General features: G+C 43.4%; 2 protein-coding genes across 6 annotated transcripts; both read left to right on the forward strand.

The window, feature by feature from the left end:
• Positions 1-6,660: 6,660 nt before the first annotated feature.
• Positions 6,661-66,369, forward strand: FBLN5 (fibulin 5). 2 transcript variants are annotated; one of them, XM_035107353.2, is made up of 12 exons: positions 6,661-6,998; positions 10,818-10,872; positions 15,771-15,821; positions 20,289-20,340; positions 23,432-23,680; positions 51,024-51,146; positions 53,953-54,069; positions 55,413-55,532; positions 59,528-59,647; positions 61,501-61,627; positions 64,203-64,395; positions 64,541-66,369. In XM_035107353.2, exons 1-12 carry the CDS (start codon positions 6,904-6,906, stop codon positions 64,700-64,702), a joined length of 1,464 nt encoding a protein of 487 aa, XP_034963244.1. In that variant the 5' UTR covers positions 6,661-6,903; the 3' UTR covers positions 64,703-66,369. The 2 variants fall into 2 exon arrangements, with proteins under 2 accessions (XP_034963244.1, XP_034963254.1); XM_035107363.2 differs by lacking the exon at positions 15,771-15,821.
• A 5,896-nt stretch (positions 66,370-72,265) lies between these two features.
• TC2N (tandem C2 domains, nuclear) lies at positions 72,266-117,112 on the forward strand. 4 transcript variants are annotated; one of them, XM_060272249.1, is made up of 13 exons: positions 83,762-84,473; positions 85,478-85,530; positions 94,125-94,246; positions 96,294-96,521; positions 98,458-98,631; positions 99,563-99,654; positions 102,216-102,291; positions 104,329-104,429; positions 106,372-106,488; positions 108,849-109,040; positions 110,737-110,851; positions 111,865-112,064; positions 115,763-117,112. In XM_060272249.1, exons 1-13 carry the CDS (start codon positions 84,438-84,440, stop codon positions 115,871-115,873), a joined length of 1,617 nt encoding a protein of 538 aa, XP_060128232.1. In that variant the 5' UTR covers positions 83,762-84,437; the 3' UTR covers positions 115,874-117,112. The 4 variants fall into 4 exon arrangements, with proteins under 4 accessions (XP_060128235.1, XP_034963305.1, XP_060128232.1 ...); XM_060272252.1 differs by lacking the exons at positions 83,762-84,473; positions 85,478-85,530 and adding an exon at positions 72,266-72,288; XM_035107414.2 differs by lacking the exons at positions 83,762-84,473; positions 85,478-85,530 and adding an exon at positions 83,209-83,708.
• The last annotated feature ends 916 nt before the right edge of the window (positions 117,113-118,028 follow it).

Here is a 118,028-nt window from a genome sequence, read left to right on the forward strand (position 1 = left end):
CACCTAGTGCCGGGCCTGCATGGGTGTCAGTTGGATACACATTTGAATCATTATGCAGACACACTTCCCACACCTGTCAACTGTGTGTGCATTAGACACATCCATAGTTTGCCACAAGGAATCACTAATAATAATAATAATAATAATAATTTATTTATTTATTTATACCCCGCCCATCTGGCTGGATTTCCCCAGCCACTCTGGGCGGCTTCCAACAGAATATTAAAATACAATGATCTATTAAACATTAAAAGCTTCCCTAAACAGGGCTGCTTTCAGATGTTATGAACAACAGGAGCTGGATCAGGTTGTCTATCTGAGCCAACTTTGATGTGGCCTCATTTCAGGATCAATGGGCCACCCACTGTAGTGAATATTGTAGTAACTGTTACCAATGAATGGTAGATTTTTGCATTCAGTATCTGAAGACTAAACCGAAAGGTAACACAGCCTTATGCAGTAAAAATGTCAATAAAAGCACCCCAAATGTTAATATCAGATTGATCATATTGAAGGTATGGTAAGATCATACCTAGGACTACATCAGCATGAGCTAAATTTTGCAATTTGTCGGTCTTCATATTGTATAAATGATAATTTAAAGGCAAAGCCACACACACTTAGTTCAAAATAGCCTTAGTGAATTAGGCTAAAAAGAACATGTGAGTTTTGTAGCTTCTTAAAGTCCTTAAAGATGTTTGTCTCATGCATGCCATGCAGATGTACTAGTGCAGCAAAAGTAATTGCACATTCTTATTTTGCCAAACTGTTTAGCTGTATAAACTCAGTTGCATTTGCTTGGTACTGTTGCTCAGTTGCATTTCCCTGGTACTGTTGCAAATTAATACTGTTCTAAGTGGAAGTTCGGGGAACACTTTTTATCTCCGCTTCATTGTGTTTATATAGTGCTCGATGGAGCTAGTCTTCCATCCACAAGTCATTGTTCAGTTTCATTACTCAATGGCTTATGCAGGTTCCAGTTCACAAAACTGTGTATGAAGGATGGAGAGATAGACCCCCAAATCTAGGGGTGTACCAAGTTATGTGCCAGGCAGCAGCATTCTAAAAATGCACATGAATACAAAATTGTTTCAAGGCTCTAAAACTGCAGGTAAGATTATTGAAGTTCAAAGTTTGCAGACTCCTATTTCTCTCCTACCTAAAATATTTAAAATGTGTCATGATCCCTTTTAATTCCTCTCAACTGAAGGAGTGCACAAAGGCTATAAACCTCTGTCAGGATAGTAAAGGGGCTGGTCTTATTCTATCCACTTTGTGAATTTTATTAAACAATATACATGTTTAGTGATAAAGGGATGGGAAGGAGGTCAGTTGGTACTTGACACTCGATAGCAGGAGGGAAGGATAAAGGGGTTGGGGGGAATAAAAGATGAGTTTGGTACATAACTGTTGACCAACAGATACATAATTATATTTGTCTTCTTCAAAGCAGGCATCCTCTTGTTGCATTATAATGTAGTTTGCAAATGAATTGTTTTTTTAAAAAAATACCTCTTTGAAAAATCATGAAAATGAAGAAGGTGGCTTCAACCAAGGGCCAAACAGTGGCTATGAAGTTAATATTTTCATCCACCCAAATGGTTAAAAACCAGGTGCTCTTTAGTGTAGTAAAACCTCTTCAGCAACACAGTTCTGGGCTGGAGGGCTCAAGAGGAGCAAAAGGTGGTTGTGAATTGCATATCGTCCCAACTTTTCACAGATAAAAATGTGGATTCCTTGTGTATTTTCAACACCCCTGTTCCCACACTGATGATTGTACCTGTCTATCTGCTGAATGTTGCATTCATCTACTCTCCAGTAGCTCCCCTGATTTAAAAGCAGAGGGGATCTGGTACAAAAAGCATTCCTGTCCTATGATATCTATACCAAAATAAACCTCACCAGTTGTAGCATGAGCAATTGTAGTCTGTGCACTTCTTGGTGCCTCGACAACACAATCCTTTTTTCCTTTCTACTCAGATGTAAGCCCCATTAAGTTCAGTGGGGCACAGGTAGTTATAAGATTTCAACCTTAGGCTCAATGGCTGTGCATTTATGCATATAGAGATTAGAGACACTATATATCTGTTCACTTCCCAGATTTAATATCTAGCAGCTTTCATGCACAAGCTTATACTTTCCAAAAGGCAAAAACACTGTTGTAGTCCAAGCACCTGCCAGAAGGAGGTGTACAAGCCAAGGAATCACCTAACCATCTTAGGGACTCCACTCCAGATTTGTGTAGGGTTTACTCCATAGCCTTTTCTTCTCCCACAAGGCAGCAGAGTTTTAAGATCAGTTTTCCTTCTCCTAGATGGACTAGCTTTGCAAGTTGATGAGCCACATCTGCCCCTCATTTCCCTCTACAGCACATGCAGAATCTACCTCCTTGACCATTGAACCCACTATTGGTCTTGTCCACTCAATCTGCTGAAGCATGCAGGGGAACTGCCCTAACTCACAGAGGGTTTGAGACCCGTTGGCTCCCTTCACCTGGTTTAGCTGGCCACTGAAAGCCGTTTTCCCGAGATGAGGCTGCTATCGCATGCTGACAGCTTCTAGGAGCCACAGGCGAGAGCTCCATGCAGGGTGGGGGCCAAAGGTGAGCAAACAATCCCAGAAGGTGCATAGTGTGTCACTCATCAGTGGTACTACCCCCCCCCCCTGACTTCCCATACACCCCAGATAGGTATCATGTTGTTTAGTCGTGTCTGACTCTTCGTGACCCCATGGACTAGAGCACGCCAAGCACTCCTGTCTTCCACTTCCTCCCACAGTTTGGTCAGACTCATGTTGGTAGCTTCAAGGTATCATAGAGCAAGCAAATAAGTGGTGAGAATCTGTATCTTACAAAAATACTGCAAAACAGAATTTTGATTGCATTTTAGTAGTCAAAGTTTAACCAGTGTGGGAACAGTGGATTAATTTGATATTGTATACGTGATATTAGCTATAAACCTTCAGCACATGATGGACTAGAAGCATTTAAAGCTTATTCAGTCAGACTACGAAAGCAAACGGGACTTGGCTTGCCATTTATACAGTCAGTACAGTCTCTTATCTGAAAATCCATTCAATTTGCACTTATCTCTGAACTTCATGTAGTTTCTGGAATAATGAATTTTAAAAGGATATGGGTACATTGCCAACATTACGATAAACAATAAAAAATACCAAATAGTGATTTAAAACAACACTATATCATATTGCAGACAGCAGTTAAAACAAACAATATAGAAATGTCATAAAACTATTGGCCCAAAGCCCGTTTTTTAAAAAAAGATATTTACATGTTTCTTGAATGGAGGTAAAGGTTTATTAATTGTTAAACTAGTCAGGCAAGTTAATGAGACAATGGCCACCTAAGGACCACCATTAGTCTAAAAAGAGAAGCGACGGTGCCCTCTGGGCAAATGAGTGGAACCTGCTGCTACTTAAAAAGGCAATAGGCAGTGCTAGAAGCAGGACTATGGATGGAGGCTCGTAACATTATACAGGAGGCAGCAACGAAAACCATCCCAAGGAAAAGGAAATGCAAGAAAGCAAAATGGCTGTCCAACGAGGCCTTACAAATAGCGGAGGAGAGGAGGCAAGCAAAATGCAAGGGAGAAAGGGAAAGATACAGGAAACTGAATGCAGATTTCCAAAAAACAGCAAGGAGAGACAAGAGGGTCTTCTTAAGTGAGCAATGCAAAGAAATAGAGGAAAACAATAGAATGGGGAAAACCAGAGATCTGTTCAAGAAAATTGGAGACATGAAAGGAACATTTCGTACAAAGATTACCATAATCAAGGACAAAAGTGGTAAGGACCTAACAGAAGCAGAAGACATCAAGAAGAGGTGGCAAGAATACACAGAGGAATTATACCAGAAAGATATGGAGGTCTCGTACACCCCAGGTAGTGTGGTTGCTGACCTTGAGCCAGACATCTTGGAGAGTGAAGTCAAATGGGCCTTAGAAAGCACTGCTAATAACAAGGCCAGTGGAAGTGATTATATTCCAGCTGAACTATTTAAAATTTTAAAAGATGATGCTGTTAAGGTGCTACACCCAATATGCCAGCAAGTTTGGAAAACTCAGCAATGGCCAGAGGATTGGAGAAGATCAGTCTACATCCCAATTCCAAAGAAGGGCAGTGCCAAAGAATGCTCCAACTACCGCACAATTGCGCTCATTTCACACGCTAGCAAGGTTATGCTTAAAATTCTACAAGGCAGGCTTAGGCAGTATGTGGACCGAGAACTCCCAGAACAACTGAGTGGTTCAAAATTGGGAAAGGAGTACGACAAGGTTGTATATTGTCTCCCTGCTTATTTAACTTATATGCAGAATTCATCATGCGAAAGGCTGGACTAGATGAATCCCTAGCCGGAATTAAGATTGCCGGAAGAAATATCAACAACCTCAGATATGCAGATGACACAACCTTGATGGCAGAAAGCGAGGAGGAATTAAAGAACCTTTTAATGAGGGTGAAAGAGGAGAGCGCAAAATATGGTCTGAAGCTCAACATCAAAAAAACCAAGATCATGGCCAGTGGTCCCATCACCTCCTGGCAAATAGAAGGGGAAGAAATGGAGGCAGTGAGAGATTTCACCTTCTTGGGCTCCTTGATCACTGCAGATGGTGACAGCAGTCACGAAATTAAAAGACGCCTGCTTCTTGGGAGAAAAGCAATGACAAACCTAGACAGCATCTTAAAAAGCAGAGACATCACCTTGCCGACAAAGGTCCGTATAGTTAAAGCTATGGTTTTCCCAGTAGTGATGTATGGAAGTGAGAGCTGGACCATAAAGAAGGCTGATCGCCGAAGAATTGATGCTTTTGAATTGTGGTGCTGGAGGAGACTCTTGAGAGTCCCATGGACTGCAAGAAGATCAAACCTATCCATTCTGAAGGAAATCAGCCCTGAGTGCTCCCTGGAAGGACAGATTGTGAAGCTGAGGCTCCAATACTTTGGCCACCTCATGAGAAGAGAAGAATCCTTGGGAAAGACCCTGATGTTGGGAAAGATGGAGGGCACTAGGAGAAGGGGACGTCAGAGGACAAGATGGTTGGACAGTGTTCTCGCAGCTACGAACATGAGTTTGACCAAACTGCGGGAGGCAGTGCAAGACAGGAGTGCCTGGCGTGCTATGGTCCATGGGGTCACGAAGAGTCGGACACGACTAAACGACTAAACAACAACAAGAAGAAGCAGGCAGCAGCTAAAGACAGAGCCATTTCTGCTTGATTCCAAGACTGTGACTCTGGGACAGGCAAGACCTTATAGGTCCGGATGTTAATGCTGTGAGCCACCCCAACCCAACCCAAATCTTAGGCTCAAGTTGTATATTTGTGACCATATATCATAAGACACCATGGTCTCCACTGTCTCCCATTCCAAGGAAATCAAACCCTGGGAAAGCGCCCGGAACCCCTCGGAGACTGGGGTGGCATGCAACAATACATAGAAAGCAGCCATATACTGTCTATCTAGTGCAGTATTGCCTGTATACCTTGTGAAACATGGACCACTTATAAACGCCATCTCCAACTCCTCAAAAGATTCCATCAACAGTGTCTCCAAAAATTTTACACATCACTTGCAAGGCAGGAAACTAATGCTAGTGTAGTGGAAGAAGCAAAGATCATCAGTGTCAAAGCAATGATTCTTCAACATCAACTTTGTTGGACTGGTCATGTTGTTTGGATGCCTGATTATTGTCTTCCAAAGCAACTACTCTATTCTGAACTTAAAAATGGAAATTGTAATGGTGGTGGTCAACAAAAGAGGTTTAAAGACTCTCAAGGCAAATCTTTAAAAATGTAGTATAAATACCAGCAACTGGGAAACACTGGCCTGCGAGCGCTCCAATTGGAGAACAGCCTTTACCAAAGGTTTCATGGACTTTGAAGATGCTCAAACTCAGGACAAAAGGGAGAAATGCACTAAGAGGAAGGCACACTTGGCAAACCCTCACCATATCAACTCCCACTCAGAAACCTGTGTCCCCACTATGGAAGGACGTGTGGATCCAGAATTGGCCTCCAAAGTCATTTACGGACTCACTTTTAAAACCATGTTTATGGAAGACAATCTTACTTGGCTACGAGTGAGAAGAAGAAGAAGAAGAAGAAGAAGAAGAAGAAGAAGAAGAAGAAGAAGAAGAAGAAGAAGAAGAAGAAGAAGAAGAAGAAGAAGAAGAAGAATCTATTTGCGTTTACTATATTTATTTTGCCATTACATTTTAATTCTACCTTTTCTCCAAAGAACTCAAGGAAGGAACTCATTCTTTGCCCATCAGATGGTTGAAGCTCTCTTTGGTATACATTTGGTTGGCAACAAATTGTTTAGGAAGGGATAAGATGAGACATAAGCAAGATTGTTCTTGAGGAAGGCTTTCTGTCTGCCCTATGCCAGTACTGCTGCTCCTCCCGTGGCACGCTCCTCAGTAACATTTGCAGCGGGAAAGGCTTCCCTTCAAACTGCGAGCAGTTTTTTTAAAAAATCCTGGCAGGCTCCTCAGGAGTGTTGTGAGGAGTCTAGCCAGTTGGTGAGCTCTCTAATCTAAAACAGCTGTCCCCAGACTGAGGCCTCACATTTGCATTGTTTAACATACTTAGAAAATGAAGTGTTCATTTTTAACATTCCTCCTCCAATTGGTTTAATGCTGAATTACAGAAGAGAACTAAGCAAAACCAGGTGCTTTTGCTGTATTCTCTCCAGTGTCTAAGGAGGAGCAGATCTCTCCTTCTCCCTTCACTCTTCTCCCCTCCCTCCTTCCTTCCCTCCCTCCCTCCTCCTCCTTCCTTCCTTCCCTCTTTCTCTCTCTCTCTCCTTCTGCTTCTCTATGATTTTGGGTCTTTCATTCTGTGGAATATAAATGATGGCAGGACTAACGTTCTGGCAAAAGGTTTAATGTGCAAAACTATTTTTCAGCTATTCAGCTGTGCACACATTATTTCCCCCGCTCAACTTTTTTCTTCAGTTTTGGACATGACAGGATTAAAAAGGTAGGTCCTATGTGCTCTCTCTCTCTCTCTCTCTCTCTCTCTCTCTCTCTCTCTCTCTCTCTCTCTCTCTCTCTCTCTCTCTCTCTCTCAGTGGTTACTGAATGCAAACCTTGCTTAATAGCTGATTTCTCTTCTCCTATCACATTTGCTAAAACTGTATGTAAACTACCGGTAGCAGGAGGGAGAGCGGGAAACAGACTATTCTGTAGCATGATGTATACGTAGCATCTACCAATATCCTTTGCACTCTTTTCTGCCCTTGATAGCTGCAGTAACTCATAGAAAGTGTGGATCTTAAAGGGGGTTTCCCCTCTGTGCAAACATGCATTAAAAAAATATTGATTTCATCATTCACTATTATTTAACTGCTATTGCATCTGGTGGCTGAGCCAGCCTCTCCAGCTGATAAATGTGACAGATCTCTTGAGAATAGCTGTCTTGAAGAAGTGATAGGGATTGTAAATAGAACTCTTACAAAAGTAAACCTGGAAACATGACACTGAAGAGATATACAGAAATTCAGGGATTTGTTGTTGATGATGAAGATTATATCACTCTCCCTGTAAATGGTGCTTTACAGAGGAAGCAAAAAAAAAAAAGTCAGGTCTCTACCCCAAGGAGCTTGCAATGTAAATTTTGAATGGGAAAAAATGACAGAGGGAGGAAGAGGAAGGCAAGAGGTGAATAATATGCACAAGGCCAGTTACATGCAGCTAGGAATTAAGCCAAATCCTTAATCTTGCTGTTGACTGGTGACTCTGAAACCTCTTTCTTCCTCCACCCTCAAAAGTGTCGATGATCAGACCTTTATGTGTAGCACTTTCAGTACAGAGGAACAGAGCTCCTTCAGGGCCATTTAAGCAAGAAAGGTCTACTCTGAATACCAGTTGCACCAGCAAAGGATGACTTTTGCTTTCATGCGCTGCTTGCAGGTTCCATGGGTGCACCTGGTTGGCCATGGTGGCAAACTGGACTAGATGGAACTTGTGTCTGACCCAGCAGTCATCTTCCTATGCTATATTTGCACGTGTGCATGTTCTAATGTGTGGATGTAACCAACGTGTGGTCACAAACAGGTGTGCCATATACTGGTATATTAATCAGGGATCCAGGATTGCCCACTCTCATTGGCAAACCCAGGTTTGCTGTGTAATATGAGCAACAGCTTGATTTCCTTCTACTTGTGCTATACAGAATGAATCTGCACTTGGGTGTGCATTTTTGAAGTTGGACTACCTCTCTGGAAAGCTTCCAGGAGCTCCATAGACAAAGTTCAGCATTGAATGACATATGACATAGCACTAGGCAGTGTCTCTGGAGAACAATTCTAGTTTTCTATGACTGAAAGGCCTGCCAAGCAAGCAAACATCTGCCTACACAGGATTACCAATGGAGGGATTTGCTTGTTTGTTTGTTTTTGGTGCTTTTTTTCTGAATCATGTTCTAAAGGGCTTGAGAAGTTGCTGTTAGAATTAAAAACAGCATTGTTTGCCTCCTCTGTAATATGCAGAGAGAACAAAATATGCTGTTAGCATCCACTTGTGCTTTGGGAGTTGAAAACTCTGGGAGCGGCAATGAGGAAAGTTTTCTTTGAAGCACTGGCCTTCCTAGAAAATGTTTTAAATCAAATCCCCTGCAAACAGTTAAATAGACATAGAAGCTATATATTAATAAAGGTGCAATCAACCAAAACGTTGTATTGCACAAGCTCAATTGTACTATCATGCTCTCTTATACATCAAATTTCAATGGGGCTTGTACTAAAAATTATGAGCGAGTGGCACTGTGGGTTAAACCACAGAGCCTAGGGCTTGCCGATCAGAAGGTCGGTGGTTCGAATCTCCACAATGGGGTGAGCTCCCGTTGCTCGGTCCCAGCTCCTGCCAACCTAGCAGTTCGAAAGCATGTCAAAGTGCAAGTAGATAAATAGGTACCACAACAGCGGGAAGGTAAACGGCGTTTCCGTATGCTGCTCTGGTTCGCCAGAAGCGGCTTTGTCATGCTGGCCACATGACCTGGAAGCTGTACGCCGGCTTCCTCAGCCAATAACGCGAGATGAGTGCTGCAACCCCAGAGTCGGTCACGATGGGACCTAATGGTCAGGGGTCCCTTTACCTTTTTATGTCTGCTAATGTAAACAAGTTGCTTTCCTGGAAAGTAGATCACACAAATACAGTATGAACTGAAGTTCAAGAAACTTATGTTGAGAGACTGAGAGATTATATGACAACAAATCTACAGAAATATAATGCTCACATTTTAAACATTTGATTTCCAAGGCATAGGGAAAGCTGTATTTTAACCTTAAGTATTGTGAAAATATTCACCACTCTTATACCACATTAAAAGTCATGGCTTCTTCCAAAGAATCCTGGGAACTGCAGCTTGTTAAGGGTGCTGAGAAGTGTTATGATTGCTAAGGTTTCAGTGGTTCATACACAATCTTTTATCTGGAAGAGCTAATGATCAATTGTAATGATGAGCTGTACCTTTGAAGAGTTGGCATCCAGCACCTAAACACAGGACAGATATTAACCCAGCGATTCTCAAACTGTGTGCCATCCGAAAGTGTGCTGTAAAAATAAAATTAGGCGTTCTTTTAAGTATAGACTTCACATGAAAGGCAGCATGAGGTCTCACTAACTCTACTGGGAGACCAAAACGATAAAACAACAAACAGAGGACAGCAACTCCCTGCTAGCTGCAGGATCACATGGCTGAAATTCTCTACAGATGGGGAACCTGTAGCCCCTGTGGATGGTTTTGTAGTACAGTATATTTCCCATCATCCTATGCTATCTGGGTCTAATGGGAGCTGGAGTCCAACAATGTCTTGGGGGGCCACAGTTTCCCCACAGTTTCTGCCTAGTCCCAACAACCAGGAAATGACCCTTAAATATACAGCAACTCTATTTTAAAGAACTGTTCAATAGGCCACAAGCTCCTCCTGAATGCTTTTATGTACCTTCTTTCATAAAGTAGGTCCATAAAGTTAGGTCCAGTCGCAGACGACTCTGGGGTTGCAGCACTCATCTCGCTTTACTGGCTGAGGGAGCAAGCGTACAGTTTCCGGGCCATGTGGCCAGCATGACTAAACCACTTCTGGCCAACCAGAGCAGCGCACGGAAACGCCGTTTACCTTCCCGCTGGAGCGGTACCTATTTATCTACTTGCACTTTGATGTCCTTCGAACTGCTACGTTGGCAGGAGCAGGGACCGAGCAACGGGAGCTCACCCTGTCACGGGGATTCGAACCGCCAGTCTTCTGATTGGCAAGCCCTAGGCTCCGTGGTTTAGACCACAGCGCCAAGGTGGCTGCATATTACTTGACTCTGTGAATGTTTCACTGCCCTGCCCTGCTATTCTTCTGTTGGGAGTGGGTAATATAGCCATGTCTCTTGAGGGTGGCCAATTTTGCTGTGTTGTGCAATCATACCTGGTGCAGAGAAAGACAGCATCACTTACCCTCAGAGGAAGTGCACATTACGGTCAGGACAGACCTTTGTAGGCAAAAGCCCAGAGTCTTGCTCAGCGGAGAGCAGCCTCAAATGCAACAGGACTGGCTTGCCACATATTAAAGTCAACAAAGTGAATATATAAGCCTTGAACACCCCACCACCACCCATGGGTACTGCAGTTATGAGTGTGCTTGTTCTCATAACCCCATTTTCAGATTATAATAATTATCCTTAGCTAAATGTTCCTCTGGTGTAGCTCTGGATGCAGCGGTGGCTAAGTGCAGTGGGGTCATATCAGAAAACAGGTGGGTTACACATATCACTGTCCTGCATAATGATGAGGTTTATGTTCCTATTGCAGGATAATTACCATTTTCATGGTGGCTGCCTGCCTCTTAAGTTGTGGGAAGACGCAGGTAAGATATGTAACAAATATTTCAATGTTTTATACAAGGAGATTTCATGACCATGGACTGCCAAAGAGGAAGACCAGGACACAGTGCAATATTGGATTTGTAACAAAATAAAAAAATTCCTTCAGTAGCACCTTAAAGACCAAGTAAGTTTTTATTTTGGTATTTTATTTATTTATTTTATTTTGGTATAAAAACTTAGTTGGTCTTTAAGGTGCTACTGAAGGAATTTTCTTATTTTGTTTCGACTCAGACCATCACGGCTACCTACCTGTAACTAGAAATATTGGATTTGTGTTATACTGTTGTCTTGGGTCAAGGCAGAACCAGAGCCTGACATCTGCATTAGACTTACAGTGGTTTCTCAGGTTAAGAACTTAATTCGTTCCAGACGTCCGTTCTTAACCTGAAACGGTTCTTAACCTGAGGCGTGCTTTCGCTAATGGGACTTCCTGCTGCCGCTGCGCCGCTGGTGCGTGATTTCCATTCTTATCCTGGGGCAAAGTTCTTAACCTGGAGCAACCACTTCCTGGTTAGCGGAGTTTGTAACCTGAAGTGTCTGTAACCCGAAGCATCTGTAACCCGAGGTACTACCAGTGGTACCTCTGGTTACGAACTTAATTCGTTCCGGAGGTCCGTTCTTAACCTGAAACCGTTCTTAACCTGAGATACCACTTTAGCTAATGAGGCCTCCTGCTGCCGCTGCGCCGCCACCACGCGATTTCTGTTCTCATCCTGAGGTAAAATTCTTAACCCGAGGTACTACTTCTGGGTTAGCGGAGTCTGTAACCTGAAGTGTCTGTAACCCGATGTAGCACTGTATAGGAAAACACGCTGTAGGCCAGAATTCTAAGGTGTGCAGTGAAACCCTGACAGTAGAGAGTTTAAAATAAAAAAATTAAAATTAAAAGGAGGTCCAGGCCCAGAGGCCTACCATTTGATGAGAATGAAAAATAACAATAATAGGTGGCCAGGTTTTTTTTTATTTATTTATTAGATGGTCTTGAATTTTTGTAGTTGTTAACAATATTTTAAAATGTTTTTATTTGCGATTGTTTGTCTCCAGTCTGGCCTGTTAGCAAAAGGAGTTCCACTTGTATGACAGAAGTCCCCTTCCCTCTCATCTGCCTATGCACCCCTAACCCCAAATAGTTTGGCAGCGTTGGAGGATTGGTTCCCAGAAAAGTTTGGGAAGGCACAGGGGGGATAATAGCGAGGGGACTTTCTGTTGCTACAACCCTTTATTTTCAACTGTATTGTTTTGCCGCTTTGTTGATTGCTGCCCTGGGCTCCTTGCAGAGGAACTGCAGGATGTTGATGGTGATAATAATAATAATAACAACAACAACAACAACAATATAGAACCCTGGTAGCATAGCTGTCTCTGGGATGCTAGGAGCACAGTCTCTCTCTTTTTGGCTCTAAGGAACCGCAATCTGAAACTGAGGAGATGGGGGTAGAGATGGAGATTCTGAGGAGAACTGTAAACATGACAGAGAGACTGAGGAGATTACAGAGAGGGAATAAAGGATCCATATTGGCAGAAACAGTGGCAACAGTTTATGCCTTTTGCCGTCACATAGTAGCTCCAAGGCCAAGGTGTGTGACAGAATCTGAGGCCTAGCCCTAAAGCCAGCAATTAAGTTTGTCAGATTCTGAATGCTCACCTGGCCGACTTGAAAGCTGGACTCTGCTTTTATTCCATTGCTTAGAGGCGTTTTAAAAATCATATACTTGCCTGAGCTGTTCCTCTTCATCCCTCACCTCTTTCCTCCTTCCTGTTAAATAAATTCTAGCTGTTGCCTTTCAATTTAAATAATTTGCTCACTAGTTGCTTCACCTACCTATGGTAGACATTTACACATAGCAAAAAAAAATAGGATAAAATAGGATACATGTTTTCATAAACATTCCACATGCTACTTTATATGTATAAGATGCAAATTTAGAAATAATTGCTGCAATTTAATTCGAAATGCATCTGATGTGCATATGTCTGCAGCTCAGTGGCTTGGAGGGCTCAGTAGACACCGATGATTGCAGCTCCTTCCGCCCGCCCCGCCCCCAGTACCTTCATCCATTCCGGCACTTTGTAAAGGTGTGGGTTGAATGAAACTGTCCTGGATGTGGGGCCTGGATTTCATTTTCTACTATAGACCTTATTGCTCATTTCAGTATGTTATGGAAGCAAGGCAAGGATCACTGGTTCATGGCATGGCAACCTAAGACATCCAACCGTAGACACGCCTCTTGTATTCCTGTTGCAAAGGAGCAGAGCAGGCATGGCATTAGCTCAGCAATCCACTGGATCCCTCCATGGCATTGGATTCCTAACCCATGGACTTCTCCCCTGGACTACACAGATGGCACTCAGGGCCCGGCTGCGGTCTGGCCCTACCATCTGGGTTCCTCTCCAGGATCATTGCTAGGCATCATATTGAACTCCTCCCATTGTTCACCCCAGTGAGCCCAGCCTCTCCATGATGTCACCTTGGGGCTGATGACATTATCCCCCTCCACCCCTTCTCAGCCTTCGGATTTGGGTTTATGTGGAAAGCAGTCAGTTCAGGGGCCTGAACATCAGCTTCCCAGGACCAAGCATCAGGGACATAGCCCTTCTAGTGGATCAGGTATTTCAGGCAAGCGTGGTGCTATCAAAAGTCTAAGATGTGTCATACTTCAGATTATTCTTCCCACTTGATGTTCACTGGGGGTGGTGGGCTGCTGTCAGATTGGTATGGGTGTGGTGGAGGGGGCAGGGATAATAAGGGTGGAGCTACATGGAGAGCCAGAATGTGACTAGGTTGATTTGTACTTCAATGACACAGGACCCAAATCTGAGGGCTTCTAACTTGTGGCTTCACGCTCAGATGGTCTTTTCCAGGTGGTTAGTGCACATCAGCAGCTTTCATGTAAGTGGCCTTGGCTCCTTCTAGTTTTTGTAGCAGCTATTGTATAGCTTGCAGTTCTTGGACAAAGTCAGTAGCTGAAGCAACCAATAAAGCATGGGTGGAATCCATAGCTGGTAAGGAATGGAGTCTATTGAGTGGAGGTCTAGAAGCAGTTGCATACAAATTTGGGAGTCCAGTGCAAGGGTTCAAAAGGAGCCATCTTGCTGAAGGTGTCGACCACCACTAAAATTGTAGTGTGGTGCTGAGGTTTGGGTAGTTCAGTGATGAAGTCCATAGAAACCATTTCCCACGGTCCAGTGGGTGTAGAGGGTAGTTGCAGGAAGCAGGCCGGCCCACTAGCAGGTGTCACACAATTTTTGTACATTCCTGTGCATATTTTTCTACATGGTGGTTTATTTTTGGCCACCAGAATTCATGAGCGACCGTGTTCAGGATTTTATGTTGTCTGAAGTGTCCTGTAGTGGGATTATCATGGCATTGCTTGAGCATTTGGGCTCTAAGTTCTCATGGTGGCACATAGATTGCTTTAGGATGAAAGAGTAGTCCACCCTGAACAGAGTAGCCGGTGGAGCTGTCAGCATTAGGGGAAGTTAATTCTTGCATTTCCCCCCTCAACAAATGGATTTTTGTTGCTCCTTTAAAAAGGTAAAGGACTTCTGACAGTTAAGTCCAGTCGCGAACGACTCTGGGGTTGTGGCGCTCATCTCATTTTACTGGCCAAGGGAGCTGACGTCGGTCCTCAGACAGTTTTTCCGGGTCATGTGGCCAGCATGACAAAACCGCTTCTGGTGAAACCAGAGCAGCACATGGAAATGCTGTTTACTTTCCTGCCGGAATGGTACCTACTTGCACTTTTTAGCATGCTTTCGAACTGCTAGGTTGGCAGGAGTTGTCCACTATCAATTGCTCTGGATGAAGGGTTCAGTTCAGGCTCCCACTCTGCTCTGGTGCTGTTGTATTCCGGCTTGAAGGAGAAGGCATCCTCTCATCAACTTTGGATGCTGAGTATGTTGGCGATCTTGAAATGGAACCAGGTGAAAAACTGGGACTCGTAGAACTGTCGTTGATTTAGTGGCCAGGCAATCCGTAAGTTGTGGATCTCTATGGTGTGTTGTCACACGTTGAAAGTGTCTTTGATGTGTTTGCACCAGATGGTGTTGTTCTGTTTGGGCAGGGTTTGGGGGAGTAGTATACATGTAGGGACAAGCTGCTCCTCCCATCTCTTCAGCCTGCAGCAGAACCACCCTGATAGCCACATCAGAGGCATCAGGTTCCACAGCAAAGGTATGGGCAGATCTGAGTGGTATATGATCAGTTCAGAAACAAAAGGTTCCTTTAGGTATTCAGAGGCTTTCTGTGTGTCTGCTGTCCACTGAAAGGACTTCTTTCCCTTAAGACAGTCTGTGAGTGCAGTGGTGGTTTTCAAACCTCCAGTAATCATTAGCAAAGCCAAGGAAGCTTTGCAAGTTTTTGCTTAGCTTTGGGGGACTGCCAGGTTGGCATGCCATGTGTTTGGTATGGGTCCATCTCTACCCCTTGGTGGGAGATACAGGTATCCAAGGAAGTTGATGCTGGAGAGGTCAAACTTGCACTTTTCCAGCTCGACATGGAGATTTTCCTGTTGTTAACCACTGGAGCTGGGGTGACTCCAAGCAGATAAGGATTTTGTCTGGTTAAACCACCACGAAACTGTCAAGAAAGTATCTGAATATGTTGCTCATGAGGTGTTAGAAGACAGCAGGGGCATTCCAGAAACCGAATGGCATGACAGTGTATTCATATTGTCCATATTGGGTTTGGAAAGCAGTCTTCCATTCATCCCCTTCTTGGACTCTTACTAGGTTGTAGCCTACTCTATGATCCAGCTTAGTGAAGATATTGACAGTGCATGGCCTTTGATCAGTGAACAGAGGTAGTGATTAGGGATGGTAATCCTGTTTAGTGCACAGCAGTTGTTACATGGATACTCCTGATTTCTTCTTCGAACAGGATCGGGGCTCCAGCAGGAGACAAGGAAGACAGGATGGATCCTCACTTGAGGTTGGTATCAGTGAATTCTCCCAGTGCTTCAATGGTACCATAATAGGGACAGTGAGACGGGAGCTAATACTCCTCTTTTTTGCAGAACAAGCCTCTGTCAGTTGAGTATTTGGTGGGAATCTTCCGCTCTGCTGCCCTCACACACATGAATGGATCATGCTATGAACTGATCCCAGTTTCCTTGGAACTTGACCAGTGAGCAGATGAGTCTTGACTGGTGGGGAGCTGGCTGAGCTGCTTGCACAAGCTGTCCTCTCAGGGTGGGAATCTCCAGGGCCAAGGATGGAGGGCTCAGTGGACATGGATTATTGCAGCTGCCTGCCCACTCCCAGCACCTTCATTTATTAGAGCACCTTGAGGAGGTGTGGGTTGGATCAAAATGTGGGATGTGGGACTTGGACTCAGATCTCATTTCCTACTATAGATTTCATTGCTCAGACCAGTATGTTCTGGAAGCAAGGACCACTGTTTTAAAGGAGCAGGGCATGCATGGCTTTAGCATAGCAAGCGGGATGCAGCTCTGGACTGAGCAAGCAAACGGGAACTCTGCCTGAGAAACTGTGCCTGAGTTGTCTGTCTGTACCAGTGCCAGCATCTCTGTGCCCTAGGTGGCAGAGGAAGCAACAGGGCACCTAAGAATCACACTGGGCATCAGCCACCTCCTCAGTGGGCAGGGGCATATCAGTAGAGGCTGATGCAGGCTGAAGCTCTGGTGGCACCAGGGGCAGTGCTGGTGGCAGAGTAGTTGAGGCTGGTACTTATGAGCTAGGTGACAACCTGCTGAGATTCCTCACCTGTAGACTCCTCCTCACAATGCACAGATGGCAGTCAGGGGCCAGGCCACAGTCTATCCTAACCTGGTTCCCTCCCCAGAGTCATTGTCAGGCACCATTTTGAACTCCTCCCACTGCTCATCCCAAGTGGCCCAGCCTCTCCAGGATGTAAACAAGGGGCTCATAAAATTTGTATCTGCTAACGTTCCCTTTCTTCTTTCCCTTAAGGGTGAAGACACACCCAACATTGTTTAGATCAGCGAGGCCACTCTGGAAACTCTCCTTCCATGGAGGTTTCTAAGCAGAGGTTGGATTGCCATCTGTCATGGATGCTTTAGCTGAGTTTCCTGCATTGCAGGGGGTTGGACTAGATGACCCTGGCTTTCCTTCCAACTCTACAATTCTATGAAACAACCTCAAGCTTAGTTTTTTTCTCCGTTCTCAGATTAAGCTCTAAAAACCCTTGCAAGTCTGAAGCAGAAGGTGATGCTGATATATGGCCCCCGTCAATAATCCCCCTCTCTATTTCTCAGAGCAATCTTGCAATAAAAAACAATTAGTTTTACTAGTGGGGAGCACTAATAGTACAAGCACACTAATAATAATAATAATTTATTATTTATACCCCGCCCATCTGGCCGGGTTCCCCCAGCCACTCTGGGGCTAATGAACTGATGAATGTATGAATGTTTGTGCAGTGTTTTGTTAACTAAAAAAGGCAAGCAGCCCACCTGAAGAGCCCATAGGGAAGAGGAAATCTGAGGGTTTATCTTCAGTTGTGAGGCCAGGTGGAAGCAAGGCTCACTTTAAGAATAAGAATAAAATACACCTAATTCTCGTCCTGACCCCACACACATTCTGAGAGTGTCTTCTATAAGGTTTATATCAATATATATAGATGACAGGTATCTCATATAACTTCTGTAAAGGTAAAGGGACCCCTGACTATTAGGTCCAGTCATGGATGACTCTGGGGCTGCGGCACTCATCTCGCTTTATTGGCCGAGGGAGCCAGCGTACAGTTTCTGGGTCATGTGGCCAGCATGACTCTGGCAAACCAGAGCAGCGCACGAAAATGCTGTTTGCCTTTCTGCAAGAGCAGTACCTATTTATCTATTTGCACTTTGACATGCTTTTGAACTGCTAGGTTGGCAGGAGCTGGGACCGAAAAACAGGAGCTCACCCTCTGGCGGGGATTCGAACCACCAACCTTCTGATCATCAAGCCCTAGGCTCAGTGGTTTAACCCACAGCAGGGGCGTACCCAGGATCAAAATTAGGGGGGGGCAAGGGGCGGGAGGGGAGGGGCCACAGTGGGAATGTGGGCGGGGCTACGTGGCCTGCGCCTCCCAGTTCTTCCGAGGAGGCGGCCCCAGGCTCCAGAGGCGTGCGGGAAGCGCAAGCTTGTGGCTGCCTCCTCCGCGCCTCCAAGCTGTTTCAAGGAGGCGGCCCCAGGATCCCGCGCCCAGCACGAAGCTCCAGAGGCGCAGGGAGCGTGAGCTTGTGCCTGCCTCCTCTGCGCCTCCCAGCGCTTTCAAGGAGGCGGCCCCAGGCTCCCGCGCCCGGCACGAAGCTCCAGAGGCGCACGGGGAGCGCGAGCTTGTGCCTGCCTCCACGCCTTGCAGCTCTTTCAAGGAGGCGGCCCCAGGCTCCCGCGCCCGGCACGAAGCTCCAGAGGTGCACAGGGAACGCAAGCTTGTGCCTGCCTCCTCCGTGCCTCGCAGCTCTTTCAAGGAGGCGGCCCCAGGCTCCCCCGCCCAGCACGAAGCTCCAGAGGCGCGTGGGGAGCGCGAGCTTGTGGCTGCCTCCTCCGCGCCTCCGCCCCTCCCTAGAAGCAGGGCTGGTGGGCGGAGGCGGAGCCCAGCCCAGCGGAGCGCGAGTTCAGCGTTCCCGCCCGCCGCGCCGCGCTCTCTGGTTCCCCGCCGCGCTTGGCCTTGCCAGAGGGCGCGCCGGGGAGCTGGAGGGAGGGTGCGGCGCGGCGCGGCGGGAATGGCGAACTCGCGCTACGCCGGGCTGTGCTCCGCCTCTGCCCACCAGCCCTGCTTCTAGAGTAGGGCAGCTGCCCTAACTTGCCCCGTGGTGGGTACGCCCTTGACCCACAGCACCTTGCCATAAAGCCAAGGGATAAGTTGAAAGTTCGATGTTATAATTGGGGGGGGGCGTCTTCAGGCATTTGGGATATTTAAAAATGAAGGGGAAAGATGCACAGCAAAGTTCAAAGGCCTGTTTCTAGACAACAGTCATGTTTAAATTGCAAGAAAAGCACCACCACCTAGGTTGGGTTAAGTGCATCATTTTTGCTTTGTTTTATCCTGCTCCATTACTAAAGATACAAACATTACTAAAGAATATTTACATGTCGTCTGAAATACAAGGGAAAGGTGGGCGACTTCTCCCATCCTTTCTAAATGGCTCCCCTGGCTATAGTCAACAAAAGAGAGATGTACAGTAAATATAAACGCTGCAATATTTTTTTTAATAGGTTGGGTATGTATCCTTGCAAGTCCCTTCCACAAAATGAATCCATTTATGCTTCCAGACAATGGAATTATTAAGTTTCACGTGGTTTAAACAGGCTTGCATCTTGAATGGCAGATTGCTATATTTATAGAGTTGAACCCTGCTAATGGCAAACGTTGGAACAATGTGGGAAAGTGATGGGAAAGAGGGTGGTTTCCTGAAGACCTCGTGTTCACCCAGCAAGATCCTCTAATGGTCTGCCAGAAGATGCATGATGGAATTTGGAGAAACTAAAGCCAATGATTTAGTTGAGCCACCTGGTCTTTTGAACTACAGTAGTTTTTACCAAACTCATTGTTAGCTTCTTCTTTTTTAAAGAAACCTTTAAAAATGTATTTAAATTTCTTGTTGCTTTTCTTTCCTTCCTTGTCTCTTTCTCTCTTTGAAAAGGATATCAGAATAATGAAAACTTCAAAATCAGCTTGTGCAAAGGGGTGGGGTGCGGGACACAGGTTTAAGTTATGACTGTGTACGTACCATACCTTTAAAGCACCCCCCCCCAAACTTCAACTGTTGTTTGTTATGGGTTCTGGGAATTGCAGTTCTGTGAGGCGTAAACTACAGCTCTGAGGATTATGGGTGGGTATGCTTTGAGTGTCCTTTAAGGATATGGTGTGATAATTTTGCAGTAGTTTTACATTTAGGGCTGTTCCACACTTCACTTGCCCTGTGCATGGGGCTGAGTGGGGCTTCCCCCCCTTTTTTTTCTTGTTCCGCAGCTTTCCTGGAGAAAACACACACTTTACCACTGAATTGGGACAAATGGCAACCCATGCAAAACCTGATTGCTATTTGGTTCAATTCACTGTTCAACTGTGGGTTTTCTTGGGGGAAAGCGGCAGGCCAAATGGCAGCGTGGATGAGCACACTTAATGACAAGAGTAAATCTAGCCCTGACCCAAAAGAATGGAACTGTTATATTATCTCTATTGTGCACATTCTCTAGTGGTAGAATGCTTTGTGTTTAGGACCACAGTCACCTATGAGTTTCATCATGGCACTTGTGGGTCCCACCGTTCTTTCATTCACCTATCTTAAAGTGGTACCTGAATTTGTGTGTCTGCTGCAAATTTCGCAACTCAGCACAGAAGTGTGGAAGGGAGAATGCTAATTCATTCTGATCTGTGTTCACCCAGGTTTCCATTGACTGAGTGTCCTTTCTTTTCTCTTTTTAGCAACAATGCTCAAATGGGTTTGAGATGGACCGTACCTTGGGCCAGTGCTTAGGTAGGATTTGATTGCATCAATTCCTTTGAACCAGGATTCGACTACTCATTATGTACAGTGCCTTTGTCTGATCGTAGCATATTGATTATGGTTCTGTCCTTCAGTATGTCTGCTTCAGGATGTTAACTGCATCTGCTACTTTCTGTTCCTCCAGAGGGTAGGACCCAAACCAATGGGTTAAATTACAAAGGGATTTCAACTAAATGTTATGAATAACTTATTGGTGGCATGAGCTGTTCTCCTTTGTTAGAGGTGTTTAAGCAAAGGCTGGATGGCCACCTATCAGGGATACTTTAACATCAGATTTCCTGCATTAGCAGGGGGTTAAACTAAATGACCTTCGGAGTCACTACCAACTTATGATTCTAAATGGCTATGGTTGGGGAAGATCTCATTAATACGTGGTGACAATAGCCAGGCTGCTGGATTTTGAACATATAATCTAGGTTCAAATCCATACTTGCCAGTTGAATCCATGTATTCATTTGGTGGTATTTAGTATGACCACCAAAGCTTTAGTTAGAAACATAGGAAACTGTTATATGCTGAGTCCATATTGTCCACACTGATTGGCAGCAGCTTTCCAAGTTTTCAGACAGGGAGCCTTCCCAACTCTAGCTAGAGATGACGGAGATTGGACTAGGGACCTTTTGCATGCAAAACCCTCTCCCAAATTCATTCGTTGTTATTTAGCTCTCTGGCAGAGGAGACAAAACAGGAATAGGGTCTCCAAAATGGTGACTGCAGTCTAATCTTATTAATCAGTTTGTATCTGTCTGAAGTCAATTCATTACGACACATGAAATAACTTTCAAATGTTGGTGAGAGCTAAGAGGAGATCTGAAACAAATCCTCAGAGTTTAATATCCTGTAACCATGTTTAAGCAAGCAAGAGTGTAAAAGAAGTTTGCAGTTCCAGATTAAGAGCCAAGTTTCACAGCTGCCAATTCAAACCATCAGTGTCAGGGGTGGTGGTGGGAAACCACAAGATTGAAATTTGTATCCCAATGTTCTGTTACAAACGTGTTAGTAAAAAAAGGCTACAGGAGTTTGTAATTAGCAATGAAACCATAGTAGAGAAGGCAATAAGAATGGGATCTTTTACATTTTCATTAGAAACGTAAGAGTAGGATAAGATAAAATAATGTGGGTTAGATGGGGCTTTCTGAGTAGTCTAGTTTATGCCGGACCTCTCTCTGTTGGCCTGTGTTGATCTTGTCAATGTGGGACTACATTTTATTGTACCATTAGATGGTTCTTAGCAGCTGTGCGGCGGAATGTTAAAAATGGGCATCTGGGAAATTGCATTACTGCTTCACCTTGTGCACAAACCATTATCAATCTGCATGACATGGCAAGACCAATGAGCCTTCCATTGTTTTAGTTAATGAAATAAATGTATGTATGTATGTTGAGTTGTCTCCAGAGTGCCCTTTAGTGAAGAGAAGGGCCCCTTCCAGGTCTGAGATCCAGTGGAGGCTCCCACTTGAGAACATATGGGGAGGCACCTTTTGGCCCATTGCCCTCTGCAGCCCCCTCTTCTGGGCAGCTTTCCCCACAATGTTCTATTCTCCACTGCTGTAGAACTGCTCTGTTGTTAGGCATGAGCCAGCAGTAAATCACACTGTGCAAGTTGGAGTTAACTCTATATTAGCAAAATCACAATCTGCAAAAGAGTGTTAGGTCTAATGAATGCATATGCATAGCAACTCATCTCTGGTAGGTCTTGCCCCCATGAAGCAGTTGCAGAGACTGAAGGTTCCCGCCTCCCCATAGCTTCCTAAGTCCTCTCCTCTCCATGGTTTTCCCCAAGCAATTTGAGACTGTGCTTGCATGAAGATAACTTCTTATCTGCCCTATTCATGCCTCTCCTGGTTCTGGGAGACCAGGGAGGAGAGGAACCTGTTGCAGCAGGAGGGGGAGCCACGCATGACTCTTCACTAGCCTGACTCATTTCTGCTCTTGGCCTCTGTCGTTCCACTCTACTGCTTCAGCTTCTGCCTCTGATTTTGGACTTCTCTTTGCCACAGACTCCGAGCTCACTAAACCATGTTACCTCCTCAGCTTCTGACACATCCTCTTCCCAGTCTTCTCCCTCTGACCACTAGCACTTCCTGGGCTCTGAGCCATCTTCCCTTGGTGGCCCCCCCACCTGGTTCCTCCCACCATTCCTCTGCAGCCAACCAGTCCATGGCATCTGTGGTGTTTTTAGTGTGGGCTCATGCACAAGAACATGAGAGGTTTTGGGGCAGGGGGGACACTGACATTCTTAAAGCTTGTGAGGACACATCCCCCCCTGGTGCAGCTTGAACTCCCACCTCCTGCTTGCCAGCTCCATGCCTCGTGCAGTTAGCCAATGGATGCTGTTGCTGTTGCTGTCAATATGGGGTAGTGGCTGCCCTTCTTGTGACCTGCCTTGCCCCTTGGCTTCTTTAACAAAAGGTTCTTTCCCTCACATGGTTGGTCTTGAACCTTTGAACCCAGGAGGACTGTGCAGAGCCCCATGTATTAGCAGTGAAGTGAAGGCTCCTTCTACCTTTTTTGTGGAGCATAATGGAGTTCTAGAGGAATGCCTGAGGACTGGCAGTGGTGGGGCTGTTGCCTCTGCAAGTGATGGGATGGGTGGTACTATGATATAATATTGCCTGTGGTGTGTATATGAAGGTGCTGGGTGCGTGTGATGTCACTCTCACAAAACCACTGGCTCCCTCTGTGTGGGCGGCATGTGGGCGTTGTCACCAACATAGTTCTGGAGTCACTCCTGGGCTGAGCACACAGTGGATGTGTCTGATGTTCTGCTAGTGTGTAGCAGCATCATATTTCTCTCCTGTAATAGGGGGAAAGTATTAAAAATGCCCCCCCCCAAGTTAGTGGTGGCTTAATTAAAATAAAATAAAATACTATTATTGAGTTTTCCTACACTTCTGTAACAAATAAGGCACTTATATTGAAATGTTTATAGTATGAAAATGCATATAAATGACAAATGATGAATTGATTAAATGTATAGACATTCATTGTTGACTGATTTGCTAAATAAACCTTCAACTGGCAGAGAGATACATTGCTTTTCCCTTCTGCATCCTTTCAGATGTTGATGAATGTCGGACTATTGCTGAGGCCTGTAGAGGAGATATGGTGTGCGTTAACCAGAATGGTGGTTATCTATGTATACCACGAACAAATCCCGTTTATCGAACGCCATATCTGAATCCTTATGCTAACGCATATCCTCCACCACCTCCAGCCCCAGCTCCTGCTCCCAATTATCCAACTGCTGCACGAACTCCAGTCATTTGCCGGTTTGGTTACCAAATGAGCGAAGGCAACCAGTGTGTGGGTAAGTAGCAAAATGTCTTATAGATCCCTGCATAATATTTATTTTATTTTATTTTATTTTAATGGATGGCTGTGTTATTATTATAATCTGAAATATTTTTCCTGCTATTTTTATTATTGCACCAGTTTTATCCCAATTTATTCACATGTTATCTATCTATCTACCTATCAGGGCAAAAAAAGGAAACAAATCATAACAAATTGAAGATATGATAATAAAAAAATATAGAGATCAAAAAAATAACTGTTACAAACTGACATAAATACACTGCTTATATAAAAATAATTTTATGAAATCTAGTGGCAATTATTAAAAAAACTATACCTCTACTTCAAAAGCAAAAAAATAAATAAATCCAAAGGGAATAAGGAGAGAGCTTTTAATTGTCATTTATTTGTCTGTCTGTTTATATACCTACCAAATGTATTTATGCTAGTTCATTACAGTTAATCTTTTTATCTGTTTTTCTATCATGTCATTTATTTATTTATTTATTTATCAATCACTGTTATTATTTATTAGATTTCTTACCCACCCTTTACCATAAATATTAGTATCAGTTAAAAGGATTTATAATCAAGAGACTAGGGTAGCTCCTAAAAACATGAGCTAAGAATATGCTGATGTAAAAGTCCATGTATTAAGTCAGAAGCTAGTCTGTTTTGTTTTTTAAAGTCCCAAATCCTCAGTGTGCATGCGGTTTAGAAGATATTCAAAGTGGTAGATAATGAGAAGACCATCCTTCTTCACTGTATAACCTTTGCTGCTCCACTGTGTGGAGGCCTCCTTTATTTTGCCAACGCTCATGCATTTTTAGGTCAAATTGATCACAGTGGAGCTATTTTTTATATTAAAAAAACCCTACCCCAAATATTAGGTGTGTAGGTTTCTAGTGCTTCTTCTTTGGCAACCACTCATAGCTGAGTAGAGCCTGAAAAGTTTAGGTGATATACAATATTTCTGTTATGATCCATGTTACGCACCATCTCTTGTTATAGCTAGGCAGCTGTGTGCTTGGCAGTAGCAGCTGTTCCCAAGGACTAGAACAACAACAAATACAGCTCTGATCATTCATCTTTACATCCACTTGCAATGCCGGCACAGGTCATGATAATATACCAGTATGGTGGTCTTTTCCCAACAGGATGCTTCCTTATTTTGAATCATCAACCCATAAGGTTTAAGTTAAAAGTAATTCCTGGTGAAGTTCAGTCTGTTTGGATAAGGACGTCACACTGGGGTCATCCCATTAGTATACATGGAAACAAAAGTTGTAAAACTAATAGGATTCCAGGGGAGCAGAGTGAGAGCAAAATCTTGGCTGCACTGTTTTTTGGAAACATGCCAGCTACTTTCAGCAATTCAGTCCATCATCATCCGCTATGTACAATGGTCCAAACATATTTGTCTGCTGCCTTTGCCAACCTGATGCCCTCCAGATGTTTTGGTTTACAGTTCCCATCAGCTCTGCTGGTTGGGGCTGATTACAGTTGTTCTTCAAAACATCTGGAGTGGGACAGCAGGTTGGTGAAGACTGATCTAGATTGTCAGATGAAACACACAGCAGACATTATGGCTTGTCTGTTCTATTTATGTTCCATCATTCATAGTAATTGATGGTGAGATTCCCCCCCCCTTCAGCTCATATGAGGTATTTAATTTAATACAATATCTTTGGAGGGCTTCAAAAACTCATTTTTATTAAAACATTTTATGGGCTAGTGTCTAGTACATTGCATGTTAACATTGATATACCATGTGGTACATTATATTCACTCTTTCATACAATGAATATCCACAAAAGCATTTAGTGCATTCAGTGTGGGAAAATGGCTAAGTGGAAAGATTGTCCATTAATTTAAGAGATTGAGAGAGTGAGTGAGGATACAGTAGCCCACTTCCTGCCCTGCTATTCCATATGGTTCATTCACTCACCATTCTCTCCAGCTTACATCCCAATGAAAGGTAGTCAAGAGGACCATTGGAGCAGAAGGGCAGGAGTTCACTACCCCAATAAATACTCCCTCATTGGCTCTGTGCTCTTAAAGTGACAAGCAAAGTCTCCAGGCTAGGACCTGGGAACCCTACTTTCTTCCTGCATTGTGAAGGTTCTTCATTTACTAAGAACTAGGGGTTGACAAGGGACATGGGTGGCGCTGTGGGTTAATCCACAGAGCCTAGGGCTTGCTGATCAGAAGGTTGGCAGTTCGAATCCCCGCAACGGGGTGAGCTTCCGTTGCTCGATCCCTGCTCCTGCCAACCTAGCAGTTCAAAAGCACGCATTGCAAGTAGATAAATACCAGTAGGTACTGCTCTGGCGGGAAGGTAAACAGTGTTTTCATGCTCTGCTCTGGTTCGCCAGAAGCACGTCAAAGTGCAAGTAGATAAATAGCGGGAAGGTAAACAGTGTTTCTGTGTGCTGCTCTGGTTCGCCAGAAGCAGCTTAGTCATGCTGGCCACATGAAGCTGTACGCCGGCTCCCTGGGCCAGTAAAGCGAGATGAGCGCCGCAACCCCAGAGTTCTCCACGACTGGACCTAACGGTCAGGGGTCCCTTTACCTTTACCTAGGGGGTTGACAAAACCAGTCAATTTGGCTTTCTCTTAGTTTCTCTTTTTTATTTTAAGTTCAATTTGTAACATTTCTACATTGGTTTGCAATTTTTAAATTCAGTTTGTAATATTTTTACAATGGTTTGCAAATTTTGTCAGCGTGTTGTTGTTTTGTTTTTGTTTTTTGTACACAGTGATTGGAGAACTGCATTACAAAAATTCTGGAAGTGTGACTTCTGAAGGATAGGTGCATTTTGGTCCACATATTCTATTGGGAACTGTGAATTAGAAAAGTTCACATTAAAATGTATATGTACTGTACCAAATTTCTCCTCTATCCCTCCTTTGCACTCACGGACATATGAAACTGCCTTATCCTGAGTCTCAGCATCAGTCCATCTGCCCCAGTACTGTTCACTATTCACAGCAATGATTCCCCGAGATCCAGGCAGTGGTTATTCCCAACTCTGCATCTTGAAATCCATTTATTCTGGGGTCATGTGAAATGGCCATGGCTGCAGGCTTGTAGGATAGGCATTTCTTCACATTTAGTTCTCAAGCTAAATTGCATATTTGAGACTAAGGGGGAGACTAAGGACTAAGGGGTTTTGACTTATCAGATTGGCTAGTGACCAAGGGTGTGTGTCTTTTCCACTGTAGATTATGATTTGCCCAATTTCCTGAAGCCATCAAGATTGTTTTAAGTATTCCTACATTTGGCAGACATTTCTGGCATGCCTTAGGTTTGTGGACTGGAAAGCTTTCTTTCTTGTCCTGTGATTATAGGATTCTAGTGCTGAATATGCTCCCAATATGCATTTGTGCACCACCTTTCTGCTTTTCTCCCTAAATTTGGGGAAGCAACCATGTAGCATACTACTGACTGACTTCTCATCAGATTAAAAAGTTGCTGTTGCCACAGTGAACTTCTGGTTTCTTAGTGTGAAAGAACTGCAGGGGCTCTTCAACAATTTAGCTGTGATTCCTGCATTGCAGTTCCAGTACTAGTTAAAGAAACCACTATATGCATTTAAGAATTAAATTATTGCCTTGCTAGAGGAGGCAAATGGTGTATTTAATCTAGCAGCAGCAGCAATTTTGGAGTTGTTGGCATCTGTCTATCTCGGGAGACAATGAAGGAGTGAAGTCAAACCATTGGAGTGCTGTGGCTGTAGAGACCAATATGGGAGCGATATGTTTTAGAGCTAGGGCAGATGAAGGCATCCAGTTGTGCTGATGCAGGTGCACCATGCCGTTTCTTCTCTTTGAGCTCATTCCAGAGGTTATTCCTCCTCCGGTCACTGCTGTGGATACACAACCTGTCCATCTGTCTCCAGGCATTATGGTCATCTGCATGGGATTCCCACCATCATGTCTCATTTGCAGATATCTTTGTAACCAGAGTTGGTCTGCCAATGGGCCTGGTGCCTGAATCCAGCTCTCCATAGAGCACATCCTTGGGGATCCTTCCATCTTCCATTCTGTGGAAATGACCCAACTCCTAGATGGGCTACCTTCCCAGGTTTCTGAGCCCCATCTGCCCTTCATTTCCTTCAACAACACATGCAGAAACTGCCTTCTTGACCACGGGACCCGCTATTGGTCTTGTTCGCTCAATCTGCCAGAGCTTGTCTTCACATGCAGGAGATAGAGAAGACTCACCAAGGGTTTATGACCTATCGGCTACCTTCACCTGGTTTAGCTGACCAGTCAAAGCTGTTGCCCAGAGTGTGGCCACTGTCACATACTGGCAGCTTCTAGGAGCAACAAATGAAAGCTGAGTGCAGAGTGGGGACCATAGCTGCCAAGTCTCCCGTATTCCCCGGGAAACCCCCGTTTTTCCAGCCATTCCCGCTGGCAGCCCGGATTTTAAAAAACCCTATAAATCCCCCAGATTCTTACCGGCCCGGGGAGGCTCCTTCTGCGCATGTCTGGAGTCTCTGGACATGCACAGAAGTGACTTCCGGTGCTGCTGCCATTTTGGAAATGGGCAAAGCATGCATAGAAGCAACTTCCAGTGCTGCTCTGCCCAGTTCCAAAATGGCCGCAACGCGACTTCTGGTGCTGCGCCGCTGCCGATCCTGGATTTTTCAGTCTAGCAGTTGGTACCTATGGTGGGGACCAGTGGTGGCCAAACTACCCCAGAAGGAGCATGACGTTTCCCCCACCAGAGATAGTGCCCCTCCCCATACACCCCATATGCCACATACTTTGGAGTAACTCACATGGTTTATACAAGTGCTGAATTGACATGAATCATGTTACCATGAGGAGCTCTGCCATTTGCATGTTTGCCATATTTGAAACATGAATGAAGGATTTAAAAAAATGCTGAAACAACATGGATTAGGGCATTGCAGCCCAAGCAAGCAAGCTAGACATACCTACGTGTACGGGTGTTTAAAGACTCATGTTTATGTTTGCTGGGGGAATACCATGACTTTACCACCATAGACACAACTGCTATGAAGTTGCTTGGATCCAGGTGGAAGTAAATTGCATTCCTGAAGCAAAGCATAAAGCACTAAATCTAGGCCAACGTTTTTGATCTGGCTGTGACCCCTTTTAACTTATTCCATTTTTGACTGTTTTTCTTGTAAGCTCTTAGAATGCTCAGCCATAATAATGACCCTTTTGTTCAGCATCCCTCCTTGGCACACGGTGACTGAAGCAAAGCCTCACGTTCTTTCATTACACATTCATAAGCTAAGCTGAAAGTCGCTTCCAATTTCCCTTCACTCCACCCCTGCCATTTCCTGCTTCACAATGATTTTCGTAATCCTCGTTCAGAATTGTTAGAAAGAAACGCAATGGGTAGACTTAAAAAAACAAAAAAAACAAAAAGGAGCTTTCCTGCTAAAATGTTTAATGCAGAGTGGCTGCATGAAAAAGCAAAGATATGAAAACATGGAAATGGGTAAGGAAAGAAAGAAAAATCATTTGTAACAGAAGGGGAAACATAGGAACAGTGATAAAGGGAAAACAAAGAGAAAACCCCATGCTCTCCTCTTCCCCAACTGGTAGGAAGTTCAGGCAGTAGCCTTCTATGGGATTTGCTTCCTTGTCAACAGAGAGGACTGTATTTTTGTAATACTTTTTTATTTGCAAATTCACAGCATGAGCCTAGAGATGCATGTGTGTGCACCCAGAGAAACAGTGCTAGTTTTAAAGCTGCATCAGTTTCCAAAAGCAGCAACAAACCCTGGGAGCCCACAGGGCCCCTCTGCTTGCTGGGGAGCTGCATTTGGATAGCTGATAACCCCAAAGTTGGAGGTTCGACCCCCATATGGGACAGCTGCATATTCCTGCATTGTAAAGAGTTGAACTATATGGTCCTCAGGGTCTCTTCTGACTCTACAATTCTGTGATTCTATGACTTGGTTATCTATTGCTGGGTACATTAAAAAAACAACAACTCTTTTCTTCACTGCCCTCCCCTCCCAAAGCAGATTGGATATGACATATAGCTAGTAGCCCCCAGCCATCAGTAGTCAATGGATATTAATGCACAGATGACCCTGTGGTTGTTTCATCTCCCAGCATCGGGGGATTCCAAGGTATGCATTATTGGGGAAGCTCGGTGGTAGAACATCTGCTTTTGCATGAAGAAGATTCCTGGTTTATTCTCTAGCATCTTCAGATATTGCTGGGAATATCCTGATTGAAACCCTGGAGAAGCACTGCTGGTCAGTGTAGACAGTGCTGAGCTAAATGGATTAATAGTCTAATTTGGTATAAGGCAACTTACTAAGTTCCTATACTTGCCACATTTGGGGAAGAAGAGTTCTGTGCCTTTCAGAATTCCATGTGAGACAGAAATGCAACTGGCATAGTATCTTCTGGCATGAAACAGCACGGATGGAAAATGTTTCACCTGGTGAACATCTGTCTGCCGTGCAACTATTTCCCCATATGTAAAAAGGTAGCAGCTATAACCCTTCTATACCGGTAGTTATTTCCTTTGGGAAGGTCTGAATGCAGGGAAATGGAAAATAAGAAATGAAGCAGCAGTACAGTTTTAAATTTAGGGAGATGGAAAAGTTGTAGAAACAGGAGACTGAAACTCATCCTTATCAGCATTCTGCATCTCATACTAAGTGCATTCTCTTTATATCTTTTCCCAGGCAAAAATATTTTATTTTTCAATTCCATCTTTGGCATTAAGAAGCTCTTCAGTAAATTAGCAGGCCAAAACTTTTAATCTTCATATTCTTTTTTATATTGTTACTTATTTCAGAGTACAAATAAAATAAAATTGGGATGTTTCAGTGGCTAGGGGGGAACATATCAAGTAGATGGGAAGCTTTTACTTTATATTGGAATAACAATATAGGCAGAAAAGTGGTGCTAGAGATAATATAAATATATAGATATTCCTCCAAGGTCATATTAAAACGATATTCTTTCCTTCCCTCTCCCTCTTTGGCTCCTGCTCCTTGGAATAGGTTTGTACTGTAAATCTGTTTTGGCTGGTGTCTCTTGGAATAAGTTATGATGAAATTATTTTTGTTGTTTGCTTGTTTATCTGTGCTCAGCATCTGTTTCTTAGAATAGGTTTGCAATATTTCGTTTCTGAAAAATGTGGGAATAAAACAAGTATAGTAACTGAATCGTTAATATGATTGTGAATTCATATTTTAGCTATTCTTTGTCTGTAGAGGTCTTTTTGCTCTTAAAAAGTTTTTAAGAAATCCTTTGATTTTTAGGGGCCTACATAAAGCAGCAGCTCAAGTGTGTGTGTGTGTGTGTGTGTGTGTGTGTGTGTGTGTGTGTGTGTGTGTGGCTTCATATTGTCTCTCTTCAGCCAGTGTATGTAACCCACTAAAAATAAAAACCCCAAAGAGAGATGATCTGTTTCAGTATGGAATATCTTGATACATCTCTCATAACTTTTGAAAATGAATTTATTCTCCTTACCACATAAATTGTGGGTAACGGTTTTACCTAGGAAGCAGATAAAATAGTTTGGAGTCCAATTTTGGTTTGTGCGGACAGCTGTTTGGTCATGAAAACATAGAAGGAGAGAGCAGCTTTCATGTTTCCATGCGCTTGTCTTGATACAATTGGCTCTCAGCCTCCTCCTGCCAGGCAAAATCCACACTACAATTGGAAGACAGGCAGAGCCTGACTACATGAACAAAGGGACTTCCAAATTCCATGAGGCAAAACTGTGCCCCATATCCCCTCAAGCAGTGGCTCTAGTACCAGGGCCAGATTGGAAGATTTTGCTCACACTGTTTCGGTTTGCAGAGCTGAATTATTTATTGCATTTTTATCCAGACCTTCCTTCAGGGAGGTCAGGGAGTGTGCAGAGTGTCTCTCTCACTCATATTAACTTCTTAAGAACCCTGAGAGTTATATTAGACAGAGACATGACTAAGTGGGAATTTGATTTCAGATATCTGAATCTATACGGTACAGTACAGTACAGTACTCGGTTCTGTATACCTGAAGGAGCGTCTCCACCCCCATCATTCAGCCCGGACACTGAGATCCAGCGCCGAGGGCCTTCTGGCGGTTCCCTCATTGCGAGAAGTGAGGTTACAGGGAACCAGACAGAGGGCCTTCTCGGTAGTGGCACCTGCCCTGTGGAACACCCTTCCAACAAATGTCAAGGAAATAAGCAGCTATCCTATTTTTAAAAGACATCTGAAGGCAGCCCTGTTTAGGGAAGTTAGAGTGGTTGGGGAGACTCAGCCAGATGGGCGGGGTACAAATAATAAATTATTTATTATTTATTATTATTATTATTATACATATCATTCATCTGGTTTGCTGGATGTAGTTACAACACTTGGGCTCATGTGTGTGTGTGTGTACGGCTTGTTTTGCTAAACCATAGTTAAGACAAATTACAGTTTTTTAAAAAAAGAGATAATGAGTAAACATGGTTAGTTAGAATTGAAAGCCAAAGTTTTCAGTCTTCTGCTTGCATTTGTGCCAGAAGGGAGGGTGGAGCCCATAAAACCAAGAGAAATTCATATAACACTAAAACATAGTTTATCACTGTGTCTGAATGAGACCACCAGCTTTCTTTATTAGTTGCTTATTCTCCACACCAGGGGTTCCCAACAAAATTTTCTCGAGGACCCCTCATCGAGCCGCTATTGTGACAAGGACCCCCATTAATTCCTAATCCTAAAATTAAAAAGTGAGAGCCAAATTAAGAGTCTTTTTATATTTTATATTTATACGTTTTTTACAGTTACAACAGAGTACTCCATCAGTATACAGTTAGTTTTAATTTTCAGTTCTTAATGAGATGAGTTAAATCTGTCCTTTGAGTCCATTATTTCTGAAATATTAGGTTCCAAACTTGAAACTTTCACTCTGAAATCCGACCCCATGTCGAGCCGATTCCTATATTTGTTTTTCATGAAACACATGGAAGAAAATGCTTGCCCACACCTGTTGTGTATTGAGTCAAAGGATTTTATATCTGTATTATTATTGTCTGTATTTGCATTAGGATAAAGTAACTGCCTTTTGGTTCCAGAGGGTACAGCTACTATTGGTTCATTTAAGCTGCTGTATTTGGATCCTCTGTCTTATTGGTTCCCTCCAAAAGGCAGCACTGTGATTGCCTGATATTGTTCCCTCCAAAATGTATCCCTTCCTAGCCAGTCCCCTGTCCCTATAAATGTAGCCTTCCTGCCCTCACAGTCAGTCTTGTTCACTTTAATAAAGAGCTGTTACTAGAGAACTGTCTCCAGCATGTTTTGTCAAGAGAGCTGAAATCACAAACCCCACGTCACAACAACTGGCGACGAGGATGGGATCCGGAATGCTGAGGAGCGGTTAAACACAACCCTGCCTCAGAGTCCGGATTGCAGCTGAGAACAAGACTCACTGGCCAGCTGAGAAGACGACCCTGCCCGCTAGGACAATGGAGAGTCCAAGGGTATTGGAGCCCTTCCAGCCATCAGAGCCCCACACCTGGGAAGACTACGTCGAACGCTTCGAGTTCTTTGCAGTGGCTCAAGGGATCACCGATGCCAGCAAAAGAAGGGCCACATTCCTGAGCTACTGTGGGCCCGAGACCTTCAAGCTGGCCAAGGCATTACTTGCTCCAGCGAAGCTGAGTGAGACATCTCTCAAAGATATTCTTGCCTGCCTAACAAGCCACTTGGCGCCTACTGAGACCAAGATGGCCCGGCGGATGGAGTTCCATAAGAGGCAGCAGCATGCTGGGGAGTCTGTATCCGCATTTCTGGCTGAACTCCGGAAGCTCGCTCAGCACTGCGGCTTCCAAAATCTGGAAGAGACTCTCCTGGATCGGTTTATTGGTGGTCTGAGCAGCAAGAAAGCCAGAAGACGCATCGTGGCTAAAGAAGAGGTTACCCTTGCTTCAGCCTTGAAGGAGGCCACCGCCACGGAGAATTATGAAAGAGAGGAGCTTGATGCCAGTCGCAAGGCCACTAAGCCACAGATAGAAGTTGCGCATGCCATGGACGAGCTAGAGGCTACTCCGAGCCAGAGCCCAGTCCGTGGGGTTGAGTTGGTGCGTCAGGCCTGCACAGTGCACAAAGATCGCCGAGGCAGTTGCCCAGGTTGTGGCGGAAACCATGAGCGGAAGAGTTGTCGTTTCAGGGATGCTATGTGCCGGACGTGCGGAAAGACGGGTCACATCGCCAGGGTCTGTAGATCGGCGGCGTCGGGAGCGACAGGAGCACCTAGACTGGAGCATCGCAGACCGCCCACAGCACCTCATTTTCTAAAGGACTGCCACTACGTAACGGAGATCAACGGGAGGGCCGTGCAGTTTCCAGCGCAAGGCAAGGCACACGTCAAGGTGAAGATTGAGGGTCAGCAGTGCGACATGGAGGTGGACTCCGGATCTGCATTCACCATCGTGTCGGACCAGACCGCGAAGACATTCTTCCCCAGGGGTAAGTTGCCCCCTCTGGAGCCCTTCCCGGCAACCTTGCAGTCGTACTCAGCAGGCCGCATCCATGTTATGGGAATGTGTGCCGTGAGAGTACAGTTCCGGGACAAACAGGCTGTACTCAAACTGGTGATTGCGAAGGGCAGTCGCCCCAGTCTCCTGGGCACTGACTGGTTCCCCGCCCTGGGACTGAGTATCTCAGGGCTTAATTCAATCCAAACCTGCCCTGAGATGAGCGAGGCATTATGCAAGGAATTTGCTGGTCTCTTTAATGGAAAACTGGGTTGTTATAAAGGGCCCCCAGTTGACTTTGAGTTGGACCCTGGGGTGGCCCCAATCCGACTCAAACCAAGGCGAGTGCCATTTGCACTGCAACCCAAGATCGAGGCAGAGCTGGATAAATTGGTCAAGCAGGGAGTTCTCTCACCCGTGGACTCTGCTAAGTGGGAGACTCCAATCGTCACGCCCCTTAAAGCAAATGGGGAAGTCAGGATATGTGCAGATTACAAATGTACTATCAATAAGGCACTCAGGGGAAACTCATACCCCATTCCAGTTGTATCACATCTGTTGGCTAAACTGGCTGGGGGCAAGGTGTTCGCCAAAATTGACCTGGCACAAGCTTACCAACAGCTGCCAGTAACCCCACAATCAGCGGAAGCACAGACTATTGTCACACATAAAGGGGCGTTCAGAGTTAACAGATTACAGTTCGGAGTTTGTGTGGCCCCAGGGATTTTTCAAGGGCTCATGGAACGCCTGTTAAGGGGTCTGCCGGGGGTCTTGCCATTTTTTGATGACGTTTTGATTGCTGGAAAAGACCCACAGGAACTGGTTGCGCGTGTCCGTGCAGTGTTGCTCAAGTTCAAGGAGGTGGGGTTGCAACTGAAAAAAGAAAAATGCAGTTTTGGGGTGCCAACTGTGGATTTCTTGGGGTTTAAAATTGATGCATCAGGCATCCACCCCACAGATGCTAAGATTAAGGCCATCATCGAGGCACCACGACCACAGAACAAGACGGAGTTGCAGTCATTCCTGGGACTTATTAACTTTTATCATTCATTCTTACCCCAGAAAGCTTCGGTAGCTGAACCATTACATAGACTTTTGCAGAAAAAGACTGTGTGGCGATGGGGGCGGGAGCAGCAGAAGGCTTTTGACTCCTTGCGAGAAATGCTGAGTAGCAGGAGCGTCCTTGCTCATTATGATGAGTCGAAGCCGCTGGTCCTGGCATGTGATGCCTCTCAATACGGCCTGGGGGCTGTGCTGAGTCATAGGGAACCGGATGGGTCGGAAAAGCCCATCTCTTTCTATTCCCGTACGTTGTCACCCACGGAGCGCAACTATGCTCAAATTGATAAAGAGGCACTAGCAATTGTGTCAGGAATCAAAAAGTTCTATGATTATTTGTACGGTCGCCATTTCTCCATTGAAACGGACCACAAACCACTGTTAGGGTTGTTCAACCCAAACAAACAAACGCCACAAATTCTCTCCCCCAGAATGTTGCATTGGTCAATATTCCTGAATGGGTTCCAGTACACCTTGACCCATGTGCCGGGGAAACAGTTGTGCCACGCTGATGCGCTGAGTCGATTGCCCCTTCCTGGTGGGAGCAATGAGGATCCTGCTCCAGCGGAGCACATTATGATGCTAGAAACACTTCCGGGGGCTCCTGTAACAGCTACTGATATAGCTGAGAAAACGAGGAAAGATGCTGTTCTCTCCCGTGTGCTCACTTGGGTGGGGAGGGGGTGGCCAGGTGGTCCGCATGAAGAAAAATTCAGGCCTTATGCGACAAGGCAGCACGAATTGTCCATGCATAAGGGTTGTCTCCTATGGGGAGATAGGGTGATCATCCCAGCACCACTGAGAAACAGGGTTCTTGAGACGCTTCACATGGGACACCCAGGAATGGTCAGGATGAAGTCGCTAGCCCGATGTTATGTGTGGTGGCCTGGAATGGACCAGAACATAGAACAATGGGTACGAACATGCAAGGCATGCCAAGAGGTGCGGCCAGAAGTGGCCAGAGCACCAGTCCACTGGTGGGAGCAGTCCAGGACTCCCTGGAGCCGGCTGCACATAGATTTTGCTGGGCCATTCCAAGGGAAGGTCTTTTTGGTTATCGTTGATGCATATTCCAAATGGTTAGAAGTGGCGATGGTCCCTAGCATGGCATCAGCTGCCGTAATCAAGGTGTTGAGGCAGCTGTTTGCAACCCACGGGTTACCTGAGACCATTGTATCAGATAATGGGGCAGCTTTTGTATCCCAAGAATTCAGGGCATTCTTGGCTGATAACTTCATAAGAGGGGTCACATCCGCGCCCTTTCACCCATCCTCCAATGGGCAGGCTGAGCGCATGGTACGAACAGCCAAAGAATCCATTGCGCGCTTAATGGAGGGTAACTGGTCGGCTCGCATTGCACGAATGTTATTTTTGCAGCATGCGACGCCGTGTACTGCGACGGGCAAGTCGCCAGCCGAGCTGCTCTTAGGTAGAAGACTGGTAACGGTGCTGGATTATGTCCACCCAGATAAAATGCCAAACCGTAATTCAAGAGCAACCCCCCAGGATGAGACTGACACAACAAGGTATCTCGCCCCTGAAGATCTGGTCTGGGTGAGGAACTATTCACGAGGTCCGCGGTGGGTGGCCGGTGTGATCACCCGGGCTAGTGGACCTGTGTCCTATTATGTGACCTTGGAAAATGGGCAAGTTTGGAAGAGACATATAGATCAGCTGAGGCGCCGGGCGCTCAGCAGGGAGGAGTCAGATAATTCATCCCTGGCTAATGACGCACAGCTGCAAGACCAGAGTGAAGATGGCCCAGAGGTGCAGTCACCAGGGGCTTCAGCAAATGAACCAGGGTCTGCTAGTCCTCAGGATGACGAGGTACAGGTAGGGGACCCTGAGATGTCTGGGACTCCATCTGTTCCTGACGAAACCCCTATAGCAGCCCCTCCACCACAGGTAACACCCAATCCAGAACCTGCAACACCTGTTGTCAGGAGATCAGGTAGAAGTTGTAGGACCCCACAGTACCTGAGGGATTACGTCTGCTGTGCTCACTAGGGGGGGAGGGGTGTTGTGTATTGAGTCAAAGGATTTTATATCTGTATTATTATTGTCTGTATTTGCATTAGGATAAAGTAACTGCCTTTTGGTTCCAGAGGGTACAGCTACTATTGGTTCATTTAAGCTGCTGTATTTGGATCCTCTGTCTTATTGGTTCCCTCCAAAAGGCAGCACTGTGATTGCCTGATATTGTTCCCTCCAAAATGTATCCCTTCCTAGCCAGTCCCCTGTCCCTATAAATGTAGCCTTCCTGCCCTCACAGTCAGTCTTGTTCACTTTAATAAAGAGCTGTTACTAGAGAACTGTCTCCAGCATGTTTTGTCAAGAGAGCTGAAATCACAAACCCCACGTCACAACACTAAAACATAGTTTATCACTGTGTCTGAATGAGACCACCAGCTTTCTTTATTAGTTGCTTATTCTCCACACCAGGGGTTCCCAACAAAATTTTCTCGAGGACCCCTCATCGAGCCGCTATTGTGACAAGGACCCCCATTAATTCCTAATCCTAAAATTAAAAAGTGAGAGCCAAATTAAGAGTCTTTTTATATTTTATATTTATACGTTTTTTACAGTTACAACAGAGTACTCCATCAGTATACAGTTAGTTTTAATTTTCAGTTCTTAATGAGATGAGTTAAATCTGTCCTTTGAGTCCATTATTTCTGAAATATTAGGTTCCAAACTTGAAACTTTCACTCTGAAATCCGACCCCATGTCGAGCCGATTCCTATATTTGTTTTTCATGAAACACATGGAAGAAAATGCTTGCCCACACCGATATGTGGTTGCAAATGGAAGGATCTTTTTCATTGCCTTATCTCCCAAGTTTCTTGTAGTCCTTGCGGCATACAGCAGAACTACTGCCTCTATCTAATTCTAGTTTTGCGCTAGACTCTGCTCATGCAGGAAGCGGCCAAAACAAAAAATCTGTTATCATACGAAATATATTTAATATATTTTTTATTCTAATAGCATCTTGCGGACCCCTCTGGCATAGCTCGCGGACCCCTGGGGGTCCCCGGACCACCTGTTGGGAACCACTGCTCCACACTGTTCACTGTCCTTGCCTTCCTTCTGTTCAACCTTTCTTTTTCTCTTAATTTCAGCATTGTCAAGTCCATTAAATTCAGCATGTGTCTGTCGGTTCAGTCTGTTCTGATAGTAATTTAACATAGCATGGGAACCATTTTACATGCTGGGTAAAAGAATGCAAGGAATGAACAAATGATCTTGGCCCATTAGCAAGTTTTCTTTACAAGTCACTAAATGATTGTGTGTGGGGGGGATCTCTCTATTCCACAGAGGGCATCTGCACATGTACTTATTGCCTTAGGAAACATGGGTAGTTGTACATTAGGGTAATGGTCATTTTCTCACAGATTTTTGCACTTTTCACTGGTAGAAAAAGTTATTATTACATGTAGCAGTGTATTTGCATAATCCTACATAGTCATTAGATTACAGAGCATATGGAAGGACATTCAAGAAAGTGCTGGAATTCTTTATTATTCATACAGGTTTGAAGAACACGAGTGCACAATTCTCTCTCCCTCCCACCCATGATGTAAAGTGGAGAGTATGGGAGTGGGGGCCCTCCACAGGTTGCTGCTGCCATCATCACTTACCAAAGGCGATGTTAGAGTCTGGAGAGTCACAATTTCCCCATCTGAGTTTGTCTTGTTGGGATAAATCTGAGTTTTCTCTCTTTCTCCAATTTAATGTATAGCCATGTTCTCTGGTGATAAGAACAATTGAAGCATCCCAAGCTGTGCTGGAATTATCTTTATTTATTTATTTGCCCCGTTCTTCAGATGAAATGACTCCCAGAGCAGCTTGCAATGATCAGTAAAAAGACTGTTCCTGCCCTCAGGCTGGCAATCTAAAGATATTTAAAGAGAAGCCTGCACTTCAGTTTCTTCATCAGTTAAGCCCTTATATGAGGCCTGGTTCTCCTCCTTAGCATCTCATGCTAAGCGCTTTTTCTTCCCAGGCCAAAATCCTTTATTTGGTTCATGTATTACTGGTCTACATGTTCCATTGGCCTCCGACGGAGGAAACTGTTATGGCGTTGCAGTTGTTCAGCGTGGCAAGTATAAAATATAGCATGTTCGTGTCTGGTAGTGTCACAGAGTCTCACCGTAGGGGATCCATGAAGCAAGCCACTCTACCATTAGAACTGCAGCACAGAGCAGCCATCAATGTGGAACATGTTTCAGCTGGGTTCCATAGTGTTGTTTAAATGTCAAAGCAGCCCTCGGCGTTCTGGAAAATTGTGTTGCCTGCAGGTTCTGTGTAGCGTCTAGAGATGGCAGCGTTCACACTGACACATAAAATTGATTGCTATTCTTGGCTCCTGCCTTATATTTCTTGGTTCAGCTTTGTTTGTTTCTCTTAGTTTTAGTTCCAAACCTAAAACTGGCTGCAGTTCTATGCCATAATCAAGATGTTTGGCCAAAATATATAGAAAATATGAATTGGCTCTTCAACATTTGCACATTGGCCAGATAATTTGAGTGCATTGCCAGACTCCATAGGCAGAGACAAGTTTGAGGTTGATGCTGTTCTCTGTGTATTGTCACTGGAACAAATAAATTATTAGTTCTGCATTTCAGAAGCATAAATGCTGCCTATTAGAGAGTCAGGATTGCCTTCGACTTCTTGCCATGCTCAGCGGCAAACCCAGGTTGTCACTATGTAATGTGTGAAATGCTGGTTTATTCAGTGAATTTTACAGAACCTTGTGAGAAGACAAACTGGAGCTACATAAGAATAGTGATTCTTAATAGAAGGTCCATCAGCGCTTCATATAGGTGTCAACAGTCAAAATGTCTCATCTCCTAATTCATACTTTCCTGGAGTATCCTCACAGGCTAAGTATTAGATGCTTTATGTCATTTTCATTAGAGATGACTTTTGATGGCTTGGCTAAGCAAGAAAACTGGATTTTATGGTTTGCATTGAATTTCAACATATATATCTCTCTCCTGTATATGGAATGGTTGTCAAATTTTCCCTGTCCTAGGATCCCCCCCCCCATATATTGGTGACATATTTTGTCTAGACGGGTCCTCAAACTAGATTAGGATTGACTTGTCCATTTTCCTTTGCTGCCACTCTTCCCCCTGACTTGGAAAGAAGTCAGGCAACATTTCTAGAAACACTAGTTCATTGGCCAGGCATCAAATGCTCTGCTCCAGATGTCCTCTGGTTATTTCTTTCATTTGATTTGTGACTTCTAGCCATGGGTCTAAGAGATGTTTCTTCTGCCCCACTGCTTCCCCCAGGAAAACCCTCTGTAATCAGGACAAACGTAAATCTGCAGAAAACTCAATTGACATTTGCTCTGATTCAGCAGTAAATTGTGGGTGTTCCCAGGGAAAGTGTTGGGGCAAAAGAAAAACCTCTCTGACCCATGCCTGGAAATCATGGGCCAAACAGGAGTGCCCTGAGTGCAGTTGCTGAACCAAATCAAGTCTTCTGTGACAATTTGGCCTTTAACTATCTATGGCCTTTTAGAAGTGGATGGGGTGTTTTAATGTATGCCCCACCCCCTGGTTTTATGTGGGTTTTTGTTGCTGTTTGGTTGTAAATTGCTCTGGGTTGCCTTGGGCAAGACAAAGCAACTAACAATTTTAATTAATAATTGCAATAATAATATTGTTAGACGTTTGTAGGTAAAATTGCTGAGCTCTTTGTGACTTGGATACTGTGCAATTAGTACAGAGACTAAACTAGAAGTGTCATCAGTTGTTTTTTGTGGATTTGCTTGTGCTCTTGAGCTTTGTCCTTGCTGGTTAGTGACTACTATTGGACCAACTATTGTCCTGTGTCCCATTTACCATCCTTTGACAGCATGATAAGAATGGCTGGACATGTTCAGGCATTCCTAGATGATACAAAAATTCTTTTATCAATTCCAGCTTACCTTTCAGCTGGACCACAAGTTTGAAGGAAGCAAGTACACAGCCGGTTTAGGATGTGCTCATCAGTGTTTACTATGAGCACCACTGATTGTGTAACTGCATTGATATGTGCCTAAAATCCAGTTTTACACATGCTGTTGGTTGGATTAGGAAAGTGTTTTTGAGAAGCATGCATTGTAGTAAACACAGTTTGCTGGATTGTGTTAAGAATATGCAGCAGGTTGCATATCTGTGACTCCTGCACAGATGGACCTTCCCATGCAAGCCCCAGCTGCAAGGCTCAATGGGCCATTATATTTTAGAACCGAAGTGAACAGCTGTAAAAAGAAGGAACCTGTCTCCCCACCTCCAGCTAACACTTCATGCACATCACTGATGAGGAATGTGGTAGTGCAAGCTAGAACGGTAACAACAGTCCTCTGACATGTCAAAGAGCACCAAACACACATTACAAAATCCAACACTTAACTCTCACTAATGTGACTTGTATTTGTATCCTGAAAGTGCTTTTAAAGGGCCTGGTGAATTATCTGCATGTGGTGGTGGGTAGAAGAACTACTTCCCTGTTGATTGGTTTGGACACTTCTGCTGCTTCTGCTATATAATAGATCACGACCTTTTTCTGAGTCATCTTTGGGAAATGGTAGGAACAATGGGACTAGCACTGATGGGCTGCACTCTGTCCTTTCCAGGCATTCCTGGAGAATTTGGCTGAGGAATTTTAAACCAGTGTCCCCCTCCCCCAAGGGCTTTGTCTTGTAGAGTGCCACAGGTGTTCATTTTATTCTCCCAGCATTCAACATCTGTATCAAAATAGCTGAGAAAGATCATTTGAACATTTGGAATGTGGTGTTATTACTATGCTGATGACACCCAGCAATATAGGTTTGGTTTTTGTTTTTAACTGATCCAGAAGCAGAAGCAGCATCTTCCCTTAGACAGCGTCTGGTGGAGGCTGAAGTTGAACTAACTTAATGCCAGACTACACAGAACTGCCAGTTGGCAATCTTGCCTTCTGAGGATAATAACCGGTCTCTTTCTTGATCAGACCAATGAAGCGTTACAGGAGTCATGCCATATCATCAGCTGACTGGTACTGGTCTATTGAGGCAAAAAGATTTCCTTGGTTGGTGTGGCTGATTTCTTGGCAGTTTACTTACCCCAAATTGGATTTATGATCTGGGTAGCTCATAAGCTAAATCCCCTCATGAAATCCCACAGGTCACTGTGCCAAAACCTGTAATATCACACAGCAGCAAGAGAAATTTCAATTATGGGGGTTAGGATCATTTCCTTTTCGTGAGTGTGGTCAGCTTTGTGATACTCCTTGATCAGTGAAGATTGTGAATGGAGGACTTCTCTGCAACTGGTAAAAGTAATGCCCTTTAGATTGGTGCTATGTTTAAGTGGTCGCTTAAAAATGGTGGACCTCCCACAGAAATACAATTGGTGCCATCATTGGACTCAACTATACAGCTGCAAATAAAATGTTTTAATTGTCTTTTAAGTGTAATATACAATTTGACACAAGATGGCGATGGTGAGCCTAATGGAAAATGCAATCTTTTTTTAAAATGCTTTTTAAAAAAGCATTTTCAGAACGGTTTTTGTATGTGTCTAGATCCCATCCTAGTTATGGCTTGAAAATGTTTTTCCCCACGGATTGGTTTTAATTAAGTGGGTAGATCAGTGTTTTTAGTGGTCTGTTTTAGTCTTTGTGCTGGGTGGCTTGCTAAAAGAGATTATTGGTTTTATTATTATTGCATTGTGTATTGTTGTGATATTTTAGATGCTTTTAGCTGTTTTATCATATATTAGAGCCATGGGAAGCTGCCTTGGCCTGTCAACTCAGACTATTGGCCTGTCTAGCTCAGCATAGCAGTGGCTCTTTGGGGTTTGAAACAGAGGCTCTTTCCCAGGCCTTCTTGGAGATGCCTGTGATTGAACCTCTTTGCACAAAAGAATATAAGGAGAGCATGGTGGATCAGGGTAAAGGCTAATCTAATCCAGCATCCTGTTCTTTTGGAGGCCAGCCAGATGCCTGTGGGAAGCCGGCAAGCAGGACATGAGTGCAACAGCACTGTGCCCATCTGCAATTCCCAGCACAATGCCTCTGATAGTGGAGGTCATCATAGCATTGTCTTCCATGAATTTGTCTCGTCCTCTTTTAAAGCCATCCAGACTGGTTGCCATCACTGCCCCCTGTGGGAACAAGTTCATAGTTGATAACTATGCACTGTTGTTCTCTCTCTCATAAAACCAGAACTCAAGGACAGCCTATGTTGGATGACTCAGGACACGGTTGTCCACAGCTACTATGCAGATGTGCATCCAGTTGCTGCAAATCACAAGTAGGGAAAATGCTGCTGAACTCGGGTCCTGCTTTTATGCATCTGGTTGGCCACTGTGGGAACAGGATGCTGGACTAGATGGGCCATTAGCCTGATCCAGCAGGCTCTTATGCTTCTATATTGTGTTTTATATCTTAACTTTTATGCTGTGAACTGCTATGGTTTTAGCTGAAGGGGGATATGCATGTGTTATAAATAAATGAGTACATTTATAGCTAATATCCAAGATCTTTGTTTTATCATTTCCTCCAAGCTTTGATGATTAGTGACAGATGATGATGGATCAAATGTGTTTTCCATATGAGCTGTGAAGAAGAGTCCATAGAAGACTGACAGTGGTGCAAGTTCTGAAAATGGGAGGCAGAGCTTCTAAAAGAGTTTGGTAAACCTTCCTTAGGAATTTCCCTCCAGTGTGATCATTTGTAACTGGCATGTACACACATAGATGAGATTTGCCATCCTCTCCCCATGTTTTACGGTCAAGTATTTGATGCTTTATTGACTCTGAAGTACTTGTTGATAGGATCATATTAGTGTTGAAATTGTTTATGCAAAAAGTTGTTTTCTGACTCACTCAAAGGCAGCTTGACATTTCCCCTTGGCTACATTTCCCATCATTATGTGGATTAGCTGTGACCCAAAGCCTAATTGCATTTTCTCTCTTGCTTCAGAACATTCTGTATGATTAACCCATGAAGGTCAAAGGATTTTGTCGTTCAATCGTATAAATATTGTTGCACATCACCTCAATCTCTGAGCAGTGTGAGATTGCAGGGGTTACGGGTGCTTACGCAGGGTTTTTGGTTTGCTTGGAATAAGGGACAGTGGAGACTTTGGTGTGTTGCAGAATATACGGTTTATTTACACATGCATACAACCTGAGCCTATGATAGAGGGGCTCACAGCATTAATACCCCAAGAAGGACTTGTTTCTCCCATAGCCACAACCTTGGATTCAACAGAAATCAAGCATGTTTCTCCCTTTCAGGCTTCTGCCTGCAGCCTGCCTCAAGCCCTTCTCTCTCTCCAGCACTCAATTCTGAATTTAGTCTTTCTAACAACCAGCCAGTTGAAGGGGGGAGGGCACCTATCTTCTCTCTGGCACAGAGCCACTTCCTTTGTTACCTTAATGACCCATACTTAGGTCGTTACCAAGAAGCTGGATTGCTCCCATCTTCCCTGAAGAACTAGCAATCTGAAAATTGCTGAAGAGGTAAGTGAGAATGATCGGAGGAAGAAAATGGATCATTGCTACCTGCAAACTGATCATTGGTACCTGCAAAGCTCTGTGCCTTTGGGAGGGCTACCGATCATCTGACTGTCAGCCTTGGCAAACCCTGAAATCATTTGAAGCCCCTGCTGCTAGCACATGGTATTTTGCACTCTCTCAGCAAAAGGTTAATATGGCTACTCTCGGTGCTATTTTTTTATTTTTTATTTGAAGAAAAAGTGGTGCCGGAACTCACCAATAACATCTCCCTTGTTCTCTTATAATGACAATGGCTCCCACCTGAGAGGTGCCAGAACTCAGTTCTGGTCAGTTCCCACTGAAAAGAGGCCTTGGCTACTCTAATGGAAAGGGTTTAGAACCCCCTCTTTTGCACCCATGCTGGTTTTTCTCTTTACCTTGCAGCCTTTGTGCACTTCATCAAAGCAAAAGCAACACCACTAGGGACAAGCTACATGCAACTAAACATCACATGCCATTGGGCTCTCTTACATATTTTTTCATTTATTTTTATATCCTACTTGGCATAAAAGTAGGTTGAGTTTCAAGCTGACACATTTCCCAGTTTTGTTTTGGTTTTTTTTTTAAAAAAACTTTTGTTCAAATTTTTTTTATCCCACCCTTCATCCCAAAGGGATCTTGGAGCAGCTAAAAATGTAAGATAACACAATAAAACACATTATAAACATCGATCAGACTGAAAGGAACATCAATTAATCCCTTCAATGCAGAAACCTCATGAATAATTATGCCCCAAAGACGGGGACAAATGGGTAAATCTTAACATTCCGCTTGAACATGGCCAAAATGTGAGACTGACTGATTTCACTGGGTGGGCGGGAGTTCAGTAAACAGGGTGCCACCACTAAGAGGACCCTGATCTATATCACTGTCCTTCTTGTCACTCCCACTGACAGGTCTCTCTCCCTGATCACAATGTTCAGCTCAGAAGGCACTGGGGAATAAATGCTAAATTGGAGTTTAAAACATTATTCAAGCTGGGGTTAAATGCATTTCCAGTTGACAATACTACTTGGAACATGCCAAAAATAAAAAAAGAATAAGAAGGCTTTGTGATGTGTAAGTTAGAAAGGAACACTGCATCGCTCTGGTGCATTCATGGTAATGAGGACACAGCTGTTACATTCTTTAAGCCAATAATTCTCAAAGATTTTTTTTCTCCAGGACTGGCTTTCATCCACTACAACTTATTTGCTTAAAAAGAAGCCCCAAAGCCACATTGCTTATAGAAGAATTACCTTAGCTTTATGGAGATTTCACTTAGGAGCACATCTGGCTGACGAACAGACCCCAAAATTGAATGAAATTTTAAAAGCAATTTATTTTCTCCTGGATAAGTCATCTAGCTTCCACAAGGCCAAAGATCGCAATGCCTTGGCCAGGCAAGAATAGGCAGTCTTCTTTTTTCTCAGAGCCCATCAAGACTTCCCCAGAGGGAGGTGGCAAAATGTCAGTGAGAAATTTACCCTTTCAAACAAAGCTCTTCCCAATTCCCTTTGTTTTCAGGCTAGGACAGAGTTACTGACAATGTCTGAGGATCATGTGTTAGCCAGATGCCAAAGGCCAATATTCTATCATTTCATATTAAGTGGTAAGAGTGTATTAGGTGCTCAAAGATAGATAGATGATAGATAGATGATTGATTGCAACCTGCTCCATAGCGCGACGTGGAGTGGGCTGCCGGGGATCCGGGCGCTGGAGCACCGCTGCCGGCAACCCGCTCCGTAGCGCGACATGTGCTTCTTCCTACTCAGGCGGAGGGGCATCTCTCATCGCTCCACCTGAAGAAGCACACGTCACGCTACGGAGCGGGTTGCTGGGGGCGGTGCTCCAGCGCCCGGATCCTCGGAGTCAAAGCTGATGGAAGGCACTCTGTGCCACTGAGGCCGCTTGAACCTCAAGCAACAGCAAAGGATCCAGACGTACCCACAAGTTACATACCTACTCCTCCAGAGGAGGAGCAGACAACCTCCCATCCATCCAGTCTAGGGAACCACCCACTAACAGTGCCTCAGTCTTGTTCTTGTTAAATCCAATTTAACTTCAGTTAAATCCAGTCCATTACTGAGGCAAGACAACGGTCCAAAGCATCCATTGCCACACTTGCAGATGTAAAGGAGAAGCAGCACTGTGTGTCATCAGTATATTTATGATTCTTATTCTCAAAAAGCTTTGTGTGGCATTCTCCAACAAGCCGTGTTTTTGCTCCTGTTGTGAAATTCTAGGAGTGGTTTTCTTTGCTTCATTGACACAGTTCATCCCTCTGAAACAAGCTTCAATGATCTGAGGGTTTAACTCTGAATAATAGATATGCAGAGCAATGCAACCTTAAAAAGCAATGGATGTTGCATCATAAGGATGAAGAGAGGTGCAAGATTTTAAGAGCAGTGGAAACAATTTTGAAGCGCCCTCAGCTGCATTCAATATTTTGCTGGCTTTCCGAAAAGCCTTGGAGCGAAGGCATTAATGACTCAGTTCAACTGTACCGTCAAGAAGTTCACGCATTAGTGGGAATGTAAACTAATCACTATTTGGCAAAATCTACTAGCTCAGTTCCCCTCTTCTGATTTCTCCAAGCTTCCCAAAGAAGTATAGCAACATATATAGAACAGAATGATGATAAGAACCTTGCTGGGTCAAACCAAGGAACTATCCAGTCTAGCAATCTATGTCTGCAGTGGTTTACCAGATGCCCCTGGGGGAGCTTACTAATTGGGGGGGGGGAATCAACAGACTTTCCAATATGCATGATTAGGTTATTATTAGTTTAATCCCCCATTAAGGAGGCAGTTTTTGCTCTCATCTGCCTATTTAATTTATAATGTTTTGTGAAAAAGAAAAAGTAGCTCATATTACTTTAAAATGATGATTCTAAAAATGGTTTGGAATCTCGTATCTGATATGACATTCTCTCAAAACCCTTTTGCCACTATATTTTGGGACACTGACAAAATAAAGTTCTTTCTTGTAGATTTTTCTACAGTGAAATAACACACTTCTCTTAGCCCCCCCCTCTCAAGATAATTGCATTTGATAAGAAGGAGTGCTTAACAGTGCTACATTCCTAAAGTACAAACCATGGCCAAAATGCAAATCACTGCTGTGTTTGGGCAGTGTTATTCTTTCAAGGACAGCCCGATAAGTTGGGAACCATCCAAACTAACCATCCAAACTCTTAGGTTCAACAGATTGATATGAATATATTTAGTCCTTTTTTCTGGGGGGACGTTAGGGGTACCCCTAAACATTTTGTGAAACTTTGTACTTTTGTCCACTTACTGTATTTATTTTTCCCAATCTGAACTATAAAATGGTATTTTCTTGAGTCAAAATGAGAGTACCCTTAAACATTTTTTAGGAAAAAACCACTGCATATATTAATGTGCTTAATTCTTTAATTGAAATCAGTGTGACTTCCAAGTGTCTACTGTAACTCTGACAGGATCATGTCTACAGTATTTGCATACTAAAATGAAGCACAGTATTGGAAGACACAGGTTAATATTTTAACGGCAAGCGGCATTACAATTTTAGTATATCAGAAAGGCTGACTATGTAAAAGAGAATGAATCTAGCACCTGCAAAAAAACAACAACACCAGTTGTAACCAAAGAGAAGTAGTCAGAAATTTAGAAGACAATCTTCCTAGCAAAAACAAAGTTATCAAGGGGTGACATAAAATACCCATCTTCAAGGATTTTTTACCAAAAAATCAAATCAGGATGTCAACTTTTTGTTCTTTGGTGGGGTTTGGGGTGATTTCCAAAAGGAGATTATACAGTCTTCTCTATATCCCACTGGTTTCTGGCAGCCCTTATTCCTTATCAGAGATTCACTGCTGCTGTTCCACACTTACATGTAACTCAAGATCTATTCTGTAAGGCCTGATTATAAAGTGATACTGGAGAAGGAAAAGAAACTTACCTGTGGAGGACTTAACGAAATTGGCTCACCAGTTCTTATGTGTACAGCATCATAGCCCATTAATTAGTCCTTTTAAACAACACTTGAGGTGAAAAGCAGTAGAGACTTGCAAAGCATTGTTTCTGCCATATATTTCAGTGATGTTCACAGCTCAAAAGGACCTGGCAGGAAATCAGTGAGTTGCACAAAACTAAGCAGTTTATTCCCATATTTATATAATGTAATGTGCAAGAGAGTAGGGAAGTGATGTTTGCACAATGCCCTCCGTTCCATTTGCTCTTGCTTGTAATTTTCCAAGGAACAAGAAGGTGCCAAAGAATGTCCTTGGAGCACTTGTATGTATAGATCTTGAGTTACACGTAAGTGTTTGCATGTGGAACCCCAGCAGTCTGTCACTTAAAGCTTGGCTGAATAAAACCATTTTGGACAGGTACCCAAAACCCCGAAAGTGCGTGTGCCAAGCAGGCAAGGGGTTCCACAAATAAGGCACCATTACAGAAGAGGCCCTGTTTTGTTGTCCTAACCTTGCAGGGGCACTCAGAAAATGATGTCCATATATTACAGATGTGAATGGGCAGGTTTATATGGGAGCAGTCAGCCATTTAGGTAAGATTAGAGAATCTAAAGGAAAATGAGAGAGAAAAAAGGGAAAAAAGAGCAAGTCCCTGGACCAAGGAGGACAGTGACATTAATTTCCCCGGTGAAGATTCACCCTCCACACAAAGTTTGCTATGCACTGCCATTTGCTGCAAACTGCAGGGTGTGTGTGTGGGGGGGGGGTGGATTTTCAGCAGGGAAGCAACAAAAGGAAATGTGTTAACCCCCCCCCCTTCTGCATTGCAGTCTAATCCAGATCAGGACTTGCAAAGCTACCTTTAGTTTTAAAAGGGAGAAGAAAGACAGGGCATTTGAAGTAATGTGTTTTGACCCCAACGGGTGTACAGGATGTGAAATTAAGGCTGGATGAATGTGTCGATTTTGGTTTCTCGTTTTTCCAGTCTTAGGTTGAGTTCTCCACATTTCCACACCAGTTTGCAAAAGCTTAAGACCTCAAGAAAATTTGTCAGCATTATAATGCAAGTATCTCTTAATATATACATCTTTGAACGACATTCAAAAAATAGTTACACTTGTGGAAGCCAGCACAATGAATCTTACTAGCACAATAGGGCCTTTCTTCCTCTCCCCTGCCCACGTGCCCCTCCCACTTGGCTCTGGAGGGTCAGAAGAAGCCCCAAAACCGAGGCAGGAGGGGAGATGGTGCCATCTGACTAGCAGAAATGCTTGCACTAATGGATTGTTCATCCCAGTGCAACATTGAATTCTACCCTAGGGTGCAATTTTGCCTAATATACAATTTTTTGCAATCAATTTTCCCGAATTTTATGCATTTTTTTGAAGTTATTCTCACTCATTTTTGCATTTTATGCACATTTCCCCAAATGTATGCATTTTTGTACATTACTTGGTTGAAGAACTGTGCTGCTAAACTCAGAAGTGTGGATTTTGCAGGATGGTTTCATTTCCATTCACGCATAGCTTCTGAAAATTCAGTGGATTTGCCCTTAAATGTAAGCAGAATCAAATTTCTCCCCCATCCCTAATTGTAATCATATTGAGCATTCTGTGTAGTGTTTGTATCAAATGGGGGGGGGAGGCAGTTTGTTGTGCCAAATCCACACTACCTGTAATTGCCAAACCTGAATTTTCTAGTGTACCATCCCACCCACAAAAGAACAGTCTGGAAGCATCCCTAGGTTTCAACTTAATGCAGTTACCTGGCTGTAAACTCCGCTGAACACAATGGGAATTGTTTGTAAGCATGTGTAAGACAGTGTTGTCAGTCCCATTGAACTCTGAGGAGTTACTTCTAAGAAACCTGCTACATCATGCTGCAAGTATGCTTACGAATACAGCCCTAGTGCTCTGGAGATCAGGCAAATGAAAGGTCTGATTGAAGAAGGCGTTTTTATTACGGGTTACAAATTCCCAATTGGTAGGTGTTCAGAAATGTTATTTACCAGGAAAGCAACTAGTAGATGTAGCATGATATCAAAGAAACTGGAAATAACTTTTGTCATTGAATCAACCCTATAAGAGACAGAGCATCTGTTGGGTGGACATGTTTCTCACGAACTGTCAATGATTCTCCTGCACTCAGTACCTTGGCATAGAGAGTACAATACTGAATTTTCTTCAATGCCTCAGAGACTGTGGTTAAAACTGCTCCAAATGTATTTGGCATTCCTCTTCCTTGCTTTCTCAGATGGATCTTTTATATACAGTATTTCATTATAGGAATGGGACTCTGCAGTTGCAACAAATGCTTTTGTATCTGAATAATCATGTAATGCTTTATTATTCTCTGAATTGCAGATGTTGATGAATGTGCATCTGAATCACACCAGTGCAACCCCACCCAAATCTGCATCAACACTGAGGGAGGATATACTTGCTCCTGCACAGAAGGATACTGGCTTTTAGAAGGCCAATGTTTAGGTATGTAATACTTTGGGAGGAAGTGTCTTTAAAACAAAACAAAACAGATTGTGATTTCTGCATGATGTATTGCATGATGTATTGGGGAAAATGTATGTCTAGACCACGTAAATAAAGGGTAATAAGGATGCTATTATTCAAATGGATGGCAGGTCTCAGAGAGAGTGTCCTATGAGGTGTTAAGCAGTCATGTCTGACCCAATGCAATGTCTGAATGCAAGACACCGCTACACATTTCAGCAAAGGAGGTGGGTGGCGCTGTGGTCTAAACCACTGAGCCTCTTGGACTTGCCAATCGGAAAGCCGGCAGTTCAAATATGTGCAACAGGGTGAGCTCCCGCTGCTCTGTCCCAGCTTCTGCCAACTTAGCAGTTCGAAAGCATACCGGTGCAAGTAGATAACTAGGTACCACTGTGGCAGGAAGGTAAATGGTGTTTCTGTGTGCTCTGATTTCCGTCACGGTCCTCCATACGCCAGTAGTGGTTTAGTCATGCTGGTCACATGACCCGGAAAGCTGTCTGTGGACAAATGCCGGCTCCCTCAGCCTGAAAGCGAGATGAGCGCTTCACCCCATAGTCACCTTTGACTGGACTTAACTGTCCAGGGTTCCTTTACCTTTACCAACATAGCAAACAGTGTCTTGCATCCAAACAAAGTATTGGGTTGGCTATGAATCAATCATATCTCTAAAGCATAAGTGAGTGTATAATTTGGGCTGGCCAGAATCTTAATTTGAGGTGCACATACCTGGCTCCATATTCATGTTTACATATTTTGGCTATTATTTTTATGATGGCACCACGCTTGACAGTGTCTAGTGCCCAAACTAAGCACTGATTTTAAAAGAAAAGTTGTAAAGTTTTTTTGTTTTGTTTTAAGGCATGGACCATCTAAAACCATTCCATCAGTACTCAACCATTGACTTTTCCATTTTTTAAAACAAAAAGTCAACTTATTTGAGCCATAGTGTTCTATTATCGATTGGAAGTGTTACACATCAATTCGAACCTTGAGGTGTCTTCTTTCAGGTCATGTTAGATTTATTTATTTGCCCTAGTGATCTCAAGAGATACTCAGTTGTAAACAAAAGAGTGTGCAAAAAACAACAACAGGAAACATCATAAAAAGGAATTGTGGCTAATGTGTGTACACCACTTCCCAAACTAGCAGTGGAAACACACTGAATGCTTAATAAATGGGAGTGCATATGTAGCCCAAGTCCACAATAAACTGCCTGTGTGGACATGCCCTTCCCAAAAGATGCATAAGGTGTTTGAGAAACCATCATTTTGATGTTTCTTCCTATTCCTTCGGCTCCAGTATGACATCTTTTCAACAAGTGAACCAAATGCAAAACACATGCTATCAGCTGTTATGAATTTGTGCTCCTCCAACTCACAAAAAGATTTTCTGAAATTGAACACATTCTTTCTTTAGAGATGCTACAGTAAGGTTCCATCTGGTCATTGGGCTTTTCCTACATGCATGGTAATAAAACTTGCCTTTATTTTGCCATTTTCATTTCCTGGCCTTGGAATCTCGGTCTCTCCAGTCTAAATCCCAACATTTTACCCACTACATTTTAATATTGAATTTTTAAATTGTTGTAACCCATCCTAGGACCTCACGGAGAAGGGCAGGTAAGAAATATAATATCATACTGGAGATCTGGAAATGCCTTTTAAACTAAGATTTGTTTAAGATAATGATGATGATGATGATGATGATGATTTACGAAAAGTGTTTGTAGCCAGCACAGCAGACTGGTAGACTCGCAGCTGTTCTCCTGACCACTTTGCTCTGAAGGAGGACACTTTGAGCCCATTCTCAGAGTCCAGAGATGGTGAAGAAACTCTCAGTGCTGCTGTTGCTTTCACACCAGCAAAAAATTTGATTACCATGCAAGTCAGTGCAGCATTCTTTTAAATGTAACTTAAAAAAAATTTTTACAGCTGGGGGAAAGTTGCTGCTCAATTGTCGAGCTTCCTCTGTTAAAACATAATTTTTGCAGACGTGCTCACAGTGTGATATTTTCTGCTTTGCTTCTTTCTAATGCCACACTGGAACATCATGAGCTTATAAAGCTTGAGAAATACAAATTAAGACCAAAGATTTTGTGATGGTGTATGAACAATGAACAGCTTTATTTATATATTACAGCTGCCATGTTTATTAATTGTACTGATCTCCAACAACACACTAGTCTGCTAGAAGCAATAACAAACATAGTCCCTGTTAAACAGGCTTAGATTAGAACCAATGTGCTAGTTCATGTAATCGAGTGCCTCGTTTTTTCGTACAGCTTGTTCCATGAAAGAGATTTTGCTTGCTCAGCCCACCGTTACAAGGTTTACGATGGTATATTATAAACATGATTTGTGCTTCTGATATACAGGGTTTCTGACTACTGTGTGTGCATGCAGTGATCTGGACTAAAAGCAAAAAGTATCATTAGGAGAGTGTTGGTATGAGCTGGCCTTCAATGGATTGCATAATCCTCAGTTCTTCAGACTTGGACCCCATCTCCAGCCAGTTTAGCCAATGGTTAGGGATGATGGGTGTTGTAGTCCAACAGCATCTGTGAACTCAAGGCAGGCATGGACACACCAACGGCAAAGGGAGATTACAGGGTTCAATGAAATAAGATTTTGCATGCAAAGTAATGGGCCTGAACAATACAGCCTTTGCACACTGAAACAATGAAATCTTTTAGCAAATGGTTGTTCGGGGTGCATGTGGTTATAAATTTTACTGTGTGACAGGTGCAACTAATAGTCCCGTTTGGTATTCACATTTTTCTTTGCAGACATAGATGAATGTCGCTATGGTTACTGTCAGCAGCTATGTGCCAATGTACCAGGCTCCTACTCCTGTACATGCAATCCAGGCTTTATCTTGAATGAAGATGGAAGATCATGCCAAGGTACTGTTTGTGCATGAGAGAGAGAAGACCAGAGAGCACAGTACTTTTTAAACAAAACATTCAACTGATAGAGCTTTCCGAATCTCTTTGGGAGGGTATTCCAGAGGGTTTGTACAACAACTGAAAAGGCCCGTTTCCATGGCGTTTTCAGATGACAATCCATTACGGCCAGCAGAGTCTCCTATGAGGAACACAAAGACCAATGTGGCCTTCAGCCGGGCGGATATTCTGCTATGTAGCCTGGTCCCACGCTGTTTAGGGTTTCCTTGAGTTTGGCTTGGGAGCAGCAACAGGCAGCCAATGCAGATCCCTAAGCACAATTTCAATTTACCCACAGCCTTAAACACATTTATGAACTTTAATGCATGGTGGTTCTTGCAATTTTCTTTTATGAAAGTCCTTGTTCTCCTTCAGCTGCAAAATCATCAAAGCTGTCTGGTCCTGAGTGTGGGGTGGGGGAAATCTCCTAGCAATATGCCCATAAAAAAGTAATCTTAAGAGTTAAGGCTACAGTTTGTTACAGCCACAGACACGCCTTCATCCATTGCCCTTTCCCCCTTGTTTCATCCTGCTGCTTTTGGCCAGGTTTTGTTATGATTGAAGCAGTCAGAGTCTTGAAACTTGTAGATAAACAAGGAAGCACCTGCAGGATACACTTCAGTTTTGTTTGCCATATTGGTCTGAACCCAAACAGACTATGCAGAATCTTTTCAAGATGTCACAGTGGTAAATTGAACTTTTCCAGCACTGAAGCTTTGTTTGCACGTCAGGGTCCAATGTGTACTACCCCATGTTGCCCATTGAGAATAGTGGTTCCCTTGGCAGAATAGCTCCCTCTGGCCTCGTGTACAGAGACAGTTTGGGCAAACTAGGAGTAATTCTTACTTGCCATAAAGTAGTTCCACAAAGAGAGTGAGCAACTGACTCACACATCTGTCACCACTTTCTCTCTAAAGTGGTGATTTGTACATCTCCCAGAAATGACCTTTGGAACATCTCTCAAAGACAAAATATCAGCTATGTTTCTGTGGGCTGTGTCCAATGTCATGGCAGGGATGAGGAATTTATGCACTTTCACATGTAATTGTACTACAGCTGCCACCATTCCTGACCACAAGCTATGGTGGTTGTGGCTAATGGGAGTTGTAGTCCAACAAAATCTGGAAGTCCCCACCTCTGCTTTAAAGGAAAAAATTACTCCAATTACTATTCTCTCTCTTTTGTAGCCAAAATCATCTTAAGATTTGTTAGTTGGTTTTAATTTTAAAAAGTTCTTCTTCGTTGCTGTAAGCCTTAAATAAACTAGAGCCTTGAAAAAAGTTACTGATACCGGTTTCCCACAGATGTGAATGAATGTACAACCAACAATCCTTGTGTGCAAAACTGTGTCAACACCTACGGCTCATTCCTTTGCCGCTGTGACCCTGGCTATGAATTAGAGGCTGATGGTATTAGTTGTACTGGTAAGTAAAAATTGTGGGCATCATTGGCTTTTAGGGGAAAGAACATTTTTTCCACATGTACTTACATTGTTTTAACAACAACAACAACAACAACAAATAATTGTACCCTGCCCATCTGACTGGGATGCCTCAGCCACTCTGGGTGGCTTCCGACAAAATATAAAGGTACACAACGAAACGTCAAACATTAAAAGCTTCCTGAAACATGGCTGCCTTCAGATGTCTATGGAAAGTCATATGATTGTTTATCTGTGTGACATCTGACAGGAGGGCGTTCCACAGGAAGGGCACAACTGACAAGGCCTTTTGCCTGGTTCCCTGTAACTTCACTTCTTACAATGAGGGAAACACCAGAAGGCCCTTGGAGCTCGACCTCCATATTCAGGCTGGGCGATGGGAAGTGGAGATGCTCCTTCAGGTATACATGGAAGGTTAGAGTGATGAAACTAGGAAGGATTAACAGGAACATCCAATCCCACAAAATGTAGGACTCTGAGCAGTTATTTCCATTGGTTTCAATGGAGCATACTCTCAAGGAAAGGTGCACAGGATTGTGTGGGTATATGTATTTTGTTGAATCAGTGCCTCTTAACTGTAGAACCTTGGACTACAGCTTGCTTGGCCTCCTGCAGGTGAACTAAAGAAGCATTTACAGTACACATGTTCTTGCCCCAAGTGTGCTGGCAGTGACCTTAAATCACTGAAGTCAATGAATTTAAGCATATGACTGCAACAAGGATTATACGGCTGTTTCTTGTGCTTTCATACTTGTTTCAGTTATGGAACTTAATACACTTGGTTTAATTTGAAAATGATTAGTTAAGCCTGTTTGTGTTCTGAAATGGTCTCCTGTGCCTAGTTAAATGAGCCAAGCTCTGGGAAAAACAAATCTCCAAAAAATGCTTCGGTCCCCCACCCCCACCCCCAATTTACTATAAGTAGATGCAACACTGCCTGGCTTACAGTAAAAAGAACACTTGGGGTGGGTCTTACTCAGAGTAGACCTATTGAAATTAATGTACCTAGCTTAGTCATGTTCATTCTTTTCAGTGTGCCTGCTCTGAGTTAAATCTAGCTGAAGACCACCCTCAGTTTGTGCAGACAGGGGACCTCTGTGGCTAGGGGTGAGGAAACTCAGGCCCAGGGGCTGAGTGTGGCCCTCCAGGCCTCTCCAACTGGCCCTCAAAACCCTTCCCAAGTCACACTCCCTCTGCCTAGGCTGAAAAAGGTTTTGTTTCGTTCAGTGGAGACTGGTTCATTAGGGAGAGTGGGGCACTGCCCCCCTGACCTCTCTCTGTCCCCATCCAGTTACCACCTGCCTGCTTTCTTACTGACACCTAACCCAGGGGGTGGCACTGCTTGTCAACTTCTTCCTCCTTTGTTCAATGTTGCCTCTTGTAGGGAGTAGAATGGGGCAAATCTAGACTTAAATCGGATCTGCCTGTCATTTGCTCTGGCTACACTTCCTGGTGGCCTCTCCGCCATCCAACTCACCCTGTCCCATGAGCACCAGCCACCATGGCCTCCTCTGCCTTAGGTCATTCATCTGGGCAAGATTTCATTTTAAAGGGAAAACAGTACTCCAGACACAGCATTTGAGTTGGTATTTCTGCCTACAGTAGAGCTTTTTCAACATCATGATGTACTTGCTAAAAAATTAGAACACTCCATGCTAAACACTTAGTTTTGGTACTTCTGAGGATCAGTTCTTAATTTGGCATATTGCTACTAGACATGCTCCTTTTTTCACCATCTGGCTGCATTTCATATTTGCAGACATCACAGGAAGGAAAAAATTCAAAGCCCAATGATTTCCCTAAGAGATACAGCATGCCAGTTCTGGGATTAGACTGCCTAGTTGTCAAACCCAAATCCCCAAATATTATTTTGTTCGGTGTTGTTATTGTACCTAAAAATGCAAGGTCCTGTACAAAAATAGCGCTGGTGTTGCCCATAGATTCCTTTCACCTCCTCTCCCATTGGTGTCAAAAGGTAATAAATTAGCTTGGCTTTCCTTCACTTTGGCTCAGTGTTGGAATTGCTTTAATCCTGTGGGCTTCTTCTGAATCTTAAGTTCGTGCACATCTCCCCAAATATTCCAAATAAAATCTGGTTTCAATCAACGTTTTGGAAGATTGCTTAGTCATCCTAGTATTGTGAAACCCTTTGCTGGCCTAGTCTGGCACATCTGTAGTGATTCTAAAATTGGTTTATGGCTGTAGATTATATAACATGATTTACACAATCCAGCAGTGTTACAAGGGGCAGGGCAGCATCAGAATCCCTTATCTAGGAAAGGACAGTTTTAGATAGACGGCTTCCCAATGTGGGCCAAGAGTGGCAGAGGTGAGCATGAATGGTACATAGGTGGAGAGCTCCTTTGTCCCATAAGATGCTTGTGATAGGACTGGTTGAGGAAGTGATATACCGTGTTTCTCATATTTTAAGGCATCCCCAAAAAATAAGCCATGACAGGATTTCCAAGGGTTGGTGAAAAATAAGGCATACCCCGAAAATAAGCTCTAGCGCAAAGCCCTGACCGAGCGAGAGGCGAAGCCGCGGGACCCAGCAGGAGCCTCGGTTTCCCCTGTGCAAAGCACTGGGACCCCGCAAGAGCCTCAGCGCGCAGCGCGCTAACCCCCGTGACCCGGCTGGACCCGCAGCTCAAGCTGCGGCAGCTGGCAGGAGCCGCGGCAGCTGGCAGGAGCCGCGGCAAAGCCCTGGGACCCGTCAAGAGCCTCAGCACGCGCGTGCTAACCCCCCGGGAACCGGCTGGAGCCGAAGCTCAAGCCGCGACAGCTGGCAAAAGCCGCGGCGAAGCCCTGGGACCTGGCAAGAGCCTCAGCGCGTGCACACACACTAACCCCCGGGACCCAGCTGGACCCGCAGCTCAAGCCACGGCAGCTGGCAGGAGCCGCGGCGAAGCCCTGGGACCCAGCAAGAGACTCAGCGCGCGCGCGCTAACCCCCGGGACCCGGCTGGACCCGCAGCTCAAGCCGCAGCAGCTGGCAGGAGCCGCGGCGAAGCCCTGGGACCCGACCCGTCTAGAGCCTCAGCGCGCACGCGCGCTAACCCCCAGGACCCGGCTGGAGCCGTAGCTCAAGCCACGGCAGCTGGCAGGAGCCGCGGCGAAGCCCTGGGACCCAGGAACAGCCTCAGCGCGCGCGCGCGCTAACCCCCGGGAACCGGCTGGAGCCGCAGCTCAAGACAGCTGACAGGAGCCGCGGCGAAGCCCTGGGACCCGGCAACAGCCTCAGCGCACGCGCGCTAACCCCCGGGACCTGGCTGGATCCGAACTGAAGCAGCGCTAAGCCCCGGGAGCCGGCAGGAGCCGCGGCGCGTGAAGCCCGAAGCCCTGGGACCTGGCAGTACCCTTAGCACACTGTGCTTGAAGCCCTCGGACTGCAAAAGTACAGTACTTAATTAAAAAAATAAGACATCCCTTGAAAATAAGCCATGGTGTGTTTTTTTGAGGAAAAAATAAATATAAGACGTGTCTTATAATATGAGAAACACGGTATGGTAGGGAATATGATGTGAGGGTGATGGGAGATGGGCTGCCCTCTGTTTGTTGAGGTGGAATTTGGGTCATGAGATGGTCCATGGGCACTGGCGGAGGAAGAGGAGTGCGGGGGGAGCACACTGCCCCCGGCAGCGCGATCCCAGCAGGGTGCCATCACGGCTGACCCCCCGTCTGTGCTGGGTGTCACGCCCCTGCGAGCGGCACACCCCACACCCAGGATGCATGCCAGCCCCGCTCCCGCCTGCTCTCTGCCCCCCCCCCCGTGCCGGTGCATGTAACTCCACCACTGTCCATGGGTTGTAGCCTCCAAAGAAACTCAAGGGCAACTTAAGAGGGTTGGTAAGCACCATAAAACTAGTGCTATAGAAAATGAGTTGAGAAACATAGGTTGAACCACTTACTCATATTGACAAGTAATGGTCTGAACCTATCACCAATGAACTGCTAACTCTTCATGATCCCAAATTTACAGATATGGATGAATGCAGCTTCTCGGAATTTCTTTGTCAGCATGAATGTGTCAACCAGCCAGGTAGTTACTACTGCTTCTGCCCTGCTGGCTATGTTCTTCTTGATGATATCCGATGCCAGGGTAAGAACATTTTGCCAGCTGTTTGTTTTTGTTTTTAATTTTAAAAAACACAAGAGAAAACATTAACTTTTTCTTGAAATAAATGTTAATGAAGCAAAGGATGAACATAAGGTCTAAGCCATTAGAAATGCATGTTGGGAGCTATTGTGCAACACTGCTGAACACATAACTATGTGTGTGGTGTCATTACAGTTCACAAGGTTCTTGGCCTAAGCAACCATTCTCCAGTGCAGTTAAGGATTACACAACAGGTCCCATGCTATTCCTTTTTTTCTGCTCCAACTGTGAAGAAAATGTCAAATCTCCCAATGACCTTAATAGAGAGAGTTGACTCCATACTAAACATGCTTGTTTACTACCGAATTGTGGACAGCAGTGAACTCATTAAAATACCTTACCAAGCAACCAGTTCTTCTGGGTGTATATAGCATTCCCCCCCTCTACCAAGCATAATTGGGAAGTGTTGTTTGCACCGGATCCAACATAGCAAGAGTTAAGCTCAGCAAGTTTTCCTCTCAACCTGTGCAGAAATGCCGTCTGTACATAGCTAAAGTCCTCCAGACAATTGACTGTGCCCGAGTTACAGTCCCAGATGGTGAAAGGTCAGTCAGTGTAAATACTGTAATGGAAAGTGCAGCATCAGTCAGGGAGGATGTTGCTGGGTCCCACAGGTACATCCTGGTTCATGCTAAAATAATTCTCCGAACACAGTTGCATGTACGCTTCTTTGATAATACAGCATGAAGCAGCTATGAAGAAGCCTTATCAAGTATGAACCAGTCATCACAGTGCCTTAGCTCACACCAACATTCTCCTTCGGCACACTGATTACATTGATGGGGAAGCAAACATGGAGTATGGCCAGTTGAATTACATAGCTAGTTCACTGTTGCCCCACTTAAAGGAGAAAAGGTAGTTGGGGGCCATAATGAAACCTCCTGGTCAAACCCCCTAATTCCCTTCAATTTTTGCTAGATCACACATATTTGCTAGATCAACATATTTTGCTAGATCAATAATTTTTGCTAGATCAACATAGCTTTATCTTATAATTGTATAACTCCTTGAGGAGACATCACAATGAGTTTTAATTACGTGCTTGCTTTGTTGCCCTTTGTTGCCCTGTTTAGGGTTTGAGAGTTTTGACATGATCTGCAGTGAATTGTATGATCTCACATTTGCAAGAAGCTGAGCCAATATTCATTTGCTGTTCCTTCGTCCTGCTCTTCTTTGGGTACATTCAGACATGTCAAAATATTTGGGTTGATCCCCATACTCAGAACAACCCTGTGAGATAGATTAGGCTGAGAAAGTATGACTAAAGTCACTCAGTGAGCTTTATGGTGGGTGGAGATTCAGTCCCTGAAAACACTCTAAACACTACAGTACATCATAAAGGTAAAGGTACCCCTGACTGTTAGGTTCAGTTGTGGACGACTCTGGGGTTGTGCGCTCATCTCGCTCTATAGGCCGAGGGAGCCAGCAATTGTCTGCAGACAACTTCCAGGTCATGTGGCCAGCATCTGGTGAACCAAAGCAGCGCACAGAAAGGGTACCTATTTATCTACTTGCACTTTGAGGTGCTTTCGAATTGCTAGGTTGGCAGGAGCTGGGAATGAGCAACGGGAGCTCACCCCATCGCAGGGATTCGAACCACCAACCTTCTGATCAGCAAGCCCTAGGCTCTGTGGTTTAGACCACAGCGCCACCCGCGTGGACATTATACATGGGTAGCATCTTGCAAGACTCTTTGAGATGTGTTTTAGTTAAATTGTTTTCTGTGCCACAAGTGCTAAGGGATTAAAACTCTTACTAAAATATACCAATATTTATTTTTATTTTTTGCATTTTAGATATTAACGAATGTGACGTTGGGAACCACACTTGTACCTTGCAACAAACGTGTTTTAATGTCCAAGGAGGATTCAAATGCCTAGACCCAATAAGGTGTGAGGAGCCTTATATCCTGATCAGTGAAAAGTGAGTACAGTAATATCTTCCTTCGAGAGGCATGTGCTGTTTGGACTTTCTGCTGCTAGCTTTGTGTTACACAATTCAGATTTTAGGGATCTGATCTTTCTCTTATTCCTCTTTAGGTGTATGCATGAAGTGAGAATGTAACTGACAGAAAACTGGAAAAATGGGCTTCACATGGCTATGCTTCATCAAGAAGCTAGAACTACCTGTGGCTCATTGTTGAGTGCATACTCAGTGGCAAACCCAGGTCTATTGCTGTGTATCTGTCCCTTAGCTTAAATAAAAATCTAACTCTTAACGGCATGTATTCCCTCCTATAATAGTACATTCAATATGAAGAATCCTTGTGAGGATGAAATGAGTTGTAGACCTTCCCTGAACTCATGGCATTCTTTATTCAGTCTACATATCTCATCAGGCTCACTTCAAGTCTGCTCCCTTCTGCGCAGAAACATATGAAACTGCCTTTTATGCAGAGTCAGGCCATAGGTCCAGCTTTGCTGCAGAAGTGCTTTGTTGAGTGCAACCACTGCACTAGCTTTCTCACACAGGTGGGTCATGGTTGTTTACCTGGACAGGTGAGGTGACAGGGAAGTTGACATGGCTTCCAGTGCTCCTACAAGTGAATCTGCACCACACCAGCCACCTCCCAGTCCACCTCCCAGCAGGAAGAAGAAGAAGAAGAAGAAGAAGAAGAAGAAGAAGAAGAAGAAGAAGAAGAAGAAGAAGAAGAAGAAGAAGAAGAAGGGGAGTTTGGATTTGATATCCCGCTTTATCACTACCCTAAGGAGTCTCAAAGCGGCTAACGATCTCCTTTCCCTTCCTCCCCCACAACAAACACTCTGTGAGGTGGGTAGGGCTGAGAGACTTCAGAGAAGTGTGACTAGCCCAAGGTCATCCAGCAGCTGCACGTGGAGGAGCAGAGACGCGAACCCGGTTCCCCAGATTACGAGTCTGCCGCTCTTAACCACTATACCACACTGGCTCTGATAGCCGCTCTTTGGGGTTTCAGGCTGAAGCCTTTTCCAGCCATATCCGAAGATGCCAGGGATTTAATCTGACACCTTCTGCATGCAAAGCAGATGTTCTAAAAATTGATGTCCCTTTCCCAGCTTGTTTTAGTCACAGCGTGGTTTACACACAAGTTTTCAGCAGTAATAGGTTCTGCTTCTCCTTGATCCTGCATTATTCCCTTTTCTATCTGCATTCTGAGTCCATCATTCCTGCCTAGCCCCTGATGGAGATGCAGATTGCTCCTTCCCACTCATCAGATGATAGATGCAATGAGCAGGGAAGGGGATATTTTGGTCCCATTCTGCACCAGGCCCCCTTGCTTGTGATTTGTGTGGGCAAAGCCTGCACTTAAGGTAACAGACCTTAACAGAGCCAATGTATTGCCTTGCCTGCCCCCAAGATGATGTTATAAGAACTGCTTTCTTAGCTTTTAACAGTAACAGGCATAAAATATAAAATTCCTTGTCAGGCCACTAGATGGCAAAAGACTCAACTGTATTTCTAGTTAAACTAGAAATACTGTATGCTTATGAAGAAATAAGAGCAGGTCATTCAAAAGTCTTCAAAGTTGAGCTGTCAATTAGTGTATTCCATAGAGGATGTTGATGGTACTTTTTTTGTATCAAAACAATCCATTTAAGGTTTAAGAACCCAAGTATAAATGGTATGTGCATATTAATTTAGGTCTTGTAAACTGTGGAATATCATCACTCAGTCAATAAACAGATTGATTTAACTGTTATAAACTGATTAATCCAACAGGTGATTGACTTCACAAATTTGTTGATAAACGCTTGTAACACAGCAGGGTGTAGATTATAAAACAGGTTATAGAGAAAACTGAAGTTGAGGATGCAGAGGTTGTGCTATGAAATACTAGATATCATTTCTTGCTAAGCAACACAAAACAAATTCTCTTTGGAAATTTGCTCAATGTCAGACATTGTTGTTGTTTAGTCGTTTAGTCATGCCCGACTCTTCATGACCCCATGGACCATAGCACGCCAGGCACTCCTGTCTTGCACTACCTCCCGCAGTTTGGTCAGACTCATGTTCGTAGCTTCGAGAACACTGTCCAACCATCTCGTCCTCTGTCGTCCCCTTCTCCCCATCTTTCCCAACATCAGGGTCTTTCCCAGGGAGTCTTCTCTTCTCATGAGGTGGCCAAAGTATTGGAGCCTCAGCTTCACGATCTGTCCTTCCAGTGAGCACTCAGGGCTGATTTCCTTCAGAATGGATAGGTTTGATTTTCTAGCAGTCCGTGGGACTCTCAAGAGTCTCCTCCAGCACCATAATTCAAAAGCATCAATTCTTCAGTGATCAGCCTTCTTTATGGTCCAGCTCTTACTTCCATACATCACTATTGGGGAAACCATAGCTTTAACTATACGGACCTTTGTTGGCAAGGTAATGTCAGACATAGCAGCAATAATAATTAGTAGAGTGAATAACTCATTCAGGAAAACATATGCCATTATAAATGTGTTAATTTTCAGGGTACTGCATGACTCTCTGTTGCTTTTGGTGGCAATACTACTACTAGTAACAATTTCTGTTCTTCCAGTCACTGTATGTGCCCAGCTGAAAATCCTGGTTGCAGAGACCAGCCATTTACCATTTTGTACAGAGACATGGATGTTTCAGGGCGCACTGTGCCATCTGATATATTTCAAATGCAAGCAACGTCCCGCTACCCTGGTGCTTATTACATCTTCCAGATAAAATCAGGAAATGAGGGAAGAGAATTCTACATGCGTGTAAGTGGGACAGAATCTTGCATGGCAGATTTACTATTATTATTATTATTACTACTACTACTACTACTACTACTACTACTACTACTACTACTACTACATTGAATACCATTTAAAACCTCAAACCCTCTTTGTGTCTTCCACACAGCAAACTGGACCTATCAGTGCCACTCTAGTGATGACCCGTCCTCTGAAGGGGCCACGTGACATTCTCTTGGACCTGGAGATGATTACTGTTAACACTGTCATCAACTTCAGAGGAAGCTCCGTCATTCGGCTGAGGATATATGTACCACAGTATCCCTTCTAAACCAAGAGTTTCATTGCTTTCTTTTGTAAAACACACACACACACACACACACACACACACACACACACACACACACAAACCAGCTGAAAAGGGCATTATCCCTTTTCTGCCAGAACTTTCTTCTCAGGAGTCAGTGCATCTAATAACTCAACATGAAATCAGCATTAAAAGTTGCCATAATGACTCATATTACATCCTCCTCATGGTTTGAAACCACCTGAGCAGTACATTGCCAATGGATTCCATAGGCATTTTTCCTGCAATGATCATGTTCTGTTAAGAATCTTTTGTCTTGCTTTCCAAAACTTTTTATACAGTGTGATTATAAGCTTAAGAAACTGTGAAGTTCTCAACCTTTATACTGGCAATGCTGTTTAGCAGAATAACCAGAGAAACCGTGGGAAATGCTGGCTTTTGCTGTTCTGCTCTCTCTTTTTTCTTCTGCTAACACTTGTGGAATCAGGGAACCACCAGCCCACACTCTCAAAAATGTCTGTGGAATCATCAGTTCTGACCCTGTTATGTGTCTCTATAGAAACTGCCCCTCATTCATCTTGCTTTTTCCCCCGATAGAAAACTTTCCTTCTTTTTAGCCTGGGTTCTTTTCTGCCTTAAAACTTTGGGAAGAAACATGTAGTCACACATGGCCAAGAGAACTGAAGGGAAAGACAGTGGCTTGGTGATGGAGCATCTGTTTTGCAAGCAAAAGGTCCCAGGCTCAATCCCCGCCATCTCCAGGTAAAGGATACCCCTTGCCCTGTCTAAAACCCTGGAGAGTCATTGCCAGTTAGTGTAGACGAGCCTTGCATCATTCCTAGCCAGCATGGCCAGTGATCATAGATGATGTTCTTGTAGCTCAAGAACATCTAGGGGCCCAAGGTTGAGAAAGGCTCGTGTTGACGATGTGTAGCCAGGTAGACCAGTGGCCTGACTCAATTTCCTATATGCTTGTTGAAGAGCTCCCCCACTATCCAGGGCAGGCATAGGCAACCTTGGCTCTCCAGATGTTTTGGAACTACAACTCCCATGATCCCTAGCTAACAGGGCCAGTGGTCAGGGATCATGGGAGTTGTAGTTCCAAAACATCTGGAGAGCCAAGGTTGCCTATACCTTTTCCAGGGCCATGTGCTTGTAATATGCCATAGGCATTTGATGCTTAAATCTGAAAAATCCCACTGGACATGCTCAAGCCACTGGGTTCACATGTTGCATCCTTTTGGATCCCAGCCACTACCAGGCACTGGTTTTTGATGGAAAGATCACTGGATAGTATTGTTTAAAATATTTATTGTAAAATATACAGGGCCTGGTTCTCCATTTACAATTTGGGCTCCATTTATAATTCTTGTGATTTATAATCACAAGACAGTCTGCAATAGATAAGGAGCTGCGCTATGAAATCAAACACATGCAGGTCACATTTCAGTAGCTCTGGGAAACAGTCCTCATTCTGAACACCAAGAAGAGGCTTCTTTGTTCTCTTCTGTTAGTAGGGAAAGCAATACCTAGGGTTGTGGCACAGTTCAGTGGTAAAATGCATACACATAGGGGCAGAGGGAGAAATTCCAATCAGTTCACCAGCAGCATTAGACCATTTGGGATAGAGCATTTCCCTTTGGGGAAAGAGAACCTGTAGCTCTGTATGAACTACACACAGTGCCTCATGCCCTAAATAACCATTTTTATGTTGCATGACATTTATTTGCTTTGGGGAACTTTTTATTTCTTGATTCTTAACTATTTCAAGGTGTGAACTATTTCACTCTCTTCTGTTTCTATTAGATTGCTTCCAAGGTTGAGCTGACATAGTATTTAGCAAATGTGAACTAGTTACACAAGACCTAACAGAGCAATCCTAACCACATCTATTCAGATGTAAGTCCTATTAAATCCAACAGAGTACTCTTAGGCAAGTTGGGTGACGATTGCAGCCTTAGTTTGCTCTCTTAATGCACATCCCAAATAGCACATTTGCTCTGAATTTCAAAAGTAGCTCAGCAGCCAAGACAGCCAGGGCTAGGAAATTTAAGATACAAAGATATTGCCTGTGCCTCACCTGGGATTATTGTGGTTGTACACAATAATGCTCTTCTAAAATCCCAGCGAGGTACATCAAGAAGATATTTATGGGAGCAAAAAATGAAACCAATTATATTTAGGATACAACTGTGAATGTGGCTCCTAGTTTCCCCCCCATAAAACATGTTTTCTTCTTCCAATTTTGTTTGAAGGGTTGATTTCTAGCACTAGTTAGTGTAACATGTGCACTTCTAAATAATTTCAACAGATCTGCGTAACAATAGATAGTCATGAAATTTATTAATAATATTATCTTGCCTAGTTTTCACAAAGGTTTTTGAGAGAGGAATAGATTGTTCAGGAATTTAAAACATAAAATTGTTCAAAATTTTTAAAATTCAAGTCATTTATAATGCATCAATATGCTTGGTTAGTTTCCCCATGAATATTCCATAACCAATAGAAGTTTGGAGTTGTACTTAACTTATAGGCTGTGTAACATGTTAATAGAGGATCAACCTCCATTTCAGTGGTTTAAGCTCCACAAATCCTTCTGTGAAACAAGCAAAGATGTGCGGATCCAAAGAAAATACAATTATATATGGTTTGCATATGTAGGTTGGGACTCTCAATAACCTCTACATTAAACGATTAAATATGGTTTCATAGAATATAACATTTCAACATAGACTGATAATTATTTCATGGGACCAGCACACCAAGAAAACCTATATGTACATAACACAAACACGATTTAATACTCTAGCTTGAATATTGCAATGAACAAGCTTGAAGTATTCTAAAAAGTATTTTTCAGAGGGCTTTTTGCCACAGCAGTGTCCCCAAGTATAGCACTTTATCCAACACAGGGGTGAAATGGTGATTATTCACTTACATGCAATGAAGGAAAGAGGTGACCTTTTGAGGTACCAGTGACATGGAGGCTGTTCCCCATTCCTAGTGACGCGTAGCTGTTGAGAAGCCTGTTCCTATCAGAATCTCTTTCCCCAGCATTGCCCTATCATGGGTCCTGTCTGGGTCATTACAATCCATTCTCACCATCAACAACACATACATCTTCATAATCCAGATGGTCAAGCATTTGATACTGCAATGTAACTAGTTTCCAACACAAAGAGGATAATGTCATTTACGCTACATGTCTTTGGTGTTTCTGATTCATACACAAATCCTTACTAATTTGTATCTGAACCAAGCTTTTAAAAAAAATAAAAATAAAACTCTTGCATTATTTTTTAAAGATTGTGAAGGAACACAGCATTGAATATGCCAATGTGGAAATGTTCTTTAAGTGTTTGTACAAAAAAAAATTCCAATAAAATTATAAGTGATTTTTTTGATGTGAACATTATTTTTTATTTATTTGTTGTTGTTTTTTTAAAAAAGTTACAATAATGCACAGGGGTTACTTTAGCATTTCTAAGTATTGTTCCATGCAGCCCAATCTCCAAGAGACTCCAGGGTGTTCCAGAACTTACCCAGGGTTCAGTTTCCTTGGAATGAGGTCGAGGCTGTGGTTTTTTGGTTTTTTTTTATATATATAGGTAATATATAGGATATATATTACACATATACACAACCTGAGCATAGGATGCTCTAGTTATCTCTAGCTTGGACTACTGCAATGCACTCTATGTGGGGCTACCTTTGAAGGTTACCCGGAAATTACAATTAATCCAGAATGCGGCAGCTAGACTGGTGACTGGGAGCAGCCACCGAGACCACATAACACCTGTCTTGAAAGACCTACATTGGCTCCCAGTACGTTTCTGAGCACAATTCAAAGTGTTGGTGCTGACCTTTAAAACCCTAAATGGCCTCCGTCCAGTATACCTGAAGGAGCGTCTCCACCTCCATAGTTCTGCCCAGACACTGAGGTCCAGTGCTGAAGGCCTTCTGGCGGTTCCCTCGCTGTGAGAAGCCAAGTTACAGGGAACCAGGCAGAGGGCCTTCTTGGTAGTGGCACCCGCCCTGTGGAATGCCCTCCCACCAGATGTCAAAGAGAAAAACAATTACCAGACTTTTAGAGGGCATCTGAAGGCAGTCCTGCTTAGGGAAGTTTTTAATGTTTAATAAATTATTGTCTTTTAATACTTCTGTTGGAAGCCGCCAAGAGTGGCTGGGGAAACCCAGCCAGATGGGCGGGGTATAAATAATAAATTGTTGTTGTTGTTGTTGTTGTTGTTGTTGTTGTTGTTATGGGGTGGGGGGGGGGCTCACAGTATTAATACCCCTAATAGATCTTGCTTATTCGTTACAGTTCCAGGGAAACCCCAAGCTACAGCTCTGGGTCAGCAGAGAACAAATCATGCCTCTGTCTCCAGCTTCTAGCACCAGTCCAATGCACACATATAAGACCCCTATCTTGGCCAATGTCAAGGACTGGAGTGAAGAGGAGGGCTAGGAATCACCCCCTCCTTCTTCTCTGCTTCCCGAGGAGGAGCGGGGGATCGCTCTCCCCTTCTCCAGTAGTTTCAAGAGAAGAAGGAGACAGGATTGAATTACAGCAGAACGCAGAGCTGCCAGGTTATGAGAAGGAGAGGGGAGGGGAGGAACTGCCAGCAGAGACATTCTTGGAGAGCATAGAAGGGCCACCATCCCTGGATACTCGCCACTTACTTAGAATTCAAGAGCAAAGGGCTCAACAACATTTGACTCCTGAGGTCCCCCGTAGAGCCATGGGCTGTAGCTGGGGAAAGACGTAGAGGAGCTCAGAGTGAGCGACGTCACTATGGAGTTAAGGATTGGATTCTTCGTCTTGCACCACAGTAACGAAATAAAACCATAAATACAAATTTTAACCACAGTCCCCACTTGGGTCATAGCTGCCAAGTTTTCCCTTTTCTCGCGAGGAAGCCTATTCAGCATAAGGGAAAATCCCTTAAAAAAAGGGATAACTTGGCAGCTATGACTTGGGTGCAACAGAAAACTGCAGTGTAAACCAAGAAGTGAATGCTTTCATCTTCCCCTTGTATCTGAGGCGGTGTGTGTGTTTGCATCCAAGACTCAAGCACACTCATTCTCAAACATGTACATGTTACATCTTAAATAGGATGGCCATGTAGCCTCCTTTACAGAGGATAGTCCTCTATTGCTGAAGTCACACCTGTTTGCTCTGGCTTTGGGCACTTGAGGTCCATTTTTTAGGGGGGTTCACTTTAAATTTGTAATTTTAAGTTGTTTTAAGCAGGTTTTAATATCATGTAATATTGTGTTTTAAAATTATTAAAGGTAAAGGGACCCCTGACCATTAGGTCCAGTCGTGATCGACTCTGGGGTTGCGGCACTCATCTTGCGTTATTGGCTGAGGGAGCCAGCGTACAGCTTCCAGGTCATGTGGCCAGCATGACTAAGCCACTTCTGGCGAACCAGAGCAGCACACGGAAATGCCGTTTACCTTCCCGCTGTAGCGGTACCTATTTATCTACTTGCACTTTGACGTGCTTTCGACGTGCTGGGACCAAGCAATGGGAGCTCAAACTGCCGACCTTCTGATCGGCAAGCCCTAGGCTCTGTGGTTTAACACACAGCGCCACCCACGTCCTTTAACATTAACATTAATGCTGTGTTTTAATTGTTGTAACCCACCCTGGGATCACAGGGTGAAGGGCAGGCAATAAATTGTTATTATAATAGTTGAATGGCTATTGGGACCTAGTGTGGTTTAAAGACAACCACAATAAAAGTGTTGGGCTTGAAGTTGCTCATCAACAATTAGCACCTGGAAAAAAGCTAAGCAGGAATTCAAATCACCCGGTCACAGCCTTCGTCACTAGATGTATTGCATTTCTATTTAAATTATAATACAGTGGTGCCTCGACTTACGAAGGCGATCTGTTCCACGGCGCTCTTCGTAAGTCGAAACCTTCGGATGTTGAAGCATTCATTTTGCACATGCGCGAAGCGCGATTTTGCACTTTGTGCATGTGCAGAACGCTCGCGCGGCGAAAAGACTTCCGGGTTTGCCGACTTTGTAAGTCGAAACCTTCGGAAGTCGAGGCATTTGAAAGTCGAGGTACCACTGTAGTTATTTCTAAATATGATTCAATACACATAAATGAGCATGCACAAATATTAAGCAAACCCATATCCACTTTTCTATTGTAACCTACGCCTTTAAACTTGCTAAGTGATTTATCTACAGTAGCAGTGGGGAACCTCTGAGGTCTCCCCATTTGGCCATTTTAGCCAAGCTGAGCATTTCTCTGGTGTTGGGCTTCCTGACCAAAGTGGATCTGCAAAGCCCTGTACTGTATCTCTGCAAGCCCACCGTGACTGTCAGCCGACTGTTGGCACTTGCAAAGCCCTGTGCCTTTGCCCACAAGGTTTGATTTCAAACTGCACAGGCAAAGAAAAATATGTCAGCTTATCTCCCCCAATGCCCACCTGTGAGAATGACCCATGGGGGTTGGGGGAAACCTAAGGATCTGGCCCACCAGTTCTCCCCCCCCCCCCATATAGAGATAGGGTAAAGAGATAGCCAAGTTTGCTGATGATACCAAATTGTTCAGGGTCGTTAAAGCAAAAAGAGATGGCAAGGAGCTTCACAAGGATTTCTTCAAACTGGATGAATGGGCAATAAAATGTCAATTGCAATTTTTAAAAAAATCATTCTGATTATCTAGTTCCATGTAAACAAGCGTAAAGTGTTGCACATTAGGGGGATGGGAATCCTAATTCCACATTTACGCTAAAGAGGTTTGCAGTGACTTGCCATATATGAAATGCAAGAGTCATACTGGATAACTTGACGAAGAAGACAAGCCAGTATGCGACAGCTGTGAAAATGGCAAATTCCATAGTTTCTTGGATCTCAAAGTACTAAATACTGGAAGAAAAAAAATCCAGCCTGTCTGCATGACAGATTCACCACTGAATTCTTTTCCAATGGAATGCTCCCCTGTGAAGGTTTACTAGAGTAAATTTGGAATGCTGTATAGTCTTAATCACACAGATTACTAAAGAAAACCAGCTCATACGTCAGATAGTTGTTTTTTTAACCACTCCCCAGCTAACTCATATGCGTGACTGTGGTAACACATGTCCTGCCAACATGACATTCATTGGGACACATTAGACTTGACAAGCTATTCACAGGGCTGATAAGGATCTTTAGCCATTTCAAATACAAATGAACATCTCTGTTGCAAGATTCAAGTGCCACCTATGTTTCACAGAACTTCCCTGTACTGCACAACAAACAGAGTACTGTAATTCAGAAGCGTGCACTTGCCGAAAGGTGCCTTAATAAAGGCAAGGAGATGCAGAACCAGATGTTCTAACTAGCCTCCTCCAGGACATATGACGACTGACTTATTCTCATGGCAAAAAAGGTTGAAAGTTGAATGCCTCTGGTGACAAACCTGAAAAGTCAGTTTCAGCTCTATAAATAGGTATGGTTATCAAAGGCTCCATGAATGTTTAATGTGCTTTTCAACTTTGGCAAAAGTAGTTAATCTGTAAACTGGTGTGGTGGCTAAGAGGCGGCTGAGCTGTGAATCAGAAAATCTTCCATTCAGATTTCACCTCTGCCATTAACTCGCCTGGTAACTGTAGTCTTAGACAAGTTTTTTTTGCAATGTGGGGAATGATACTGATCTGCCTTGCAGGGTTGCTGGGAGGAGGATTACTGAGACAATGTACATGAGCCTTGAATACTCTTAACGTATGATGCAAATGCTAAGTTATTGCTGTTATTTTAAAGCAATCTTATCTTTAGCTGCATATTTATGTTTGAGGGTTTTTACAGTTTGCTGTATTGCAATTCAAAATTTCGCAAAAGAGCGAAACACTGAATTCTGCAAAGTGAATAAATTCTGCAACTATCTATACTATTCTGTTTTGAGAATAGTATAAATAAACTAGACCCTTCTGTGCTCAACAGGTAACTTATTTATTTGTTTTTGTTCCCTTAAACTATCTGGAAGATCCTGGCTCAAAATGTTGATTGCTGTAAATTAAAATAACCAAACATATAATTTGTTTTGCAGCTTAACCCATTCCTAGTTGTATTTAATGTGTTAGGGTGCGTGTGTGATTGGAACCACACAATGCCAGAAGGAGTTTCCCGTTTGAAGTTGTGATAAAACCACAAGCTGTTGCTAGTACCAGGAAGTCTGCTTCCAACAACTCCCCTCAGGAGTTGTTCCAATTCCGATTGAACGTTCCAATTGGAACACATCAGTTCCAATTCTGATAACCACCCCCCTCCACCCCCCATTATAGAAAGGAAAAAGTAGGCATGTTAAATGCAATCATATATTTAACGTTATGGATCAGATTCCTTAAGATGCTGCAACTTGAACTACTCTAGTGCTGCAAACCCGCTTCAGCTCCAGTTGTGCTGCCATAAAGAAAGCACTACAAGAAAGTACTACTGCTGAGAAATGCAGCAAAACACACGGGGCCAGTCCTCCTTATCACTAAGCCAAACCATATATACCGTAGCTCAATGCAAAGAAGAAAATGTGTAGGCTCCCAGAGAGGAGATTGTGGCTGCTTTGCTCCTTCCTGGTTGTTCTGCTGCACTAAGCCATGGACAAGCCTTGGTTGCAGCTTGTAGTTTGTCTGGATCAGAGGACAGGAACTTCATCTGGCCAGGGTGCCAGATCCTTATCTTCCCCACAGTCCAGGTCTGACAGTCCAATAACACCTGGTGACATATTTTTGCTTACATTCTTTGTATGGGTGCAGCCATGCCATACCCAGCACATTGAAGCTGATTGCCAGAGCTTGTACAGAGTCCCGTTTGGCACAGTGCAGCACCAGCAGGATGACTTGGGAGGGGGAGAGTGGGCCACAATCCCACACATTTGCTCATTCGTGTTAAGCCACAGACTGACTCAATATGAGGCAGTTTCCTATGTTCCTGTGGCAAAATTCATAAGAGTGGATACAGACATGTCTTCAGTTGAATGCTACCCCCAGGTAGAAAGGGGGAGGAGGAAAATGTACAGCTCATCCCTTTCCCCCCTGCCTCACCCCATCCCTATGGCCATTCCCCCACATCTGCTCTGGAGGGTTGAATAACCCTATGGAACAGCCTGGGAGGAGATGGGGCATGTGGCAGAGAGGACTGCCAAAAATCAACACCTCACGCTTAAGGGCACAAGACAGTCCCATATTTGAATGGAAGGAACCTTCTGCTAGCAGAGGGAGATGTCTGGATCGAATCTGTTGAACTATCTCATTGCCAGGAGCTCACTGAGTTGTTTGGTGATTGTTTTAGAGAGGTCAGGGGTCGGGGAGACGCATTTAGGCAGGATTACCTTCCAACAGGTTGACGTCACCCCCAAAGGTGTTCCCAAGACAGATGGATGCCAACAGCAAGTCTGTACAGCATGGGCGTATCCAGGAACAAATCTAGGGGGGGGGCAAGCCATGGTCATCCAGGTTGTGACATTTCAGCACGGAAAAGGCGAATGAAACCAAAATTTTATTATATATAATTATAGCAGTGTTTTATTACGGTAGTTATACGGTAGTTATTACAATTATTTGCTTGAATTTTTTAAAATTTCTATTCTAATTGCATGTCTTATACTAATATCATTTTTCTTGGGTTTGAAGAAAATGTTGAGGTTTGTTTGGTGCGGCCTTTTTACGTACCTGGACTAAACAAACCGGCAGTTGTGTGGTATAGTAATGCATATACAGTCCTGCCACCATGTGCACTGGTTGAAGCAGACTACTGTGCTACACAAACTCTTCACCGGGAACAAAACTGAATTCAATAACCACATCTTTTAAAGATGTAGGAAAATTAAGGAGTACTCTCACCGGAGGAGAGTATGGTAGGGTGCCCCTCTTTCCCTCAGAAAATGTTGAAGATTATGGTGTTAAGCGACCCCCAAGCTACATCTCCTCCTGGTGGTCATCTAGTCCCGCCCCCTGTAATGCAAGAACATGCACCTATCCCATATGGGGATTGGGCCTGCAAAAATTTGGCTTTATCAGCACTACTATCCTGCCAACCAATAATATGCAGCTTGCCCAAATGGGGATTGAACCTGCATCATAGGGGTTATCAGCACTATTATCCTGTCAACCCAGGAATAGTACCTCAAAGTTTTGATGAGACCCTGGGGGTTATCTAGTCCAACCCCCTGTACCACAATAATATGCAGCTTTCTCATATGGTGAAAGAGCAATTGCCAAAACAAATCTGATAAAAGGGGCCCGAGGCTATGCACAAAGAGGGGGTAGGGTAGGGTAGGATTAGGGTAATTTAGCTGCTGGCTACAAACTGCCAAGCCCTTAAGCAGCAGTTCGGCGATCAGGGAAACAAAGAAACTAGGATTAGAGTGATTTAGCTGCTGGCTAGAAAGGGACTTAGAGGGAACCTTTACGATGCAAAAACCAACAGAGGTGAACCAGCAATCCTTCCCTGTCCCAGGGAATGGTCCACACTGAGGATGAACACTGCAACTCCGCTCTCTACTGCCGGCTGGTTTTTTTGCTGCGTGGGAGCTTCCCCCTTTTTTTGCTTCTCTAGGCAGGGGCAGCTGCACCCCCCTGCCCCATGCTGGGTACACCCATGCTGTACAGACAGGAAGCAGGCAAACTATTAGGAACAGTTAGAATTCAGAGCAGAAAAATAAATAAACACCTTAGGACATAATTATTCTGGCATCACAATTTTCATCCAAGTGGTGACTTGTACGCACAGTCCTCAAAGGGAAATTGTGGCTACTGCTGAAGAACTCCAGCATTTAATACTTCCAAAATTGGTACTGTAATGCGGCAATAGTTTCCTCCTTTCCTCTGGGACAGTTTCTGTTTGTTTGTTTGTTTTTTGCAAGAAAGAGTACATCATTTTTAGTAGAACATACCAGAAGGCAAATCTATGCCACATATTTCAAGGGGAGACAAGAACAGCTGAAACAAGTACCTGACAAGACCTAAGAGAACAGCTATGGATTGTCCTTAGGTCAGCCAAGAGGATCTGCAAACAGAGGCAGATCTCCACACATGTAGTCAATTCAACATAGGCATCAGAATGCACCTTCGTATCCTGATGGTCCTAATGAACTGGTTGGCTGCCAAACTTACTTCAGCGGTATGTCAACATTCATCAGCTGCGCGGCAGCCCACACACATTTCTGAGCATTGAAATCTGAAATGAAGGAAAACAAAAGCGGTCCTTGAACAGGAGTCCTTCCCCACCCAACTCCTACACTGTTTCCCTGCTGTTATTATTCTAAGACAAACATTTCCACACTTGGATTCACCATCAATAGGCCCTGGAATTCATTCGCTCCCTGTCTTCCTTCTAAAATTGTGGTGCGTTAAGCATACAAACAATATGATTATGCTGAGTCACAGGCTAAAAGAGAGTTTGCCATACTGTAGACACCCTGTTGAGACACCTTCATGTGTCATTACTACCTGTCATGTGTAGGCAATGACCACCTTATTCTCTCAAGCATCTTGAGGCATTTAGTTGCTTTTAGGTTATCTGTAGTCCCCTCTTCTAAAACTGAACTATACCAGCTCCATATTTGTTTGTTTCCAAACTGCGGCTTCTAGTTGTTCTATGGCATGTTGCTAGTGTGTGTTTGCTTGTTTTATTGGGTATGCTCTTCTTGTTAGCCACCTTGAGACCTTGCTGAAAAGGTGGGATAAAGGACATCAAATTTTAAAGTGGGTGGAATTATAATTGGTGGAATTGTAACTGGATGGACTTGAAGTTACTCATGGATGGACCCACATACTACCCATATCAAGCATTATGATTTGATGGAATTATAATAGGTGGAATTATACCAGGAGACTGCCCATCTAATCAACATTGTCTGCTCTAACTGGGAGATTCCGTCCAGGGTTTTGTGTGAAGGCTGTTATTTCATATTACATGCTACATGATCCTTTCTTTTAACCAGAGATACTGGGGAATGATCATAAGAAACTCTGCATAGGAAGTTCTGCAAATCATGTGCCACCATCACTGAGTTACAGCCGAGTCCCAATACTGAAAATAAATATTTATTTTTCAGTCCTTTGCAGCTCTCTCATAGGCGATTGCCAAATTCCGTTTAGTTCAAATGAAATGTGCTAGCCTGGCACATTGCTGGCTAATGCTAAAGACCCGTAGTTGGCATACTTACAGGAACTGAGCTACTGCAGGGACTGCGAAAGGGGCCGTAAAGAGTCACTTAAGTTGTTAACTGGAGTGTGAACCAAAGTTCTTCTCTGAATACGACGGACAGAATATTTCGACACCCACTGGCATTATGCATTATGTCATGGCATAGGCACATGCACTGAAAGTCACGTTGTCAGCTGTAGCAAACTGAATACCTGCTCATCCCTGGGTTAAAAGCAGCAATCGGCCCCTTTGAGGTTAGGCATCAAAACAATTATTCTGACAGATGAATACAAAGGAATACACCTTTAGGCAGCTGGGTGTTTGCTCTTTTGGAAATGTACAGCCTTCATGGCAAATTACTTTCTATCAGAGAACAAACAAGGAAACAGCGTCCCTCATTATTGTGACTGGCATATTAGCACCATCAAGTTATCACTGATGCTTCCGAGTTATTTCTTGAATAATTTCAAATAATCGAGTCATTTGGAGAATAAATGCTGTAGTACAGGTTGCAGCCCAGTCCTTATGCTAACATGCAGGAGATAAAACATGATCTGCAGTCCATGAGTACAAGATAATTCTGCTTGCACTTGGACTTGAGAACCACCCTATCAAGGGAGTGATTTGCAGATTTTTGTATGTTATCATTGCACAGGCACAGATTCTGAGCTTTTTGATACAAAGTGAGTTATATTATCCAAGCACATGTAACTTTTCTCATGAAGTGTAGGGTCTCTAAAGTGCATATCAAAGTTTAAGAGACTGGACTTGCACAAAGTAAGAAAAATGCTGTGGATTCTTTTAAATTAGCAAGTTTATTCTGAGATGAATTTCAGTGGAAATGAGACTCATGCAAGAGTCTCAAGGCTCTGTGAGGTCCCCCACCCCGAGACAGAATACGCACGTACCATTCTTAGCAGTTATGATGGATTGACTCTTCTTCCATAACAGGAAAAACGACTTGCATGGCTGGAGCAATGAAACAGATGCACAACACGATGCAAGAAAATAAAAGAGTCTGCTCTTTTTGTAGCCAGTGAAGGTGATCATTGTCCAAAATCTGAATTAAACAAGAAACTTTGTTGTACAGCAGGATTCCCCCCTTGATTTATTTTACATTTTCACTCTATTTTCAGACATCAGCCTTCCACTCTACATTTGATACAGGGTGTGATAAAAACAAACAAGTGAACAAGTTAAGTACATTTTCCCTAAACTATACAGTTTATGTTTTTCTTGGAAAGACATATGGGAATAGATATATTTATGTGGGAATAAATATGATTATTTTTTTTACATGTGCACTTGCTTTCATGACTCGCTATTTTGCCTTCCTCTTAAGGTGTATTTTGCAATGAGCTTAAGCAACGGATCAGAGAAGGCCAACAAGTGAAATATGGGGGACTGTTTAACCCAGCAACTCAGACGCTGATGCTTTTGCACACACTACTGTCATAGCACCCAAGAGGGCTGGACATCCTTAAAAATCTAGAGGTCAGGGTTGTGGTCAGCACCAGGGAGAGAGTCAGGTGGCTAGGAAAAGGGAGCCCAGACTGAAGAGTAAGCAGAACTGGAGGACATGCAAGCAGAAGTCCGCCCATCTTTTACTTGGTGGGCGGTGTTGCGGTCAGGTAGCCGGGTCTCACAGTTTACCGGCCTAAGGGACAACGCCTCTCTCCTGCGTCATGGCCGGCTGCGTCATAATTGCTGGGGTTCTGCCCTCTGTGTGACAGCCCCAATCAGCTGGCAGAGTGGGTGTGGCCGCAGGCGATTTAACCACAGTGTAGCCGGCTGGCACCCTTTCTTGCCCCATCGCCAGATCTCCCTACCCACCCACCCTCTTTTCATGCTTTGTTCTGATATGACCTTGCTATGGACAATTGTCAGTCGCCATATTGTTGGGGCCAGGTAGGATTTTTTTCCACTAGGCAAATTGGCACCGGCCATTTGCTTTTCGCCTACTTAGTAGCAATCGTCACAGCTTTTGTGTGGTTGGAGGGGAGGTTGCTGCCTTCGCCTGCCCCTCTTCTGTTAAAGGGATCCGAGGTGTGAATCCTGTCCGAAGCCTGGACGCGGGCTAGGGCTATGTCACAGCCCCTATGGGGACTTCTTGGGGTGTCCCTATTTGATGTAAGTCATAGGGCACCCCTTATCGGTGGTTTACCCTTAAGAGGACTCCCTGCAGATGGGCAGGAGTCAAGATATAGCCTGGCTTCACCCCAATGCCTAAGCCAAACCTCTCACATCTATAACCAATAAAGTTGTGGCCTATTTGAACCCATAAACCAAAATACTTCGCGTCAGTGTGTTTTATTGTTCTCCTGGTGACTTTGTGGCTCAGGTGCCTTGGCATGCAAGGCAGGGTTAGAGAACAAGCCCAGGGGTCAAGATCACAGCACAAACCAGAAGGCAGACGCAACCGATAACAAGTTGGGAGCAGGACCAAAACTATGAAGTGCACTGGTACTCAAGAAGACCTTGCTGATCAACTGGGAAAGGATGTGCTTTACACTACTTCCTGTCTAGGATGGGGGAGCCAGTGGAGCCAGAACAAATCTGTAAGTTTCCTACCTGAGAGACTGCAGTTACATGACTCATCACACGAGGCAGTGGTCAGGATTTCCTAACCGTCCCCCATATTTCACTTGTTGGCCTTCTCTGATCTGTTGCTTAAGCTCATTACAAGATACACCTTAAGAGAGAATGATGGAAGATTTCCACTTTGGCTCTGGAATTGCAATGGGTGGAGAAATGAGCATATTAAAAAAAACACCTGCCAGGAAGGATTGAAAAGGGGGAGAGATGAGGAAAGGCTGTGGTTATTCTCTTTACTCCTATATAGTGAAGGGGATGAATTGAGAGCTCTGCAGAGCCCAGGGTTTGTGAACACTGTCCCATGCTAAAGGTTTTCACAGGCTTACCAATATCATCCGGAGGGTAGGGCTGTGCAATAAATCACCATATCGTTGAATACCGGTATTGAAATAACATCATGAAACATCATGAAAAGTGTTTCAAAAAGGCAATATATGGGTGAACAAAGGTGGATACTGACAGCTTCCCAGGGGGTAGCTCAGCTAAACCGATACTATACAAATACTTTTCAGATGGGTGGGACTCTCTGTCACTGCGAGGAAGCATGGCAAAGCCCTCTGCTGCTGCAGGGAGGTATGGCGGGACCCTCTGCCACTGGGGGGAGGCCCAGCAAGGTCTTCTGCCGCCACCGATATGTATCATGATATATCAAGATATTTAGCTGGTGATATATCGTGATGTGGAAAACCAGATGTGGAAACCAGATATCACCCAGCCCTACTGGAGAGCTAGATCTGTACATAAATAAAGAACTTAATCTTATTACAGTAATGCTGCTTTGTTGACTCTGCAATGTTTCCAGTTAAGTTTGTTTTTTCAAATGGCTTTGCAATTCATTTGTATTGTTGCATGTCAATATAAATTTTCACTTTCGGCCTGACTCAACCAAGGAAGCCATGCCAGATGTCCAATGCGTTTGTTTCAGATATTCAGGTCATGACCGCGATTGTTTGCTGAGGTGACGGAAATCATTTCTGACAAATGAAAGTATTTCAAGGTCAGGTATGCTTGTGGGTGGTTTCCCGTTCAAAAGAGTTCCCTTTCCTGAAACAACTTTTTCAACAATGAAGTTGCTAAGAGAATTATAAATTCTGAGAAATAATTGGAACAGAATCCTGAATTTAACTGCGGTCATCAATGGAAGCAATCTCAGCTTTCGAAACTGAGATTACATGACCCATGTTGCATGCTTTTTGGTCCAGGTCAGCCCAAAAGAATGGCAGAAGGCCACTGTGTGGTGTGTGAATTCAGTACCGTATATAGAAAGCAAAACCTGTGGAGTCTTCCTAAAAATGCGGGTTTGTGTGTGTAAAATGTTCAACAGTGGGCTCCCAGGAAGTAATCAGTCAGAAACAGCTCTTCATTTCCAGCCAGCATGAACTTTTCTGAGGCGTCCTTTACCCCTGCCTTCAGCTACTGTCTGCCATCAGGCAGGACTTGCATGGAGTCACACTTCCCTCTTCATGGAGGACTCTCCCCCACTCTGTCAGCAGCCGGCTCATTTTATCAAACCACTGGCTCAGCCACTGCTTCATTCTCTCAAGCTGCTCAAGGAGTGTTGCTGTTCTTCCCTTTTGGGCTCAGGCATACCTCCAGGAAACACAAATCCCATTTCTAACACCAGTGTTGCACACCACCCCAATCTCTGAGCGGTGCAAGATTCCAGGGGTCCTGGTGCTTACCCGAGGTTTGTGTTTCTTTCGAAAATGAGGCACAGGGGAGACTGTGTTGTCTTTGTGGTTTATTTACACTTGTATACAACCTGAGCCTATGATGGAGGGGCTCACAGCATTACACTACAAGAGTTTCTTGCTTCTCCCATGGCCACAGACCAGCAGAAATCAGCCATGGCCCTCTGTCTCTTTGCTCAGCTTGCTGCATTCAACAGGCTGCAACTATTTTTCCTCCACCCACATCATCCCAAATTGCAATCCTGAAAACAACTACTCTCCTTCCAATTGTAAAAATTACTTCAACTAAAGTACTAGTTACAGGTAGGTAGCCGTGTTGGCATCTGAAGTAGTGTGTGTGCACACGAAAGCTCATACCAATGACAAACTTAGTTGGTCTCTAAGGTGCTACTGCAAGGAATTTTTTTATCTTGTTTCAACTAAAGCAGGTAGTTCTAACTTTCTAACTAATTCTGAGTTTATCCTCTGGCACAGAGCCACTTCCTTTGTCCTCCTAAAAACTTTGCTTTAGTAGGTCATTACTAGGCTGGCTCCTAGCTTGTATTTTTAACATGTTAAATCCAGTGTCTGTCACCCAGGAATTAGAAAGGGAGTCCAGGCACCCCACAAACTCATAACATTATTATTATTTTCTTTTTACAACTTTATATATTTCTGCATAGCTATTATGTTGGAGTGGTCTTGTTTTGCTACCAGTGATAGCACTCAACCAGGGGAATTGGTGAGACAAGCAACAATAAGTTGCTGTGTGTATCCTCACACATAGCAGGAATGAGGAAGGAGTACCTTTTTTTTTTTTTTTTGAAGCAGACCTTCCCTGTTCATCAATTCCATTTTTGTCATATCCCTTCCTTATTTTGGGTCTTGTCAAGCATTTGTCAAGGAGAGTAGCCACTGTTACATAAATGAGCCTGGGGCATGAAAGTTGCAGATAAGATGAGGAGATCATTAAGGAAATGAGAGGAAAGCGAAGTTAACATTTCAGATTTCATTAAGATAATAGATTTCGTGAAAGACTAAAGGCCTGCTCTTGGATATAGTGGAACTGGGGCTTTGGATTTGGTAAGTATTTCTTGTGATTGTTCACTTTTTTATTCTTCAGGAAAGCCACCTCCCCCTGGCTAGAGGCAGGATCCTGAGGGGTTATATCTTCTGACCACCACCTTAGTAATGTTAACTCCCATGGGGACAAATTATTAGAATTATCAGGGCTGTCACAAGTCTTTTGTAAAGTCAGGATATTGGTTCATGGAATTGCCAAACGGATAGTCCTGCTAATAGAAACTGAGCAGGAAATCTATAATGCTATTTTGAAACAGCGAGTTTCTATGGATGCTTCGAAGAAATAATCCCATTAGGTGATCTGAAATTTGGTGGTTTGTCATCTGCCATAAGCATCTCAAGGTCTGCCTTTCCCCCATTTAAACCAACCTGGGCTCTGCAATCATCATCTTGAGGCCCTTCTTTGTGTGCCTCCAGAGGACGGCAACACGAGAATGGGCTTTTTCTGAAGTGGCTCCCCGTTTGTGGAATGCTCTCCCCAGGAAAGTTCATCTGGCACCTTCATTATACATCTTTACATGCCAGGCAAAAACCTTCCTCTTCAACCAGGCTTTTGGCTGATTAATATGTGTTTTTTTGGGGGGGGGGTTATTGTTTTGTTTTTGTTTAAACTACTTATTTTCTACTTTTATCCTGTATTTTTATCTTGTGAACTGCCCAGAGATCTTCAGATGAAGGGCGGTATAGAAATAAATAAATTAAAATCAAGCAATCAATCTCTGCTGGAAACTACAAATGAGCCTTGGGCTGTGGTGCTCAGAATGTGTCCATGCTACAGAATGTGTGCCACTGCTTTTAGATGGTGTAAATAAAAATATCAATGTTAGCTCAGAGGTAGACCTGCAAGCAGAAGATCCATGGTAGGGTTGGGAGAGACTCCGGCTTAAAACCCTGGGAAGCCACTGTCGGTCAGCATACACAATACTGAGCTAGGTGGACCAACAGTCTTGTACTCTGCGTAAAGCAGCTTCCTATGTAGGTTCTCCCACTTTGGATTTACAATTAGGAAACAAAAAAAATCTATAAATAACTGGGCAGGCATGGGGTGTACATGTGTGGATCCATCTTTGTTAAACCAACCCCTAGTCCCTGAATGTCAGGCTGAACTAGATTTAAACAGGGAAAGCCCTTTTATTCTTCTCACTACCCATGAGCAAAGGAGGAGGCCTGGACAGACCAAAATATTGCAAACATGGAAATTACAGTATTTGCTGAATAGTAGTCTAGCTTTAGGGCACACAAGAAAGGCTACTGCATCCGGCTGTTTTTTGCTCTCTCTTTTTTTGTTTTAAGCCCAAGGCTGATAAGCAAAGGAAGTTAGGTTTCGTGCCTCAGGAATCAATTAAAGAACGGAACAGCAGCTGCTACACCTGCTTGCAACCTTCCTGAAGAGGAAGCCCGACCCGTTTCTGTGCAAGAGTTTATTAAAAAAAAAACCAACCAACAACCGCACATGCAGCCAGAAAACCTGCTGCGTTACTTACGATAGAGGAACAACATTTTCTGTGGGATGTGGCAGAAGGTTGCAGAGGTAAGCTGGTGCAGACTCGAGGGGTCTAGGGTAAGAGAAAGGAAACGCTACCGAGGTAGACAGTTGAGGAAAGTTTTGCGCCCGACCGAGGGCTAGCAAGCGGGTAGAAGATCCTTTGCATTTGCAAAGTGCTTATTGGGAGGCGGAGGGAGGTCGGCGCGTTGGTTCGGCGCCAGAAAAGAGCGGGAAGGGACCCGGCTAAGCCCACCGAGAACTGGTGGCGTTTACGCGTAAAAGGGAATCCGGGGCAAAAAGCATTCCTCCCGCAGCGTGAGGCAGCAGGCGTCGGTTTTAGGAGAGGTGCGTAAAGCCCCCTCAGAGGTGCGCATTCGCGGGCGGAGTCGGGAACCCAATTAAACTGTGATTGAGCCGGGCAGGAAAAAGGAAAGGCAAGCGGAGGTGAGGAGAAGGTGGAGACGCCCCGGGGCAGTCGCTCCTCTCCAAGGCGCGCGTGCGCGTGGTCCTCTCATTTTTCTCCTCCCCTCGCCCGGGGAAAGTTTGTGTCTTTGGAGCCGGTTTTCCTCCTCATGGTGAGAGGGGGGCAAGTCGACGTTGTCCCCGTGTCCCTCATCCGGTTGGAGGCTGGCGATAGTGGCCGCGTAGCGCGCGCGCCCCCCGGGGAACAGCCAGGTGCACTTCTGCCTCACAGAGGGGCTGAGTCGTCCGCTGGACTGCGGTCAGGACCGACCCCGAGAGAGCAAAGAGAGAGAGAAGTGGAGGAGGAGGAAGATGAAGGGACCTGACCGGAGTGGCCTCGCTGCTGAGGTAGACCCCTTGCCCATCTGTGCCAAACGGCAACTTCCCCGGATAGTGGCACGTCTTGTGAATGAGGGGCGGCTGGAAGGGGAAGGGGCTAGGTGGCCTTAAAAAACCCCGACAACAACAAATCTGCTTTTGTCTGAAAGGCCAAAAGTTCAAGAGCTGCAGAGTTTCCCCAGCATCATTATCTGTTTTATTTCCGCCTGTCGGGAAGCTATTAGAGGAAAATGTGCCCGAAGGCGAGGAGGTACTGATTCTAAGTGGGGCAGGTGACTCCTAGTAGGAAGAGTATTGGTTTTCAGGAACTACGACTTCGGTGCTTTAGTGAAAGTTCGTGCTTTGGCACTTTCGTTGATCTTGCCCATTCATTCATCAACCAGCTGTGCTGATTAAAGCAGAATTGTTTGAAACTCAGATCTCGAAAGTATGTGTGATAGTTCTCTGTAAAGTGTCCAGGATGCAATGCTAATTTCTCGCAGTTGATTTATTCAGCCCCTCTGCCTGCTAAAAACTTTGGCAAATATATTAAAGCAAATGTAATGTTAACAAAATTCCCTCAGTCTTACTGAAGAATCTTTGTGTTCATTTGTTCAACCAAATTAGTGCCCTGCATTTTTCTAAATGCTAGGAATTCAATCCAGATGCTGTTAGTTGTGCTGAAATTCTGTTGAAATCAGTGGTGATGAAGTGAGTCACAACTAACTTCTCTCATTGATTTCAGTAGGACAATAGATCTTGGCCTACAAGTTGGATATAATTGATAAACTAGTCAGCTAAAGCCTTAATTGCCTGTTAACAGAGGAATCTTAGCTATTTCTTAGTTCTGCCATGAATTTACTACGTTGTCTTTGGCTCAAGACACTCAGTTTCTCGATCTGTAAAATGGGAGTACTGCCTGCTATTGTTCCTATCTAAGCATGCCACTTGTATTTTTTACAGAGTTGGTAAACGGGGATCAAATATTGTATGTGTAACCCCATCTTGATTTCTATTTATCCACTACCCTCTAGCTTCAGCATGATCTCTGGAAACTGGCTTTTATATATATTGATACTACCACATGGTAAGAACTCAGAGTAAATGCATCAGTTCAGTAAATCACTTTTTTAAAATAATAATAATAATAATAATAATAATACTCTTTTACCATCCATTAGAGCACAGAGCAATTTATCTGTTTTGTTCTAGTTATAAGCAGTATGTTATTGAAGTATGTCTTCTCTGATATTGATATCAGAACAGAGCAATCTTATATTGTTTACTGGGATTAAGGAATCCCACTGTGCTCAATGGACTAAGTAACTGGGCATAGGATTGCATCTTTAAATAGCAAAGCAGATGCATCTTTCGTCTTTCGTTCAGCATTAAATTGGTGAGGAGTTATTATATCAGAACATTCTGTTCCAATGCCTAGCCTATATTCCCGTACACTCATTTTGAGCACCTGACCAGTTGGGTGTGTTCAAGTGTGTCTAGCCATTTGACATAACTCGTTAAATTCAGACCATTTTGGTTCGAACTAGCCTTGTAACTTTTAAGTCTGGGCACATTCCTGTCTTCTTGATTGAGGTTCACCAGTAGAGTCCTGGTTGCTTTATCATAGCACTGTTAGTGGCTGCTGCGGAAAAGGCAAATTCCATGTTAGGGATAATTGGGAAAGGAGTTGAAAATAAAACTGCCAATATGTCATTAAACAAATCTACGGTGTGGCTGCACTTGAGAGTACCGGTTACCGTTTTGGTTGCCTTACCTCAAAAAGGATATTGTAGAGTTAGATGGAGTGGCTTCCCAGTGAGGAAAGCATTTGGGACTTTTTTGTTTAGAGAAAAATGTAAAAATGTAAGAGCTGACACGATGGAAATTATGCATGGCATGGAGAAAGCGATAAGAGAAAAACCTTTCTCCCTCTCTCATAACACTAGGGGTCTGGGACATTCAAAGAAGCTGAACGTCTGAGGATTCTGGACATACATACAGAGTACTTGCTCACACAGCACAAAGTTTAATTATGGAATTTGTGTTCACAAGTGGCAGTGTTGGCCACCAACTTGTATGCCTTTAAAATAAGATTAGACAAATTCATGTAGGATAAGTCTTATCGGTGCCTACAAATGATGTTGGCTATGTTCTGCCTCCCCTATTGGAGAGTCAATATGCTTCTGAATATCAGTTGCTGGAAACCACAGGAGGGAAGAACGTTGCACACAGGTTCCTTCTTGCAGGTTCCCCATAGGCACCTGGTTGGCCTTTGTGAGAACAGAATGCTGGACTAGATCACCTGTTGGCCTGATCCACCAGGCTCTTCTTGTGTTCTAGCATTCACTGCTGCCATTCAAATCGAGGAACAAAGGTGTCCATCAACATTCCAATCACTTTTTTGCCAGCTTAAATTCACCTAAATTAAAGAGACCATGTTATGAAGCACAACAGATGCATTCACTTCCATTTAGCGCACCTGCCACTTCCTCTGCAGGCTTCCTTATCCAACTGAATGAATGTATTTGCAAGTTATGGGAACAATGTTATCAGCAGAATAAATTGTAGTACGTGAATTGGGTGTTTGCCTAATGCAGCATTAGAAGTGTGTATGGGATAACTCTGGTAGTTGTTACTAGGCTCCTTAGTATTTTCAAATATTTTGTTGGTACTTCTTGCACTGGCAAGATTAGCCCAACACAATGCTGTCAGTTGCCTTGGGGTTAAAAATTATCAACCTTTGGCCCTCTTGGCCTGTGATGTTGAGCTTCTGCATTCTGGATTTTTTTACAGGAATTTTTTCCCCTTTAAACCATTATATATGTGAAAGGACTCTGGTTTACTGCCATTCTCAAAGAATCTCTGCTTTGTAAAAATGTTGACCTTTTTGTTTTATGGTTACCCAGTGCATCAAGTTTTCTCTTTTCATTTTAAAGGCCCACAAATAATTTTGATTCTATTCTGGCCTTTTAAATGTAAAACTTAATAAAGCCCCAGTTGAGAGTGGCCAGAACTGGGTGATGAATCCAGTGTAATGGCACCTTTGACACTTGACACCACAGAGATGCCAGCTGATTCAGAGGTGGGCAGCAACTTGTCAGAATGGCCCACGGAGATTGATGGAAGTAAGGACCCAACCCAGAAAAAGATCCCTCATCCCTGCTCTTGCAATACTAACTAGAAATTTAGAGTAGGATTGGCCCTAAAATATATTATTTCTCACAATGGGACAAAACCTCTGTGTTCAGACTATTCTTGGTTACCTCTGTGAATCTTAACAAAACAAAGGAGGGTGTATAAACACACTGAGGTCTGGAAACTGATAACCTCTTAACAAGCAATTAAATGTCCCACTTGGATCGATCCAGGCACCAGCCATACAGCAAGCTGTCTTTGCTTCCTATTGGTCCTATGCAAATGTGCTGATTGCATTTCTCATAATTGTTTTAGGAGAGACTTATTCCTTTGAAAGGGTCTGTGAAAATGCATAGATGGTTTTAAGTGTGAATTTGCCATTCAGGTTGTCCTTAGTCTTGTAGGCATTCGATTTCACAGGTGCACACCCCATAAACACAAACCAAGTGACTGTAAACTGATGGACAGATAATGAATCTGACATTCATGGCATGTGACATTCTTTATGATGTGGTTTTTTAATCAAGATTGGACTATGGCCAGTATGCTGCTAGCAGACAGTCTTGGTTCGCTGCTACAAATTTATTCACCATGCTCATCCTGGCAAGTATCCCGCCCCTTTCTGGAGAGCATAGGATGATGAGCCCCATCTCTTCTCCTGAACTTGGGGTTTAGGAATGCAAGTTAGGAGAATATTTCTGACCTTGCACTGTGCTTCAGAAGTGCTCTGAGTAACTCAAAAACTCAGCACACTGTATGAGAAGCCTCTACTTGTGAACCTAAGGTACACTTGAGAAGAAAGATCCTGTACCGGTTTTTACAATTTGCACAAGTCTTTAAAATCACTGCTTTTATGAATGAGGTAATGTGCTACGAATTCTTGGATTCCCCACTTGTCTCTTCATATGAGTAGTGTTCTAATAATTAACTAGAGTACTGGCAGTTCTATATGAAAATGTTTGTCACCTGTTTTTTCTACTTGGCTTGGGACCTGACTCTGCAAATTGAGGGTGTTATTTGCAAAGAACTATGATGTGATTGATTACATATTTTTAGACGTCAGGCAAGAATGTTCCTCTTCAACCTGGATAGCTCAGTTGGTTAGAGTGTGGTGCTGATAATGCCAAGGTTGCAGGTTCGATCCTCATATAGGATAGCTTCGTATCCTATATGTATTGCAGGGGGTTGGACTAGATGATCCTCAGGTCCCTTCCAACTCTACAATTCTATGATACAGCCATGGTTTTGACCTGAAAAATGTTTTAACATACGCACGGTGTCTTGCAGTCCCATGCATGCAACAAAAACCTGAAGGTCTTGCTGAGCTGTTTTCGGTTTGACAGTTTACAAATTAGAGAAATTGGGAAAATGCTGGAATCCAAATTAATCTTTCAGAAAGTGGGACGTGAAAAATTTCAGACCCTCTAAAACTGAAAAGAGGAAGGTATTTGAAGAAGTTGTGGTATTCGTAGTAACTGAAGAACTCGCTCCTGATATTTCATTTCTTGGCAAAGACCATTATGAAGAATATGAAAGGGAAAATATAGAACACAGTAACAGGTAATTATGCAATAAGCAACCCAAAGAGGAAGTTAGTTCCTAGCCAAAGTTAGTTAGTGGCTTGCTTGCATAACAAGGCATAAGGATTAGCATACCTGTAAAGGCCAGTATCCCAACTGCCTTCATATAGTGTAATATATAAGAAATATAACAATCTTCCAGTTGCTCATTGCCCCAGAATGCCTTTCCAGTAGCTGAGTTGAGTTGAGTTATAAGTGTTTTTGAAGGTTACATCTATGCCAGATCATTTAGTTTAATCATGTGGCTATATTTCCTGCATTATGAAAGAACTAACATACTTTTTTTGCCTTTTTTTTACTGCTTTTTCCATTCTTTGTACAACATCTTCTGATTTACTGCTTGTAGGCTCTCTTTCCCAATAAAATTATTCGAACACCTAAGTAGCAATAGTGTACTGGGATCTTTTTCTACTGGAGAAGATTCAGTGCCCCCCGAGGGGGGTTCCCCCCCTGCAAATGATAATTAATTAATTAGCCAGCCCCCCCTGCTGTGTTGTTGTTGTTTTGAAAAAAGAAATCTGGGTTTTGTTGTTTTTGCTTTGAGCCATGATGATCTAGCTGAAGTTAGTCACAACTGAATCTCCAGCACTGTTTGTTTTGCAGCTTTGAGCTAGAAGCTCTTCTACAGCAGAAGCTGAAATTGTCCTGCTATTATCAGAATTAAACCATCTGTGAAACCTTTTTAACTTACATGCATTTCAGCAGAATGTCACTTATATTTCCTAAAGCAGTGAAGTCGCCACTGAAACTCATCAAAAGCAGAATAATTTACGTTAGTTAAGAGAGTGGGCTTTGCATGGATGGAAACCAGGGTAGATCAAATTCTGATGAGGCAGGAGAAGATGGAACTGAGTTGGACATGCTGAACAATTGGGGTAGTGTTGCATAGGATTAGGGCAAGGCAGAGGTTAACAGCAAGCTAATCTACCTAATAAGGGGTAATAATACCACAGGTGTAGTAGAAAGCATGAGGACAGTGAATACATTCAGCATATCTTGTTTGAACAAGGGAGAGGGATGACATGGATATACACTTCAATGAACTTAAGGCACAATAAGGCCTTTCAGGGCCGTCTTGAGCAGATCGCGCGCCCTGGTGCTGAGGGGCGGAGATCGCTCCGCCGCCCGCCCCGCCCTTGCAGGGCGCAATTGGTTTCCGCGCGGCAAAGCCGCGCGGCGCCCTCCTTGCCAGGCCGGCGCCCAGCTTACCAGCCCCCGCGCCATGGTGCACTGCGCCACCGGGGGTCTACGAAGAGCCGGCCCTGAGGCCTTTTAAAAAACGGGATAGTGAAATGGAAGCAAACTTCACCCAGATTGAAATGGGATATCCGGACACTGCTTTTTTTTTGCATCTGGTAAAAAATCGGGTCCTCCCTAACAAGAGCGCACAGGTTGCAGTGTGACCTGGCAACCAAACCCTGTGTTGTGGGTGGGAACGTTTGGATGGCCACAACACCCTAATGGAGGTCCCTCGACGCTGGGTGCAGTCGGACCAATGGGATGCCAGCTAAATTCTATCGAGGGACCTCTATTTAAGCCCATGTTTCTGAGCTTCCTCTTTGGGGCCAGTGCATCGGAACACACACACACACCTCTCCCTATATTTATGGCTTGCACGCATGACCTTGCTATGCCGTCGTGTGTCATCTGTTGTTGGGCCAGGGGCACGGCAGGAATTTTCCACATTTTGCTGATTGGCTGGTGCCATTTGGGTTTCACCTGCCGCATAGCAAATAGTCACAACTTGTAAGGTTGCGGATAGGCGCTGGTTCACGTGATAGGGGTGGCAGAGCGGTCTGGCCATCCATATGCATTAAGTATTCCGTTAAAGGAATCCTAGGACTCTTGATTGGTCAAACCTGAGAGGGGTTATGCCCTGAGCCAGAGTCCGGGGGGGCAGGGAGCTAGTCGAACCAGAGCCTATGCAACCACTCACTTGATTGTTGTGGTCTAAATTCTGCCAAAAACCAAACCAAAATTTGAGTCTTGTCTGAATTTATTTGGGGGTGGTTAAAAGGTCTACACACGCAAACAGAAATTCTGGAGGTTAACTTCTTGCCATTGTGCAAAAGAAGAAGAAGAAGAAGTCTTTAAATGGTGTTCAAATGCCACAAGAAATGTATTATTATTTTATTAAATGATTATTTTATTGTATTTACACTTTTAAAAAAATGTAATGTTTTGCTTTGGTAGACATAGAAGAAATGTTGTTAATTGCAGTATATCCGCTTTCTGGCAGTGATTTGTGTGACCATATTTGTTGCAATAATTTTTGGCACTCTTGTGCAAATCAGTGCTGAGAAATATTCAGTAGCATCTGCAAGGAGATGGCTCAGGTGTTCCTCTGTTCAGCTGCATCCTTGGGACTTCTCAGGCCACTACATGTGAAACAGTTCAGAGAAGTATGAACTAGGCTTGTGGCATTGGTAGAGTATCGTGTTTCCCTGAAAATAAGACACTCTCTTATATTTATTTTTCCTCAAGAAGACACTCTATGGCTTATTTTCAGGGGATATCTTATTTTTTATTATGCGTCCAGCCTTGCCTCTTCCTTGGCACCCTCCAAAACTGCGCCTATCACTATGTCTTATTTTCGGGGTATGGCTTATATTGCGCAAATGCCTAGAAATCCTGCTACAGCTTATTTTATGGGTATGGCTTATTTTCGGGGGAAACAGGGTAATTAGGCTTATGGCATTGTTAGCACAGGACCGACATTTTTCTGGGTGCATACCATCGGATAAAACAGTAGCAAGTCAGCTCATCTTGCGGAGGGATCCAAGCTCTGTACAACTTCTTTGGCCTTGCTGATGTGGTCCAAAGGAAAGCAGAGCAATATGTTTGGCACCAGCTTGGGTGCAGGAGTCACCGGAAGGAGGTGTACAAGGCACCACCCAACCATCCTAGGGACTCCACTCTGGAACTGTGTAGGGTTAACTCCTTAGCCTTTTCTTCTCCCAAAGCTATCCCACAAAGCAGCAGAGGTTTAGGATTAGAGTTTTCCTTCTCCTAGATGGGCTACCTTCCCAGTTTGATGAGTTCCACCTGCCCCTCACTTCCCTCTGCAGCACATGCAGAAACCGCCTTCTTGACTGTTGGGCCTGCTATTGGTCTTGTCCGCTCAATCCACCAGAGTTTATCTTCACATGCAGGGCCAGACCCTAACTCCCTGAGGGTTTGAGACCTATCAGCTACCCTCACCTGGTTTAGCTGCCCAGTCAAAGCTGTTTTCTGGGGTGTGGCATGCTGACACTTTCTTGGAGGCACAGGTGAGAACTGAGTGCAGGGTGGGGACCAAAGGTGGACAAACTATCCCAGAGGGAACCTCAGGCTCCAGACAGCTGGCTTGTAATTTTACACTGTATTGTCACTGCTGAGTATTTTGTTTTGCGGGAGTGTTATGTTCAAAGATTAAGATGACTTACACACACAAAAGTCCTAATAGTCAATTACTGACTTACAGCAACCACAATGACAGACCTGCTTTTCTCTGGAGATCATGTTCAGCTCTTGATCGTTTATGTTCTTTACAGTTGGTTCCTATTATGGCCATTTTTTTTACTTAATTGTTAAAGGTATTTGTTTTCCTCTTCAAATATTTGCGTCTTGCGTCTGGGAATTAAGGCTTTGATACCAGATTTATCTGATTAACTTGTTGTCCAACAAAACAAATCTGGAAATCGTTAACATAATTATTCTCTCTAGTCCAACTACATTGAAGTTGTAATGATTAAATTCTTTAGGAGTTTGTCTGGCGGAATTTTATTTTTTTAAAAAAAACAACAACTTTGATCTTACATTTCTTAGTCTCAAGAGCATTTTTTTTATCTTCACATCTGTACAAATGTGAGTTGTATTTGGTCTAGCAGCCAGATAACAGGATAACCTCAAAACCCTGAACAGAGAGCAGGGATGAATCTGATATGGAAAAATATTTGATACTATTAAACTATTGAAACAGTGGCTAGAACCCAATAAAATACTCCTAAGTACAATTAATGGCATAGGAACACAGCTCCATGTTGGTTGATTTGTGTGAACTGGCCATTACTTCTCATAGCTCTCACTGCATTTGTGTGTGCTCCTTCCGTGAATTCTTTATGAGATGCTCGCTCTCTTTAGATATTTGGTTGCTTTGGGCTGATAGGGCCATCCTTGGGTTGTGTGGCCCTGGTTTGAATTCCATCATCCCAGAAGAATTCTGCAGCGGTGCATTTGGAGTATGTTGCAGCTCGGGAAGGAAGGAAGCAAGCAAGCAAATATAAACTGAAATTTCTATTCCTCACACCTGTTTATAAAAATGCCTGGAGTGTGCTGCTGCTGCTGCTGGCCTTCTGTTCTCTTAATAGCTCAGTGCGTGTTTATTAGGCACATGACCCATTTCAGAGAGTTTTTTCCCCCCTTTTAGAAGTCAAATGCATTTCCTTATAGAAGCACAGTTTATTTTAAAGTATTTCCTTGTAGGAGATAAATTGGGCATAGTAGCACCGAAAGCCATGAGTTGCCTGTGTGACATCTTGCACAAGCCTAGTGCTTTTCTTACCAGTTCCTGTCTAGAAACCCCAATGAAGCAAGTGTTTTAATTTAGGACGCTATGCTTGTAAGTACAGTGGTACCTTGGTTTACAACCGTAATCCGTTCCAGAGGTCCGTTTGTAAAGCAAAACAGGTTGTAACCCAAGGTGTGCTTTCGCCAATGGGGCCTCCCAAAAAGAATTGTTGGTAATCCAACAAAAATGGGTTGTAATCCAAAACAACAACAACACAGGTCACGCACTTCACACACACAAACCGGGTCACGCACTTCCGGGTTTGACGTGTTTGTAATCCAAAACGTGTGCAAGCCAAGGTACCACTGTATTGTATTGAACACCATAGAAAGTGGGTAAATGAAATGCTGTACAAATGAAAGAAATTTGTCCTTTTCAATTCCTGTATTCTGATCTAAAGCAATGGTTAATTTTCAGGGCTGATTTCTACCTTGGATTCTTGACTGCATTCCAGCTTGTGTTAGAAGCAGTAATGGCAGCAGAATGCATCAAGAACTGTTGCAGTGCATGTTTGTATGTTGAGAAAGAAAAGAATGATGGTGAGTTCAGTTAAATCTTGCATGTTTTTAACGCTGGCGTGGGTATATTGGCAGCTGTCTTACAATTGTTTTGATCACCAGAAATGCTCTTCTATTTAGAGCACCAGCCTTTTAAAATTTCATTTATACTCTCTTTTTCAAGTTGTATTAGTAGGCTGAAATGTTTAAATATCCTATTGCCATTGTAAGGCAATTGGGTGATAGCCAACATTGCAGGAATGGAAGACAAGCTCAAGCAATATATATTTCCTCCTCCTTCAACACTGCAGCCCCCTCCAATCCCTCCAACATATTTCTCTTAAAGCAATTTATCAGTTTTGTGGAATGAGTTGTACAATGCTGCAGTGGAAAGAAGAAAATTACCATAATAATAATAATAATAATAATAATAATAATAATAGATAATATTTTATTATTATTTATACCCCACCCATCTGGCTGGGTTTCCTCAGCCACTCTGGGCGGCTTCCAACAGAAACATTAAAATATACTAATTTCTTAAACATTAAAAGCCTCCCTAAACAGGGCTGCCTAACAGATGTCTTCTAAAAATCTGGTAGCTGTTTTCCTTTTTGACATCTGATGGGAGGGTGTTCCACAGGAACCACCGAGAAGGCCCTCTGCCTGGTTCCCTGCAACTTGGCTTCTTGCAATGAGGGAACCGCCAGAAGGCCCTCAGAGCTGGACCTCCGGGCAGAACGATGGGGGTGGTATACTGGACCGAGGCCGTTTAGGGCTTTAAAGGTCAGCACCAACACTTTGAACTGTGCTCGGAAACGTACCTTTGAGTGGTACTGGGGGTTTCAGGGAAGAGGACTAGAGAGGGTAATGTTCAGTGTGCAAGATTGTCTTTCATTGGCCGTGTTGGGCATCACTCACTGTTTGCATATTTGTCATTGATGATTGCATTTAAATTGTCATTTGTTGACTAATTACTTTGACATAACTGCAGAATTTAAAGAGTTTCTCTCTTCCATTCTGTAGCAGAGCACATTTTGTAAATGTGTGCAAGTGTGAGGGGTATGGGAGGGAGGGAGGAAGAGAGAGAGAGAAAGAGAATTGAATAGACACAGGGTAACAACCCAGATTATTAACGTTTATTATTACGGTAATAATAATTTTATTTATTAGTTGCTTTTTGCAAAAAAGAAAAAAGAAAGAAACTCAAAGCAACTTACAAATGAATGAGCATTAAAAGGATAAAACATCCTCAGTTCCACAAGTAACACACACATATACACATACAGTACATACAGATCCAACGCCACCTCACCTTGCTAAAAGATAAGAAGATCCAAATCTTGGCACCCAAAAACAGATAGTGATGATGCCGTGGGTTGCCTCCATAGGAAGGGTATTAAATAAATGTGGAGCCACCACTGAGAAGGCCTGTTCTCTTGTTGCCACTCTCCACACATCTCTCAGAGAGGGCACACAGAGAAGGGCCTCAGACGAGAACACGGGGTGTGGGTTGGTCCATGTGAGGAGAGGTGGCCCTTGATGTATTGTGGCCCTGACCCACGTAAGTCAAAACCAGCACTTGGAATTGGGTCCGGAAACTAATCAGTAGCCTGTGCAGATGGGCCAGGATTCTGCACCAGCTGCAATTTCCAAGTCCTCTTCCTTGTTTTGACTGGGGAGGGCGGGGTATAAATAAAAAATTATTATTATATTTATTATTTATTAAAGGCAGATCCATGATAGAACACATTCTTCATTCTTGTGTAGATTGTGAAGGTTACAATTTAAATTTTGCCTTTGTGATGTTGAGATTAATGGACAGCTTACCTCTCAATAATCACCTTCTAAACCTTCTCCGAATCAGTTGTGTGAACCGTGAAAAGGATTGGTTTACAGCACTTTAGAACCCCTGCAAATCTTCCTGAGATAGATATACTTACTGCCTGCTGCTCCCTTTCTGGGGATGCAGTTAACAGGATAGAAAAACCTATTTGCCTCTGATCCTGTTAAAAACACAAAAGATCATTTCAGACTGTTCATTCAAGGCTTGAATGTGTTTCTCATGCTTTTTTATGTTAAATAACAGCCTCTCTGGAGAAGGAGTCTGAAGTTACAGCCAAATATAGATCAAATGTTGTAGAGAAGCCTCCCTTGTCTTCTGTGTTGGTGAAACCTCAGGTTGGCTGTTCGGAAGATTATCTTCTCTCCAAGCTCCCGCCAGGTGGCAAGGATGTGCCCTTTGTGGTTCCTCAGTTCAAGCTTGCCTACATTCAGCCCAGGAACCTTGGCAATCCACACATTGGAGGAATTCAAGGTAAAGCACTGGAAGAAAACAGAACAGACTTAAAAACAGCTTGTTTATGCAACTGAGGGATACCCTATGTAGTTTCAGAGGCACTTGGTTGAGTTGAGCTGCCTGCATCCGCAATGCATTCCAACTTGTTCAATACCCACAGTGTTTCAGGCCGCTGTGTGTCTTTGGGGAAATTCTACACAACATGCAGCTCTTAGGATGAAAAACTTGCTCTTAGGGCCCTCCTTCTGTTTGTGTAACCATTCACACCAAAATGAAAGCCCCTGGCTTTTGCCAATAATATTTTTAGCCTCTTTGGCTTCTGATTCAATCAGAGTTTGGCCTTACTCATTCCCTACAAACCTTTCAAATAATTAGTCCTGTGTTTTTCAGGCCATCATTTGTGTTCCAACTGTTTTTATTTCCACTACCTAATCTGGGTTGGAAGGTAGAGCCAAGGTCTTGTTTCATGCAGATATGGTTCCCATGACAATGTATTCTTTTGTGTGGTGGATTTTTGTGTGTGTGTTTTGGAAGCTCCTTCTTGCCCCCCCCCTCCCTCCTTGAGACCTTTGAGTGAGGAAATAGTATCCTATTGTGAAGTACATGCACCTCAAGGACTCTCAGGCCAGGGAGTGTTCTGCAAGTCAGGTGGTTTACCAGGCAATGCATTCTTGATTTTAGGATCTGGAAAACAACTCAAATATGTTGCTGTGCTGAAAAAGTTAGCTGTTTGTAGCTAAAAGTCTTAAAGTAAAGTAGTAGTAGAAGAAGAAGTTTATTATTTGTTTGTCCCAGCCACTCTGAGCAACTTCCAACAAATATGAAAACATCAGACATTAAAAACTTCCCTCTGGAAAATGTGGCTTGTGTGCTAGCATTTTACTCAACGGTGAATGACTTTCCTTGCTCATAGCCCAGAGGCAGATAGCTGTCGCATTTCTTTTTCTTTATTCATTTGGATTTTAATGCAAGATCCTGCCTATTCCTCTAGGAAGTATCAGAAGTAAAGAAAGAGCATCACAGAAATCGTGCAATCAACCTAAAAGTGCTCAGTCATTCAGAGGAAAGCTGTATGCTCCTGTTGTATAGGAATATTAGGATAATGAAGCCTGACTGCCACCCAGACATTGGTGCTGTTCAGGACCTGTCTCCTCTTTTCAACTTTGTCTACTCAGGATGCACACCCTGGCTTCAATCCTATATGCCTTTACTTGAGAGAAAGACCCACTAAGCTCAGTGGGATTTGCTTCTGAGTAGACATGCATAGGGTCATGCTGCCTCTGTTTACTTAGTGATGCTAATACTGAGTGAAGGTCACTTGCTCATATAGGTATTTGGTGCGATTAGCATCACATTTAAAGGGCACTTGATGCATATGTGTATTTGCAATGCGTAGGCAGCACTGTCAGCCTTGGCCCTGGCGGAAGCACTTCTGATGGGCACTCTTTGATGTGATGTCAGATATATCTACATGGGTACGTGCTTTTCATGTCGCAGCAGTGTATCTAGAACACCCCTTTGACTGCATACTTCTTGGACACGAACCAGCTCATCTCTGTCTTCTGCATGACACTGAGTATACCATACCGTTGGCACAAAATAAGTGCCTAGTAGCAGCTCCAAGTAAAGCACTAGGATACGCAAGGCAATTTTTAATGCTCTGCCAATGTCAATAACTGTGCAAAGTAATGCACCTCCCTTCTCTATATTTGTTTTCAGCTTTTTATGAATGTAATATCCCTTGGTATCAATACTCAATTAAAAGTATTTGGGTCCTGGAAAACCTTTTATATCTTTACAAGATTTCCCAACTCAGCTACTGACCTTTGCACAGGCATACAACCTAGGAAGAGGAAACATCTGTTTTTTGACTCTGTAGACTGACCTGCTGATATGTTACGCAACACTTAGGTGAAATGCTGACTTGCCTAATAATGTAACTCATGCTTCGCAGGTTCCACTATAGCACATTTTGGTGACCGGAAAGCAGATGTTTCCAATGCATACCAGCAAAGACCTCTTGTTGATGTGGTGTATAATCCATTCTACATGTACCAGCAGCCTCTCTCTCCAGATTCGACTCAGGACTGCCCAGAAAAATCTAACAAAAGAAAACTATATGGGTCAGGTAAATAATAAACTAGTGGCAATACTATTCGACCCACCACCGCCTCTTGGTTACCTGCAACTGAAATAAATAAGTGACCTGGTATAGTCTGGACAGCAGAATTGCACCTGAAAGACCCTTTTCAGCCATGAACTCGGTGGTTTTTGGGAGCACACCACTGTTTCATGTGTTTGAGGACTTACAGCCAACTCCTCTGAGGCCTAGGGCAAGTGTACCTAGCTGGACCTCATCCTGCATGGGCCTGTCAGTATTCCAAATGCTCAGGTTCTCAGCAAGTGCCCTACCACCCATCAGGCCCAAATACTGCACCCTCTGCACATTCAGAAACAAACAAAGGGAGACCAGGAGAGACAGAGAGAAAACCTCCAGTGTTGAACCACACTTGGCGGGTAGGCAGGGCAGCAGCACTCGTTAATTTAGTCAATGGGCCAGGTGTTTGAAACTGGTCACAGCTGCTTTGAATTCCCCATCCGCAAATGCCCAGGTCAGCACAGCTGCTAGCAAACAGCAAATGGTTTAGTTGCCCTGGTCCCCTGTACCTTGTCACCAGGCAGCAATCAGACAATATATGCAACACAGTTATTCTCTGTGTGGACACAAGTTAGTGGAGAACTATTGGGAGCTGGCAAGAAAAATCCTGCAAGAAAGTTGTGCAGCTTCCCTTCTTTTTAATGGGGCTGGCACAGTAAAATATGTTCCTTATAAAAAAACAAAACCATAAGTTATTCTGAGTTGTCACTGACACAGAACTGTCTGAATGAGACTGGTTTTTATACCTACAGATGGTTAGAGTGAGATACTAAGATCTTACTATCTATGTATTTAATTGTTTTTATCAATACAATCTCTGCCCCAGTTGTGTGCAGCCTGTACAGGCTTGTATATTGTTCCTGAGATTTAAACAAGGCGTCTCTCTTCCGTGTCTTTTCAGTTTGTGACTTAAGGAGCTGCACATTGCCAGCCTCGTCTTCTCTAAGTCACTCTATGTTTGACCTTACAAGTCCACCCCACCGATTTATGCAGGTAATAAATTCTTTTCATAACTTTAAGGCTGCACCCACCAAGATGCATGCTTTCTTCTCCTACATTGTTAACCTTATTCTTTGGATGCTTCCAATGACTGACTCAATTGTGTTAGAAATTACCTCATCCTTTTTCAGAGTCCTGCTTCGCTGGATTCAAATGAATTTTGTTTGTGAAAATTTGTGGCTGTGTTAGCAAAAGTATGGAAAGTGATTGGCAAAGCACTTTGCATCTAATTTCAGTGCATAACTGGACATTATTGCCCTTAGAAGTCATTGTCATGTGCATTGAAAAAAGAAAGGACAACATTTATAGTCATAATACCCACAGCTGAACTATTTAAAATTTTAAAAGATGCTGCTGCTAAGGTGCTACACCCAATATGCCAGCAAGTTTGGAAAACTCAGCAATGGCCAGGGGATTGGAGAAGATCAGTCTACATCCCAATTCCAAAGAAAGGCAGTGCCAAAGAATGCTCCAACTACCGCACAATTGCGCTCATTTCACACGCTAGCAAGGTTATGCTTAAAATTCTACAAGGCAGGCTTAGGCAGTATGTGGATCGAGAACTCCCAGAAGTGCAAGCTGGATTTCGAAAGGGCAGAGGAACCAGAGACCAAATAGCAAACATGCGCTGGATTATGGAGAAAGCTAGAGAGTTCCAGAAAAACGTCTACTTCTGCTTCATTGACTATGCAAAAGCCTTTGACTGTGTCGACCACAGCAAACTATGGCAAGTTCTTAAAGAAATGGGAGTGCCTGATCACCTCATCTGTCTCCTGAGAAATCTCTATGTGGGACAAGAAGCTATAGTTAGAAATGGATATGGAACAACTGATTGGTTCAAAATTGGGAAAGGAGTACAACAAGGTTGTATATTGTCTCCCTGCTTATTTAACTTATATGCAGAATTCATCATGCGAAAGGCTGGACTAGATGAATCCCAAGCCGGAATTAAGATTGCCGGAAGAAATATCAACAACCTCAGATATGCAGATGACACAACCTTGATGGCAGAAAGCGAGGAGGAATTAAAGAACCTTTTAATGAGGGTGAAAGAGGAGAGCGCAAAATATGGTCTGAAGCTCAACATCAACAAAACCAAGATCATGGCCACTGGTCCCATCACCTCCTGGCAAATAGAAGGGGAAGAAATGGAGGCAGTGAGAGATTTTACTTTCTTGGGCTCCTTGATCACTGCAGATGGTGACAGCAGTCACGAAATTAAAAGACGCCTGCTTCTTGGGAGAAAAGCAATGACAAACCTAGACAGCATCTTAAAAAGCAGAGACATCACCTTGCCGACAAAGGTCCGTATAGTTAAAGCTATGGTTTTCCCAGTAGTGATGTATGGAAGTGAGAGCTGGACCATAAAGAAGGCTGATCGCCGAAGAATTGATGCTTTTGAATTATGGTGCTGGAGGAGACTCTTGAGAGTCCCATGGACTGCTAGAAGATCAAACCTATCCATTCTTAAGGAAATCAGCCCTGAGTGCTCCCTGGAAGGACAGATCGTGAAGCTGAGGCTCCAATACTTTGGCCACCTCATGAGAAGAGAAGAATCCTTGGAAAAGACCCTGATGTTGGGAAAGATTGAGGGCACTAGGAGAAGGGGACGACAGAGGACAAGATGGTTGGACAGTGTTCTCGAAGCTACAAACATGAGTTTGACCAAACTGCGGGAGGCAGTGCAAGATAGGAGTGCCTGGCGTGCTGTGGTCCATGGGGTCACGAAGAGTCGGACACGACTAAACGACTAAACAACAACAACACCCACAGTAGTGTACACCAGGAACAATTCCAGAATGCCTAAAATGGAGTACCGTATATATGGGCCACACCACTTGCTGGGTGGCAGGTAGTAGTTAAAATATGATTGAGGGGAAAATCAGGAGTGAGTTTAGGACTGTCCAGTGTTCACTGTCTTATATGCATTTGCAAGTCCCTCTGGAATTTTTCTTGTTAGGCCATTCTGTAACTTTTTTTGTGATGCATGAAATTAGTGATAGCGCTAGAGATGTTCTCCTCAAACCTCAATGGGTTTCACATGCCCTTTCAAGAGGTGCTCACAAACTCTTGTCAATGCATTTGGAGAATCATAGAATTGTAAAATTGAAAAGGAACCCCAAGGGTCATCCAGACCAACCCCCTGCAATGCATGGGGATAAAGCAACTTTGGCTTGAACTCTGACTAAACAGCATTTACAGTGTGGCTCAGCTTCCAAGTTACACCTTCAAAGTCGTGGCAGCAACATGATATGAAATTGGATAAATATGCATGATACTGTTGTATGCTACGGTCCTATTGTAGGGTTTTGCTACTTTAGTCCCATTTACTTCAATGGGATTTAAGAAGCACCAGTTAGATTGTGGCCAAACTCCAGTTTTTCTTGCTTTGCAATAGCATTTCAGGTTGGAGGGAATAGCCATTGTCTTCCCTAATAACTCCTTTTCTTCATTTGCTATTGACAAGCTGTGTGAGTTTGAATAGGTGGTCTTGTATCCCTGGTTGTTGTTGTTTTCCCGTTGACTGATCAGGTACATTTTTGTTTTTTTGACAGAGATACGATTCAGTCTCCAGTGTTCCAAGCAGCACTTCATCCAGGAAGGACTCACATGGTAGTAACAGGAGTCTAGGTAATAAACACTGTTTGTTCATCTTCTTTCAAATCTGAAAGTAACTCTGAGGCTTAGACATGACAAGAATATGGGCATTTTGTTACTGCAAATACAAGTCATGTGCTGCTTACGGAAGTAATTCCCGAAGCCACACCTGTGTCAGAAGATCTGTAAAAATGCAAGCTCGGAGCTAATCATCCAGTTACTTCTTTCTGGGGAGAAGCTTATGAGCTCCAGAACATGGAGTTTTTCCATGCACAAGTGTGTCAAAGACATGAGTCGTTATAGTTTATATATTATGTTTTTACAGATCTTTCAGGAACGACTAAGGTTGTGCCTCTGACTGAAACTTGCAGATTTGTTCTGCTTCAGCCTTGTTATTCATACCGATTTTTAGTACTGTAGCACAGCTACAATGACTTCAGTGCTCCAGAACATAAGGATTTGCACTTCCAAAGAAGGATGCAGCACAGCCAGTGTGTGGGAAAGTATTTTGCAGAAAGCCATTTGCAATCTGTTTAGGAACAAAGCTCTGAAGGATGATATCGTCTCATCAGAATAACACCTGTGTCAGTATTGCCCAGCCAGGAAATGGAGAAAAGCACTGCTAGCGAGCTCATGGCTTGCTCATGGTAAGCCATTAAGCAATGACTGGCTGTATCGTGAGCCACACTGCAGGCGCAGTTTAGTCAGAGCTTAAGCCCGAGTTGCTTTATCCCCATGAATATAAGTTCCAGTTCAAATACAGTATGTAGAAATAGAATGTCTACTTGCTGTATTTAATCAATACATAAGGGACGGACAGGACGAAAGCTTACATATTTGAATCCTTTTCCGTGTAATGGGAAAGCTAGCAGGTCCGACTGGAGGGGTTTTGACATAACACTCCACACAAATGGAGCCTTTTCATGGAAGCACTCGAATATGGAGGTCTCTACATGCAGCCTGAATTGGTACAAACCAGAATGGACTGTACCATGTGCTTTTTCTGAATGTTTGATTCTGGTCCATGGAGAGTCTGTTCCTAGAGATGTGTTTAGGTGGAAGCCCACAGTAAAGGCAATGGCTGTAAGCTGAGTAGTCAGGATCTGTTGTAAGCAGGGAACTGGGTATTGGGGAAATATGAGGTGACTGATTGGAATACAACTTGGATAAGAAAATACAACAGATTTTCAAGATGTAGTAGGTCAGGTCGTTGTTGCCAACATGATAAATCAGTTAGGCAAACAGTCATTTTGGAATCAAGTTGAAGTGCTATCCCATCTAATTAGAAAAGGATAAGTGCAATTGCCTTGGCTTTTGTTTTATTATCGCCATGTTATTCTGTTTGGACAGCCACCTGGTACAGATATCCAGCTCAGGAATGCATCTGTCCTGAGAGTGCCCTTTTTATAAGGCACTTTTAAGGGAACTTACCTTGCTGTGTGATCAAAACATGGCTTCCAACTTGTATCTTACTAGGGCGAAGAATAATTGCTCACACTTAAATGAAATTAGTTGTATGTGGCATGTGACAGACAGGAAAATAACTACCCCATAAATGAAGGAGAAACATGAAAACTCCGTCAGGGTCAGAATGTACAACAGTACCAAGTTATAGCTGCTATTTTCAGCCAAAGCTTCTGGCCTTTTGGCAAAACTTTTCTGGGAGTGGATATACAACAGTGAAAAGGTTCACTTGTTTTGTCCTATTAGTGTAGATATTAAGCACTACATAGCTCTCCAAGAGGAAAAAGTTGCAACCTTATATAATTTGTTAATAAAATTTCAAGAAGCCTCCAGTAATGCATTTTTTCTTGGGATTAATTTACAAATAGTTGAAACAGCAATAGAAACATTTGCAGCATTTCAATGCACAACTGCTATATTTCCTCGTGGGCCATGCATCCATGAATCCTGATGATAACAGGAGCATGATGAATTATAAATGGAAATAAATAGTAAAGCTGCTCTTTTACAACGATAACATTGCTGATAATCCTGGTTCACCAATATGAATAGTGCTTTTCACTCTTTGAGAACAAGTCCTAAATGAGTTCTTGGCTTTATCCACAGATACCATTACGTTATCAAGTGATGAGCGAGAATTTGGCAGGCTCAATGTGAAGGTGTGCTATGTTCCTCACGTTGAACAGATCTGGATCACAGTCTTGAAAGTAAGTGAGCCTAGCAAGACCTCAAGAACTGAGCTCACAGTTAGCCTTACACTGGTGATGTTGGGCAGGAGTTTAGCTTGTGCACCTCCACCCTACTTCTCTAAAGCACACACAGATCCGCTGGCCCTTCTCTTCTTTCATATTTCCTTCACCAATCCCTTGCAATAATGAGAATTTTTAAAAACTGAACGTTTTTGCCGTCTGTGAGGGGCAAGGGATATCGCGAAGCCCCTCCCCTCCTGAGTTCCAGCCCAGCCCAGAGCATGACTGAAAGCAGGGAAAGCTCCAGCTCAAGTGGGGAAACAGGAAGTGGGGTCCAAGGCTCTGGCAGGGTAGAAGAGCCATCGTCCCAGGTGGGACAGGAAGGAGGAAGAAAGGGGGGCAGACCCATCCCCCCAACTCCGGAACTTCGCAGAAAGCGTCGGGGGAAGAGGATGGGTCTCCCCAAGTTGTTATGCTGGCGCAAGACGCGCCAAACGCCATTCGGAGGTACTGATTCAAGCTGAGAAGATGTGTCTCTGTAAATAGCTCCAACTTTAGCACTGTAAATACGCAGCACAAATAAAAAGATAAAATGCAGAGCGGTGTAGAGTCGTTACTCTGAAGTAGCCCTATCCGGTCACTGTGACACCGTCGCTTTGGCGGAACTTTGCCTGGCTCCTTAAAGTGCGTGTCAGATGATGGCTCCGTCCTACTCTGGGGAGGAACTGATATGCCTAAGGGGAGATGCTTACAGATTTAATAAATAAATATATGAACACAATGTCTCTGGCTATATATGCCCTGCTCTCAATTACACAGTAGCCAGATCTCCCCCAAGAGTGGTGCATTTGATTCCAGTGAAGTCTTCAGCCTTATGGAAGGGTAGGGTAGGGTGGGGTGGGGGAATCAGCATCATTGGAAAAGGCAGCTAAGGTAGATAACCACTTTCTATGAAGTAAAAGAATGACAACATATTCACAGTGTGCCCTGGGTATATAGAATACTGCCAGTATCTCATTCTGCTCAATTTCCCCCTGAAATTTTATTTTCATGCTACATTTAACAGTGTATATATAACATCCTACTAAGTTTGTTTTTATGTTAAAAAGCAGCGACCCAAAATGGTTCCTTAGGTTGCAATCTGATAAAACACTGAGCTGGGAGAATACCAATAGGTTTGTGTAGGCTGTATTAATCTTGGGCAGGTTGCAGCCTGCACACACACCTTATATTTAAAACCTATCCCCCCCCCTAAAAAAAAAAGACTTCTGGAACTGTAGTTCACCCCTCACAGAGCTACAATTCCCTGCATCCTCAATAAACTACAGTTCCACGATTCTCGAGTTGGGACTAATGTGCACTAAAGGCATAGTGTGTATACTGCCTTAGTGATGGGTGGGAGAAACATAAGAAATGGAATTACCTTATGCCGAGTCAACCATTGGTCCTTCTAGCTCACAAATGTCTACTATGACTAGCACCTGCTCTGTGACATCCTTGTAACAGGAGATGGGAGGGTCTGAACCTGGGTGTGGGTGCATACAAAGCTTTGTCTTGACGACACCCTGTGTGTTATTTAGAGAAAAGTTGTTGTTTGGAGGGAGGGGGTTTCCTACTGGTTTAAGCTAACAAATATTCTGTGATGATTTTTATGTTGTGTCAATCTGTTAATCTAATGTTGACCAGCTCGGTGTGGGGGTGAGGATTGCATGCTAAAAAGCATCTTGGAGGGAGACCCATTGCAAAATGGTTTCTCCCCCCCCCCCCCAGCTAGTGCTCTCTAAATCTGCAAAAGTTTGCCTGAGATTCTATGAGGTTGGAGAACCACATTCTTATAGGGAGAGGGTTGAAAATAGCAGTACTTACAAATAAGGAAGGAACGTTAAGGCAAGCAAATAAAACAGAAAAGCAGTTTGGTTGCCGGTAGGATAAAAGCCGTTTTCAATTTTCAAAATTGCAGTGCAAAGATCTGAGCTGGTCATCTAGCCTTGGAGAAAACCCCCACATTTCCGTCAAAGGAACTATTACACTGCCCAAGCCAGTGCAATTCAGATGCTCACCAAAGCAAGCTTCCAGTGTAAGTGACACTTTAAAAAAATCTTGATTTCCTCCCCCTCCCTGTATGTGAATCAGTGATTTCAAGAACTGCTAGAGATCCCCCACTGAATCTTACAGGCCAATAGCCCTAGTCAATCACGATGAAGGGATCCTGTCTGCTGGTCTTATGCAGAGGCTAAATTATTTTATCACTTAATTATATCCATAGAGACAAAGCCAGCTTTATGTCAGGGTGTCATGTAGGGAACAGTGGCTACTAAACCTTGTAAATTTTTGTAAGCACTTGGGGACCCCTCTTGTTCTCTCCTCTCTCTGGGCATTCTCAGGGCTTTCGATAGTTTTTGAGTGACTTTTCATGCTCTCTGTGTTAGAAAAGCTGCAAATTGGAGAAGGGATTTTGCACTTGGTAACACGGCTCTATTCTAGTTCAAAAGCTGTAATTACGGTAGAGTCGATACCTTCGATTCCTCACCAGTTGCTCTGGATAGGATGGGCAGTGCCCCTTATTGCATCTCTCACAGTGGCAGATAGGTAATGTCAAGCCTGACATTAAAAGGTACACATAGCCTCTTCACTGATGACGCCCTTATAATGTTATCTGCCCTAGAGAGAGGTCTGCAGGAGCAGGAGTTAGAATCTTTTAAGAGCGTAGCAGGACTAGAAGTCAATTACACCAATTTGATATCCATGTGCTTCAATTTAACATGGGAAAATGAATGTTTGCTGGTGCATAGCGCTAAGCTGGAAGCTATACGCCGGCTCCCTCGGCCAATAATGCGAGATGAGCGCGCAACCCCAGAGTCAGTCACGACTGGACCTAATGGTCAGGGGTCCCTTTACCTTTACCTTTTTAGCGCTAAGCTTACCTTAAAGGAGGCTACTTTTAAATATGTATGAGTGTTGGTGGCTCTAAAGACCTTGCACAACTTAAAAGGCGAAATAATGGCCCATTGCTGAACCGTCCCACCAATGTAACGACTTTGCTGTCCATTCAGTGCAGTAGAACGGTCTGTGTGTCTCATTGCTTATGGCATCATGTGGATCAGTTGGGCAGCAATGTGATTTTGGGAGGATTACGAACCCTTAACTCTGTGCCTTTAACAGCTGCATAAAAAAAAATTAAACCTGCTTCCATCTCTGAATCCTTATGGCAAAGTAAGTTTTGCCTACTGATTTCTGCCTCTTATGCAGCTGTTAAAGGCACAGAAGCCCTGCCAGGAAAAAAATTGACAACCCTATGTTTTTCCAGAGTTCTGTTTTTCTAGGGTCCCTCCCCTTGTTCATTAAAGCATACCATGCAGCATGTTGCTGTGATCTTTTTGTTTTGCTTGAGCTTAAGCCAGGGACAAGTGTCAACACCTGTCACTTCAATCACATCTATCTGTCACAGTCAGAATCTGGGGAAAGTTACACAGTTGTGTGCATTTAGGTTTTTGTCTTGGGCTTCATTTTCAGAGGCTTCCTGTGAAGTCTTGAGACCTTCTCAGAACTGTTCATAGCTGCTTGATCAGTCCTGGCACAAGCCTTATGTCCATACACTTTTCCCTTTAGTTCTCCATGTGTAAACAATGACATTCCAAAAAGCATCAGGCTTTGTTCTCTGGGGAACTTCCCACCCCATGAGTTCATCACAGCAGATGTAGCATTATCCATTATCCAGGCAGTTCTATAGGACCAGCCCAAGGTTTAAGATTGACATCTGAACTCCTGCTTCCTGTCACATTGTTACATGAGATTATGCAACACCAGTGGGTGCAAGGGCCTTCTCGGTGGTGGTGCCCGCCCTGTGGAATGCCCTCCCATCAGATGTCAAAGAGAAAAACAGCTACCAGATTTTTAGAAGACATCTGAAGGCAGCCCTGTTTAGGGAGGCTTTTAATGTTTAATAGATTATTCTATTTCATTTTTCTGTTGGAAGCCGCCCAGGGTGACTGGGGAAACCCTGCCAGATGGGCGGGGTATAAATAATAAATTACTGTTGTTGTTGTTATTATTATTATTATTAAGAAACAGGTCTTTTTGATGGTGTTACCATAACTGTAGAATGTCCCTCCAGTGGAGATCTGACAGGTTCCCTCTTTTTTGTTCTGTTGATAAGAATCTTTATTATTTTCTACAACCCACTGCTTTTATGGATGCTTATGGATCGCTTCTCCTTAATTCACATGCCTTTGCTCCTGCTTTTTTTAGGAGGGTGCTTCCCCAGTGCTTTTGGATGACTGCTAATGTAGGAATAGCACCAGAGATGGGAATCTAGGTGTTACAATCAACTGGCATTGGCTTTAACGAAGCTATATAGTGATGCTGGTGTGTTTGCTGTTAGGATTAGTTTCACCGTTTTGATTGCTCCATTATGTAATTATTATCCTTTCCTTGTAGGACATTGAATTCATGGAAACGTTTGTGTTTGCCATCAAACTGCAACTTCTGCAGACTGCGAGGCTTGTCTTCAAAGTACAAGCTCAGATTCCTAGGAAGAAAACTATCGGGGAATGTGTTTTGCCGCTGCGAGAGCTTAGCTCACAAGAAACAGACAACTGGTTGGCGGTAGCACCTCCTTCCAAAGCTTCAGTAAGTTACTGTGTTCTAAGGAGTCATCTGGAATGAACATTACTTAGGGCACATTGAGTACTGACTAGGATTCTGAAACTGATCCTTTATCATCATTATATAAGCAACTGCATTAATCCTGAAATACGACAAACAAATAGCCGTTTGCTTCTTGTGCCTTCAACCAAGTTATTCCTTGATAACTATCAACATGATAACCTGAACGATGAGCCCCCTGGCTATGTTAATTGCGCTTTAATAATAGATTCTGCATTCTGAGGTTGGATCACAGAAAAAGACTCTGCTCTTCCTTGATGCAAGATGAGTAATCCTAGATAACTTGGGAATGTAAGAGGGCTAAGGGCTTGTCCACACTTCTGCTTGTCCTGTGTTAATAATAGTAGTAGTAGTAATTAATTAATTATACCCCGCCTATTTGGCTGGGCCTTCCCTGTTGGGTTTATTGACTACGTGCCAGGTTGCAGCTTCTTAACAATTAAGAGTTGGCCGACAGCCAAGAAGACTGAGCAAAGGAGTTCTAATCTGCCTGGAAACTTGGGTCCTAGTAACAGCCATGCAATTGGCTGAGGTAACCTATAAAGGCATGATGACTCATCACTCTAGTGTGGGTAGAGTGTGGAGTAGTCTGGAGTAGATAGTGGAGAGTATGGTTAGTGGTTGGAGTGTAATAGAGAGAAGAGTAAAATCCTTGTCTGTAATTCTGTACATAGTATTGATTCCCTGTAGTATACAGCTGTTGCATCTCATGCAATACACCTAAGCGCAATTCAATAAAATTAATTTATATTCTGTTCTGAAAAATCTATGAACATCATGACCCTGAAATACAACTGCTCTTCACCTGATGGATAATAATCAGGTGTTCTGAAAACATTTAATTCTTCGTGAAATAATGATTTTTAAATGGATTTTGGTTCTTAGTAGTTCTCTGTCCTTGTAATCAGCTCTTCCTTTCCTCCTTTAGATTGTGTGCTTTGAAGCAAAATTCCATAATCCGTAGTCAACAACAGCTGGTTGCTAAGAGTTCTGAGGAAAACATTGTGAATCTTTGGCTAATTTATGGCGTATGCTGAATCTGAAACTGTTACAGCTGCGATTGACAGAGGCAAAAAAAAACCCTGTACTTGGGCATGCTTTATGACACAGAAAAAATAGGGATTAGTTAGACAGATGTATTCAACCTACCAGGTGGTGGATAGATTTTAATTATGGAGCCTTGCTACTGTAGAGTTTTACACAAAGGAGTCATATTGTGGCCTCACGTATTAAGCTTTGGTGGGACAGGTTCCAAAGAACCATGAAATTAATTTTGTGAGTCCAGTGAGATTGCTTTTCTTCTAACAACAGCCAGCGGGAGTGGAGGTGGGAATCCTGCTGTCTGAAGAAAATAGTTTCCACAGAGCTGTTGCAAGCTTCTTTCCATGAGTTTCTGTGGCTACAGTATTTGGATTCTAGCTTACAAATTCTAACACATTTGGGCAGGGCTGCAACATTTCAACCCAGAATGTGCACAAGCCTACCGGTCCAACACTCCCAAGTAAGCTGGCATTCCTTGTGTGTGTCAAAACAGAAAGTAATTAATAACATCTGATCTCTTCACTTAACACCTTTATAATAAAGACCTTCTGTTTCAGAGCTGTAAAACTTGGCTCAGAGTTAAATGGAATATGTCTTTGCATTCTTATTCTCTGTCCAGGTGTCCCCTGCAGAAATGAAAATAGGCACCTGTTTTCAAGCAGTAAACAGTCGGATCCAGTTGCAAATTTTTGAAGCCCAGAACCTCCCAAGCTCGACCACACCACTGTCTTCAAGTATGTATTGCAGTGATTTTGTATGTCCTTTTCTAGAATACTTTGTGGCAGCGTAGACAAGCAGTTTGATTGCCAATAGTATATAGATCAGCCATTGTCAGTATCTGACATAAAGTCACCGGTGGAGTGCTAGTTAAATTTTACTTCCGTTATATGTATCTGTTCCAGTAGATATTCTGCTGTCTGTGTTTGGTATGCAAAGCAAGCAACATGTTTGTTTTGTTAATTCTGTAATACCCTGTTTCTCATATTTTAAGGCATCCCCATAAAATAAGCCATAGCAGGATTTTTAAGCATTCAAGGAATATAAGCCATACCCTGAAAATAAGACATAGTGATAGGAGCAGCAGCAATGCCGGCCGCAGCAGGAGAAGGAAGAAAAAAAATAAGACATCCCTTGAAAATAAGCCATAGTGTGTTTTTTTGAGGAAAAAATAAATATAAGACATGTCTTATAATATGAGAAACACGGTATAAGAGTAGTAGTTATACTACTATATAGAGAGGTGCTCTGCCCTGTGTATGAAAATATGAGTAGTAAGGCAAGAAACTATACTATTCTTGCAACCCCTCTCTTGCTCTTTTATTATAAATAATCTAATTCATAGGTTCTGCTACACTCTCTGGTGCAAGTGTGATCAAATGCTAAAGGTTTAAAGATGTGGCTGGCCCAAATTTTAGTTGCACCAATTCAGTTCTATGGGAGAAAACAGGCAGGCAGGACTGCTGAGGATAAGGGGAAGTCCCTCCTTTAGAAAACTGTGACTGTGAAGAAAAATTTAGTCCCTATTCCAGTGATGATGATATTACCGTTTATTATATTATACTATACTATACTATATTATATTATATTATATTATATTAATTATATTATATTATATTATATTATATTATATTATATTATATTATATTATATTATATTATATTATATTATATTATATTATATTATATTATATTATATTATATTAACTTGCCTTCCTGCCATCTCTTACTGCCATTTTCTTCCATGCTAGATTATTTTGTAAAGGCTGCTATGCTTAGCACTGAAGGGCTGGTTGATAAGAAAAAGACCCGGCCACTGAAATCCACAAATGGTCGAGTGAAGTGGGGAGAAACTATGATTTTTCCAGTGAGCCACAATGAACATGGGATAAACTTTCTCGTCAGACTATACAGCAGGAGCTCAGTGAGAAGAAAACACTTTCTGGGACAGGTTGGTTTATTTGCGCGCGCACACACACAATATTAAGCTGGAAATTAACATGAGTCTGGAGTTTTAGAAGTCGGTTAGGTCACACCTCTGCTTTGGCACTATGCTTTTTAAAGACCAAAAAAATGCCTTCTGATTATCAAATCTTGTGAATTTCAGCTTCAAGCCTCTTCCTGTGGAGTGCTAGTTCGTTAGCTCAACTTGAGACTAGATCTGGGATCCTAAACTCAAAATCCAAATAGAATGGACTTTTGCTTTGAGTCCTGGGGATCCTGCTCCAGCTGTCTCTTAGTGCAGACCCAAGTCATGGACCCACAGCCACCGCCTGCCATAGACCACCATTGGCAGGATTGGCAGCAACAGCTGCAGATATGTTCTATAAGCATAGAAGACATCTGAAGGCAGTCCAGTATAGGGAAGCTTTTTAATGATTTATTAGGTTTTTATATGGGACGCAGGTGGCGCTGTGGGTTAAACCGCAGAGCCTAGAGCTTGCCGATCAGAAGGTCGGCAGTTCGAATCCCCGCAACGGGGTGAGCTCCCATTGCTCGGTCCCTGCTGCTGCCCACCTAGCAGGGACTCAGCCAGATTGGTAAAGAAAAAATGATTTATATGTGTTGTATATGCGGGTGGTGCTGTGGTCTAAACCACAGAGCCTAGCGCTTTCCGATCAGAAGGTCAGCGGTTCGAATCCCCGCAACGGGGTGAGCTCCCATTGCTCGGTCCCTGCTCCTGCCCACCTAGCAGTTTGAAAGCACGTCAAAGTGCAAGTAGATAAATAGCGGGAAGGTAAACAGTGTTTCTGTGTGCTGCTCTGGTTCGCCAGAAGCGGCTTTGTCATGCTGGCCACATAACCTGGAAGCTGTACGCCGACTCCCTCGGCCAATAATGCAAGATGAGCGCCGCAACCCCAGAGTCGGTCACGACTGGACCTAATGGTCAGGGGTCCCTTTACCTAGGTTTTTATATATGTTGGGCAACCCAGTCAGATGGGTGGGGTGCAAACAAATTGTTGTTGTTTATTATTTATCTTATTCTCTTGTTAATTATGCTGTTTTAAATATGCATTTTATCTCTGCTTTCCTTTAATAATGTTTTATTTTGAAACATTTAAAGTATTTTTTGTTAACTTTGCTATGCTAAATGTGCATTCTGCAGTTGACCTCCATTATAATGTTTTATTTTGAAATCTTTTAAGATAATATTTTAGTTTCCTGTTAATTATGTTGCCTAGAATGTATACTTTATATTTGACTTTCTTCAGTAATGTTTTATTCTGGATTGTTTTATGTGATGTTTTAATGTGTTGTAAATGGTTTTGAGATTTCCCTCCCCTTAAAAATATAAAGCGATACAGAAATAACAACAACAACAGGTTTCCCAACCAGTGGCTCCCATAATCCACATGCATCATCCCCCCCCCCTCAAAAAAACCCTCAAGCTAGCTGTTTGTTCAGGTTATACCCAATGCCTATGCACATACCCCATTACAGGATGCCATTTTACAAAAGATTACCAAAGGCTGCCCCTGCCAAGGTCCTCCCTAGAGTGGCTGTTGTAGAGAGGAATTTCCTTTCACTATATTAGCACAATATGGATCTTTTATAGCAAAAGCCTAACCCGTCCCTGAAACCTCTACTATATCCAGTGCAGGTAACACCTCTAATTCTGCATTAATTGTTCCTCACAAGTAATGGATTTCCTCTAGCTAGCATGAGGAATATGGGAAAGTGGCAATGCAGCTGTGGCCTTATTTGATCCAAAAGTATGTGCCTTGACATGTTTTTCTCCCCTGAGTTGGGGCAGTGGGGGCCGTGGCCACGCAAGCTGCAGATTCTGTACATTCCACTGCTGTGCCCTTCCCCTTGTCCCTCTTACGCTCACTTGCACTGCTTGACTCTTGTGCTGCTCCTCAGGAGGGGACAAGGATGACTCCTGCTTTGGCATGTAGTAGCAGACACTAGTGACTCAGCCCTTTTGTCCTACAAAGACAGCAGATTCTAGCCCTGAAGGGGCATACGCCGTGGCTGCCTGGGGACCCCCCCCCCAGGACCTGATAAAGCCCCTGGACCGTACATTTCATACTAGTGGCCTGGCCTAGGTGCCCAATTGATGTGAACAAGAGCAAAGAGCCTAACAGACTCCTAACATAGGCTTTCTGAAATGAAACAAGTCACACATTTACTAGTGGAGAGCCATTGATGTACAAGGAGCTGGTTATCTGTTTGCATTACTCTTATTGAGGAGGAAATGTCAGCTCACAATTCCTCCACCAGCTGAGTAGGGCAAAACTGTGTTTTTAAAGTGTTGCTTCCTGATTGTATAATAGAGTAAGCCACCCGGTGTAAGGAAAGCTTCTCCCTGTGAGTAGATAGGATTATCCTTCACCAAACTGGCTAATGAAACATGAACTGGGACTCTCTCAAGTGAAATATTGAAACTGACATTTAATCTTAACAGTCTTGCATGAGATGCATAAATCATGCACACTTCCAAGTAAGGTAAAATCTCATTTTGCAATCTCCCCTACCTCTCGCCTCCTTCAACAACCCAGAAAGCACAATTGGCCAGCTTTAATAACATGTTCTGTTGCAGGCATGTGTTGCATTTCTAAAGCACAGGCGTCCCCCAGCTTACACGAGGGTTATGTTCTGGGCCCCCGTGTGCATAAGTGAAATCGTGTAAAGTGGGGAGCACCCTTTAAGCGCTCTCTCTGCTGCTCTCTCTTCAACCCATACAAAAAATGCTGTATCGAAAAATATCCACACATCGAATTGAAAAGGCAAGAGGCTGGAAGGCATGTGGGGGAAAGCGGTGGCAGCTGCTGCACATCAGCTGTTAGGCAGGGGAGCTGAAAGCCTCAACTTCCGCAGAGGGAGTGTCTAAAGCAGAGCAAAGGTTAAAACCCATAAAATCTAGGCTGCAGGTTAGCTTTTTGTTTGTTCTATACTCTAAGAACATAAGAGCCTTCCTGGATCAAAGGCCTATTTGGTCCACCATCCTATTTGCCATAGTAGCCATCTAGGTGCCTGTGATGATAACCCTATAAGCACTAAGGCAATAGCACTCTCCCACAGATACTGGGTCATGCTGCCTCAGACCTTGGAAGTAGCATGCAACTATAATGACTAGTAGCTTTATATTCCATCAATTTGTCTAGGCTTCCTTTTAAAGTCATTTTAAGTTGGGAAGCCACAATTGATGGTAGTGAATTTCTTCTGCAATGGAGCAATATTATTTTAGTAATCCTTTGAACACCCCCTCCCCACAAAATACCATAGAAATATAAAATCAGATAACATCCATGGAAACATACCAAGCCTTGAGAGATTGCCTGGCTACTGTGTTTGTTTGCATTTCAGTCTGTTTCTTTATTGTGATGTGCTTATAGTTACCTTGTTTTAATGTATTGTTTTCTTATGTTGTGTATCTGCTGTTGTAAACCACCTTGGGGATTTGCATGAAAGTATTTTAAACGATCAGATAAAATGGGCAACTTACTACAACCCATAGTAATGATCCAGATTTTAAAACAAACAAACGTGTACAAACTGTTTCCAGCGTGTTCTAGCTTTTTCTTTTCTCACACTCTGTGTTTATGTACAGTTTTTTGTTGGTATGGTGACCAACAAGATAAATGTCAAAGATGGTTTTTTGGTGTGACCTTTGGTGTGACCCCTGCGATTTCTCTTCCTCTGCAGGTCTGGCTAAGCTGTGACAGCAACAGTCCTGAAGCTTCTGCTCAGTGGAGAGACACGATTGCCAATCCAGAGAAGGTTGTTGTTAAGTGGCATAACGTCAATCCAGCATGACGCTGGTGTGGGCAGTACTTTCGGAATTCATTGGGACTTGAGCCAAGAGGCTTCTGCACTTACTTAAAATAAACAATCATCCACTAAGACAGAAGGAAAATAAATACCTGCATTGACTGGTGTGTTTAAGGCCACCTCTGGAGAGGAAAGCAAGAGAAGGAGCTGTAGTGCTGGGAAAAAAGACACAAAGTGAAGAAGCTTCACAATATCCATGGAATACAAAGGTCATATTGCGAAGTCAAGGGCCCAACTTCTGATCCTTTTGATAAGGATTAAAAGAACTTTCGTATATTTATGCTTATGTTAGCTTTTCTTCTAACTTAAAGATCTCACTCAAAAATGACTTTGAAGGACTTTCCTTCAGGAAGACATTTTCTCCATTGAAAACCCTGCCTCAGTTACTGTTTTCTTTCTAAAACTGTTATGAGGGCACCACTTAATAATAATTATTGCAGACATCTCTCAACAGTCATCCCTTTGTGTTCAGCAAGAGATCTAAGACAGACATCAGGGGGCAGATTAGTATTTTACTGTTCAGAATCTTGGAATAAACTTTTTAAAATAATTCTGAAGAATGCTTGCTTGTCATGAGCATTGGGCTTTAACGTGAGGGAGGGCTGGGCATTTCAAAACAACTCTTGATGCACGCAGAGAGGTTTTCAGTGCTTCTTCAAAGTGCCAGGTCATAGTACTTGCTCCTATTTGGGGGCCTAAGACTCACTGTTGTGAGCCAAGAGATGGAGTAACAGCAAATGAAAGCCTTTGCTCCTGGGAAGAATGAAAGTATTATAACCTAGGAGGAAGATTGTGCATTTAATAAATGCTGCATTGTGGTGCTGCATTGTGAAATGGTGAAATGTTTACTGACAAAAATGCTCTTCAAGTGTTCAACCCTTTAAAGTGCTATCATGTAATTTTAACAGGCAGACGTAAATAGTTAATTGTAATATAGATACAATAAGTTGAATATGGAGACACGATGGCTAGGATGGAAAACCTTTAGGTCTCTAGATGTTGCCCCACCCAGCATGGCCAATGAATATTGGAGCTGTTGCTCACCAACATCTGGAAGGTCAACCATCCCTGATGTGTGAACATGCTTAACTGGGTCAGTAGCTAAGGTTTCCAGTTGTAAATCTTGTACCATCTAACTTCTTAGAGCACTATTTTAATTCTTGGCTGAGGCCCAAAAATATTCATCATAGGAAAAAGAGTGGGATGTGTGCTATCCCTTAATGATACTTGCTTCAGACATAATGTTAAGTCTAAATTATTGCAGTGAGGATCAGAGACTGGTCACTATAGTTTTTTTATACTTAATACTGCCCCCTCCCCCATATTTGTTATGAAAAGACTGCAGTGGTAAAAGACTGCAGAACTGCCATGAACAGAGGATGCAGAGAGTGCATGTTTTGTTTGTCCATAAGTTGATGGGTCCCATCTACCGTGTTTCTCCAAAAATAAGACACCATCTTATATTTATTTTTTCTCAAAAAAACACAAGGTGGCTTATTTTCAGGGGATGTCTTTTTTTATTAAGTATGGTACAGTTTAACCTACAAGGTTAAACTACCTATCACTATGGCTTATTTTCGGGCTATGGCTTATTTTCGGGGTATGGCTTATTTTCGGAGAAACACGGTAGCTCGTATCAATCATGGCTAAACAGTTTATAATTTTATAAGTATTTAAGTAATTAAAGCTGATAATCTCAGTTCTTTGTCTGGTTTGAAAATTATATCAGGGACTTCTGGGATGATACACCTGAAAGGTTAATGGTGAATGAACCATAAATGGTAGATTATTGTGGGTTTAAACAAACAGAACAGTGATAAAACAGGGATATTTTTAGGAGAGACTATTAACACAGCATTGCCTTTACTGGAAGGAAATGAGCTGTGATTAGATGATTGCATTGACAAACGTGTTTCTCCTAATCTAGAAATAAACCAGGTGACAGACTGTCAAGGCATATCAGAACTAGTATAGGAAAGGCTGTGACTCTATTGGAAGCTGTTCCTACATTAAGGTCTGGGCACATTCCATTTGAGAGAATGGAGGGGAACTTGGTTTGGTGTGAAAAGTTGGTGCCTCCCCCTCTCTCTGCCGAGTGGTGGCAAGAGCATGGGGTTCCACGCACTCACCCTGGTCTGTG

Source organism: Zootoca vivipara, chromosome 1, assembly GCF_963506605.1.
Source record: "Zootoca vivipara chromosome 1, rZooViv1.1, whole genome shotgun sequence".
In the NCBI taxonomy this organism is placed as follows: Eukaryota; Metazoa; Chordata; class Lepidosauria; order Squamata; family Lacertidae; genus Zootoca; species Zootoca vivipara.

Excerpts from the sequence above, each read along its gene's own strand:
- FBLN5 (XM_035107353.2), top strand. The coding sequence starts at position 6,904 with ATGTGCAAAACTATTTTTCAGCTATTCAGCTGTGCACACATTATTTCC. Across the intron at positions 15,822-20,288 it reads AGGATGGATCCTCACTTGAG|CAACAATGCTCAAATGGGTT; the intron begins GTTGGTATCAGT and ends TTCTCTTTTTAG. Across the intron at positions 23,681-51,023 it reads CGAAGGCAACCAGTGTGTGG|ATGTTGATGAATGTGCATCT; the intron begins GTAAGTAGCAAA and ends TCTGAATTGCAG.
- TC2N (XM_060272249.1), top strand. The coding sequence starts at position 84,438 with ATGAAGGGACCTGACCGGAGTGGCCTCGCTGCTGAG. Across the intron at positions 85,531-94,124 it reads TATATTGATACTACCACATG|GGCTGATTTCTACCTTGGAT; the intron begins GTAAGAACTCAG and ends GTTAATTTTCAG. Across the intron at positions 96,522-98,457 it reads ACACATTGGAGGAATTCAAG|GTTCCACTATAGCACATTTT; the intron begins GTAAAGCACTGG and ends CATGCTTCGCAG.